The sequence below is a fragment of the Phoenix dactylifera genome, chromosome 1 (assembly GCF_051530095.1).
Source record: "Phoenix dactylifera cultivar Ajwa chromosome 1, Ajwa_hap1_PhDact_Kaust_v1.1, whole genome shotgun sequence".
Lineage (NCBI taxonomy): Eukaryota > Viridiplantae > Streptophyta > Magnoliopsida > Arecales > Arecaceae > Phoenix > Phoenix dactylifera.
The window spans coordinates 4,483,837-4,602,026 of record NC_143190.1 but is presented as its reverse complement, the minus strand read 5'-3'; the positions used below and the strand labels follow the sequence as shown (position 1 = coordinate 4,602,026).

The following is a 118,190-nucleotide window of genomic DNA, read 5'->3' as shown; positions in this document are numbered from 1 at the left end:
GAGCGTTTTAGGAGTCTTTGCTCCTCCATTAGAGGTAGAGACCAAGGACAATCAGAGTTATAAAGGATTTCTTTTCATAGGATGGAGGGAGGGAGGGAGGGAGAGAGAGAGAGAGAGAGAGAAAGAGAGAGAGTAGTAAGGATGACAAGGAGAAAGTGGCGAGGGAGGGAGCGGATGGGACGGCTTTTTATATGAGCCCTAAAAGATCAAGAAGGGATAGCTGAGAAGGTGAGGATTAGAAGGCAGAAGAACGTCATGCAGGAAGAAGAAAAAGCTCATGAGGCCCGAGGAAGAGAGTGGCGGGCGAAGAAGGAAGACGAACAGGTCTCTTTTATAGTGGAGGGGAACTTTAATCTATGGGCGTTGCAGTGGTTTCCAATCGGTGTTGATGGTTTGAAACATGCAGCGTTTCCTGTGGTCGCTTGAATGCTCGAGAATTATAATTCCGAAAAAACGTACATTACAAAATTTAATTGAAGTGGCTAACACACAACGAATTTTGTCGTTGTCAGCTGAACCGAATTTTTTTCTCATCATTTGTAATAACAAACAAAAATGGAGCTACTGGGTCGGCTCCAAATGGCCCGGCTCAGCCTGATCTGGTGCGCCCAGCCCAACTTGTGGGCGGGCTCAATCAAAGAGGCTAGGCTCAATTAGCTTGTTGCACGCGATGGAGAAGAAGACTCCGATTAGGAGTCTTTTTCCTCCCATGACTCCGACGAGCTCCGGGGGTCCTAGAACAACCTAAAGACCGGCCAAAAACCTTATAGACTTTTTTTTTAAGGCTCCTTCCTCCTAGCTCCATCGACGAAGACCCAAGAATGGGTGCCGATTTCAAGTCTTCCTCTTAGAGTATCCTCCTTGATTCCTCATCGAAAACCTCGTCGGATCTTCGCCGGACCGAAGTGAGAGCTCTTTGCCTCCTCCTCCTTTTTTTTTCTAGTTTTAGAGTTGTTGCCATGTTGAATTAAGCCGACAAGTCACCGAGATCCATTCGAAATAAGGGTACACTATTTTGGCGATTCTTTCTTCCAAGTTTTGCCTCCACCGGCCGCCAGATTTGGCCAAGTTTTGCCACCATCTAAGACCCCTAAGAGCATATGACTATCGGTTTGGGAGTTATCCATGGTTCATGCCGAGTTTGAAGAGTTCTTTGATGATCTTCTTTCTCTTTTCTTTCCTTCTTCGTGTCGGTCGACCACCGTCGCCGATGGTGCCGCAGCTGAAGGCCGCTATCGCCGGAGCTCGACCACCTTGGGCTGTCACACCCCCTCCTATTCCGAGAAGATGAGGGTGAGATCGGGCTCTCCCCCTATTTTGAGAAGGAAAAAGAGTTTTCTCTCTCTCTCTTCTTTCACTCTCCTCTCTCCTAGTTTTCTCTCTCTTATTTCTCTCTCTTTGCATGATTCAATTGACCTAGCAAGAGGTCCCAGATGTTTTCATTATCGACCCGGATCGACCTCAGTAGAGGTCCTGGACTAGTGTCGCTATGATTACCGGGATGCATATCGGGAACCATCACGGCCTTAGCATGCTTATCGGGAACCATCTTGGGTGATCATGATCAGAAGCAGGCAACTGCAGCAGCAGATGACGCCATCTCATGAGTCCCATCCAGTGCTTTAGTTAGAGTTCTGCAGTGCATTGGAGATCTGGTATCATAGCACATTGGCTTAAAACATCAATACTCGATCTCTACGATCGATACTGATCCGGGGATAGGCTTATATTGGCCTATGGTGAAGTTTGCAAATTTGGGACTTTGGAATCACACACTGAACTAAAGACATTGATGCATTTAATCAATAACTCCATTGCCAGAAATTTAAACTAAAGTCAGTCGCACTATAAGATATTCAGGCCTTCTCATGAGAGAAGCACAAAGGTCAATGCTAAAATCTGGCACAGGAAGCAGATCTGTTTGCAATTAAATAAGGTAGAGGCTTACATGCATGAAGCTGGTCACAAATTCTTCCTCTAGCAACTGGCACAGTCAGGATCCTAATTCTGTAAATCAGAAACCCGTTTTGAAATTAACAATAAAACAGAGTGAGGAGACAAGGAAAGAAAACTTTGCAGCATTCATGAAGTCACTCAAAACTATGCTGGGAACCAAAGAGTAGCATCAATTTCTGAACATGAGACAATTAAAATGTGAAGCCCTAAAAGCCAGGGTCCATAGCAGAGAGAATCCAACATTGAAGATGAGAAATCTGTCAAAAATGGTCTGACAAGAAACCAAATAATTTGATCAGACAAGGAAATTATTGGGGGAAAAAGGATTGTGTCCGAGCAGGAGGTAACCAAGCCTCCGAGGAGAAGGCGACCAAGCCTCGCTCCAAGCAGGAGGCGACCAAGCCTCCCTCCGAGCAGAAGGCGACCTTCGAGCAGGAGGCGACCGGGCGCCCCCCTTCGAGCAGGAGGCGACCGGGCGCCCCCCCCCCCCCCCCCCCCCCCCCCGAGCAAGGGGCGGCTGAATGGATCCCGACTCAAGGGCTTGAAAATGCCCAAGCGGCTCCTCCGACTAGGAAGCATCCGGGCGGTAGATCACCATTATCGTGTTCTCCCACAAATCGTGCCGTGTCCTTGCCAACAATCGATACGAACGGTCTCTCCAGACATTCAGCTTACGCAACAATTAAAGCTTATGGTCTCTCCAAACACCTAGTTCACTCAACAATCAATGCATGTAACCTCTGCTGGCATGTGGCTCATGTGGCTCACTCAACAATTAAGGTGCATGGCTCCTGTTGTCTATGAATGCTTAGCTCCACACGGCAAACCTGTTTGGCTATAAACGACAGCATGGTTCCGTAGTAATTCAAAGACTTCGGCCTGATCTCCTACGAGGACAACATTGATTTACACGATCAAGCATTAACTTCCACTGTACGTCCAACTATACGGCAGTACTTCCGCTCTGTCCCATCACAGGTAAACCCGTTCCCCCTATAAATAAGAAATTCCTGAGGGGGGAAAGGGGGACTCTTAGACTCGAGCTCCTCTCTTGCATGTCTTTGGGCCATCTCTCTGAATTAAGCATCGGAGGTCCGGCGCCGGAAAAACCCGGCCACCGGCTTCTTGCAGGTCTCCCGGAGGACGCCGCACATCGCCGGATCACCGCCGTTCGCCAAGCTTTCCCGGAGCTCCTCCTTCCCGGCCCAGTGGTCGCCCCCGGGTCCGAATTCCAGCAACAGTTGATGCTAGAGGAAGGGGACCGAGTCGCGGCCATGAAGCTGAGAAGCAAGGGAGCCTCTAATGCCTCCCGACGTCTTCCACCTAGTCCTGGACACTCTGTCCAGAACTCACCATCTCCGGCCGATTCGGCTCCTCAAGTTCGACCGGAACAGTTCGATACCTTGGTGCAGCAGGTTCAGGCCTTGGCTGCTGCCGTCCAAGGCCTGCCACCTAGGGGCGTCCCGACGGCGCCACTTCCTCAGGCTCCGGTTCAACTGGTGCCCCCTCCTAGTGGACCGGCCCCCCAAGGTCAAGATCCCCACGCCCGACCATCCTCCTGGAGAGAACCCCAAGTGAGGGGTTCAGGCGATTGGCCACAATCGTCAGAGATCGAGTCAGTCCCAGGGCAACCTGTGCCCGAGCAGACCACCGTGGCGGCCCCCCAGGGTGACGAACTCGACAAGAAAGTCGAGAAGCTGGAGCGCCAAATCGAGGCACTCCACGGCAGGAGGGCGAGATGCGAGGTCGACTTCGAGTTTACCACGAAGTCCCCTTTCTCCCAACAAATCGAGGATGAGCCAGTCCCGCCAAGGTTCAAGATGCCCCAGGTGGAGCCCTACAACGGCACGACCGACCCCTTCGACCACCTGGAGAGTTACCGGGCCCTGATGGCATTGCAAAGATCCTCGGAGGCCATGCTCTGCAAGGCTTTCCCAGCAACGCTTCGAGGAGCAGCTCGGCTCTGGTTTGCCGGGCTGAAACCGAGCACGGTCTCCTCTTTCGAGCAGCTCGGCAGGCAGTTCGCTACCAACTTTGCTGCCAGCCAACTCCAGCGGCGGACTTCAGACTCCCTCCTCGATATAAAGCAAAGGGAGGGAGAGTCGCTTAGGAAATATCTGGACCGTTTCACTGCTGCAACGTGAGAGGTCCGCGAGCTCGACCAGTCAATCGCCATGTCGGCACTCAAGACTGGAGCTCGGTCTTATAGGTTTCTCTTCTCCATCGAGAAGAATTTCCCAGCTGACTTCACCGAAATGCTAGTCTGGGCGCGGAAGTACGCAAAGGCCGAGGAAGCCGTAGCTTCTAGGCGGGGTGGGGCCGAGCAGACCTCCAAAAAGCAAAAGAGGCATCGTGAGGAGCGCGGCCGTCCCAGAAGCCCATCTCTGCGCCGAGCCAAGAACCCGCCTCGTCTGAAGAGTCCACCTAGGCTGCGGGGACCTCTCCGACCAAGATCCCCGTCCCGTTCGAGATCTCCACCGCGGCCCCGCATATCCAATGGGAGGTACGAAAATTACACTCCCCTTAATGCTCCTTGGACCGAGATCCTCATGGAGATCGAAGGCCGAGAGTACTTCCAGCCTCCGCCCCCGAGGCGGGATCCTGGAGCTTGGCGCAATCTCCGGAAGTACTGCCGCTTCCACCGGGACTACGGCCATGATACGGAAGACTGCTTCCAGCTCCAGGACGAGATCGAGGCACTCATCCGCCAAGGAGTGCTCGACCGGTTCGTATGGAACCGGCGTGAAGAGAAAAGGCCAGCGGAGGATACCGCACAGCCGGAAGATCCAAATGCCAACAGACCCATCGCCGGAACCATTAACACCATCCGAGGCAGAACCTCGGTCGGACGAGCTGCAGAGGAAGGAACCGCCCCGAAGCGCCTGCGCGCCTCCGAAACTATCTCGTTCTCAGATGAGGACTTGGAGGAAGTTGAAACCCCCCATGACGATGCTGTGGTCATCTCTATGGTTGTGAACAAGTTTGATGTAAAACGTGTTCTAGTTGATAATAGAAGCTCGGCGAATGTTTTGTATTTTGACGCCTATTCTAGAATGGGGATGATGGAGAAACAATTATGGAGGATGAATGCCCCGCTGGTTGGATTTACTGGGGACTCAGTTCCGGTAGAGGGCGAGATCGATCTCCTGGTTACGGTTGGGCTCGCTCCCCGAGAAAGTACTGTGAGGATGGATTTCCTCATAGTACGTCTGCCCTCGGCCTATAACGCCATCCTCGGACGATCTGGGCTCAACGCTCTTCGAGCCGTGGTCTCAACCTGCCACCTGCTTATGCGATTCCCCACCAGCCAAGGAGTCGGCGAAGTTCGTAGAGACCAGGCGGTAGCAAGGCGATGCTACATGGCGACCCACGAGGCAAAGCAACCAGCCAAAGTATCGGTTCCGACACCAGATGGCAAGCTCCCGGCCGAAACCTTAGAGGCACGGGTTGGCCCTCAGAAGAAGCGGGTAGAGCCTGGTGAGCTGCTTATCCAAATCCCTTTACAAGAGAATTTTTCCAAGCTAACCGTGCAGGTTGGCTTCGGCCTCGATGCTCGCGAGAGAGATCGTCTTGTCAGCTTCCTGCGGAACAACATGGACGTCTTCGCCTGGTCGTCCGCCGATATGCCGGAAATAGATCCGGAGGTCGCGGTCCACCGACTCCAAGTGAAGCCAACCTGTAAGGCTGTACGACAGAAGAAGCGAAGTGCTGCTCCAGAGCGACAATGAGCAGCAGCCGAGGAAGTCGACAAGTTTCTCGAGACCGGCTTCATCCGGGAGATATCTTATCCGGAGTGGCTCGCCAATGTGGTCCTTGTCAGAAAGGCTAGCAGAAAATGGCGCATGTGTGTGGACTACACCGACCTGAACAAGGCCTGCCCAAAAGATAGCTTCCCACTTCCTAGCATCGACCAGCTTGTGGATTCCACCTCGGGGCACGAGCTACTGTCTTTCATGGACGCATTCTCAAGGTACAACCAGATTCGGATGGCGCCGGAGGATGAAGAGAAGACAGCCTTCATCACTGACGGGGGCACCTACTGCTACATAGTAATGCCTTTCGACCTAAAGAATGCTGGAGCGACTTATCAGCGGCTGGTTAGCCAAATTTTTAAAGATCAAATAGGCGAAACATGGAGGTCTATGTTGATGATATGTTGGTGAAAAGCCGCATGGCGCAAGATCATGTGACCGACCTCAACGAGGCATTCTCTACGCTCCGAAGGTACCGGATGAAGCTCAATCCTGCCAAATGTGCGTTCAGAGTCACCTCGGGCAAGTTTCTTGGCTTTGTAATTATACAGCGGGGAATCGAGGCCAATCCTGAGAATATCCGAGCGCTCCAAGAGATGACGCCCCCAAGGACAGTCAAAGAAGTGCAACGGCTTACAGGCCGAGTTGCAGCTCTCGGAAGATTCGTCTCCCGATCGGCCGAGCGCTGCCTTTCATTCTTTGCGGCTCTCAAAAAGCCAAAGAACTTTTTATGGTCGGCAGAATGCCAGCAAACCTTCGAAGAGCTCAAGTGCCTTCTCGCCACTCCTCCGCTGCTTACGAAGCCTCAGCAGGGCGAGCTCCTCTACCTATACTTAGCCGTTTCTCCCATAGCAGTGAGCTCGGTCCTGGTTCGAGAGGAGAGCAAGCTTCAAAAGCCAGTATACTACACCAGCTGGGTTTTGAGAGATGCTGAGACCCGATACTCCAAGCTGGAAAAGACCGTCTTCGCCCTGGTCGTCTCAGCTCGAAGGCTCAGGCCTTACTTTCAAGCTCACACGGTAGCCGTGTTGACCGACCAGCCAATAAAGCAGATCCTGCAGCGATCAGATCGCGCTGGCCGAGTTACAAAGTGGGCCATCGAGCTCGGGGAGTTCGACCTCGAGTACCGACCCAGACCGGCGATCAAGGCGCAGGCACTCGCCGATTTTATAGTCGAGTGCACTGTGCCAGACGAGGCCGAGCTCGAACCCGCGCCAGCAGAGTAGACCCCGAGGTCGACGTGGACTCTGCACGTCGATGGTTCTTCGAACTCGGGGGGTAGCGGAGCGGGCCTCATTCTCACCAGTCCAGATGAAGTGGTCGCCGAGCAGGCTTTACGCCTCGAGTTTTTCTTCTCTAATAATGTGGCGGAATACGAAGCGCTCATAGTCGGGCTTAAGCTGGCTAGAGAGCTGAAGGTCGAGAACTTGGAGGCCTTCAGTGACTCCCAATTGGTTGTAAGCCAAATTTTGGGGGACTTCGAAGCAAGGGAGCCGACAATGCAAAAATATCTCCAGAAGGTGCGGCACCTCACTTTGACTCTGGGTTCCTTCCACATTCAACATATTGCTAGGTCGGAGAATCTCAGAGCCGACCAATTATCAAAATTGGCGTCCTCCCGCATAAGCGAGCTCCCAAAAGCGGCAGCACTGGAGTACCTCCAGATTCCCAGCACAGAGGAGCCCGAACCGGCTCTTTGTATCGACGTTGAGCCAAGCTGGATGGATGAGCTCGTTAGCTACCTACAGAATGGAGTTCTTTCCAACGATGAGCGTGAGGCTCGTCGAGTCAAGCGCATAGCCTCGAGATACATACTGTATGAAGGCAAGCTCTACAGGAGATCCTTTACCTCTCCCCTTCTCAGATGTCTCTACCCGTCGGAGGCGGATTACGCAATGCGCGAAGTCCACGAAGGCATCTGCGGAAACCATTTGGGAAGCCGAGCACTGGCATACAAAATTTTGCGCCAGGGATACTATTGGCCAACACTCCAGAAGGATACGCTGGATTTTGTTCGGAGATGCGACCGGTGCCAGAGGAATGCCAACATCCAGCGCCGACCCTCAGCCCCCTTGACTTCAATCAGCTCTCCCTGGCCATTCGCTCAATGGGGAATCGATATCCTGGGACCGTTCCCCTTGGCGACTGGGCAGAGGAAATTTCTGATCGTCTCCATTGATTACTTCACGAAGTGGGTCGAGGCCGATCCAGTGGCCCGGATCACCGAGCAGAAGATGCAGGACTTCATTTGGAAGTTCATAATTTGTAGATTCGGGCTCCCCCACATCCTCATATCAGATAACGGCCGCCAGTTCGACAACGCTCATTTTAGAGAATTCTGCTCGGAGCTCGGCATCGACCACCGTTTCACCTCGGTTGCACATCCTCAGGCAAATGGAGAAACCAAGATAACGAATCATACTATTTTGCAGGGACTCAAAACCAGGCTCGATCAGTCCAAAGGGCAGTGGGTCGAAGACCTATACAACGTCTTGTGGCTTATCGGACCACATTCCGCGTACCCATCGGCGAGACTCCCTTCAACTTAACGTACGGAACGGAGGCCGTCATCCCGTTGGAAATCGGACTCCCTTCTCCAAGGGTAGAATGTTATGATGCCGACTCCAGTGCTACGCAGCTCAGGAGCAACCTGGATCTCATCGAGAAGACAAGGAAAGCCGCCCAGGTCCGCATGGCGAGATACCAGCAAAAGGTGGCGCAATACTACAACGCCAGGGTCAAATTCAAATCCTTCAAAGTGGGAGACCTCGTCCTTAGAAGAGCTGAAGCCTCCCAGCTGGCCGAGCAAGGGAAGTTGGCCCCAAATTGGGAAGGACCCTATCGGGTCGCGCGCGTCCAACGACCCGGAGCGTACAAGCTCGAATCCCTCGAAGGGATCCCCATTCCACGAAGTTGGAGTTTCGAAAACCTCCGAGTGTATCATCAATAGGGCCCCGAGGGTTTCTCTGTTCTGAGCATAAGTTTTATCTTCTTCAGTGATTTTTGCTATTCTTCATTTATGATCGCGTTCGTCCTAATAGGAAGTTTCGTAATCTTTAGACAACCTGATATGCGATCCTGCTAGGATACTATAATTAATGCCGGACGACGCTAGACGCCTCGGCCAGAAGTCCGAGATGCAGCCATCGAGCTCGGCTTGATCTCCACCGACCATCGAGCTCGGCTCGATCTCCATTAAGTACCTCGACTGAGGTCGGGATGCCCCAAGTGTCGACAGTGCGTGCCCAGACCCCTCGACACTTCGGAAAGACGGGGTAGTACCTTCGCGGTCCCCAATATGCGCCTCCTCGACTAAGGTCGGGATGCCCCAAGTGTCGACAGTGCGTACCCAAACCCCTCGATATCGGGATGATGGGATAGTACCCTCGCGATCCCCTCCGGAAATAAATGTTCGCGATCATCCAAAAGTTCGAGATGCAGCCATCGATCTCCATCATCCATCGAGCTCGGCTCGATCTCCATCGACCATCGAGCTCGGCTCGATCTCCATCTACCGAGCTCGGCTCGATCTCCATCAGCTATCGAGCTCGGCTCGATCTCCATCTATCGAACTCGGCTCGATCTCCGTCGACCATCAAGCTCGGCTCGATCTCCATCGACCGTCTAGCTCGGCTCAATCTCCATCAACCATCGAGCTCGGCTCGATCTCCATCGACTATCGAGGCTTGGTTCCGATGTCAGATACCTCGATCGAGATCTGGGCGCCTTGAAGCCTGCGACAGCTTCATGTACGAGCTCAAAGGGTTACGACCCCATGCTTCGGATTAAGCTTGGGGTCGTCCTCTATGACAAGCTGAGGTACCACTAAGAACAATTCACGGCATGGGGCATATAACCCCGAGAAGGTACGCTCTGATCGGCGCCTGCCTTATTCGATACGCACATTCCATTCATTCTTATGTTGGATATGTAAATGAAAATCCCGGCCAATATCAGGGTCCTCCGCCGAGCCGATTACGAGCTGAAATCTAGTCGAACACGCCCGCATGAACCCTAGTTCGGTTTTTCGGCTGCTCGGTGAAATTTAATCCCGAGCTCGGGGGGTTCAACGATTTGGGCCACAAGCTAGTTATCTAATAAGATGATTAGAGCACGGCGCCCCGCAGCTGGGGCCCCAAGCTCTACGACCGCGAAACTGCGGCTCAAGCTTAGGAGCTTGGCAAGCTCGGGCATTTTTTCGGTCTAAAGTGCCTTAGCAGCTCGAAAACCTGAGCAGCAGAGTCTTGGAGAAGCGTTAGCTAAAAAGTGAACTACAAAGGAATTGAAAGAACGAAAGTTGAAAAGGAATATTTCCATTCAAAAGCCCGGAGGCCAAGTACAAAATTAAGGCTCGGCCGTGCGGTAGACAAGGGCCGACCTCTTGTTACGAAAAGGGAAAGAAAAAGTACAAAGTTTTAAGAGGTGGCTGCCGTGGCATCTCCAGCCGAGATCTCCCCGGGCTCGACTTCGATGCCCTCGATGACTTCGACCGCCGGATCCCCTTCGGCAGTAGCCCCAACCTCACCGCCTTCGGAGCTTTCAGCCGCGACCTCGGGAGCGGTTCCCCGAGCAGCTTCTTCCGTGGGAGCCTCCGGAGCTGCCTCTCCGGTCGTCTCGTCCGACCTCGCCCCGAGGCCTTCGACTCCAGCTCCGGGCTGAAGTAGATTGAGATCAAAATCGGGGCAGAGCTGGCACAGTTGATTGCGGAAATCGTTGAACCCTTGGATAAGGCCGTTTACGGCTTCCTCCTCGAGCAGCTCTTGAAACTCTTTCGATTCTCGAAAGAGCCGGACGGCATTCTGAGCCCGCTCCTGGGCCTCTTTCTCCCGTGCTTCGAGCTGCTCGGCCTTCTGCTCCGCTTCCTTTACTCTCTGCTCGCGGATGGCGAGCAGAGATTGCGCCTCGGCCAGACGAGCCTCGGCGGCCCGCAACTCTGATCTAGCCAGAGTATGAGCGGCCTTCTCCTCCTCGAGCGCCATGGATAGGAGCTTGACTTCGTCCTCAGTGGCGCCCACTCGAAGCAAGAGCTCCTTCTGTCAGCCTTCTTGTGGAGCTCGAGCTCCACCAGCCTTCTGTCAGCCTCTTCTAGTGCCCGAGAACTCCGACGAGCTCGTTCTTTGTAATCTGCCCCGAGCGCGATCAGTGTCTCGATTTCGTGGAGGTGCTGCAACCAAGATAGAAATTAGGCCGAGGATAAAATTACGGTATAAAACCTAAAAGTGTAAGGAATAAATAACAGCAAATAATGAAGACCTACCCGAATAGCGGAGAGGCGAGTTGACTCCAAAAAATTATTCAGGCTCATAGCCTGAATTTTTGCCCTATCGGCTGGAAGGAGCGCAACGCGGAAGATCTGCCGGGTCGTCTCAACATTCTTGAGGGCTGAGTCGCCCTCGCACACCGTCCATTCCGGAGCGTAGGGCCGCCTCTCTTGTTGGCCCTCATTCTTCGGCAGTCGGAGAGGCTGGGCCTTGTCGCCTTCGGCGAGGGCGGCCTCACAGCCCCTCGGCTGCTGCCCGGCTCGGATGCCGGGCATTCGGGTCGGAGGGGCGGCTGAGGGGGGACTTGCGAGATTGGCGCCGGGCATGCAAGCGCCATAGCAGTTCCCGCTGAGCTCCCGGGCTCGGAGCTCGAGCCTTCCCTCCGAGCAGCTTCAGAGGACCCGATCCAGAGGGCGCTCTTCTCGGCGGCCCCGTCAGCCGAGACCTTTGCCTTCTTCTTGGGCTCGAGCGGTTCTCCTCCGAGCTCGGCAGCCCTCTTTCGGAACCGAGCGTACAAAACTTCGCTCTTGGTCACCATCTTCGCAATGTCTGCAAGGACGAGCAAGATAAATTCGCAAAATATTACGGAGAAAAAGAAAAAGGAAACCTTTCTATTACTATCCTTATCCTGAGGACGCGCCAAGCTCAGACCGACATTGACCAGAGCGTCCTCGCTCACGAGGCCGCTCAGAAGAATACCATCCCCGAGGCCGCGAACGGTGTTAAGGATCCCCTGCTTGCGTACAGAAAGCCTGGGGAGTTTGTTGGCGGATCTGAGCCGGCTCTGCCTCCACCTAGGGTCAAACCCCCACGATCGCTCGGAACCCAAAAAGAACTTTTTCTTCCAGGCGTGAATAGACATCGGAGCGTCCTGGAAGAGCGGCCGACCCGCCCGAAGGGCGATATAAAGCCACTCCCCGTCTCCCGGGCTGGACTTCAACATGAAGAGCCGCCGGAAGACATTCACGAAAGACGGGATCTCGTACGCTATGCACAACGACAGGAACCCGATGATCGTCCTCCATGCGTTTGGAGCAAGTTGCGCCGAGACGAGTTGGTACTCCCCGAGCAACTCGTTCAGGAACCCATGGAAGGGAAAGTGTAGGCCGGCCCAGAGTACCTCCAAATACACTCCGATCCGACCTTAGGGGGGGTTCGTTACCCGATCCCCCAACCCAGCGGGTTCCAAACGGAACCCTCGCCGAGGAAAGAACCACTCCTCGACCATCTCAACCTCTAACTCACTCATCGTGGACCCGATTTCAGTCGGACCAGGACCCATTAAGAAAAAGAAAGAGGAAGAGGGAAGAAAAAAGGGGTTCCGAGCAGATGAAAGAGGGACACATGTGGGAGTTCGTCGGAGGTAATGGAAGATCGGCCGCTTCGGACTAGGAAGGAGATGGAAGGAAGAAGAAGACAATGGGAGAGAAATCGAGGATGCCAAGGAGGGGTTTATATATAGACCCCTCCAATGACTCAGATCCACTCGGCAGAACGCTCCTCCCTGTCCAGATCACGACACGTGTCAACCCAGGGAGTTAAGGCGCAGCATTCAATTCGGACCGACGCTTTGGAGAAGGAGACGCCTCGTCGGATCGTGTAGCCCCATCATGAGCTCACAACGCAAAAATATTTGGAAAAACGGGAGGTACTAATGATGAGACACTTCGGAAAAGAAGGGACGTCGTCCACCTACTCCCATTAAAGTGTCTCGAAGCGCGCGATAATTCAAAATTCCTCCCTTTAATCCACTTTAACTACTTCCCGCGCTCGAGCCTGCGAGCAGCTCGAGCTCGAAAGTTGGGGGGTAGTGTTGGGGGAAAAAAGAATTGTGTCCGAGCAGGAGGCAACCAAGCCTCCGAGCAAGAGGCGACCGAGCGCCCCCTCCGAGCAGGAGGCGATCGGGCGCCCCCCTCCGAGCAGGAGGCGACCGGGCACCCCCCCGAGCAAGGGGCGGCCGAATGGATCCCGACTTAAGGGCTTGAAAATGCCCAAGCGGCTCCTCCGACTAGGAAGCATCCGGGCGGTAGATCACCATTATCGTGTTCTCCCACGAATCGTGCCGTGTCCTTGCCAACAATCGATACGAACGGTCTCTCCAGACATTCAGCTTACGCAACAATTAAAGCTTATGGTCTCTCCAAACGCCTAGTTCACTCAACAATCAATGCATGAAAATAATTTCTGTCATGACCAATATAGAAGAAACGATCAACCTCCCATACAATGGTAACATTACGTTTCTTCTTCTTTTTTCTTGAATTTTGTAAAAAATACAAGCACCTAATCTATGGCAGACTTTTGGTGATGGACTTTCTTCCTCTCAAGCTCCAAAGAGAGCTATTATTTCAACTCCCAAGAAATGCATTTGTACCGAACTTTTTAAAGATAAAACTCCTAAGAAAATACATTACCTACGATAAGTAATTTATTTTTGATACTAATCCTTTTTTATCATAATAATTGTAATTAATTATCATTAGTTCAATTTTTTTACTCCTTTGATTATCTTTTTTTTCTCCTTTTTGTTTTAAATTGTAGGAACCTTCATGAGTTTCCTTCAAAAAAAAGAATGCATGCTTCTTTCCAACCCAACCAACGAAGGAGAAATGATGAATAACGAAACTGTACATAAGTACATATGTGTATAGATATATAAGTATACATGTATATATAGAGAGAGAGAGGGATGTGTTTATATATTCTTTATGTTGCTCAATGGCCAAATATTTTCCTCCCAATTTTTTCTGAAATCTACTTAAAAAACTGCATTATAGGGTGGCTAGTTTACACTAAAACGTAGTCATCCCAAATCTAAGCTCATATACCTTTTGGATTCGGTCGGGACAGGTCGGGTCGTAGAATAGAAAATCCAAAATTGTTCTAAAAATTAAATAGAAGAGGTCGGGCCGGATTAGAATTTAGTAAACCCAAATTTGACTCAGAAAATAAAACGGATTCAATTTTAGAATCCAATCCAGTCTCATGAATTTTTTAAATTAGGTTGGATCGAATCTGATTAGGCCGATTTGGATTCGGCCATCGGTCAAACCGGTCCATTTAGGGCTATAGTGGCCTTGGGAGAGTAAGGTCAAATCGTGTTGGATGCACATGACACCCCGAAGGATAATGACGAGAGAAACCGTCAAACGAGGCGGCTGGCTTGCCGAAGTGGGGACCGTATGGAGGCTTCCGAGGATCACATAAAAACTTGAGGAAGACTTGTCCCTGGGAAAGAAAAAAACAGGTCCTCCTCTGGTGCGGCAATCACCCACAATGGAACGAGAGGTGAACACGGAGGAAAGCGAGAAGGCGACGCCGCAGATCTCCCTCCGGCCTTTCGTCCTCTCGGACGTGGACGATTTCATGGTGTGGGCTTCCGACGACAAGGTGAGCAAATTCTGCACCTGGGACACTTACACTAACAAGGATGACCTCCTCAAGTACGTGAAGGAGACGGTGCTGCCCCACCCCTGGTTCCGCTCTATCTGCGTCGGCGGCCGCCCCGTGGGGGCCATCTCCGTCAGCTTGGGCTCCGGCGAGGAGCGGTTCCGGGGCGAGCTCGGGTACGTGCTGGGGTCCGAGTACTGGGGGAAGGGGATTGTGACGGCGGCGGTGAGGCTGGTGGTGGGCTCCATATTTAAGGAGGTGGAAGGACTGGAGAGGGTGAGTGCCTTGGTGGACGTGGACAACAAGGCATCCCAGAGGGTGTTGCAGAAGGTTGGCTTTCATAAGGAGGGAGTGCTCCGAAAGTATGCGATTCTTAAAGGAAGTATTAGGGACATGGTGATGTATAGCTTCATATCCACTGACCCCTTGGTTGGGTAATCCATGGTGCTGATATTCTGGGCGTCGTTATTCCTACAGTTTCCCACTATAATCTTTGATGCACCTTCTACTTTTGTCTAGTTTTGTTTTGGATAAGATAAGTCGGTTGCTGGCGATTTCAGGCAAAGTTATTTTTAAGAACCTCGATCCTATGCTGTAAACGGCCGTATGGTTGATTCGGATATCTGATGCTGTAGCGATGTTACTTTTAAAAATAATTGAAAGAAAGAAGAAAAAAATCTCGAAACCTGTTTTTGTTGCTCGCTTTTATATTCTTGCTGGGGGGCAGCCATAGCCGCATCCCTCCTGTTCGACAAATTGTCCGAACGAGCTTTTGCAACCCAACCGGCAACAAAATACTCCGTTTGGACGAGCTCCATCTCTACGTCTGGCGGTCCGGGCCCTACTGGACGTCAGACACAACCAAAGGTAACGGCTGCCGAGTCTGGGGAGAATGGTCTACCGGCCGGCTTTCTTCGAGGCGTCAGCCTTACTATTGCTTATGGTGGGAGAAATAAAAAAAATTAAAAAAAAATGAAGAAGAGTGCAAGACAGCAAGGGAGAAGACAAGGAGAAGGATTGAGCATAGGAGTGCAATTGGATTGGGTCGGACCGCATTATGAGTGTTCCCAACCCAAATCGGTGTCATGTTCGAATCTTAATACTGGACCTAGACCCAATCCAATAGAAAATTGGATCGAGTTGGGTCGAATCCATTGTTAAAATTTCTGACCCAACAGGTCATTCGGGTCAGACTCGGTCCACATATAACTCAGTCCCAATCCAAAAAATTCGGGGTCGAGTCAGGTTCAAATAAATCTGAAAGAGTATGACTGAACAGAAAGCAGCTTCAATGACTTTTCTTTTAGATATTGAAGGACAAAAAACTACAAACCAGATAAAGTTAACTGGCTAAAAAAACAGCATGCAACACTTATTAAATCAGATTATCTGGGGAACAACCTATGTCTTCATACTTAGGCCTTTTCGAGGCCTACTTGTTACTTTGTTGCTACAAATGATTATTATTCTTTAATAAGCCTTCAAAACCAAGCAATGAAACTGCATGAATCATTCTATATTTTGAATTGGAGCTGTAAACTGAAGATGCAAAATACTACTTATATACAGGACATGCACATCAGTCATAAGGCATAACTTAGAGAACAACATGAATTTATGCCTTTTCAGGCCCAAATAGTTTATCGGGTTTAGTTTGAGTCAGGTCAGGTCGTAGGGTTGGAAATCTATAATTGTCCAAAATTCAAACGGATCGGGTCAGATCAGGTCGAATCTAAATTTAGTAAACCAAGACTCGACCCGAAAAATGGAACAGATCCAATTAACCTAACCTAGCCCCATGGGTCCTCCAAAATGGGTTGGATCGGATCTAAGCGGGTCGAGAAAGGTCATGGGTCAACCCAACCCATTTGCAGCCTTAGTCGAGCGACCAAGGAGCGAAAATCCACCAAAAATGGAGAGGCATGGAGGATGTTGGTGCCGAAGGAAGGAAAGACTTCGCCGAAGCACCACCCAGGAGCCTGAACACTAGAGCACTTGAGTAAAGGAGCGAGCGACGAAAGAAGTAGAGGCTGAAGGATGGAGACACCCTTATATAAGATGTAGAAGGCTCTAATCGAAGCGCCTTTTTCACTACTTGGGTAGATTAAGCCACGTGTTAGCTCGAGATACAGCGCGATGATTCATCAGGATTGCTGCAATAATGACGCCTTGAAACCCTGCAATGATGATGCCTTGAAACAACCCGGATATGACGATGCTTCAAGAAGACTAATCAACGCATTTAATACCCACAACAAAAGCCTCTCCCTCGATCGAAGTGAGGACTCGACTTCCACTGCCCGAGCTGAGATGCAGTTCAGCCTCAGAAGTGGGGGCCAAGTATTGGGAGACATATTGGACACCTCGACCTCGAGTCAGACTTACCCTCTTGACCTCGAACATGAACCGAGGAGAACAACTTCGGCCCCATCCGAGCAGCCAACCAACCGAGATGATCGACTTCCATCAGCCGAAGAGAACAAGCAACACGTGTTGACAAGGACTGACAGTCCTAACAACCAACTGCTTTGGTAGTCCGTTGACGTGGCAGCACCACGGCTTGTATCACACCAACGCTGCTCGCCGCCTATGCAGACTAACACCCACGCCTTATCTAGCCATCATTGCACGCCACATCAGATCAAGTAACGACAAAATATACTCTCCTATATAAAGAGGCAGCTTAGAGGACTTCAGGTATGCGATATATCACTCATAGAGCCATACTCTGCTAAATCTCTACCTTCTATATTTTTGCCTCGTTATTCTGACTTAGGCATCGTAGGATCTCCGCCGGAAACTCTCCGGCAAACGGACTTCTTGCAGACCACTTTTGGAGGAGATCTACCCCTGCTCGACTCGTCTCCAACTGACCTTAGAGTTGTCTGAGCTACACTCCCACCTTGGTCCGAATTCAGCAACAATGCCGGCAATAAAGATTTGGATTCATATCTCAATTTTTTTGTTCTTGTATCAATTAGATTGAAGGAAATCAAATGTATCAATTCAGTTTTTAGTTCTTGTACGATGCTACGTATCTTCAACCTGATTCAATTCATAATGATTCTCAGTTGGAGTAACTAGTGCCTAGGGGTTTAGGTAAACAATGTGAAACTTGCACTGATAAATGGCTTGGCGGCCAAAAGAGAATGGTCGTTATAGAGCTACTACTTGTTCCCCAAGCAACGAAGTTTGTTACTCAAATCGCAAGCTTGGTTTTACCTAGTCAACGGTCGCGGCCACCATGTTTCGTTTTATTTCTTTGGCAGGACACCATGTTTCCGTTCTTCACTGCTATAGTAGTTGTCTTATCCTCTTTTTCTGACCCACATCTTCTAAATTGAAAATATTATAGGTGAAAGGCACTCCGACGCATATTTGGGTAATGATAAAAGTTGGAGGAACCTTTCAAGCCAAGCATGTTTACCATGAAGCCAATAGTGCTGCGGATTGGTGACTGCATATGTAGCTTGTCACTCCGGAGATACTCTATGAACTGAAGATGGAAAGGTGCTCTTGGCACTTTGAAGTATCGTATTTTTCAATTTTATTGGATGTATCCGTATCCAGATATGATCCACCTATCCTAGCAAAATATATATATATATATATTAAAAAAAAAACAGCAGCAGCAAACAGTCGTACTCTGCTAGATAGTTCTAATGATAAACATTGAGGAGGACAACATTTTTTTTTAATATATTCTTTGGGTAAAAGGACAGCATCTGACTCCTCGTTACATGGTGAAATATCCAAATAGCAAGTTGTAATTTTTAAACCTTAAAACCTACGGCCACGCAAACTGAGAATTTGACCGCTGACGCATCCTCCGGTCCATAAAAAGCTACTCCCCATCAAATCAGGCCAAGCTCCAGCCAAATGGAAAGTGGCGCCGGCCCCCAACCAAGCCAGTTGGTGGAGGAGGAGAAGACAACCAATTCCAGATATCACCCTCCGCCCATTCAAGCTCTCGGATGTGGAAGATCTCATGAGACGGCAATCTGACGACCGTGTGATGCGGTTCACCATAAAAGAAGCATGCAGCACCAAGGACGAGGCCTTGGATTACATCAAGAGCTTCATCATGCCACACTCTTGGTGCCGTGCCATCTGCATCGAGGACCGGCCGGTGGGCTCGGTCTCCATCTGGCCGGTACCTGGCCATGAGAAGCACATTGGTTATGGCTTGGCCTATGATGACTGGGGACGGGGAATAACTACGGCAGCCGTCAAGAAGGCAGTGGCCGCATTTGGAGAGGGTCGACGCCATCGCCGACGTGGAAACAGAAGGTCTCACAGGGTGCTAGAGAAGGCTGGGTTCCAGAGGGAAGCGGTGCTGAGGACGTATATAATGATAAAGGACAAGGCTAGAGACGTGGTCATGTATAGTTTCCGGTTTACTGATCCCTTGGTTGAATGATGTTTTATTGGGATTAATTTTGTGTTGGTTTGGCACTATACTAAACAGAAGAATGGTGTAATTGCGACGTGTTTGTCTTTTGGTTCGATTCTGGCATTCACCGTGGCAATCTGAAATAAAGGATACCAAAGTCGAGACGCTTGGTCTATATTGCTAAGAATACTTGTCAAGTTAATGCATGATAATTAGCAATCAATTTACACTAACAATTTCAAAACATGGAGTAAGGTTTCTGTTGGAAAAAATATTGAACACCTTGACATTGGACCAAAGTTATTCCTTTTACCTCGGACGTAAAACGACAAGAACAACCTCGACCTCAGCCGAGCAACCAACCAACCGAAGTGAGCTACCTCGGTTCCGGCCGAGAAGCCAATCAGCCAACAAGCCATCAGCCGAAGAAAATAATGAGCACGTATCGACAAGGACTGACAATCCCAATAACCGACAGCTCTAGCAACCCGTAGTAATAGCAACACTATAGCTTGCGCCCTACCAATGTTGTCCGCCGTCCATGCGGACTGGCACCTATGTCTTGGCCGTACTATCGGCCATTATCTAGCCATCATTACACGCCACATCAGGCCAATTAATGACAAAATGGACTCTCCTATATAAAAGGGCAGCCCGAGGGACCACACTCTGCTAAAACTCTCTTCTTTTCATATTGTTGCCTCGTTATTTTGAATTAGGTATCGAAGGATCCTCCGTTGGAACTCTTCGACAAGCAGACTTTTTGCAGATCATTTTTGAAGGAGCTCAGCACCCGACTTGCTCAGCTCACCTCCAACTGACTTTAGAATCTTCCAAGCTGTGCTCCCACCTCAGTCTGAAGTCAAAGTTAATAACTAGAGGATGGGCCCCTAATCTCCAACAACAACGACATCCATCGAAAGGAGGGACAACCAGCACGAAGCCATAAGGAACCCGCAGCGCATCGCATGCTTCGCAACACCGAGCTTTGGCCTCCCGAGGGTCATTACAGAGTCTGGAACCTACTCCGCCGGAACAACCTGCCATGCCTATGGACAATGAGCAATACAATGTGCTCACTTAATAGGTGCAAGGTGCTGACCGCGGCGATCTAAGGCCTGCAATAGACAATGGCACGATCAAAGCCAGTCCGATCGAAATTTGTTAGCCCAACCACCACTTTCAACCACCAACGCACGGCATGCGCCTGATCAGCCACCGCTCTCGAGGCCAAGACTTAGAGTAGACCCCTCAGAGTTAGCACACCCAGCGAAGCAGTATTGGTTGAGAGAGAAAACAGCGTGCTCCAAGCCCTCTTTCTGGCAAGGACTCTGCTCTGACCCTATCGCTTCCTTGCCGCATGGAGCCCCCAACCCAACAGAATACCAACCTCGATTGAAGAATCATGGAAATGGGCTAGCAAATTCAAGCCCTTAGGGGATATGCTTGAAGAGTGAACAACGACCTCAACTTCTTCTCGAAGCCCCTTTTTACCATGCGGATCATGATGACTTAGTTTAAGGCTCTCATAATGCTGCACAGAGCCACTGACGCCATGCTTTGCAAAGCATTCTTCGCAACCCTTCGCAAGGTGACTTGGTTGTGGTTCTCAAGGCTTTGGCCCGATTCCATTCACTCATTTGAGCAGCACGCCTGCCTCTTCAAGACCCATTTTGTCTCCAACTGAAGATGGTGTTGCAGCTAGGATACGCTGCTCAATATCAAGTAGGAGGGAAAAAAAGTCCTTTAGGGACTATGTTAGCCGCTTCAATGCGGTGACCTTGGAGGTCCGCAACCTAGATTAATTGGTCATGATGTCAGCTATGAAGAGCAGCCTGCGGTCGTCAAGCTTTCTCTTCTCCTTGGAAAAGCGCTTCTCCGTCGACTTCGTGGAAATGCTAGCGCGAGTCGACAACTACGTTAATGCAGAGAAAGCCATAGCCTCTGATTGCGAGTCTGCTAGCAAGAGACCCCCACGAGGAGGAAAAAAGGGATGCGAGGAGCGAAGAGTGTCGAGCAGTGACTTGCTTTGATACGAGAGGGGCTTGCGACGGCCTAAGAGCCCTCCTCAAAAGTTTAAGAAGTAAGCCCCTCTCCCTATCCCGAGGACCTAAATTCTTATGAAAATCGAAGGTCGAGGCTATCTGTCCCTCTACAGCTAATAAAGGTTCCGACGGCCAAGAGAGGGCAGAAGAAGTACTACTATTTCCATCGAGACTACGGCTACGATACTGAGGAGTACGTTAAGCTCAAGGATGAAATCAAAGCACTTATTTAGCACAGATGACTGGACCAATACGTGTGCCCTTTGCGGGACTAAAAAGTGCCTGCCCCAGCCTCTGACCAACCTTCCTCGGAACAAATCAACAATCATCCAACAACATGCATCATCAAGACCATCGCTGGCAGACTTACCGAGGCTCTCAAGTGCCTCAAGTAACTAAGATCCTCAAAAAGAGGACTGTGGAACAGCTGTGGATTCTGCATGTGGACGGATCATCAAGCCCGAAGGGTAGCAGAGCTAGTCCCATACTCACCAGCCCTGACGGAGTAATACATAATATGCTGTCCAATTCGAATTCTCTGCTTCGAAGCATCTTAACAGCTTTTCGATCCCATAGGCTTGTAACTCTGACACCCTCGCGCCTATTATTAATGTGGTCCATTGTAGCCCAAACTTATCTCTAATAAAAAATCTTATTGTTGTATTTCTATCGTTCAGATCGGATGACTGCGACAAACATATTTGACTTGGATCACCCCGAGGATACTTGGGGCCCAACAAAGGAGAAATCCTGGGGACGCTTGGGGCTTCCTCAAAACCAAGCCCACTTGGAATTAATCTGGGACTACAATCCAAAGATGAGGAGACTGACCCCAGCGCCGAAGGCCTTACATGCCACTCGACCTCTTCAAGTCGTAAATTGCCTAAGCAAAAGACCGGCCCCCACATTAAAAGCTTGGCGTGAGACTCGACCTATCATCAACTACCTCAAAGAGGAAAGACTCCCCGAAGATCCGAAGAAGGCCCAAAGGCTAAAAGACTGGGTTGCATACAACACTCTGATCTACGATTGAGTACACAAAGGATCGTTTACCTTGCCCTACCTCAGGTGCCTCTAACCTACTAAAGCCAAATACGCACTCCAAGAAGTCCACTAGGACATATATGGAAACGATTAGGAGGGGAGAGCCTTAGCTCAGTTTGTAAGAAAATACGACCAATGTCAAAAGCATGCCAATGTCCAGCACCGACCTACGGTACAATTGACTCCGATTAGTGCCCCATAGCTATTCACCCAATGAGGCTTAACAATTGCCTATTGTTAATACATATAACAAAATTATAAGTTATAGTGTTCACACATATAACAAAATGGCTCCTCTCATTATAAGTTGGAGCAACAGTTGTAGCATTATAAAATCATCACTTTAAACAATGTGTATAAGTTAGAGATACAATTAATCTGGAGTGGGCCTTTTCTAATAAATTAATCAAGCTGAAAATTTGAATTCCTTTATATCCTTCATAAAACACAATGAGAATGTCGAAGCTAGAAATAGTGGAAGAAGAAAAAATGCCGTTAACTGCAATTAGCAGCCCGGGCTGTTACCATTTGAAAAAATCTAGTGATGTGGTGGCTGTTAGATTATTGCAATAACCCTAAACATTTAGATAGTTGTTGAATCTGGAACTTGTACCATTTGAAAGATTCTACTAGTGTGGTAGTTGTAAGATCATGGATCACAATAACCCTAAACATTTATGTTGATAGCTTCTGAATCTACCAAACAAAAGTTTACATGAAATTGCAAAATACATGAGCGCACGAATGTGTGGATGATTTTGGTGATTCAGATAATGTTTTGACACTTAAAATTAGTGTATCAAAATGTTGAAAGTATACAAATGTTGGCTTTGGGACTCATGGGCAAATCACTACTATATCATACATACATGTTTTTAGATGCAATAGCACAGCAATGATTTTGCATAATGGTGTTATAACCATTATATAATGGTTGTTACAATAGTTCCAGCCACCCCTGTTACATTTTTGGGATAAATAAATCAATAGTTGTTTCCCATTAAATCCTGTTATAACGAATTATTCTAACATAAATTTGATCGTTATTTTCATTTATACCTTCTTTTGAGTAAACTAACATTTTTAAAATTCAAGGTTTTATTTCAGAATTCCCTGCAAAAGTATTATATCATCCAAAGAATAATATTATTTTTATCTATGAAAAATAAAGGAAAAGATAACTTTAAGTTTCTGTGATTGCTCGTTGGTTTCCAGTACATCACTGCTATAATAACCATTATTTTAGTGATTATTTTAATATAAAATTTTAAAAGTTGCTTTCTAAGATAAATAATAGCCATTACACATAATTTTAACTATGATACGCTGTACCATACCATACCGGATGGTACCAGACATATCGTCCCATACCGATGGCATACCAATACTCGATACGCTATGCATACTGCGTACTATACTATATCGATACTATGCTAGTGTGGCATCGATACGAAATTCAATATCGATATAAGTCCGATATCGATACGGTGAATTTTGGTTCTAACCGCTAATAAAGGTTCAACCAGAGTCGAATATAACGAGATCATGTGTTATTTACGGCCTTGAGCACAGCTTTTGCTATAGCACATGGTTGTCAATTTATTACCTTATATATGATGTTATTCTAGTACTGAGGTGATTGGCATGACATCATGAAGATTTGAATTTCACTCAAATTACCTAGCTAAATAATAGATTATAATAACACTCACCTAGTACAATTTCTAACCAAATACTATTCATCACTAGATAACATTGTCAAAGAAGAAACATGAGTAACATTGTTATATGTCTAAATACATTCAATGACAAAACACTTCAAAACTGCCTATTTTTAACCTTTAATACGAGTAGGTCTTTAAAACCTACTTCACAAATATTACAATAACACTCACCTAGTACAACCTCCTTGGCAAGGCTTCTAATTGAACTTGTATTTGCTCTCTCTCTCAATTCCTTGCAAGAAGCAGCCTTGGCACCTCCAGTATTAGGCTCTTGCAGTGATTTACCCACAGTCGTTCTACAAGTCCGGGGTGTCGATCTCACTCGGGCTGGCGAAAGGAGCAAGCTTTGGTGATATATCGCAAGAACTGTACGAGATTATGGGATCATTGGTACTTTTGCTCGGGTACTGTCCAGGATCAGCTTTTCCAATAATCAATCCTTTGGATCTTCAATCTGGAGATAAGAAGCTAAACATCAGCCTCTCATGAATTCATATTTAAAGAAAAAAAAACATTTAACTGCATCAAACAACAAGGATTTTTCAAGTAATTATCGCATTATTCTTGAGAAAACAATAAGGAAAAGAACTTGAGAGAGTTCCCCCACAAAAATTACATTTTTTAAAAAAAAACAATAAAGAATAGACTCAAACAAACATTGAACAAGAGAAGCAATTACCTGTGGGCTGTATCCCGGCATGTGAAAAAATTTAAGAAACATAGCAAACAGCATCAAGGACAACTACTTGAACAAATCCATGCTGGTGCAGAGGATGCTGCTGGTAGTAGGGCAAACATTCCATGATCAGAAGGAATGGAAGGCTCGGATGGAAGTATAAGCTCTTGGGAACCCTTAAGGGAAAAAAAATCAACATAACATGCATTGAGAAAAAGAACAAACTTTTCCATTATAGAAGAAAAGATTGCTTGTTCAAGAACTTCATATTTCTGTTGAAACAAATAAATGGAAAAGAATTTGGCTTTTTTTTCCAAGAAAAAGAACAATTCGTAGTGAGAAACGAAAAGAGAACCAAAATTCTTGACACTGAAACAAAGGTAGGAGAGGTTTTTATACCTCATCGGGTTTGCGCGGTGGGGATTGAGAGAAGTTTCTTCACGTCCGAGGCTGATGTGGGCGACCAAACGCAGGGCCTTCGTTATGGGAGGCTGAGGAGGAGGTTTCAAGAACCTCGGCTTCATTGGAAAATGAAGATCCTGAAGAGCAGACCCTGCGAAGAAGACGAACGAGAAAGGGAAGAGAGCGAGAAAGGGACCATGGAGAGAACGGGATCTTTATAGAGAACAATCCAAACTGTGGGCGGCGGCCGCCGTTTAGCCGCCGTTTTCAAGAGAGGGTGGGAAGTGAAATATTTTGTAATTTGGTGGAGCGGGTCTTTAGAGCTCTAGAATCTGAAATAAGGAGGAATTTGGGTTGCGGGGCAGGCCTAAATTTGAAAACGGTTAATGGAGCTAAAAATAATTTTGACCATTTTATATTCTTCACCAAATATAATTGAAACATTGAAGCTAGATGAAGAAAATAGGTAAGTTCTTGTCAGAATTTGATTAATAGCTTCGATTGTTACCTTATTGAGATATTGGGAGTGATGCAGCAGTTTAATAGAGAAGCTAGCTTGGATTTTGAAATTTTGGTTAATTGTTAGATAAATACTTATCTAGAATTGCAAATCCTTTGGCATGAAGCATGTGAATGATGCTGATGAACTAGATTTTTCTTTGACAGATTTTGTATATATGTTGAGGATCAACAAGCTTTGTGGATTTAAACTACTATTTTGTAAGAACCCATGCAAGTGTGTATTTAGTCCCACATCGGTTATGCATTGGATAAACTTTAGATATTTATACATAGTCAATGTAAATAACACCTGCCAACTAGCTTTTTTTAAGAAGGTCCTATATTATCACAAATAGTATCAGAGACAACCTAGTTTGTGGCCTAGACCAGCTGACCAGGGGACACTGTAGCATAGATTTATTTAAGCTTATCACAAGTTGATTATGGTGCTTGTGATTCGATTTGAATAGATTTAGACTCTCAACCGGGCAAGGATGTCAAGACTTAAATAGGAAAAGTATTTGAGAAACCATAAGGATATGTATTTCATTCCATATCGATTATGCATTGGGTATGTTTTGATACTTATACAAGATTAAGGACCCAAATAATACATTATAGCTAAGCTTTTTAGGTGAGATCAATCCAAGTCAAGCATAGCATTTTTATTGTGCTATTTAATTGTCGGTCTCTTTGGGGACGGCGCTGTGATGAAATGCCGCCATTGACTGGATCTTTCATTGCCGGTCCACAAAGCTAATGAATCTCTAATTGCCGTTCCCTATCCCATTCCTCTAAATTTTGTAATTCAAACTATGCGCTTCCCTACCCGCCCACTCGCACTAAGAAAATACCTATTATGATCCGTTCTATTTTTCATCGTTCCAATTTCCTCCTATTAAAAAGTTGCTAAAAAGAACCCCCCTCTCTGTTTCACCATTCCCTTTTTCTCCATCCCTAAAACATCTGTGAGAATCCCTCCCCATTTGGTTTCACCTTTCTACTTTCCTACATCCCTAAAAGAAACTTAGAAAAAATTTCCTCGCCTACGTTTTAACCATTCCCTTTCAAGCATTCTACTATTATTAGGAATATAGAATTTAGCATCTATCATTGCAGGAGATAGATACTTCTAAATCTTCTCTATTTGAGTGTAAATCTGATCAAGGATTGTGTATTGTAAGATAGAAATAACATGAGTTTCAGAACCATCCGAGCATACGGCCATGAATGCTAGACTATTTATATCCTTTAAAGTCATTAACCATTTGAAGGCAAAATGGTACCTGTTTGAAGGCAGAAAGGGTCCACGATTCTCTTAAGGAAAAACCAATTGCAATTAAAACAATTTTCTAACCATTTACAAAGAAGCCAATATAGGAACAACAAATATCATGGAGAGGAATAAACGTATCATCCATTGAAGTCCACGACCACCAACTGCAACCTATGGAGAGGATCACGTCCGAAAGAGAAACCCAAAATAAACTAAAATACGAGGTGTCGTCTTAATGCATCCACCACCAATATCAAAATTAAGGGAGAGGATAGCATTCAAGACAAGAATACACTCTATCTCTTACAGTAATGGAGAGCATAATTGTCAGAGCTTTTGAGGGGAAGGGGGCTCTCTTGAGGTCTGTTGTAAAACAGGCTCTCCGTCAGACAGTAGAGATTATGGAGGCTGCTGAGTTGGATTCACCTGTGATGGCTAGGGACATCTGAGACCCCCTATTTGCTACCATAGCGCCCAGATTTGTCTTTGTTTCTTGGGAGCCTCCATCTCTGGCTATCTAAAGGTGAATTTTGATAGAAGTCTAGCCGGCAGTGGCGATCGAGCGGGAGTGGCTTTTGTTATCTGTGATCATGGCGTCAGACTGCTTGCAGCAGGGGGTTGTCCCTCTTCCGAGGCCTCAATTTTTGGGGTGAAGCTTAGGACAGCTTGGAGGGGCTGTCTTATGCGAGATATGTTATGCAGGCTGGGTGTATCATTCTGGAAGGAGACTCAGCTTCCCTGATGGCGCGCCTCAGGGATGAGGGGTGGGAGGAGGTGGAGCACCTGCTTTCTGGGCGATATTCATCGGAGGCTACAGGAGTGTCAGGTTCTCCAGATCAGGCATGTCTTTCAGGAGGCGAACCAGACTACTGACTAGATCGCCTCCTTCGCTGCGCACCACTTCGGCGAGTTTTTTTTGACTCAACAGTCTTCCGTTCTTTTTGCATTATGTTGTTTGCTTGATGCTGATGTAACTGCAGGTTGTGCTCATGTTAGGGCAGTGTGAGCAGCTGATTCACCCCAAAAAAATAATGGAGAGTATAATTATCAATTTAAGATCTGATCCAAAAAAAAATAATCAAAAAATATTATTTAAATTTTTTGATCTATATAAATATTTAAAAATTATTTAGTATATATCGGCTAAATATATATCTAACATCCAAAGAGAAAAAGCCATATTTGTTATTTTATAGTAGGGAGGGATAAGGAATAGGGACAGATAGCTAAAGGACTTCTAGCCCTGGACGGGAAATTAAAGTGTCATAGAAAGCACGGCTCATCCTGCTTCTCATGCCAACGTGGAAAGCAGAATTTAGAGGGGAGGAGTACGAGAGTCTTTGTGACGTACCAGAGTCATGTACCCTTTATCTTGTTTTGTCGGTGAAAATGCCCCTAGATCCCATTGGAATAACGCGAATGCCCTCGGACAAGGATGCTGAGTTGCTGGCCGGCGTTTGCGGCCAAGATGGCCCAAGAATGAACCCCTTGTCGGTGAGGCGGTGGAGATCCCGCGAGTATCCGAAGATGGGAACCGATGAGGGTAGTTTCGTCACATGAAAATACTATCCCGCGTCCCCCGTTTTCGCAGCCTTGGCGCCACGTTTCCTTGCCCAGATCTTTCCCGTGGAGTGACCAAAATGCTTTCCACTCGGGTTGGCAAATCCTGGGCTGTCGAACAGCTGTCTCTATGTACTTAATATTCGCAAGCCAGTTTGCCATCCAAACCATCATCCAAAGACAAGGCCATACCCAGAAGAGGACAAGGCATAAAAAGCAAACAAGTAGATACGCAATGCGACGAAGCCCAGTATAACCCTAGTATCATTAGCCATTCAACTCGCTAGCCAGTTTGCAGCATTATTAGCTTGTTTCTAAATATAAAAAATATCAATAGAAGCAAAGCATGCTTTATTCGCCACTTAGCAACTATAAATGAATCTTCCTCTATCAATAGTATGGTAGTATCAAAAATCTCGACACCTCCTACAGCTAGAAAATGTCCTATTAGCATTCGTTACTACAAAACCTGCTCCACCAAATGCACCTCTCTTATGTACATTGCTATCAAAATTAGCCTTAATAAATTCGGAAATGGTGGCTCCCAAGGGAACCAATGTATACAAGGGAATGCAGAAACTACACTAAAGGAGCCACAGATTTTTCCTTCGATCAAAAGTCCCTTCAAAGCCGATATTTGAGTAAATTCCTTAGCTAGAGTAACAGCTTTAAGCAAAATAAGTATTGCACTCGGATTTATACCCTAGAAAATGTGACCATTTCTAGACAACCAGATTTGATAGGCAATGTAACGCATTAAAATTGCTTCAACTTTTTTATTTTTACTAGCAGATGTTACTTTAACATGCTGAAAAAAATGATAGAGAGAAGTAGTCGGAAGAATAGAAAACTCCTAAAATGGGACTAGTTTTCAAACTTGGGCCACCGATTTTCACTGAATTAAAACATGATCTATCAACTCCTCAAAAATCATTTTAAGTTGGCATACGAAGGCCTCTTTAATATAAAATGTCTCGATATGGTAATCGATGCCAAACCACTTTCCACAAAAATAGAGCAATCTTAGGATGAACACCGATCTGCCAAACCTAGTAGACCTTACGATTCAGTTGAGAATTGATTAAAAAGAGATTATAATGATCAGATACCTTTATTTTTAGATCAGAAGATGGAGTCCGACCTTATCTATTAAAGATGTCTCCAGCAGGTATTGGATTAGAAGTTTTTATCTACTAACTTCTTCACAAAGACTTGATATATACGAAAAAGCCTTTCTTTTTTATCATGAGCCTAATAATCAATGTTTGCAATCTTAGAATTAAGTACCATATCGGTACCTTAAAAAATTGGTACGGTATGGTACAATACGGTATACTTTTGTACCAAAATAGTTTTTTTACCTATTTTTTAAATTTTCATCTCAGTATACTTTGGTATGAATCGATACGTATCTCGGTACACCTTGGTCGGTATGAGCAACCAAATAACATTTCCGTCATCCCATCAAAAAAAATGTATGTTTAGCTAAACTGTAGACTAGCACTTTATCAAGACCTATGATTAACTGGTTAAGTGGTAATAATTATAACTTAATTTTAGCCACCACCTCATCAAGTATTCAGAACCAGACGCAGCCTCAAGTGAAGTATATCATATTTAGATTGGATTCTGAGCCATTTGAAATTATGTGGAGGGGTATACCTGAACTTAGTGGGAGCAGGCGTATTTTGTAAGTTAACAGCTACTGCTAATATTTAAGTGGGATCGGGTCCAACTAAAAATTAGCCGTAGACAGCATCATGTGCTTGCACCCTCCAAAAGATGGATTTTTCCGTATCTGCAGTCGCTGATGCCAACCACCTTGTCGTCCTTCGTAAAATATTTGAAAAACCAGGGAGAGAGAGAGAGAGAGAGAGAGAGAGAGAGAGAGAGAGAGAGGCTTCAAAGAAGCGTAAAGACAAAGCTATTAATCAAATTGTTCTGGTTCCTTCGCGGGTTATTGCAGCAAGCCAAAAATAACAATCATTTCCCAAAACTATTGCCTTTCCTGTTTGAAACACGGGAGTGGAGAACCTATTGGCAAAAACTGCGAGGGCTACTTTTCTTTGGGCGGATGTTCATCACCACCAGGTAAGCAAAAGAAAAAAAATCGATTCTTTGAAACAAAAATCTTTCCTTTATGCATTTACTCAGTGTTGTTGGTTTCCTTTTTGGAGGTTGTTTTTATTTCAGATCTGCAAGTTCAGCTTCAGATACAGTAAGAATTGTTCTTTAGAGTTTGCAGATTTGCCCAGGTGGATTTTTTTGGCTGAAAAAGGAATTATATTGATGGTTGTCAGCTGAAACTATTCTATTCCCAGATTTATCTTCCTTGTTGATTTATTTTTCTATTTTTCCATCGGTTATTTGGGTGTTAGAATTTGCTTTGGGTTTATTTTTGAGAGCAGTGCAACTGATAATATTCAAGAAGGTAATGTAAATATTTCCCTTCTGAAAGCCTGGAGATTTGAAAGATTTGTAGAGTTAGAGACTTCTAAATTCTTATAGTTCATGAAACAGTTTTTGAGGAGATTAGCTTCTTCCCTGTTGTGATCCAACCTTCTAAAGGTCTTCCATTTGGTTTGCAAAAGAAGATAAGAAGTTCTTCCGAATTGAGTTGATCTGAAGAATGAAGCTCTCTGGGCTTCTTTTACTGCTTTTAGTTTCGGTTTTTCTGAGACTTGGACAAGCTCAAGTGAAATCTTTTCTGGTTGATTGTGGATCTAATTCCAGCATTAGTGTTGATGGAAGAAATTGGATTGGAGATTCAGTTCCTGCTGATAATTTTACCCTGAGCTCTCCTGGAGTCCTTGCATCGACTGCCGCGATCAGCGGAGATCAGCTGTATGGAAATTTGTATAAAACTGCCCGGATCTTCAACACATCGTCAAGCTACAACTTCAGCTTGGTGTCTGGGACTTATTGCATTAGGCTTCACTTCTATGCTTTCTCCTTTGAAAACTTTAATGTTAATGAGTCTGCCTTCGATGTCATGGCAAACAGTCTGAAGTTGGTATCCAAGTTCGATGTCCCAGGGGAGATTTACTGGAAGAACATGAGGAGCAACTCCACTGACACCTCTCTGGTGAAAGAATACTTCCTTGGTATCAGTTCAAACAAGCTGCAGATTGAGTTTATTCCTGACTCTGGGTCATTTGCCTTTGTGAATGCTATGGAAGTGATTCCAGTCCTCCATAAGTTGTTTACTGATTCTGTGAACAAAGTGGGTGGTTTAAAGAGTTCTCTGCCTTTGATGGACCATGGGATTGAGACCATGTATAGGTTGAATGTGGGAGGGCCTAAGATAAAATCCATTGAAGATCAAAGTGTTTGGAGAAGATGGGAATCAGATGAGAGGTTCATGTTTTCTTTGAATACTGCAAATACTATTTCTAATACTTCAACTGTAACCTATGCCTCGACTAATGATACTTCGATTGCACCTCTATTAGTCTATGAAACAGGGAGGACAATGATTGATAATGACGTTCTTGAGAAGAGATTCAACATGTCATGGAAGTTTGATGTGGATCCAAACTTTGATTACTTAGTCCGGTTGCACTTTTGTGAGGTGATATATGATAAACCAAACATGAGAATTTTCAGGATTTATATAAATAATAAGACAGCAGCTGAGAACTACGATGTGTTTGTCAAGGCAGGTGGGAAGAACAAAGCCTATCATGAGGACTATGTTGATGCTGTTTCACAGCAGATCGACACTCTGTGGCTTCAGCTGGGCCCAGACTCATCTACAAGTGCTTCGGGTACTGATGCACTTCTAAATGGTCTGGAGATCTTCAAGCTCAGCCACAATGGGAATCTTGCTCATGCTCCAGGGAGAATTGACACTGGTAGGGGAGGTTTGCCTGCTACAAAGCAAAAGAGTAAGGTTCTATGGGCAGCAATTGTTGCAGGTGTTGGTTCAGTCATTGCTATTATGATACTGTCTGCTATTTTTATGTGCCATTGCATTCGTAAGAAGAAAACACCTCCAGAGGAAAAGAGCAATCCTTCCGGTTGGCTCCCACCCTTCCTTCATGGGACCATGGGAAGCACCTCAAAGGCCCAAGCATTGAAATCATCTCCAAATTCTAAAGGATCAATGGCTGCTAATAGGATGGGCAGAAGGTTCACCATTGCAGAGATTAGAGCAGCAACCAAAAATTTTGATGAGGCCTTAATTATTGGAAGTGGAGGTTTTGGTAAGGTCTACAAGGGTGAGCTCGAAGAGGGGAACCTGGTCGCAGTCAAACGGGCACATCCACAATCTGAGCAGGGCCTAAAGGAATTTGAAACTGAAATAGAAATGCTGTCAAAGCTCCGTCACCGGCACCTTGTCTCCATGATTGGGTATTGTGATGAACAAAATGAGATGATTTTAGTTTATGAATACATGGCAAATGGGACTCTGAGAAGCCATCTCTTTGGGAGTGATCTCCCACCTCTCACGTGGAAGCAGCGGCTCGATGCATGCATTGGTGCTGCACGCGGGCTTCACTACCTTCACACAGGTGCAGAGAGGGGTATAATCCACCGGGATGTTAAGACTACAAATATATTGTTGGATGAGAATTTTGTTGCAAAAATGGCAGATTTCGGGCTGTCGAAAGATGGCCCGGCATTGGACCACACCCATGTCAGTACCGCTGTGAAGGGAAGTTTTGGGTATCTTGATCCTGAGTACTTCCGACGTCAACAACTAACTCAGAAATCAGATGTATATTCTTTTGGTGTGGTTCTCTTTGAAGTTGTGTGCGCTAGGCCAGTTATAAATCCAAGCTTGCCGAGGGATCAGATTAACCTTGCTGAATGGGCAGTCCATTGGCAACGCCAGCAGTCAATTGAGACCATCATAGACCCCCGTCTGGAAGGAAATTATTCACCTGAATCCTTGAAAAAGTTTGGTGATATTGCAGAGAAATGCATTGCTGATGAGGGAAAGAACCGCCCTACAATGGGTGAAGTCTTGTGGCACTTGGAGTATGTCTTGCAGCTGCATGAAGCTTATATGCGAAGTACAGATGCCAATTCCTATTCAGGGAGTCAGATGAGGTTTGCTGATATGTCTCTTAGTCTTCCAGGCATCACAGAGGGAGAAGAGGAAGCCTCTTTAGAAGCAGAAAACATTGTTGAAAATTCTGTAGAGCCAAAAGCTGATGGATGCTGATCTTCTGGTATTTGAGATGCTGGCATCTCAAATCAGTTTAGCACTTGTATTAGGTAAGTGCTACAATTTTCAAATCTCTTGGTATATTTTAAGTCTGCTTTACTACTGTTTTGGTCCCTCATAGCAAAGGTTTCGGAGATGAATGGTGTCTGAATAGCCATATATTTTTATAGCAGCTCCTTTTGATGCATAGGACTGGTGTACTGTTACTGAAGTTTGAAACCGTGCAGATCTTGAAATGGTTTTATCACTTTTCCAGATCTATAATTCTATTCGTTTGTTAATTATTTGTAAGAGAATACACGTTTGCCAATGGTACTGTATAAAGGGTACCAAGTGTACTCGTCTATGGTTTGAAGATCTTGATGCACATACTCTGCATATGTGTACTATGCTTGCCTAACTGGTAATAGTTGTTCAGTTTTGTTATTATCTTCTCTCTTGGATTTCATTATTGGTTTAGATCCACTGATGTTAATCATGCATCAACTTACTACTTGACTGTCATGATAAAGTCCAATTTGAATTGCTAAAGGTTGAGGTTACTCAAAGTTAATCTTTAATTGTTGACTTAGAATTTTTGCTATATTTTTTAATCTTGCTTTGGTTTCATCTATGGGTTAATACATGAACACAACTTGAGCACCGATCCATCATCAAAGTTTTAAAGATAAAAAGACATACAATGATTTCTTTTTTCTTTCTCTTTTGCCTTTTTTTTTTTTTTTGTAAACAAAGCCCAGGGCAAACCCCAGGGCAGGAACCATTCCATGACTAGAGAGCCATCTGATCGGCTCTTACTCGCTCCAAAAGTTCCACCGGGAACAATTTCTCCATACAATAGCATTAGAAGAACTCCAAAAATTTGCTGTCCAGTCAGCAGCTTGATTACATTCCACATAGACACTGTGACCTTGTCACTATGAAAGCTTCGACAAAAATTCTTCTAGAGTTAAGCAAGAATTGGAGAAAGTATAAGAGATTGTAGGAATGCTGACAGCATTCAAGATCTCATATTTAGTGCCTCATGCATAAGATTGAAAACTCGATCATACCACGGTACTTAACCGCCCCATGCCACAATACATACTGCATGCCGTACCACCCCATATTGGCAAAATGTGAATGGATATTGGGGCATGGGGGGGTACCAAGGTAAAAATATTAGCACATACGTGACTGATATTCTTCTGTATTATGATACTCCAAACCTTCTCTGCATTCAGATTGACTTGTCTAGTTTTTATATGGATATTTTGCAAAATGTCATTTTATTTCATCTCGATCTACCAATCATCCCTAGATCATACCACTAAGCCACCATTGTCATGGCATTAGTGGCACAAGCTTCAACAATGAAATCCAAGAGCTTCTCTTTGTTTTATCCAAGCCAAATGGCTTTAGTCTCTGTGCCCTCAAAGTTGTAACATATAGATTTAAACTAGTAGGTGAAGCTTCTGTTGCATGGTTCTGTAATTTACTCCCATGACAAGGGATGCACACCTAAATTTGGACTGCGGCAGTTCTTCTGGGTTTTAGAACAGTTTTGATTTTTTTAAAAAAATTTCCCTAATCTCTGTCTCACAGGAAGAGTATTTCATTCCATTGGTACATAAGAACACCTAAAATCTGTGGATGCATTAAAAATTCTTGCAATCCCTTTTCCATGCATGTGCTTCTTGTATCAAACCAGAAACTATCAATTGGAGACAATGTGCATGCAGGTTACCACCAACCATTATCAATTCAATTCTGTAGACATAGTAAGTGATATACAGCTGATATGGAGGCATTGTGAAACTTATAGTGACTCCTGCAAAATTGTTATGAAATTGTGAACTAACTTTCAGTTCAGAATACTTACATGAAAAAGAAAAAGAATACGATAAGGAATGGGGTATGGAGGCATTATGAAACTTATAGCGACTCCTGCAAAATTGTGAAGAAATTGTGAACTTTCTTTCAGTTCGGAAGACTTGCATGAAAGGAATGGGGTATGCATACAAGGCCGTATTCGAATTCCTCTTCGAATTCCTCATGGAGAAGCTTTCTTTGACCCTGACCGTTTTCAATAAGTGGTGAAAGCTTGAAAGATGGTCACATCAGATAAGATGCAATTATGTATCATTGCTGACATTTTTTTGCTACGTCATGGTAGTAGTCTCTTATGTTTTGCATTTGGAGGTCTGGGTTTCTATAACAACCCAGGACCTTACCCAAAATGTCTAGCCAGAATGTATTATTTAGGTTCCTTGATCCTGTATAAGTACCCAAGATCTACCCAACGAATAACCGATGTGGGACTAAATACACGCCCGCACGAGTCCTCACATACTCTTCCGTTTAAGCCATGACGTCCTCGTCAAGCTAAGGGTTCATATCTATTCAAATCAAACCACAAACACCACGATTGGCCCGTGGTCAGCCCCAATGGATCTGTGCTGCAGTGTTGCCTAGTCCATATAAGTTATGGGCTGGGTCCGCTTTGATACCATTTGTAACAACCTAGAACCTCACCCAAAATGGCTAACCATAAGGTATTATTTGGGTTCTTTGATTCTGTATAAGTACCCAAGATCTATCCAGCGAATAACCGATGTGGGACTAAACACACGCCCGCATGGGTCCTCACAGTTTCATTTAGGTTGGATGCCTATCTTGTTCGGTGGTGTACATCGGCATTTAGGTTTTTTTTTTTTTTTTTGCTAGGACGGGCATGTCATACTACACTATATGAGTACGGACGCATCCAATAAAGTCTGAAAACAAAATATCACAGAGTATCCTAGGCAGCTCCTCCTCTCGGGTTTATAGAGTACCGTCTGAATGACTGGCCACGTGAGTAACCATCCAATCTGCGACCCCGTTGGCCTATCTGAATGCATGTTTGTCCTCTCTGTGCTTCGGCCATTTATTGTTTCACATCTTAATGAAGTGGTGGTGATATAGTCACTGATATTCTCAGAAAAGCAACTATTATAAGCTGTTATCATGGGGTATTAGAGAGAGAGAGAGAGAGGCGAATGTTGCTTGACAACTATTATGGCTCTCTCCATCTGATATTCCTATTGTTTACTTCAAAAGCTTTTAAGTTTGTTGTTGGATGTCAGGGAGAGGTGGTTTAACATTCAATTGGGTTGGTCATCCTGCAGCGTGGAAAACGCTTGGGGGCGTGAAGAAAGTTGCCAAGGCCCACTGATGCTGGGCTGGCAACTTCACGGCCCATCAATCCCCATGATTGCTACTAATTCTGACTACGATACTAATCCTCTTGTGCCACGTGGCAGATGAAAATTTTATGTGCATGTAAATGGCTCCTTGTAGCATTACTCCTACAGCATTGGCCACCGGCAAATTTGAACAAGCAATGTCACAAAGTGACTATCGAACAACCAATATTTACTTTCTAATGAGAGGGTAGTTGTCCCTTCATTCGCATTTGGATGCACCTTCATTGTTGCCCTTATGCTGCACGACCAGCCGATTTGGTTAGATGAAGCTCTTGAACTTAGAAGAACACATGTTGCTTTATTTTATTATGGAATTGGAGTTGTGAGGACAATATGTTTAGTCTCATCAAAAACCCAAAACTCATCACTTGTATTAGATGGTGGTTTGCTAGAAATAACTAGATACCTGATACGCTTTGGAACCAACCATAGACGGCATGGCAGACCAACCAAAAGGAGCTCACCACGTAGCCATAAGCCTACTAATAAAAGCACGTCACATGGCCGACCCTAGAGGCATGTGGAGAGTTCTTCAAATTTCAAACTCTTCTTCCAACTAGTGATGACAGCTCGGCCATGATCGCGAATAGTTTCTTTATTGCACGACGTACGAGCGATCCACATAAGCGAGTTGTGCGAGCATGATCTTTAGGAAAGATGCGCCATCTGTTATCAGAAACAACCAGCGCACATGCTTGATTTACTCGGCGACATGCACCATCCCTCGCCTATATATTCCACACTAAGGGGACCGTCCGGGTAAGTTTTTTTTAAGTTCTCTAAGTTCTGGTGCTCTTTTGACCCCATTAGTTGCCATCCTGCTAGTCTCATGATATCTTTATAGTTCTCGAAGAGTTGAATTTGACTTAGACATTGGAGGGTCTCATGCCGGATACTCCTCCAGCAAATAGACTTTCTTTGTCTGCATTGTTTCAGATTAGATCCAACATTGGAGCCACCATCTGAGCACAACCTTCTCCATCCCATACACCTCAAAGGCATGCAGCGACCCTCAAGCTGACTCCATCGATTGAGACAGCAGGTAGGCCGATCTCTCCAAAGACCTCGTTAGCTCGGTGCCTAGGTTAGGCGAGATCTCAACGTCAATAGATTGGCACTAGAGGAAGAGTCATGATTCCACATTCGAAGGTTCGATTGATTAGTAGATGACTTGCAGCAATGAAGTCTGACAGCTCTCTACATAACTCTTAGAGGGCTCTGCCTCCATAGAAATCATAGGCAGCATTGATGGTCACCGTCGAACAGTTTCAATTATTCATTCGGCATGTTTAGATACTGACCATAGCCATTCAAAACCTGTAACAGATGGCTGCCAACCAGTAGCAGTAGTAGCAGGCTCGCACACCAAGCAACCATGAGAACCCAACATAGTCAAGCCACCACTACCATCCTTTGAGCCTAGGGCGGTCTTAGCCTTGCCATTGCTCCCATCCCCAGAGTCTAGGACTAGCCCAATGCAGCCATCACTCTCGTTCGTAAAGTCTAGAACAAGACAAGAGGCATCAATCACCGAGCTCACAATTTCGAGAAGGATCAATGCCGAGCCATTCATCCCCTTATCGATTATAGAGGGTCTTCAGGAGAGAAGCCGACCTCGATTGCAAGATCGAGGAGATGGATAGCCACCTCAAAGCTCTAAGGAGCTGCAACGCCACTCTTGAGAAAGACATCGACTTCACCATTGAGACCCCGTTCTCGACAAGAATTATGGAGGAATCTCTCCTGCCTCGGTTAAAAATACCGTAGCTAGAAACATATGATGGGACTTCGGACCCCCTAGGCCACTTGGAGAGCTTAAGGCCCTTATGATGCTCCAAGGGGCCACCTACTTGGTGCTATGTTGATCTTTCACAGCCATCCTTTGGAAAGCAGCTTGGTTATGGTACACTAGGCTCCAGCCAATCTCCCTCCACTTTTGAAGTACATCTAAACGATATTGATAATTTTTTTTTTGCTTTTATGCAATCAAAGTAAATTTAATTTTAAGCAATCAATAGTAATCAAAATCACGTTCTTGGATTGTTGGTGGAATATGGCCTAGAAATTATTACCTTTTGTATTAAAATAATAAAATGAACTAGAACTTTATATTTACAAAATCTTAAAAAATAATTGATTGAAAAATTTTGCTTGGATCGAGACATGTGATGTATACTATCTTGAAAACATGAGTTGCTCCCTACATATGGGTCTGCGACGATCTCGTCTCTAAGGTATAACAATCGGGCTCAACCCGAACTTTCTCTAATGAGCATGATCGCTGGGAGGCTTGGCTAGATGACTTCCTTCAATTGCTCATAAAAGGAAGACGAAAGTGGAAAAAAATTAGAAAAAGAAAGGAGTTGTCTTGGTCTCGGAAGTAGTGCACTATGAGAGATAGAGTACCAGAAGGAGTGGAGTGGATATTATATCCTAGAAGTCTATTTATCAATTTATCAGTTCCGAGGTTATACGATGCTTTAGAAATACTATAACCAAAAAGGTATGCACCGGCATCACAGCCAAACCGAACGAAGCCTATGCGCATGTGGTCACTAGCTCATTTCCCTCAAAACTCGATTTGGGCTTCTTGGGAAAGAATTCCATTTAAGCTAGAGGTCTTGTTTTCACATATCCGATGTGAGGCTAAAAAAGGATGGAGTTTTAAAGCTTTTGAAACAACTAACAATTAGGAGAGATAATAATGTTTTTTTATTTTTAAATTTTAAATCTTTAAAAATTAAAACTCCAACATATGAGATGTTCTCCCCCTTTTAATGTCTCTATATATGCCAACAACAGGGTAATCTGGCCAAGTTTGATTAAGCTTGGGTCTAATCAAGCTTGGTTTGAAATTGATTACAAACTTGAGATCAAACTTGATTTGATTATCATTATTTCAAGTTCAATTTCAATTAAATTTTGAATTGAGTAGAACATAAGCCTTAATCCTAAATCAAGTTGAAAACAATTCGAGCTTGAATCAAGCTCAATTCAATCTTGCTTACAAACTTGGTTCAAATCTTGATTCAAGCCTATCTTAACATTTAATTAATTCAAAGGATAAAAAGTTCGTAAACTAAAGTATTAAACCAGCATCCTATTATCTATATAATGTAATATATTATTATAATATTGATGTATTTGAGCCTTATCAAATCAAGTTGATTCCTGTTCATCATAAAATTAATTTCAAGCATGTTTTGCTGATCCAAGCGTGGTTTATTTAGCATCTCTATGGTTGATTCTAGTTTTTTTCGAATCGAGTAGGGCTCGAGCTACTAGGACCATTTAGATATCTTGATGCTAAATTACTATGGCATAATAATTGAAGCAAAAGGATTGGGGCAAGTTATGTCATTGGTGTGATGTATGTTAAAAGTTGTGATCTGGAGTGCAAGTTGTGACATGTAGGCTTTGGTTTTTATTTCTTTTTTCCCAAAAACATGCAAGCGCATGGTGTCATGGTGTGGTTGGTTCCTGGGCTCTGGGAGAATTTGCCCTCCTTTTAGCATATACTCAAATGATGCTTTCCAAAGCAACGGTTGTGATTCCCAAAACACTATAAATAGAACCGATAGCTTTTAGAGCTCTCCGGCACGTCAACAGAACCACACGATTTACCTCTCGGTTTTCGCTTCCCCAAAGACGGCTCTTTTCTCCCGTCCGCTTCCTCGTCTTTCAAGAACCCTAGGTATCTTCGATCGCCCCACCGCTCCGCGCTCTTTGATCTCTCTCCCTCTCTCTCCGCCTCTCTCTCGCATGTCTTCTATGCCCCTCTCTGGGAATTTTTCGTGGCCCAATTGCGTTTGTTCGAGAATTGGGGTTTAGGATTTGATCCTTGAGGAGAAATTCTTGCTTTGTTGTGCTCAAATTTCGGTAATCTAGGGTTATGAAGCTTGATTTTTTGGTTTCATTGTTTTGAAATACTTCAAATTTTATTCGATTTGTGTTAAATATTTGACTTTTCTTCGTTTTGGTTCGATCTATTGTTACACGTGAAAGTGCTTCGAAAGGTGTCAGCAGGTGCGCGGAGCCGGAGCCCGGCATGTTCGCCCGCTGGGCCGAGGTAAGTTTTTGGTTGAAAGACATTATTGTCCCCTTCTTTTTCTAGAATTTGGATTGATCCATCTGTCTGTGGATATCTGAATCGATGATAAAATCTTTTTATTTGTGGGATTTTTATATGTTTATGAGAAAATTTTGTTTGTAATTTGATCAAAATAGGTTTAAATTCTTCGCCGAGATATCCAGGTCGGAAGAAGGATATATTTGGAAGCTTTTGAGTTCTGAACTGTGACATGGATCGGTTCAGTCTCCGAGAGAAAAGCAGAAGCTATTGAGTAGTTGTGGCAGAGCTTGGCAGTCTGAATCAAGAAGAACAGTTGGTGTTCTTTGAATTGCTTCATTGTTGATTTCTGCTGGGAGATTCTTTTGAATTTGTTGGTGCTGTTTGGGAATTGCTAGTCCGATTAGGGCTGGCTTCAGTAAATCAACCACGGCTCTAAGCAAAGAATACCGTCTTATTATTAGAAGGGGAAGAGAATGCTTGCAAGGTTTCTCTAAGTTTTTGCTTGCTTCCCCTTCTTTTCACGGTGGACGGGGTGCCCTACCATCTGCTGGTGGGCATCCTTCAGATCTGACATTCCTTGCAGGCGGTGGTTCTGAAGCTTGATCAACTTTTTTTTGGTAGCTTTTCTTAGTTATTAGTGCATTAAGCATCGTAAAATATGGCATCAGTCACTCAGGTTGATGGGGAATACCCATTTCTGAAGCAGAACCCTGGCTTGGAGCAGTCCAAATGTCACAAAGTGGCTTTCACAGGTATTGCTTTTTTTCTTTTTTCTTTTTATCTCTCCCTGTTGATTTGTGTCTTGTTCACATGTCCACCCCCCACCCCCCCCCTGCCGGAGTTATTATTAATGCACCCACTTAATTGCAATTCTTCATATTGAAATATATGGTTGCTCTGGCTGTCACTGTCATATTAAGTCAGCCTTGGAATTCTTTTAACATAATTCAATGTATATTTGTTAGCAAGATGTAGCTATGTCATAGAAGCTAAAAAGCTAATCCATTCAAAAATTCTTTTAAAAATTTTCCTTTTGAATTTCCTTTCAACTATCAAACATTGGAAAAGAAGATTCCAACATAACTAATTCTTTCACTTTCTTGGCAATAGTCTAACTGTTTTCATCCATTTATCCACTATTTTAGGCTTCCATGTTCGGAGTGGTTTGGAGAAATTGCAGTTGATGTTATGTTTGAGGTGTAGCAGGGTCAGAAGTCTCTCCAATCTCATCTAATTCTTTCGTCCTCTGCCTCTCCTCCTCTAATGATTCAATGGCTTCGCACTAAATTTCTCACTTATGTACAAGATATCATATAGAGAAGGTAGCTTAGCAACCAAGCATTCCCTTGTTTTCCCATTTGCCTAGATTTGAATTCATGTTACTGTCCACAATGTTTTATTCATCCTAACTCTGGTATTCTCTCTTCAGATTTCTTTTGCTATTTCTTCCATAATGAACTTGGCTAATGCAAAGTTTGTAACCATCCTACTCTAATTACATTTTTATGATGTCATTATGGGCTTCCCCTAGTTAGCAAATGTTACCATTTACTCTCCTTTTCTTTTCCTTCTCTTTTTTTTGGTGGGTCTATCTAGCAGAAGCACAACCCCAACTGTCAGCCTGAACAACTGGGTCTAGTTTAGCAGGAAAAACAGAAGTCCACATTAGCCATTGCCAGGCTGTTGCAGGGGCCATTCCAGAAGCAGACCTGCCATAATTGATTTCTCTTCCTGAAAATGTGATTGTCTCTCTAATCAATCAAATTGTGAAGCATTCTTCAAATATCAGCATATATGGATGAGCAGAGGTAGGGGAATTGGTCCAATTTGTATGTACAAGTTTACACCCAGAACCTTTTCCTGGTCAAAATTCATAATTGGGTTCCTGGACAGAGGTTAACAATTTGCCATTATGCTTAAAATGTCTAAATAGTACATCCTTTAAAAATTATGGAGGAATGGTCCTAGTTCTTGACTGTTTAGTTAAGTTTTGTTTCTTATTAAAGTAAAATTTTGATCTGGCATGCTAAACACCTAAAACTTATTCTAAATGTGTGTCTGATTTTGAGCTGTTTTAGGAACTTTAACTATTTACAGTTTTTTCTCAATTTTTAGGAAATTTTTTGGGTGTTAGAACACATGTTTACTGGCTTGGTAGTCCTACTGAAGGCAATGATGCCTATGTGAGTTTTCCATTCACAGCCGAAGAGACGCAAAGTTTATTGGATGCCCTTCTTCTTTCTCAGGTACATCATCTATATGAATGTTCTTTATATTTTGATTTTATTCCGGACTATCTTTTAAATCTATAAATTGTTGCCTCGCAGTGGGAAGATCATGCATCGAAGGGTCTGCTCAAGTATGATGTTACCACCTGTGAAATAAAGGTCTTTTTTGGGTTCTAATTGATGCAATTCATGCTTTTATTTATTGATCTTCGAGAATTACTATAAGCCTTATATGTGATGCTTCTGCAGGTTGTCAGTGGTGAAAAGAATTTTGTCACTCAGTTGAATGAGAATTGGAATCCAAATTTCCTGCAAAATTTTGAGAACAATGTCCTCCAAACTTTGGAGCCTATCAAGTCAAGCTGTATAAAAATTTGCAAGGAGGATATACTTTTTTGTGTTGCACATGGAGAAAAGGAGAGCTCTGAGATTATTCCTTCGACTATCGTACCAAAAGATGGAATATTGATTGTTATTAATGTAAGTAATTAGGCTGTGTTTGTATGATGTACTTTTAAACTAGATTCTCAAGATTCTTTGTTTTTAGTTTATCATTGATTCTGATCTCCTTTTGTAAGGCAAATCCTGTTGAGTATGGTCATGTCTTCTTAATGCCATACAAGATCCATCAATTGCCTCAATCTCTGGACAAGAAGATGTTTGGATTGATCACACAGATTGCTGTTGAAGTAAATAATTGTGCTTTTCGTATTTTCTTCAACCACAGTGATTCTACTTGTTCAGATCAGATATATTTTCAGGTAATAATCTTGCCAACTTCTATTGTGCATTGATGAGCTTTAGCTTGTATATTATCAAGATTTCCTTCTGTACGTACAGATCGGCATAAGATTACAGGGCAAGGGCCATTAGTTTTAACTGTCAAAAATCTGGTTTAGGTCTTTAAGGTTGAGCTCAAATTGGCTTGGTTTATATTGTATGTTTTACAGGATTTTACTCGTAAATTTATTGTTTAGGCCAATTTTAGGCTGGGATTGGTTGAGCTTATTTTAGATATATGGTTAGGCTTGGAATGTGGTTGGATGTCATATTATAAAATTCAGATTGCACATGGTGCACTAGTTCTTCATTCAAAACTCACGCAGATGTCATATTATAAAATTCAGATTGCACCTGGGTGCACTAGTTCTTCATCAAAACTCACTCAACCTGTAATCAGCTTGACACTTTTGATCCAAGCCTGAGAGAAGTGGTGAGTGGTATGCAAACATGTTGAGGTTGGTTAGGTATGGGTTTACCCAACCTGAGTGTCACCCCTACTAATTGGTCATTGGCAATGACTTAAGATGGTATGTTAATTTATTTACAAGCATTGAAATAACGTAAACAGGTCTTGGTCATGCCCGCCTATACGTTAACCTAACCTGGCCAAGCTTTGGAGCACATATCTTAGCCTCTATTGTTAGTCTATGAGTTTTGAGTTAAACGTTAGATACTAAAAGGAGCTATGAATTGTCATGTACAAAGAGGTCTCTCATGCATGAGATATTCAGATGTAAGGTGTGTGTGATAATACTACAAAAACAGAGTGATGTGAAGCTAATTAGCTTTTTTTTTTTTCCTTTTGAGAACTCGGACGGGAGAGATCCTGCCCAAAATCTGGGTTAGGGCTGGACTGCTGTTGGGTGCTTATTTAGTTTTTTTCAGTTTATTTGAATGCAAATGCAACTATTGCCATTTCTTTCACAAGAAAAAAGTTCTTGAATGTTAATTTGATTAAGAAAAGCTATTAATAGTTCTATCTTTCTAACTTTTTACTGAATTCTTTAAATAATTCAAGGGAATTCCTGAAGAGTTCTAGTTAATTCTCACATCACTTTTGTCATGAATACATCTTACAAATTTCATCCATCTATTTTCACTTATAATGATAACATGTTTCTATTGTTCACATTATATCTTGAATAACATAATCCTCACTATTTTCATGACTTTTTTTGACATCATATTTTGCTGATTAAATTGAAGCTTAGCCAATGCACGAGTATGTCATGCTGCTGCTAAGTGGTGCAGGCTTTCTGTACATATACCAAAGAGGCCATGAGGTTTTTGAAATCTGATGTGGAGGATATGCAATATGCAATGATGAATGGAAAACCAGATTTATGAAATATGCACCAATTTTTGGTTATATGCAATAAATCACAGGAAAAATATTCGTTATTTATATTACCATTGAGTCCCTTATACGTGCCTTGATGGTAAGGATCTTTCTTTGAGACACCTGTTGTTACCATCCTATTCAGTCTTTTGACAAAGTTTTTTTCAGTACGTTCCTGAATGTAATATAGACTAGCAATTTCTAATTTTATTATATCAAGCGGTATGTTACCCTGTTACTTTTTCACAGTATGAATGTATCATTATGTTATGTATGGATGCTATGTCTCTTCAGCACAGGTGGAAGGATGTTGCCACTTTTAGATGTTCTTGCAAGGGTTCTCACATAGGTGGTTTTACTGCATTATATTGTCTCTCTTCTTTTTTTCCTTTTAAGTAATCACCTATATTTGAATAACATGTTGTGCTTTGTAGTATATAGTAATTTCTGAGCTCTAACACTGATCGGTGCTTTATACATACTGTGTTCACCCTTTGCCCTATCATTTTTAAAAACTTTGCCGCCTCTGTTGAGTTTTTAATACCAAACATAGAGAAATATTCAAAATGCTATGCATATTGTTTGCAAAATAAAGGTTGGCCAACACCACTGACAAGCAGGATGGTCTGAATTTTTCAGACAAAGATTGTAGTAAAAATATAATAACTGGTCAACTAACATTTTCCTTCCATTTTTTGTGCAGGCTAGTTACTTTGCGAACCCTTTACCTGTGGAGGTTCTTCCGACCGTCCCTGTATATGGTGATCTGCTCACAACAGGGATATGTATCTGTGAAGTTGCACATTATCCTCTAAAGGCCTTAGTTTTCATAAGCAAGAACTTGAAAGCACTAGCTGATGTAGTAGCAGAAATATGTTCCACCTTGCATAACCATGATGCTGCATTTAATCTGCTGATCTCTGATTGTGGCGCAAAAATATTCTTGTTTCCTCAGGTAAACATGGTTTCCGAGTCCATCCACTTTTTTGGAATTTTGTGCTACTCTTACATTATCTTCCGTGAGCTAGACATGCTTTAATTTGATTGAGTGAAAACAAGGTAAAACGAAATGATTGCCGCCTACAACCAAGTTCAAAAAGTGGTTATTATTATTATTTTTAGTCTGTTGGAGAAAAGATAATAACACTGAAATGAAATATAGGTACTCTCTTGTTCTTTAGATAAACTATATCTCAACATTGTCACCATGGAATGCTTCAAGGAATATGTTGCACATGGAATCATTAACAACTTGTACTATCAAGAAGAGATCTAGTTAAATAGCTTCAATACTTCAAGTTCTTACTGGTTCTTTGAGGCCTTTTTGGAACCAATGACTGTTTTGTTGGTGATAACCATCTCCTATGTTACATGGACACTCCTGTTTGGGTCCAAGAATATGTGTCAGATACGTATCTGAATTGGATACGCATCAAATGCTTGGATGCTTATACTTAGATGCTTAGCTTCTTTTTCCAGCTTTTACAAATAGATATATAATTTTGACTCTTTCAATAATCAATTCAACCCACCATGTTATTGTTGAAACTTGAAAGTGACCTTTTTTGCCTTTTATCGAGATTGGTCAAAGATGTAGATATTGAAATAAATTTGCAAAATATCCTTTTTCTTGTATCTCTCAAAATTAGCGAGTTTTTATGGTTAGGCCTGTTAACGAGCCGAGCTGCTTGGGCTCGGCTCGGGCTTGGCCCGTTAAAAGCTCGGCTCGAGCTCGGCTCGTTAGTCAAACGAGCTCGAGCCCGAGCCTAAAATGAGGCTCGTTTAAATTCGAGCTCGAGCCCGAGTAGCTCACGAGCCCAAACGAGCTCGAGCCACAACAGTGAGACCAAGAAAATGGGCCTCATTTTAATGATGTAAGAGCCTCATTTGTGGTATTTAATGTAGATTTTTGTTATGGGGCTCGAGCTCGAGCTCGAAACGAGCTTTACGAGCCCAAGCCCGAGCTTTTCTTTTACCAAACAAGCCCGAGCTCAAGCTCAATACAGAGCTCGGTACCGAGCCCGAGCCCGAGTTCTGTGAAACGAGCCGAGCCCGAGCCTTCTCAAGCTCGGGCTCGGCTCGGCTCGTTGACAGGCCTATTTATGGTGAAGGACCTTAACAATATATATTCTAATATTTTCTTTTATACAATATTGACAAATAAATATATGGTTTAATTGAAATTATTGTTCTATGCATGGCCTGCCGTACCGGTCCGGCCTGGGACCGGTACCGGATCAGCGTGGAATCTGGTACCGGTAGTTTATTGTTGGAGAACCGGTACGGAACCGGTTCGGATCGGTATGAAACCGGTTTGGACCGGTACGGGACCGGTCCGGGCCGCTACCGGTACGCCAACCGGTACCGGTACGCCGACCGGTACCGGTACGGCGGACCTTGGTTCTATGTATCTCTGTATCTCTTTTTTTCCCCTCTTGTTGAGTTAGATACTTGAACACGTGCTGGAATCCAGTTCTCATATCCATGTCTATGCAAAATTGGCCACCTTTTTGTCAGGGCCCCCTCCTAAATAGAGATTGTTCAGCCCTGATCCTATATTCCAAAGTAGCTGGCTGTTTCATTCAAAGAAGTTAGATTACAGGAGTTTGTGAAATTTAAAAGTCTAATTCTTGTTAGTTGGCTTCCTTGATGTCATCAGAACCCTCCATCTGCTGTCACTTGTGAAATTAGGCCTTGTTTTATGTGATCCTGGTAAGATAATAACCAATATCTGTTTCTTAATGTTGAATAGTAAATAACTGTTTGTGTGTGTAAACAGGTCCATAAAGTGCTGATGGGGTGCCATCTTTCTGCTTGGGAATGTGGGGGCTACTTTGTTTACCACACAAAATCTGATTTCGATAGTGTCTCTGAGGTGGAAATATTGAAGCGTATGGCTTCCATTTCACTTGATGACGACAGCTTCCAAGCCCTGAAGCAGCTTTGCTGCAATATTGCAAATAAACTCACTCTTTGAGATGAATGGATTTACAGTTTGTTGCAGTCAGTACTTATGTAAGATGGTTTGATGTGTTGTTTGTTTAGAGTCACTACTTGCACACAGTTCTCCATTATGACCAGGAATTCCGCAACCTGTTGTCTTGGTGCAATTACAAACAATATCCATGTACTATTGCCCTTTGAACTCCATTCTATCAAGGAATGCCTGAAAACTTATGTTTACATTCCATGTGAGGTGGTACGGCATCCCTCTTTTACTGCAGGGGGCTTGAGATGCATGCTGGGGTCTGCACTGGATTCTCAATTGGTATACTTGGTTAATTTAATTCAATAATATTGAGCCATGGACTTGGTTTAGAAACTGGTTGAGATTCTTTGAACCCCAGGTTGTGTGCTTTTGGATGCACAAGTGAACAATAAACTATTTGCTCCTATGAGAAAGACTGAAGAAATCAGATGATATGTTTCCTGTTCTATCTTCCTGTATCTTTATTCACTCTGCACTTGTTATAATTAATTCCACCTCTAAGTTTCCTGTCTCCATAAAAAAGCTGGGCTTGTAGCCCCTACATTTCCTCGAAAAAGAAAGACTGAATAAACTGAAGAAATAAGATGAGCTCAACCAGGTGGGAGGATACTATTGTGTAGAAACTGCTAATTTAATATTTCACTTTGTGTTACTTCTCTTATCCAAGAAGTACTTGATGGATGGCTGTGATTTCATCAACCATTAACCAAAAAATGTTTTCGTTGCCATGGTGTTTTCATTAGCAGATGATTGCAAAATGCTGTAATTTATATGTGCATATAATTTTGATATGTGACAATTGTTCTCTTTCTGCTCCTCTTTTATAGTGACTGTAATATGAAAGTCGATAGCTAAAATGAGACTGTGGTTGCCTTAATTACTTAATTCTGACCCCTAGTAAATCTTAAGCACCTCACTTTCAGGAAATGATATGGAGCACATAGGCTTCAACAAAACAGGGAGTTGGCCTGCTTCCATTTTTTGGATTTCAACATTCATGGAATGAACATGTTGTTTAAACATGATAAAAGAAAAGGCTGCGTTGATATTTGCTTTCATAATAGTATCTTCCATTCCACTCATGGTAGAACTACCATTATATTGTTATCCCGTAATTTACTAACAATAAATAAATAAAAAAAGAAACTTGTAATATCTTGATTGTTTTCTGTTGCTTTCATGCATCTGGCTGCTTGCTGATGTTTCTCTTCAGTAGTAGTTCTCATTACATGTGCTGATTAATAACAAATTCTTGATTTAAATGTTTACAAATGCATGCAAGCTGAGTCATCAACAATGTAAGTCTCATTATCCACTAACAGGCCTTATAGCTGGAGTGCATTGGACAAAAAGTGGGAACCCACTTATTGGGTTGTTGTCAAGTTGAAAGCTGGTTATAGAATGCCCTCATACTCTGATGGATCATACTGTAATCAGTATAATCTACTGTATAGATGAGATAAAGCCCATTAGTCAAGGTTGGCAAAGGTATATTTGCACATTTTTCTTTTCTGGAGCATAGGAAAAAATTGTGCCAAGTGTTCCGTCAGAATACCTGCTAAAACGTGTCATATTCTTGCCTACATGATCGCTAATTGATCTGGATAATGTGGCTCCAGGATATGAAATTTGATCATCTAAAGGAACTGAGAACTGAAGGAACACTTAAGATTAGCTGGCTGTGCTTGTTTTAAACATCTCCATTGCTTAGAGCATGTTTGTGAATTTGTGTATCTACATTCTTTCCATTTAATTCACAAGTGTTTAGTTTAATTTGCTTTCTTTCCATAGGCTAAAGGGAATTAGAGGCAGGAAGAAAGACATGTAGTTCAAGCAGGAGACCGAATATTATTGAAATTTAGTGTATCTTTGGTAACAATAAGTGAGTGCTTCTCTCTTTAGATGTGAGTATTCTCCCCAGAATTTTGCCTAGATTATTTCCTTATGTGTCATTGAGTTAAAATGCCTATTCTTTATGGTCCATTCTGATAAAATGTAAGAACACAAACCATCATCGTGCCTATTACTTTCGTATTCTAGGACTTTGGTTTCCATTTTGTTTTACAAAGTCAAATATTTTTTTCTTTTTGTTTTTCACATTTCTTGATCAGGTAAAAGTTCATGAACCCTCTTTCTTATATAGAAGACTCCACATTAATCTCACCATGCCAAAAGTTTTAATGAAGGTTGAGCTATACAGGAAAAGGCTTTCACTCATCTTGCTGGAAATGAGACATCATTTTCCTTATGTAAAAGTCGCTTCAATTGAGGGCTCTTGATCAATTAACCAGTATCTTTCAAGCAATCTTTTGGGTGCGCCTTATCTTTCTGATCTTTATTGATCTTCTGTCTTAACTTGGTTCTCTATTAATCTTCTGATTGTTTGAAATGTGGAAGCAGCCCATGTTTGCCAGGAAGCTCCAGCACTTTCTGGCTTCTTCAATCATTCTCAGTTCTCAGATAATTGTTGACATTAAATATTTTCTCTTACTGAAAGTACTCGAGGCAAATAGGGTTATAACTCAGTTGTTGCACCCATCTTCCATTGGGAGGAGGTTCCATGTTCGAGCTTTGGAGGTGTTCCTTGATTTGACATGAGTTATTCTTCCATCAACCTACGAAATGGCTGGTGGTAGTCTCACCATTATTCTCAAACAATACTAGAGAATGATTTTTGACTTATATATGATTATCGAGTCTTTTGACTTCAGAATGGCAGTGAAGAATGTTGTCTTTTTTCCTGAGACAACTGAAACTGATTTTTTTTTTAAACCATATTCTGGAAGGAACCAAATCCTGCATCTCCTGCTTTCTTATGGTATTATAAGGTCATATCAGTTTGAGACATCGTCTTGATTGACTCCTTAGCTCGCAAGCCGATGCATATGTCCTTGTTGTTGCTGCAACATTTTTCAGATTGCTTGTTCTATTGTTGGAAAGTCTGTTCAGATCATAAAAACATAAACTGGAGTGGATCTGGTATACCTGCTAACCATTTGCAAATGTGGATATTTCAATGAGGACAACCATTGCATTACTGCATAAAGAACAAGCATTACATGGTGGCATGCCATGTATGTGCCTCGTTTCACATCTTGGATTGCCATTTTATAACAATTGTAGATAGCAATCAAGTTTACATAGTTTTGTCCAATATATATTTGGTTTGATTTATTTATACAATACTTCTTATAATGCACGTGCAAATGCACATGGCTACTATTAAATATTTTAGATATAACATTATTTTTTTGACAAAAAAATGGTACGGATTAGGTGCTACTGTGGCCTTCTTGTGAAATTGTATGAGATTTATTTGGTATATCATGTTCTTAATCTAAATAAGTTTAAGGGAGTGTTAGCACCCCTTTAGACTCTTCAGACTCTAGCAATATTATGATTTCCTATTAGAAATTTAGCATGGTCTAATTTGATATAAGAAAGTAATCTTAAAAGATTCATTATGGTACTTGAAGAACTGCAAAAGTAAGCTACTCTTTTACAGTGTCAGGATTATGCTGTATAACAAGTTTTGTGGTGATTTTATGACCATTTTATATGTTTTGGAATGGTTTTTCTCTGTAGTCTCTTAGGGGGGATTCATTTTGTTTCTATACGTCCATATTTTCACCTGCAGACTCATTTTCGCACTAGAATGACTGCACTAATTGCAAACAATGATCAGTTTTGCAGACCATGCAATGTACTTCTCAGCAATCTATAAGGAGATTGTTGACTATAGGATCCTTAAATGTGGCCCAGTGTGTGTCACACCCAACTGCAAGAATCTCATCGGCGACGTCAAATCGATGAGCGCAAGCATTTGTGCTAGATTTATATATTATTTATATCTACACCTTAGCAACTTCGTTACAACCATGTTATTGTCCATGAATAGTGATCCCTGGGGCATGCTTTAACTATAAGGGGACTGCATTTATGAGACATTCCGAAGAAACTTAATGGCGACGCAGGAGGATAACTCTGCTGCAGCTCTACTGAGCTAAAGCACTGGTGGTGTACACAAGAAGAGCACCTCCTAGTAGTAGTCCAGCAAGAGTAACAGCCCATATTAACAGTCCTGTGGTTCCTGCATCATCATAATTTTAGTCAAATTAGATTCACGAGAAGCTTCAAGAGTTAAAAGATTATAATACATTTTCAAATATATAGAATGCAAAATTGTGGCGAACTTTTTAATTAAAACTCTGATTGTTTTTTCTCCTTTCACATAAGTTTGCTGCTTACCTCCAACATAGACGTCACCACTTGGAGACCATTCTTCTGGTGAATAAATTGGGCTGCATCAACCAAAGAGAGTGTTATCTTCACATAGAAGTTTTCCGATAACAGTACACAAGCTTTTTAAGTTCATATGATTATTATTATTTACATTTACCCTCTGTTTAGTACGGAGGATGGATTGGAGGAAGGAAAAATATGAGAGGAAGAATGAATGAGAGAGAGGATGGATGGGTCTTCCAATTATTCTCTCAAATGTTTGGTGAACATAGAAGGATGGAATGATTCCCTCTTCCGTTTGTTGTAGGAGGAATGGAAGAAGAGACGGTGCTATTTGTACAACATTTTACCAAACTACCTTTCAATAAAAAATATTATTATTTTCCATTTATAACATTTATTTATACTAAATAAGTAGGATAATGTAAAAACTTATAACCTTAATAATTTATAATTATAAATATTTTATATAAATATACATTAGTTATATATGAATTAATTTATATATATTAATTATTTAAATAACTAATTAATTTATAATTTTATTTGAATAGTTAGTTAATTTATATAAATAGTTAACTTAAAAATAGGGAATAAAAATAGAAAAAAGAAGAAAATTCTAATTATTTACTTATAAATATGGAGTATAGGGTTAACAGTACAAACAATATATATATATATATATATATATATATAAGGATATTGTCAAAAAAATAATGAGGGATATTTTTTATCAATGTAGAAACCCACCCTTCATGTACTCCATTAATCCTTTCCCGCATCCTTTCAATTTAAGAAGATGCAAATTGGTGGGCTAGGCTGGATGTGCAAACTCTTTTTTTTTCCATCCTTCCTAAGAGTTTTTGAATTAAACGGTTGATGGGGCTATCCATCCTCCCTCTTATAACCCCAACCAAATGCACAGTTAACCTCTCATTGTTGCAAGACCATAGATACCTACCTGAAACAAACATATCTCCATAATAGAGAAAAAACTATGCTTGTCTGTCCATTTTAGCGATCTACAAAGTCTGCTTAAGAGAATGACTTCTACAAACTGAAACATTCTCCAGCAAAGATACCATCCCCTCCCACAGAGCTAGTTCAAGTCAATGGATGCAGTGAAAGGATTTTCCAATGACACCCTTGTTGTCTGTGCCTTTGCTTCTTGATATTGCTACTTTTATCTTCCACAATATTGACAAACTGATTTTAGTTGAACCAAAAGAAAGACCAATTTGCTAGGCAAATTTCTACCTGTAACCATCAACATTTGCACCATACTTGTCCGCAAACTGATAGACACCCTTCCCCTGAGTGTATGTAAATAAAAATAAGTAAAATGAAACAAAATTTGTATCTACTCTACAAGAAACTATATCTTAGCAGACAAAGGCATCATTACTTTATATATATGCATGTCTGTAACAAGGAGTGATGGGTGGTAAATAAGAGGGAAATTTTTACCTTGGCCCTTCTCCCGGATGCATCTAATCCATCTGGTAAGTTCATCCCTCCTCCTGGACCTAAAAATTATGGCATTCCTTTTTGAGCAAACAAATTATGGTACTCCTAGTCACCAAGAGAACAGTAATTATAGCCTTCCTTCTCATGAACGGTTAGAATTTTTTTTTTTACAAATCTGATTATCGACTTGTTTGTGGAAAGACAGAGGGTGAATTGATACGAGATGAACCAATTTGTGCTATATAAAATTTTATGAATTGTCCTTCACAATTTTACTCATGTTTTCCTTAATTTTTTTCCTAGCTGCCTGCCTTCTATCTTATGTTTCTGTATATACCTTTTATATCCAGCCTTGATATAATTCCTTGTATGTTATAACTTAAAAAAGTAGTCAGGAGTTTGCGGCCAAGCAAGTTGTATATAAACAAAGCAATCTGATCCTACTGCTAGTAAATGCTGCACTATTAATTAATAAAAGAATGAACAATATCGATTCATGTGCATCGGCTTAAGGGTATTCTTAAACTTCTGCTGCAGTTTGTCAACTTTACGTTTCTCTCCATGTTGTCCTCATATTTCTTTATGATAAACAGTAGACTGCTAAAGGTGCCTTTTGTGAAAGCTTTCCTTCTCCAAAAGTTGATGGTGCAGTAAATAGTGAATGTTCCTTGAAAGACCCTATATGTATGCAACAGTGCAAGTGACCTGAAAGTTATCCATCCAAGTGAGTGTGTTCATGCCAATCTATGATGGTAACTTAGATAAAAGAGCATGGCTTAATCTTGAACTGCCATTACAACTACTAACCATAGGGTGTTGCTGTCTTGATCTTCTTGCCAGCGCTGGCCCTGACTCTCAGAGAAGAAGAGGACCTTGCCAAGGATGGGAGGCCTCTAACCTGTGACCTCTCTAAAACTGGAGCTGGTTTCAAAGCCAATGAAGACATGACAGAGGCAGCCATTTGGCTATTGTTCTCTCTTCCTCTTTTTCTCCCTCGCTGTTTCCTTCTTCTATCTCCTCCCCTATATTTCCCATGTCCTCCCAGATATAGGTGTGGGAACACTCTGGAGGAAAATGATCGTTTATCTGACATGTGGTGCTCGTTAAGTGGCTGCACCCTGATATCGTGTGGCCCACATTATCCCGATCTTCATGGCTTATCGAGTAGATGAGAATCTAAAAGAGGCATCCGGATTATTCTTGGTCAAGTTTCCTTTGTCCGTTACTCGCCAAGTTCATCCATTTGATCCATGCATGTACCGGTGGACTTAAGAATGATTATTGGACCTTGATGACCATAAAGCTCCGAACATAAAGTTTTCACCGATCAGCCTTAACTAGCTAGGCTTGGAAGAAACTAGTTTTTGAACATAAATTTCCAACAAACAGCCCAGCTGGCTAGGTTTGAATCATAGTTAGACTAGATTGTAAGCATTTAATTTTACTATAAAACCAATATTTCGACATATATGGATCATAAAACTTTCATTGTCCATGAACTTTCAACAATATTTAACAAATCAATTTATACAATTCCATCTTCCCCTTTGATGCGTGGAAGTTTAACAATATACTCATGCTTGATCCATATTTCAAATCATTTTTCATGCAAGCAAATGTGATGTTTAATTTAAATATAACATATACATAAATATTTTTCATAAATTCAATATATTATGGCTATTTTCTAAACACGTACGTAAAAAACCTTGCAAAATAGATTTCAAATCAGATCATATGAAATGCACGGTAAAAACTCTTAAGAGTAGAGGTACTTACTAATCTAAATGAATGGATCCAGAAGTTCCTCTCAGCAAGGCTACACATGAAATTAAACAAATGCACTAAAACATTATGCTCCCCACTAAAACCCTAAAGTACAACAGCTCCGGTTCAACCTAGGATCTACAACATGAAATTAAACATATGGAAGGTCCCACTTGGGTGGCAATATCCTCTCAGAATCTACAACCTAGGATCCTTCTAGACCAGGGATGGTGACCTTAGAGCCCAGATCTAGGAATACATCCTGAGCCCAACCATCACCTTAGAATTCTACCTCCTACTTTAAGCTATTCTTCAAAATTTACACAATAGGAAGGTTGAGTTTTATCCCAACTATGGGACTAGATAGCACAAGATAGCACAACAGGGGTTGTTAATGGTGGGATTCAGTGATGCTTAGCAAAGAATGATCAAGTGGAGGCCGACATGCATACAGTTGCAAAAATATTAGTTTGGGATCTCTATTAGAGCAAATCGAGGGACAGACAGAGAGAGAGAGGAAGAGACTGTGGTATTCGCCCGAATAGAGAGACAAAGGTGGTCTTCGTAGGGTCCAAAGAGAGAGAGAGGGGGGGGGGGGGGGGGGGGGGGGGGACCGAGATAGCTGCAAAGAAGTACCAGAAAATACAATACGAGAGAGTTAATATTTATTCGGTTGTGGTGGCGTTGGTGGTAACGACCAACTACATGCAGTAATGGCAGTGGATGGCGGGAAGGGCAAGGCAAAAAAAAAAAAAAAAAAAAAAAAAAAAAAAAAAAAAAAAAAAAAAAAAAAAAAAAAAAAAAAAGAAAGAAGAGGCGGTCCAGTCAAAATATAGTTGAGTTGAGAGGGGCCCGGCGCTTGGCCAAGACTCAACTCGCTCATCGGATGTTAGCCACAAGGATTAGTATTAGGCTTCATTTGGAAGAGTTGTTGGCAGTAGAGCTTTTGGAAGTATAGCTTTTATAAAAAAACTATTTACTATTTTGGTAACTATATTTCTATAATATTATATAACAGAGCATAATAAAATATAATATATATTAATATATAAATATATAATATAGTATAATATTATTGTAATGTAAAATAATATTATTATAATATAGTAATATAATTTTGTATATTATAGCATAATAATTTAATATAATATTAAATTATTTAACATAACATATGTATTATGATAAAATGTAATATAATATTATATTTATAGTATAATATAAAGATATAAAATATTATAATTATTACCATAAATTAAAAATGTAGCAACTCAAAAAACTGTTTTTAGCTTTCTGAAAAAGTTAAAACAACTTTTCGAAATTTGTACCCAACACTCCTATTTCATCTAAAAGTGCTTTTGAAGAGATAGAATGTACTTTTTGGCCCTCCAAAAGCTTCGCCAAATAGGACTAAGATGAGCGAGAGAGGTACTTCTCTATTTTGAAACAGAGGAAGAAGCTAGCAATCACAGAATCCAGAAGGTCCAATGCGGTGAAATCCAGTAGCTTCCAACCTGTTACAGGCTGCCAGTGACCGAAGGAGATTAGGAGGGGCGGCGGTGCCAGTTATCTCATCTCCGACGAGGTTGGGGCCGCGGTAAGGGTGAGGCCTACTCCGATCTGGCTAGGAAACTCCGATGAGACCGAGTAGTCCTTGTCATGATGCCTCCAACTCCAATTAGGCTCCAGCGATAGTGCTGGGCCGACTTGGCTCCAGGCCGGTCAATGGGCCGGGCCTCACAGTTGATGCCGTACTTCATTGCAATTTGGAACAACTTGTTTGCAAGTTGGGAACTGCTGGAAGGATGGGAGCCAAGCTCCAAGGGGAGCTGAGAAGAGAGATTTGACAGATAATATGCTCCCTTGCCAAAGGATTCTTCCCACTAAACTGTTTCATCTCTTAGTTGGATCTGCATCATTCAGCTGGAGCCTAAACTCTCGAGCTTCATGTAAATGGGCATGGATGGATTCCATAATCAAACCAAGAGTAGTGCGTTTGCTTACTCTTTTATGCCTCACAGAACAGCTGAACCCATCAATTAGAAAGGGTAGGACATGGACTGAAACTGATGTTGTTTAGTCCTTGGGACCTTTATGGTTTCCCAATGCGTAATGCTTGGCCTCTATATGCCCTTAAGATGGGCCATGGTATCTGCAACTCCAATTGATGTACTGGTGACATGGTCCCCCTTCAAAGGCAACTTTGGGCCACTGCATGAAGGGGTAGCCTGAGGAAGGTGAGATTTAGTTCAAGTTCTTTTGGCACAAACATCAATCCGAGCTAGTTGGCACCTTCTGATCTGCTGTAGTATCGTATAATTTGAGTAAGCAACAATTAATGCCCTTGAGACTGAATTAGGAACCTCTCTATGGCTTCTCTGGGATGCAATAACACAAATTTTATTTATGTTTTTGGAAGACTATACTTGCATCTGTTACCATCTTTTTCACCAGATGCTCTACTATGCTTCTTTTTTCTTTTCCAACAAATACAGTGGAAATGCCACCATGCAGGTTCCAACTGGTTGTTTAAGCATGACAACTGAATAACCTGTAAGCTAAAGACTACTCCAGCAAGCATGCAATGATGCAAAAAGCTAGCCGGTGACTGAATGCTATGTATTCAACCTCCATGCAAAATAACAATGTGATGCCTGAGATCGATGCCGGCAAATGCTTTTCCCGGCCATGTCGTGGTGGTGATGGTGGTGGCGGAGCAGCAACAAGATTCTGTAAAACATCTTAATAAGGCGCAAGTTTGCTGCACTTTTGGCGAAGACAAGGAAGCTGTTTGATCACCAGATAAATGCAGGATTACTGAATTATTTTATGACTTGGTGAGAATTTGAGCTTATATGGATGGTTTTGATTGACTGAAGGGGCTCTTCACTTCTTAGAAAATAACAGCAATCCTAAAACACATGAGTGAGACATGTACACATGCATGCAGCTCAAATGAGAAAAGAGAATCATAAAAGCCACCGTTTGAGTTCCCAACAAAGTATGTCATGATCGGGGGCGAGGCTCTCAGCTGAACTGTGGCCCAGCAACGGATAGAACACCATCAGTGCTTACTGCTTGCTGTGGGGTTCCCACTGGCCACTCTTTTGCTGTCACAGTGAACCAAACCTTCCCAGATTAATGTTTTGCATTGATTAAATGCTTCCTCACCTCTCAAATTTATTACAAATGCGTACATATATAGCTGCAGAAGGACAATTTGATATAGCTCAAAAGTGTTTCTTATCAATGAGATGGGTTGCTGAGGACTTGGTTTGCTGACCTTTTTGTTTATTTAGCTTCTGTTTTTCTTTCGGATTTGTTTTGGTATCGTACACTGAGTTTGTTTAGGTGAAGGCTAATTATGACGTTATCAGCATAATGAATATTTCAAGGCTAAATTTGAAGGATGGTTTGGAGAGAGAGAGAGAGAGAGGTTTTGTATGGTGCAAAATTTGTGATTCAACAAAGACAGGAGCAATGATTTAGTGACACCTAGAGCACCAACCAATTAATAGGGATTTTAAGTTTGCCTTATGGAACCTGTAAAATGTTATTTATAAGAACTGAATTAGAAAATAATACAATGTGGAGATATTTGGAACCACAATATTAGCTTTGGGCATGTTTGGTTGGAGGGAGTTGGACTTTGGAATGAAAATGAGAATGATTGACTCCTATTCCAGCTATTTGGTTGGAGGGAGTTCCATTCCCATTATGGTTCTTATAATTCATGAAGAAATTAGATGATGATATATTGAGATAGAAATCGAGATCCGGTTCTTGTTTGATTTTGATAATTTTATTTCTTACTAATTCTTAAAATTTTGAGGTTTAACTAGTGAAAAAAAAAATCCAATTCAAATTTAGGAAGGTTGGCCCCATTAGTACAAAAATTCAATATTCTCATCTTATCCATGTGGGAGATGTTTGTGATGAGAAAATTGAAGAAAAAAATTCCTTCTCTCTCCTATCAGATTGGTGCATCCATTAACTTCATTACAAATAAATTGAGCAAAGCTAATTGTACATTAATTTATGTTAGATATTTGTCTCAATATACTGTTCTGCTCAAATGGTACTTTTTTTTTTCAAAATATAGAAAAAATACTAGTACTTGGGATTGATTTGCAAACCTTCCTTTGGAGAGAGAGAGAGAGAGAGGTGCGATGTACGGAGCTAAGAGATTTTAACCATCAGATAACTTTTGTACCTATCAAGCTTAACACTTAATGACTTGAGCCTTGATGCACATAGATGCGTTAAATATCAAGGGCCACATTAGAAGTTCATGATATCGGGTCTTATAAGTATTAGCCAATCTATTATGTAACTTATTTTTGGCTCAAAGTTCTATGTTATCCCATAACAAATTGTCTTGGTATGATTACATCAACCAAAATAGCATTTTGATGGCTTTTGCTGAAAAAATGGTCTACAGTACCATTTCTTGAAATTAGGCGCAAAATCAATTACATTCCAAATTTGAGGAGCATAAAGAAGCATATCATGCAAAGCTTAGTTGTAATTAGTGGTACTGGAGGAACTAATGCAAAAGGTAATGTTAGTTTTTAGCAGTTGGGGATAAAGAATTATCATGGTTGGGATAAAGCATTAGTAGCAAATCTTAATCATTAGGTTTTATCATCAAATAAATCTCAAGAGATTTTAAATAAATTGAATTTTCTCTCATGTTTTATAAGGGAAACTCCCAAATCTGAATTATGGAAATAACACTATTTAAAATACTGTATATTCATATGTCACTGCCATAATATCATGATGATTTGTCAAATTTATCAAGAGAATATTCATTATATTATGTATTTGTAAGTTCATATAGTTAAGAAAATGTTTATTTTATATCATTAATTTAGATGCTTTGTACTTGTTCGTTTTGATTAATTTTATAAAATGTTAGAAAAAATTAAGATCGTGAAATAAAAGGATTAATGGGTCGTCAACTGGTTGCGTTGGTAAAGTAATACAAGCACCTGGATTCAACCTAGTTATTATCCCGATTTTTGCCGGTGTTTCGAAAAAAAAAAAGAATAAGAGGAAGAAGTGGTTGCTATGATTTAGACAAAAATAGAGGAAGAACTCTAGCATGGTAACGCGACTGCCTTATATGTTTGATTAAACCATTGTCGAGCATGATCGAAACATTTGAAAAGTTGGTCTATGTTTCTGATTGGACTCTGAGATATAGGCTTCATTCTGTATATATTTACCCAACCAAGTTTCTACTGAATCAGCTGATTAAATAAAAAATATGCCATGGCTCAAATAAAGAAATCAAAACAGATATCTACCATGCTGTAAATTACATTTGGTCAGCAGGTATTTTTCACCATGTTGGTTGAGAGCCAAGACCAAAACTGTGAAAGCTGAGCCATGGCCTTAAGTTTTGGTTCAATTCATGCTTGAATTAGTCCAGCCCAAAGGGACAGCCTCCTGTGTGACCCCATTTGCAACATGAGTACAAGAATGTGGCCCCTCCTGAAAATTTTACTGCCCCCAAAGCTCAAAAGGTGAATCTTTTGAAGACCACCCAACTCCATGGTCCACCCCATTGAAACACTTTCCCATCTGTAATCAAAAGTAACAACGAGGAGACCATCACATGAATTTGGCTTTTGCTAATGGATCATGGTCTGCTACTTCATACTTCATAATAACCTGAAGGCTGCCCCTGAGGGACGCCATGTCCTCCCACAGGCATACCTCCTAGAATCCAAGATGCTCCTCGCCAAACAAATAAAAATAAAAATTTAGATACGACCTATAATAATGATATGAAACGATTCGTTTCGCTTCATCTTTTGGGGCTTTAATGACGCCCTTGTGAGAATGTCTTTAATCGGCTAATGCCAAGGCAACAAAGCTAGCATCAAACCTATCTTCCTAGAACCCTCCTTAATTCCTACCAAGGTTCTTCGATGATAGAAGAAAGGTAAGCTAAAAACAAATCCTTTTCCTATTGTGGATCTCTTTACTAGCTTATTTTTTTCTTAATTCTAATTGTGAGGACTCTTTCATTCATTTATACAACCTTTGTTATTTCCATAAGGGACCTTATTCTCTTGTTTCATCCGATTTTTATTAAGCTATGCACTTATCAAATTTGGGACAGATTTGCTTATTGAGTTGTCTGCTTTCAACTACTATACATTGTGCCACTGCTCACCCTGCTCACATTCGTGGATCCGGGACTTCAATAAGTAACATAAATGTAAGTAACATAATGATATGAATATAATAATGGAATCCTGTAATAGTATCTAAATGTTTATACATATCAAGTTTTGTCTCATTGATTTTGGGTGTGCTACGAACGAATTAGCTAGTCTGCTAGTGAAATGTCTTCATGGATATAAATGGAATCCCAACTTCACTAGTTTTGGTCTGTTAGGGTTTATGGAAATTGCCAAAGGGTCTCAAGCTTTGAACTACCAATTGCCTAGGGCACTCAAGGAAAAGACAAAAAAACACACTAGGTCACCTATATATACTTGTTGTTCTACCCTTATGTTCTTGTCTTTGAGTTCTTTCTTTATTTTTTTTATATCACTATTTATTTCTTTGCCATTTAGATTTCTTCTAGATAAGACCATTTTTACTATAGACATCTCTAACTTGATTGAAGTGAATCTCTGCCCTACCTACTCTCTGGGTTAGCATGCATGTCTATTATTTACTCATTTATTATTGTCTGTTTATTCATTGACTTGGCCTTGGTTCCAACCTAGGTACATTGTTTAAGATTTAGACCTTTTTTTGTTGTTGGTAAAACTTAGATCTTTTTTCGATTTTTTGCAACAACTATGTGTTGCACCTAACATTTTAGTTGTACAACAAAATCAATTTGTGCTATATTCACTAACTTAATTTAGCAATTGGATGACTTGCAATCCATTGACTCAACCTATTTGACACAAATGATTAATGTGAATCTAGATCATAGACCAAATTAGACATCAAAGTAGACCCTAATGGACCCTTTTGAAAACTCCTTTGATCTGAACTTCCCTAACACTTTCAATTACTTAAAAACAACCCTCATAATTATTAATCATTATCTTGATGGCTATGATGATCATAATTTTACCCCGCCTTGCATGAATCAGAATCATCTGGGAATGTTATAGATAACAACAAATAACAAAAAATAAAAAAATTGTTCACCAAACTCATTATAAACAGAAAAGTTTAAATATATTTGAGCCTGTACAAAGTCTTCATTATTTTTAGAGTTAGATACTATATCTAGCTAGACCACAGTAAATGTCCCAAGAGAAGGATGGCTAAATCACAGTTACTTGTTTTTCTTTCCTTTTTTTTTTTTTTCTTTTCTTTTTGGCTAAAATGGATATACCATCCAAAAAAAAATCAAAAAATAACAAATTTTAGAGCACACCTGATAATCTTCTCATTTCTATCTAAAGGATCTCTCTAAAATAGTTATCTACGTAAGAGGCTATCGAGATCAAGCCACTTTTTACCGTAATTTAGATATCCCAGAACAAAGGATAGTAACCGCTCATCTCTCTCACACTGGATCCAGCTACAGTTACTCATCTTCGCAGAGTTACTTATCTTCACAGTGCAAGCTTACCCCATTAGAAACCGTTAAAATTAAAAAAAAAAAAAAAAAAAACTCTCTCTCTCTCTCTGTGTCAGCATTCACATGGCACCGTTCTCTAGCAGTAGGGCTGGAAGTTAGCGGTCAAAATGACTCAGGATCTAACCTGCGCTGGGCCCCACTGCCGCTAGAGGAACTCTAATTTAGTAGTCTTGTATATAATTACTCCCATTTAAAAAAGAGCTACTCCTTTACTCTTTCTAGCATCGGGGAAACGAAAAATAGAAGTTGGGAAATATATTAAGGAAAAAAGGGAGTGTAGTTAAAAGGCCTCTTTATTAATTAATTAGCTGGATTTTAGAAGTATTTGGGGTCCGCGAGACAGTCACGGCTTTTTGGCGGGTAAGGAAACCTCCGTTAAACGAAAGCCGCGAACAGGAAACACCATTAGCCCATTTTCCCATGCTTGCTCCTCCCTTCCACTCTCTCACTCTCTCTCTCTCCCGGGGAGTTTTAGGGTTAGGGTTTCTCTTTGTGGATTAGGGTTTTTGTTCCCTAATTATTCTCTTCTACTAGGATCATTTTAGAGTTCTTCTTTTCTCCTGTCTGTGGTCTGTATCAGGGGGGCTTGGGGGGGACTTAAATGGCGGGGGAGCTTCGCGGGCCCGCGCCATTCATTAAAAGCTGGAAGCTTCTCTAGGTTTGGTCCCTCGCAGCGGTGGAGTTGTTGCCCTCTTCATTCGCCCCCCTGTTCTTATATCGGAGAAGAAAAATCTCTCCTTTGCTCCTTGGTAAATCTCCAGTCCCTTCTAAAAGTCGCCGTTTTTAGCTGCTTCAAGCTCAAATCTTTGGAAAAGCTGAGAGTTTTTGGGCTCTAGCTGTTAAAACTCCCATTTCTGGTTCAATGGAGATTTTTTTTTTCTTTTTTTGGCTGGCAGAGAATTTGTAATCGTGTGTAAGTAGAGTGATGCCGCTAGATTGCTTTTTTTTGTAGTGAATGCTGGATACTGGCAGCGCTAGATTTCCTCAAGCAAGTAGCATTTTTAGAGTTTGGTGTTCTCCAAGGGAGTGAGAGAGTTGTATAAAGCTCTTTTTGGGTCTTCCCAACCCTCTCTCTCAGCTTTACAAAACCTCTCTTTGAAATGCTTCAACTGTTCTTTGATTAGCAGCATTTTATTAAGGTTCGAAGAGGGCTAGACAGGGAGAGAGGGAGTTTTAATATTGCTTTTATAAGATGATTTAATAAATTGTTCCACGTTGTCATTTTCTTCTTATTTTGTGCTAGACCAGGAATCTTTTTTTGAAGTAGAGACAGTTCACTTTAGGGGTTAAGTAATCTTGATTGCAGAGTTTCAACCTTTTGATTTCAATTTTCTTTGTGCCACGGTTGTGTTTATTGCAAATCTGTGCTATCATTATGCCCATATCTCTGGTGCTAGACTCAGGACTTTGTGCTTGCTTAGGGGTTTCAAGCACTTATTATGTGCATCTCGTGTATGCTTTAATGATGGCTTGAACCATCGACCGTGCGCCCAATTAGCTTCTACCACTGCCCTTCCATCATTCCCAGCAGACTACATTATGACCTAGACTGGTAGCAGCAATATGCTTGTTCTGGCTTTTTGATACTTTCTATCACTTTGACTTTGTTGGAATCAATTTTATTTTTGAGTACAATGTTCAATTCCTTCATTTTTATTACTGTTGGAGCAGTTTTCCTTTTTTTTGTTTCTTTTGGTTTTTGTTTGAGTTAAAGTAGCTGATTGTGACAGTCAATGAAGCTGACTTTGCATTTGGATGTTTTGGTTTCGGCATTGCAAATGCAACTTACCTATGCAGCTTTGTGTGTGGAATGCTGAGACATGGGAGAAAAAAGAAATCTGTAACCATCCAACTTCCTTCTGGAAAGGCACCTGCTGGTGATATGCTTGTCCGGTTCAATTCTGGCCAAAGTCAGACCATTGGTAGCCCATGAAACACATCTAGCAATATATGATGCGTCTAAAACTGAGTGTCTTCATCAGGTAATGTGTTATCTTTGAGATCCATGGCTCCATGATGAGTTCTGATTTTTCTCATGAAATATATCTCCATTTCAGTGGGTTCCCCAGTAAAGTCTTTCTGCCCCAATATCACATGCATGCTACTCACGCAACAGGCAACTGGTCTTGATGGGGTTGTTTAGAAGATTATTGGTGGTATTTCTTGTTGTAATCCCTTCCTTAGCTCAGCTCCCCTCGCAAGATATCATATCCCTCCTTGAGTTCAAGAAGGGGATCACCCATGACCCTACTGGCTACATCTCAGACTCGTGGAGTGAGGTGTCTATTGACTTTAATGGCTGCCCTTCATCTTGGAATGGCATTGTGTGCAATGGTGGAAATGTGGCAGCTGTTGTCCTCGACAACCACAGCCTCTCTGGCACTGCTGATCTTGCTGTGCTTGCCAACCTAACAATGCTTGTTAAGCTCTCGATGGTCAATAATAACCTCTCTGGGAGATTGCCGGACAATGTGGCTGAGTTCAAGAGCTTGAAATATCTGGATATCTCCAACAATGCATTCTCCGGGGAGCTGCCTCAAGATCTTGGGAAGGTTCGGAGCTTGCTGAACCTGTCATTGGCCTGGAACAACTTCTCTGGGCCATTGCCTGACTCTATTGGGGGGCTTGCCTCGATGCAGTCCCTGGATTTGAGCCACAACTATCTGTCTGGTCCCTTGCCCTTGTCATTGAAGAGTCTTAGGAACTTGGTCTCATTGAATCTCTCGTACAATGCTTTCACAGAGAAGATACTGACTGGGTTGGAAAGGATGAGTAATCTGGAGTCATTAGACCTGAGCTGGAACCAATTGGATGGTGGCATTGATTGGAATTTTCTCATGGACTCAAGCATTGTTCATGTCGATTTTAGTGGGAATTTGCTCACCAGTTCAAACCCAAAGGAGCTAAAGTTCTTGTCTGATATCTCGGATACAGTTAATTATTTGAATCTGAGCAACAACCGACTAACTGGGTCGCTGATTGAAGGTGTTGAGTTGTCTACTTTTGGGCGTTTGAAGGTGTTGGACTTAAGTTATAATCAGTTATCAGGGGAGCTGCCAGGCTTTAATTATGTTTATGATCTTGAGGTTCTAAGGCTAGGAAACAATGGCTTTTTTGGATTCTTACCAAGTGGTCTTCTGAAGGGGGATTCTCTTGTTTTAAGTGAACTAGATTTGAGTGCAAACAATCTGTCAGGTATGCAGGTTCAACAATTGAAACATAAAATGTCAGTTTCTAAATGAGATTGAATGACTTATCATACTTGAGTATAATATATTATGTAACAGGATATGTGTAGGTCTCTTATGGGGCCTGCCCCTAACTTTTGGAGCTACTTTATATCTTTGTATTAATTTCTTAAAATTTTATTTTCTCATGGATTCAAACATAGACATAATTTTAGAGTGGGTATAAATTAGTTTGGGTTAGAAGTTTAAGTCTGAAGGTATACTTTATGAATAATTTTTGTTTGTTCGGTTCCATTTTGCTGATTGTGATATGCATTTTAGAAGACCATTGTAAATGTGGTTAATTTACAACATGTGGAGCAACACATTCAGTCTGTTTCGCATTTTAGTTTCACCTTTTGGTATTACTATCACTATTCTGTAGTTCATATGTGTCTGAATATGTAAGCTGATGAATAGATTGTCTGCATGAAACAAAATGGCATGTTTATGGTCATATCAATGCAATGTTGCTATCATGAAACAAATCACTTGGTTTAAGACCATATTTGATTTACTGCTTTCTTCTCTTGGCAAACTCTCACCTTGTAATTGTTTTCTTTTTTAAATATGAGAGTGATTAGGATGCTTCTTTGGAGAAAGCCAAATAATCTGTTAGGCAGGGAGGGAAATCACCTGGTAAGTCTGAATGATTTGGAGTATGCAAACTCAAGGTGTAGTAGTTTGGAGAAAGTGGTTAATGGAAGAAAGAAGATATCCACATACTCAAACCGATGCTGAAATTTAAAGTATGATATATTGTATCAATTGCAGGTAAGAATTGAAAGAAATTAGTTGTCTGTGAGGCTAACTGGAAGAATCTGCGCACATATAAATACATGCAAGTTGTAGGATATACATGTGGGATTGCCTCTAGAGACCGTATAATCAAATAGAATCGAGAATTATTTTCTGTTCATGTGCTCAGCTTGTGCATTAAAATTTTATGTCTAGGTTTCCTCCAATGTTAATAAGAATGGAAAACATCAAACATCAGTTTTGAAAAAATTGCTCCATGTATTCTTTGTGATTCTACTGTATGAAAATATAGGCCTCCACAGCAATTCCCTTCTTAATACTCTCTTATCCTTAACCAAAGATTGTAAGACAGGCCTTCATAAAAATTTCAGGTCCAACCATTATTTAGAAAATTCTCTTTAGGATTTCATGGGCATAGAGATGTACCTTATGGTGTTCATGGGGCAAAGGTTTCTGATTGCTTAGGCATACTGATGGTTTTACTTATATGTCTACATCAGAGACAAATATTGGCAGTTTTGGATAAAGTGCTTTAATGAAAAGTGCAATGCAAAGTTCACTGTCTAGTAGGGAAGATTTATCATCCACATTAATTTTTTATGTTAAATTATTTAACTTGAATTTTTTTTTTCTTGCAAAGCATAAGTTCTGTAGTCCCTTAAGTGGATTAGTTCTGGACAAATGATTCAAAAGAAAGTGCTTTGCTTGAGTAATCTGTGTCGTGTTTTTGATTTTTTAACCTTTTCTTTTGGAAATAATTTGACATCTCTAGTGACACCATTCCATCTAGGAAGTTGCAATTAATATAATTCTATATTTGTTTGCCTTTGCAAACTAACATTTTCTTCTTTTAATATTGCAGGACATATTAATATGATCACATCAACAACTTTGCGTGTCCTTAATCTTTCCTCTAATGCTATTTCTGGGGAACTTCCGTTGCTGACAGGAACCTGCACAGTTCTAGACCTATCAAAGAATCAGTTCACTGGAAATTTGTCTGTGATTGCAAAATGGACAGATGATCTTGAATATATTGATCTAAGTGAGAATCAGTTGATGGGACCCATTCCGGAGGCAGCCTCACAGTTTTTACAGCTTAATTACCTCAATCTCTCCCATAATGCTCTCATGAACACCATCCCAGAAGTTCTTGCTCAGTACCCCAAGCTCTCTGTTCTTGATCTCAGTTTTAACCAGTTCAGCGGTCCTATTTTAACCGACTTGTTGAAGTCCGCCACAGTGCAAGAGCTTTATCTTCAAAATAACTTACTTGCAAGTAGCATAATTTTCTCTCCATCTTCATCGAAGAAGTCCAACCTTCGTGTGCTTGATATTTCTGGCAACCATTTCAATGGCAGTTTTCCGGATGATTTTGGCTCCTTGACTGGTCTGCAAGTGCTTGATGTTTCTGCAAATAAGTTCTCCGGTTCTCTGCCACCAGCTGTTACTAAACTAATTTCCCTTACTGCCCTCGACATATCCCTCAATGACTTCACGGGCCCACTGCCTGCAACATTACCTGGCACCCTTGTAAAATTCAATGCCTCTTACAATGATCTATCTGGAATTGTCCCAGCAAACCTGAGAAAGTTCCCAGATTCTTCTTTTCATCCAGGAAATTCTAGGTTGCAATTTCCAGGAGGCCCACCTGGAGCTGGCAGTGCTCCATCTGGAAGTCCTGGGCACAAGGCAATCAGACCTTTTGTCAAGGCTGCAGTTATAGCAGCTTGTGTTCTGGCTTTGGTGATTTTAATCCTTTTAGCAATTCTTTTGCATTACAAGAGGATTTCAAGGAAATCTCAGTCAGAAAGGGTTTCAGATAAAAATGCTCAGAGGAGGACCTTGCCAGATACTACAGGGACCAAAGGCAGGGAAGCTGGTGGTGCATTGGTGGTGTCAGCTGAAGATCTTATAGCTCCCCGGAAAGGTACTTCATCTGAGATAATTAGCCCAGAAGAGAAAATGGCTGCTGTCTCTGGCTATTCGCCACCATCCAAGAATAGCCACTTCTCATGGTCACCAGATTCGGGGGATACATATCCACAGGAAAATCTGGGAAGGTTGGATGTCAGGTCACCGGATCGGTTGGCAGGAGATTTACATTTCTTGGATGAGACAATCACACTGACACCAGAAGAATTATCAAGGGCACCAGCAGAAGTATTGGGAAGGAGCAGCCATGGGACTTCTTACAGGGCGACACTCGATAATGGGGTGTTCTTGACAGTGAAGTGGCTCAGAGAAGGTGTGGCAAAGCCAAAGAAAGAATTTACTAAAGAGGCAAAGAAATTTGCAAATATCAGGCACCCTAATGTTGTGGGGTTGCGAGGTTACTATTGGGGCCCCACACAGCATGAGAAGCTTATCTTATCAGATTACATCTCACCTGGAAGTCTTGCTAGTTTTCTTTATGGTATGCTTTCTCTTCCCCAGTTTACCAACTTCTGCAATACTTTAACATTTAATTTTGGTAGTTAAAGTTGCACCCTGGGGAGTATTTTCTTGAGGAAATGACAAAGGATATGCATAAAATTCAGCTTTCCCGAAAGGATAGAGATTTTATGTGTTTCTTTTCCCTTCCAAAAACTTTTGGTGGTCGTGTCCCACTATCATTAAAGTAACACATTTCTTGCCCTGTTTGCGTACATGGGATGATTTATACATCCAATAGGAGTTGTTAATGCTGATACCTTCCCTTGTCTGAAAATTTTATTTATTGAGGGTTATTTCTCAGTAGGATAAAATAATATGAAATAGTGGTCTCTAGCAAAGGGCTTTCCGTGGTAATGTTCTTTTATAAGATTGGTTTTCAACCCTTTTCTCTATTTCTTTTCCTTTGGTTTGTATAGAGAATTTGATCAGTTTTCTAATGCGGATCTGTTTGGTTGGTCTTACTGATGAGAGCCTTGAAATATATCCAGCAGCCATCAGTCATCTATTTATGAGAAACAAGCATTAAGAAAGTTCTATAAAGCTAAAAGTTTTTGAACATATCTAGGAAGAAAGACATTCTTTTGCTTCCTTAATGTAAGACAGTAACTTCGCGCTTGCATGCACCATAAGCATTAGGATTTTTGACTTGGTTGATCTTGTAGATAGTTAACTGACTGTTTTAGTGAGTTCTGATTTTGGGAGAGAATGCTTTATTTGATTCTGAATATTCTGTTCATCACTGAACACCTGTACAGATCTGAAAGTACTATTGCATTTTGTTTTACGGTACTTCAATAGAAGCTTTCTTTTAGCCTCAGCAATATGAGTACTTCTTTTACAAAAAGAAAATTCTACTCAAAAAAAAAATAATTAAAGACTGGACCACACTATTTGATTACCATTAGAAGATCATGATACAAACTTTGTTTATTGATCTATTGCTTTCAGATCGACCTGGAAGGAGAGGCCCGCCATTAACCTGGGCCCAGCGGCTTAAAATAGCTGTTGATGTTGCACGTGGCCTAAACTATCTCCATTTCGACCGAGCTATTCCCCATGGCAACCTCAAAGCCACCAACATACTACTGGATGGCCTCGACCTCAATGCTCGTGTCGCGGACTACTGCCTGCACCGCCTGATGACCCAATCGGGGACCATCGAGCAGATCCTCGACGCCGGCGTGTTGGGCTACCGTGCCCCGGAGCTGGCAGCATCCAAGAAGCCATCCCCATCCTTCAAGTCGGACGTGTATGCCTTTGGGGTGGTGCTGCTGGAACTCCTGACCGGCAGGTGCGCCGGGGACGTCGTCTCAGGGGAGGAGGGAGGTGTTGATCTTACCGACTGGGTGAGGCTGAGGGTGGCCGGAGGTCGAGGGTCGGATTGCTTCGATCCAGCCATGGCCCCTGACATAGCGAATCCAGAAGCTGCTAAGGGCATGAAGGAAATGCTAGGGATAGCTTTAAGATGTATTCGCCCGGTTTCAGAGAGACCAGGTATCAAGTCTGTCTATGAGGATCTTTCATCCATATAAAGTGCTTTGTTTGATCCCTGTGTGTAGGACAACTATTTTTGGCAAATGCAAGTGCTGGCCTCGCCTTGATGCCTAGCAAGTTTGATTTGAGGTTTTTTTCATAGTTCACACATTATTCATTCGTGTTCTCTATATTCTTATTTAGCATTAGCAGCATTTTTTTCTTCATATAGGTGAGGACTGTGTATGCTGTTATTAGCGGAGAAAATTATGTCCTACATCGCATGCACTAAATGGCTGTGTATGCTGACAATCACAATCGTTCTTTTTTTCTTTTTTTTTTTTAAGAACGATTGTGCACCGAGATGAGCGCCTATGGAAACGAAGCTCGTTTTTATTGGCTTGCATGTCCACTAAATTTTAAGGACATAAGTTGCTTCTTTGTACCTTTCAACCTTTTTCTCTGGTCATCTGATGTAACTTTAGAAATGGTAATGTATACACCAAACACGTCAGCAATCTTCATAACCCCAGAAAAAAAAAGGCACCCAACCTACTTCACTGGTGTGTCTTAAACACAGTTATAATTCAAAACCACCTCTGTAAGAATTCTCTCCAGCCAACACCATCTTTGAAAGTGAGGGATTAGCTGAATCCAAACAAGTTCATAATTTCCCTACATTTTGCCTGTTACCAAGGACTTCTGAGTCAGCCCCATCGAGAACACACGTTAGTGCCGGTATCTGATCTTTGAAATCCCAGTTCCTGAGCTCCAGTAAACTTGTAGGTAATGAGCTGAGATTCCTATCTTGGCATGGCTTGCTCAATTCATTTAACACTTTGAAATATGGCTACTTCACTATACTCTCTCATTAAATTCACAAATATTATGAATGCTTTACATGAAAAAATTATTGTACTTTTCTGCCCAGCTAGCCCTCCCCGTGCTCATCTCATTTGTCCCATGTAGAAGGATTGACCGAATGATACCTAGGACCTCAATTGACACCCACATCCATCCACATATGCACTGCGCCAATACCATACCACCCCATGGGATCAGAGAGCCTAGTAGGGAAGGATAGCTGTATTTGTAACACATCGAGAGGCATCCACCATCGTTAAACAAGCAATCTTTCTCCAACGGATCAAAATGTTATGCCTCACGTTGATGCTATTGTAGTCTTCTTTTACCTCCACCATGCAATGGAAGTAAAGGAAACACATGCCATTAAAAGATCGCAAAATCCACAATCCATCGCATCTAGTAATATTGTGAAATTTTAGCTGGATCAGATCCACCGTTGAGCTGGTAGATCAATCCAATCATGAAACAATATGCACAAATACGTTAATATTATATTTTTTTTTTATTGTTATATATATTGGTTTTTGCTGGATTAATTATTTTTTCCTGTGCATTAGTAGGGTTCGGGAGGTCCCGTGCGTACCTTCTATCACGGAACTTTTCCTTAAGACTTCATAATAACATCCTCCCTGCCCGCCTCCTTCACCACCGTCTTTGCCCAAGTCCCTTGCCTCAACACCTTTCTCTGAACTTTCCTTATGTGCAACACTAGCCTCCTCCTCCACTCTGCCTCCTCTATAGCCATGGCCTAACCCATTCGCTTCTATACCACCAAGCATTGCCTTTGGGCCCTTGTCCCGTCCCTCTCCTGTACCTTCTCCACCTTCTTCGGGGCTTGCACCACTACCCACTCTCTCCCTGTGGAAACCTAGGTCTATGACCAAGCCTTTGCCAGCGGGAGCTTTGACACCAACTTTTTCATCCAAAACATTCTCATGTCCATGTATGTTGAGTGCTTGCATCCACTCACAAGGTGTTCGACGGAATATTTGCCAGATATGCTCCACTTTTCCCCAAACTATCCTCTAACCTAAAAAGTAAGCCTCCTTATAAGTCAATTACTGTAACTCAAATTGCAATATGACTTTGAGTTGCAATGTAACTTCAACTACAAGGCTCCAAACAGCCTCTTAGGCCAAGATCTGGTAATATCAGTGATCATAGTCATATAAATTAAAATTAATTTGATGGATCATACCTCTTAATGCATTTAAGCACACTTGCATAGCGAGAAGAATTTGATTATTCTTGTTTGTGCTATGTAAGATTTCATCCAGTGATGCACATGAAATAAATTGTTAGTAAAGGTGGGGATCAGGTATTTCACAAATAAGATAACAATATAATAACAAAGCCGGCTTCTCAGCAAAGCAAGCCTTATATTAGTAGATTTGATATAATTAGAGTTTCTTCCCGAACATTGGGAACCTTAGGCAAATATACAATTGATACATGTCAGTCCACTTAAAATATATTGGAACAGTATGTCCCACTTGAATCATGCAGTCTATTTTGTAAGAGAGGTGTTTAGCATGCAAGCAATAAACCATATGTAATATTTAGGGGTGATTCAGCCCAAAGAATTATTAAGTAGCCTCAGGTTATTCAAGTTGTATTCGATGCCAAACCTATGAAATGCAGATTCTAGATCTCAGCTTTTTCCAATTTCATCCTAAAGCATTAACTGCAACATCATTAAAAAGTCTTTAACCCTGGCCAGTTTGAAGAATCAATATAGATCTCAGCTTTCTAATGCAGCTTTAGATCTTGAGCTAGAGTAGCTAAATACTTGAAAAATGATAAATTTTATCCTATCATGAAGGGAATATAATTTTCACATCTTATTATACAGCATTGCATTTCTTCTTTTACACACACACACACACACACATACATACATACATACATATATATATATATATATATATATATATATATATATATATATATATGTATATGTATATGTATATGTTAATGTATTTATATGTGTACGTACGTATGTATGTATATACTGCACTTCCATTCTCAAAAGAAGCACAGATGCTTTATGACAACAGTGTTAAGAAGATCTCAGAGCAGTAAAAGGCATCCCTTTACCCATATGTACAAATTTTGTCAATAACATGATCCAGTACTCTTCATTCCTTCTCATCCTCTGGGCTGCTTAATAATAATGCACGCTTCTCTTATATCAACTACTAATATCTGAAAACATAAGTGAGAAGACACATTAGAATCGAAATGAGTTGGCCAAATAATATGAAAAATTTTGGCCGCACAACTTGATTGAAGGTCCTAGCAGTTCCAACTTTTTTTCTCATTGAAGGTCTGAAGTATAAAATGATCGAGAGTGAGTTTCAATTGATACATCACAATGCTTGCTCCTTCAATTAAAACTAAAAGAAAAAATAGAATCATAGTGGTTGCTGAAGAAAATTTCCACTAGTGGTGGTACTCCATTGTCTTGATATCATTGCTTTCCACGTACTAAAATTTATAAGCTTTGATGTCGGAAAGAAAATGATATCAAGTAATAGGACAAAGAAATTGCAATAAGATTTTGGGACAAAATTCTTATATTTGAGAATTTTTGATGCAACCTTGCAGAAAATGGTGATTGTGGAACCGAGCCTGCCCCACATTGTACAGCAGCAATGTTTATGCGAACAAAATTCTTCAAATAATCTGGTCCAGTTATGAGGTTATTGAGTCAAAATAACATAAAAAAGAAAAATTGACACTTAAAAACCAAGAAGCAAACAAGCTGCAAGAGTAGATTCAAATTCTGGAGTATCAGAAGCAACTAGGTGAATAATCTAGGAAAATAAGGATGTAGATCTTAAAAAAGTGAAAAATTAATATAATTTTAACTGATTTCCTTATATATTTTAACCGAGGTAAGGACGGTCTTGATATAAACATCCTTGCTGATTCAGAAAATGACATGCATTAGGAGTGCGTGATGAGAGTGAATACTTTAGAAGATATCAACTATGAAATATTAAAAGTATGTTTCACTTTAAATATATCCATTATGTGACAAGAAGAAAGGCTTCTGCCAAGGCTCATTGAAGTATGCTAGTACCGAAGTCTTATGTTAGTGGAATTATTCAAAGGTTCATTTAAATTTGTGCCATTCTTTTGGAACAAATCATGAAGCATAAATGTATTGTAGTCAAACTGGGTGAAAGCCCTTTTTCCCCCCATGTGTACCAAAGATAACCCAGCACCATGGAAATTACACAAGCATATGTACATTTGAAGCATATCCTGGCTTCAGATATAAACTTGAAAAGGCTTTTGGCTTTTGAAGGTCAATGAAGAAGATGAAAATCGAAAAAAATGGAAAAAGTGGAGGCCCATGGCCAATGGTATCACATTGCTATAAGCAGGACATCTCTATGATATGCATATGTATTCATAAATGAATAATTTGGGAAGACATATGCGTATGAGAATATTTGGATAAAGAAAGCCATATGCTTCTTCAGTATCTGATTGACCTCCTGATTAAAGAATCCAAGAAAATGTTAATCAATTGTTTTAAACCTTAGGCTAATAGGTGGAATGCTAGAAAGCACAGGGCGATGATCTATCAGTTGGTTTGTGTTAGTGAAGGAATTGAAGGGTTTGATAGAAGCTGCAGTTCATAATTAAGGAGGGAGGGAGGGAGTGAGGAAGGGGAGCCTGGAGGGGGATGAACCAACAAGACAAGTTCTGTAAAAGTTTTAAACTATCTGTGACAAATAAAGTAACCTTACCTGTTTATTTTAGCAAATGGGATTTCAAATTGTAATTAGATAATAAAGTGGTGGCAAGTTCATACACTAGAACCACAGGAAAGTCGGCAGTAATTATTAACTATGTATTGAAACTCTCAAAGTTTAAAGTCATAAATGAGATCCTTCTGTATTAGATAAAGTCAAAAAATTCCAATAAATAATGCCTGTACTCAGAGACAATTTTAATTTATTACCTGCAATGGAATTATTAAATAATGCCATCCATGGTGTTAAACAGCAGCATTATTCCCGATTTCTTGCTGCTGGGGAGCATCCATGTTTTCGATTTCAATATTGTTGATAGAATTTGGGCGATTCCCACCTCCTACATTTTGCTGGAGAAAAAAATGCAGATTCCACCTAGCTCTCTGTGACAAGTAATCCCGAAATAGAGAATATGCACTGACGGCGATTCCAAATCCGATGAATGAGGATAGTAGGACCATTACTACAGTTGCCGCTTTCAGCTGTAAATTTGTAGACAAGAACTGAAATTCTAGCATCAGGATACTAAAATTTTGCTATACTAAAAAATCTATAATGTGAACAGTCTACTTACCACATGATAGAAGATGTAAGCACACATTGTTACAACTGCAAACTGAAAAAAAGCATACACCCATATGCCACTTCCGCTTGCTGAGAGTGGGGTACCAGAGTAGAATATCAGCATAAGCAAAGAAAAACATCACCATCAGAAAAGCAAGAGGAAGAAAGGAGACTATATAAATTCATGCATTTCAAATATCTACAAAATATATACTGCAAAGCCACGAAGCTATGCATGCGCATGCGTGCACGAGAGAGATTGAGTGAGTGAGAGAGAGAGACCCAGCATGCGTATAAAATTTGCTGAGCTTTTGGCAACAAATTCTACAAATCTTGCATGCTCTACTTCTAGTTTTCAGTTAAGTGATTTTTCATCGATGCTCAATCCAACGGTTTCCGTCGAACTCTTGTTTTTCTTTCTCCCCCCCCTCTTTTTCTTTCTTTATTGTTACTTGAGACCCAACTCATGTCTTGAATGTCATTTATTGATCATTTCTACAATAAATTTCAGTTCCCATTGTGTACCCTGAAGGGTCCTACATGCCTTTCCCTAACTTGGTCCTTTCTGGTCTAATCATCAGATCGTAATGTTGATACCTTTCTTCACATTGCTTAAATGCTTTTACATACCCTAGGTGTCAAGAATTTTGTTCAGTCACTCATCATACACGCACCAGATGTTTGACTTTCTATGCAATAGAAATTGCTTTGACAGCTTCAATTCTTATGGCCTCTATACTCATCGTTTTAGTTTTAAATGCACAAGCACTCACTCTCAATTATTTTCTCCAAATTCCCTTACCATCAAACAAGCCTTGATATGAGAATCATCAAGTGTGACATTTGTTCGTAGCTTGTATGCCATCAGAATTATCTACTCAGATTCCTAGCAGCATCTTTTTGTAGCTTTACAATGCTGACCCAACAATACTTTCAGCTTCCTTCCTATTAGTTGACTTCTTTGGCAGTCTACTTCAACTGCTAACTGACTTCATCATCCTGCACACCTAGTTGTGGAGCTGCTTCACTATCTTATCAACCTCTAGTTTGTATTGTTGAATCCAGTGCTTAGGTGCTGGTCTAAGTCATTCCATAAGGTTACTTTTCACAGCACAGGACCCGATACTGGGTTCCTTGGACATTCTAGAGAGAGAAAGTAGAGAGAAAGTGGAGAGAGAAAGTAGAGAAAGAAAATGGAGAAGAGAGGAACAAGAGAGAGAAAGAGAGATGATTCTCTCTCCTCCTCTTCTTCTTTCTTTCTTCTCTCTCTTCTTTCTTTCTTCTTCCTCAGCATAATAGAAGAGGGAGAGAGGACGGCTAGTGGCTATGGTCGGGTGGTCCGGCGAGGTGGCGGTAGGCAGTGGTGGCCGGTTGGCCAGCCAAGAAAAGGTCCGAAACAGGGGAATCAGACTCTCCTTGACTTCCGGCCATTGGCCGCTCACGGACGGCCACAGCTCTGCCGTGGAGGAGAGCAGAGAGGCCGTGGCCTCTACCGGAGGTCCGGCGCCCAGAGGTGGCAGTGCCGGTTGCCAAAAAAAGAGAGAAGTTCAGCCAAAACAGAGGTAAAAATAGGGTCATTTGCCGATCGATTTTCGGCCGATTTTTCAGCCGGCGGCCATAGATATCGGTCGTGGGAAGAAGAAGATGGCACAGGAAGGGAGTCCAGAGCATTACCTCAGCATCGGTGGCGTCCGACAGCTCCGATGGAAGAAAGAAAGGGAGGGAGAGGAGAACGAAAGGGGAATGGAGGAGGAAGAAGGAAGGAGGAAGGAAGAAGGAGGAGGTGGCTGTGGGAGCTCGATGGAGTTGGGGGGTTTCTATAACCCCCAATGAACTAGGTTGCACCGGCTATACCGACCGGCCGTTGGGCAATTGCAACCGCCTCCAATGGCCGCAACACCCCGACCGGCTCCTTTTGCTAAATTTTAAGTTTTACCTATGATCAAATCTATTGCTCTGATACCATATTTAACAACCCAGGACCTCACCCAAAATCGCTAGCCGAAAGATATTATTTAAGTTCCTTGATCCTGAATAAGTATCCAAGCTCTACCCAGCGAATAACCGATGTGGGACTAAACACACGCCCGCACGGATCCTCATAAGATTATAATTTATTTGACCTATAAAACTCATAACTTTTGAGAAAACTGCTGCAGGGATGGGTTGACCTTGAGAAGAACCGTTAACAGTTTGATTTGACACGAAAAGTGATCAATGAAAAAGGTTAAGAGAAACTCTATTTGCTGGAAGTTTACCATAAAACGACATATATAGACATGTTAGATACTCGATGGTGAAGATTGTTTGTGCAACAAAAGCATCCATGGGAAGGTGTAGGTCAAGAATAGGGACTTGAGTTGTTTGGAGGTGTTGCAGCGGGTTAAGACGAAAAGTGAAATGAAAAGGCTTAAGATAACATCAAGAAAAAAGTGAGACGAATGGTGAATTGGTGTTGTTGCACCATCAAATTACCAAGTGTTGCTCTTTGGAATTGCATCAAATGTTTGATGCATGAAGTGCCATGAAGGAGATAAAGAAGATTTTAGCATTATTCATTAAATAAATAATAGGCTTCTTACTTGAAGGTCGAGTAATGAAGAAGCCATCTATACACCACCTTTTGACCCATTATGACATTTGCAACTCCTAAAAGGAAGTAAGGATTAGAATATCCTTATTGCCGAAGAATAGATGAAGAAAAAACAGACAAATGAATGAAGAAATGAATAAAAGATTGGTCATGTGGCTGCATCTCAAAGATTATTGTAGGAGCGAAACAGCCACTTTTCATAAGAAAAAGGGAGTTTTCATCTGATAACAATTGTTAAAGGTATGTAATAAAAAAATAATGGAGTGTCAATGCACATGTAGTCATAAAAAAAAACATCTATCTATTATATAGATAACATGCTTTTCATTGGACGGTTGAGTGACAAAGAAGCGAACTGAACACCCCCTTTTGGCCCTTTGCAACTCCTAACATGAACAAACTACTAGGATTAAAATCTTGGCAACTTCTTGTTCAAACATTTTCGTATTTCTATTGCTATAGTGTCTTTTATCCTCTGGCTTCCTTATGGGTGATCATTCTGATGGCAAAATATCAATTTTCAGTGCATCTTGATTTTATATTTTTACTATTATCTGTATATTTATCCATTTGCTCGAGTTTGTGTTTCAATCTGGTCCATTGACTCTTAAGTATGCCTCAGTATGATCCAACCCCCTCTACCAAATCATGCCTTACTTCCCTCTTCATCTAAATCTGTTACAAGACTGAGAGAATCTTTAATGGGTTGCTCCCTAGTGTCACAAGCTTAAACTGCATAAGTAATATGATTCGTCTTGCTACGTGCCAATTGGCCCTAATGGTAGGCCCTTCTCTTAGATTGCAAAGGACCTGTACCTCAACTGGAAGATATAAAGTTGAGGGCAAGTTTAAGACATTCACAATCTACAAAGAAGAAACCTTGATGAATAAAAGGAAACATCCTTTTTCTCTCTTTTTTTCGGTGGAGGAGGTATAAAGTTTAGTAGCGTATTGAATTGTATATTGCATTATAGCACAATATTGTCGAGTATATCATCCCAAATATGGTTGCAAAGTCTGTACACTGGTTTTATCATATATTCCCTTGATATGTGTCCTATTTAATAAGTTTGTCTAGAGTTTTAGATGTTCGTCCAGAGTTAGCACACTCATTTTAGTACTTTCTACTTTAACTAGTACACCATTTTGTACAAAATCTATATCATATAACATAGGATCAATGAGGCAATTAGATTTCCTCAGTTCTCAAATTAATTAGTTATTAACTTTACAAGGTTTATGAAACAACCAATAGTTGTCTAGAGAATGAATTATATGTTGAGAGGGTGTATATATATAGAGACACAAACACACGTAAACAATCAAAGGAAGAACAAGAATCATGACAATGAATAAAGTGAAGAAATGATCAAAACCTCTTACCCACTAGAGAAGTTATCATGGATGATAGAAAACCAAGAATACTACCGAGAGGCAAAGATATAGCCAGAATATGTGTGCCTGTATCAGATGCCTGTTTCTTCAAAGTTGTCGTCTAGTAGGGTTTACAGAGAACAAAAAATTAGACAGCATCGACATATGCCAACTGATATGTCAGTTACATAATCAGGAAAATGATTTATTAGTTAGCTCTGCAGGCAAAGAGTTACATACCATAACAAGCTCCAGGAAACATATATAGGAAAGCATGCTGAATGCAATCAGAAATTGCATATTGTTGCAAACCCTGTTAGAAGCAAGAATGGAAAATATTTACAGCCTTAGAGCCATATATGCAGACATTGAAAGACAGTTTGATGATTAATGATTCTGATAGTTAAACTGCAAACTTGCATTCATGATGCCCATCTATATCCTTCCAGCATCTGCTCTCATGGTTATATCTGTTTGAAAAACTGTAGAACAGTGCACCTTGTGCTTTACTTCTTTGAACTAATGGTAGAAGTGAGTTGGAATATTTAACTTAAATTATGGCACTGAGCAAGTCGCTGTGGTAGCTGTAATTCTATGAAATTGGTAACCAGGAAAAACCTAACAACATGAGGAGGTCATACTCTTCCTTGAGTTTTCACTCAAGAGATCCCCATGATCAATACAATCATTATTTCTACTAATATTAATATGTTGAAGAAGTTGAACAGAGGAATCATATACTTTTTAGTGCAGATAACCAACAAAGAAATTTCAGTTTGGAACATATATTTAATTGATGGGAACTTAAAAGCATGTAATAGATGAATAACAATCACATAGACTTAATGCATGCCAGGGTCTGCGAATTTGATTCCTAATGTCCATATCGATAAATATAATGATAGTAAGGAAAATGATATAAAGATACATATGGATTTAATTTATTCAACCAAAGGGATGGAGTTTTAACCATGTGATTTAGTGTCTCCTCAAGATATTTTCTTCAGGGTAAAAAGTAAAAAGATCAAGATCCTGTACAGCAATAAATGAGAATCTTCATAATCTGTTTTTACCTATCGTGGGTAGCTTGCCTCTGCCGAAGTGCATTTGGCGGCTGGACAATAGCAGTCTGAGGATTCTGTAATCTCATTAAAGTCACAGGTAGGTTTTTAACATCCTGCTTGCAGATGTCGCATGTCTTATTACCTTTAATGCTAAACCATTTGACCGCACACTCCTCATGTGCAAGTGCAAGTTCACCTTTGCAACTGCACTCCATCTTCAGAACCTGCCTACCATCCTTGAAATCAAGAAAGCATATTCGGCAGATTGCCTCTTCCTCAAGAATATCTTCCCCTTCTTCTTGAGTTGCTGCAAGTATAAATTTAACAGAACATCTTTAATGTTTCCATAATGAATATAAATAAATGTCCATATTGCAGGAATTGATATGGAAAACTTGATTTGGTGAATAGAATTTAAAATTCAGCTTCAACCATTAAAAATTGGCAAGGAATTCTTATCATCGGTAACAGATAAAGTACTTCAGGCTTACAGACAATATTATGAAACAAGAATAATGAAACAATAATCAAGAATTTAATAACTTTGGCATGTACTGATGAGAGAAACTTGCAGAACAGTAAGCACCTTCATTTGCTTCTACAGCATGATTTGGCGAACCACCATCAACAGTAGAGTGCGAGTTTGCTGACATTACACAGACTAGAACCCCAAATGAATTGATCTGCTGCAAACTGCTTTTGACATTGCCAGGTAGTGAAAATGAGCGTGGAATCTGCTTCCGAATATCTTCTTTCTGCTGAATAGACAATAATCCACTCGTAAGAAGCTCAGAGATGTAATTACAGGTTTAACATAAAACTTCAAAAGGAATTTCTATTCAATTGCCAAATACATTTTTTTTTTCCGAGAACAACTCTAATGTACACTGTAGATTAAATTATCTAAGATATAAAAACATGTTCTGAAAGATTTTTACATGAACCTAAAAGCAATATCTGTTTAAAACAAAACAGACTGGAACCAGACATTGTTTATGAATGTGGAAATGTGTAGACGTTTTTTAGAGAACTAGGACAGGTAAAGCCCAACCTGATCCTAGAGCGGCAGGATCAAACTGAGGTCTCTTGGATCAACAGAAGAGACTTTACCAACTTGGCCAGTTGGCAACCTCATAGAAATATGCAAATGCAAACAAGACATAAATTTACTTTTCATGCATGTCTTACTGATCTCAAATGCATAGCAAGATTCGCCTTTAAAGAGTGGACATAATTTAGTTTGTCCACTTTAAACATAATACTTCGAACATTCAATATTTGCTTTTATATATAGGCACATCTGTTAAGTTCATCAAGGAATCATCATGAACTTCAAGGCATGGTCCACACTGATGATTGCATGAGAGGAAGAGACGATGATAGCAGTGAACAATACACTGATTCTAAAGGCAAATTTATGGTATCTCTATCATATATATGTCATTTTGTTTCTAACTTCAGAGCAACCCCTTTAAGGTCCCATTGCAGAAAATATGTATCAAGCAATATCCTTTATCTTTTAATGCATATGTTCAGATTTTTAGACGATTTTGTTTTTTTCTGGGTAGTGTAAGTCGGTGAAAGTTCTAGAAACCATCTTTAACCCATGAACAAAGTAACCTAAAATAACAAAGTGTATTTTTTATTTTATATATTAATTTTCTTTTCTGCAACAACTTATGATAAAAATGGCAGTGAATTAACAAAAACACAAAACAATGGAATAGAAGGTCTCATCTGCAAGCATAAGAGAATATTTCCAGCGATAGCATATGCATCTATTGGATTATATTAGTTTTAGAGGAGTAGAAATGCACCTACTTTTTGATATTTAAATTCAAACTATGTATGCTCTATCTCTTGTCAGTAGATGTAGTGCCATTTCTCCAATTTATCTTACATCACAGACCAGCAACTGAAGACATGATCATGTATGAAGCCAATAACAAAAAAAAGAAAAAAAAAAGAAAAAAAAAGAACTTACATCCAAATCAGAGAGGTCAATTTTGAGATTCTCCTGTACAGATGGAAGACCTGAACCGGCCGCTTGTGTCACAGGTAAAGAGCGTGTCCTATGTGCTGATACAGAGGACACATCTTTGGTCAGAGAGGATGGCCTCAATGCAGAAGTTTTCTCCTGCTGTTGTTCTGAAAACAGCGCCTGAGTGAGAACTGCCTGATCACATTGTGGGGTCAAATCTGTGGTCTGAAACCCGAACCGCGGAAGCTGATTTCTGATGGATGATTTTATCCTTGCTGAAGTCTGTCTCGGAGGTAACCCTGTTTTTCTAGTTGAACTAGCACTAGATTCCAGAGAAATAGTTCTTTCCAAAGAAGTAGGCAGTGGGGTTCCCAAGGATCTTGATACAGTTTCTCCTTGAACTCTTTCACCTGCATCAGATACCTGAATGGCCATTTAAAGACCGATCAATGACATGTCTCACCATATAAATATCTTGTAACATTAGACAATGTGAATTATGCATCTAAAGAAACTAGCAAGCTTTGGACATTCGACTAACGATTGATGACATATAAAATTGAGAAAGGAAAGTCATCAAAATGATGCGAAAGATTAACAAAATCATTTATAGCTCATCTGATTGAATCATGATAATCATCATATGCTTAAAGCAAGACTAGTTTTCCAAATTAACTTTAAAAGTTTGCATCTTGATGCTGTATAGACACGACACAAGAAGGGCTTCTCATCAGTGCAAGCAACACCCAAGAAGATGTCATGTCTCATTTCCTCTCCGAACGTCATACATTAGCCAAAAATCATTTGAGACCCTTCAACAGTTTCTCTAAGAGAAAATCAAAACAAGGCTTGCTTCTACATTCATGGTGATGTAGGACATGACCGACATCCAAATCTATCAGAAAGCTAACATATCTAAAACTCACAGATTTCAGGTAGTGCGACCACCATCCATTGACAAGTATAATCTACGAAACATATTCAATGGTTTGCACTTTTTTCCAGCATATACCAAGTACCAGTAGAGGTGTATACAAAGCAAGAAGTTCTTGATTCACATAAAAAAAATACAGGCCACCATTTACAGTATCAGAAGTATTCGAAACCTGATTTTTTTATATTTTACTTGAATATATGTTTCCACCGTAACCCAATCTCGTAAGAAAATATTCCCTTCTCAAATTTACCATTATCCGAACTTGCAAACCCAATTTCCAATCTAAATATTCCTCTATTTTTCCCCTTCTTCCTTGAGACATTAAAAGCCACCTCTTTTAATCTCAGTATATGACTAGAAATCGATCCCACGCAATTAATTGCTAATGTCTCATGCCAATTCATACAGAAAAGAGAAGAAACTTTAATTATTATTTTTTCGGCAAAGATCTCAAAAAAAAAAAAAAAAAGACAGAACAAATGCCCATAGAATTAACATAAAAACACCTGTTGATCGGAAAGATTCGGAAAAGCTTCCTCAGCCGTTCGCGATGGAGCTCCTGAACTCTCCATCAAACGTTAAATTCGAAGAGATGGCCAATTGGAACGCAAGAGATGAAGCCCCCTCGCTTGAGCTCTGAGACGGTTGGGACTTCCGATAGATGGAGCGCTCCCGGGCTTTAAATAGGCCGTTTAAGTTTAATTCAGTGTAAAGTACTGTCTGATACGAGGCCCCATGAATTCCCCAACTTCTTTTCAAAGGGGTTGGTTTTCCTTCATTGTCGTCCTGGATTTTAAAGTTTTTGATTAGAATAAAATTGGGCTCAAATCCAGTACCATGGTACCAAGAAAATGACCTTCATAACTTGATTTGTTTGATTATTTTTTTTAATGATTTGTTTGATTTGACCTGTAGCCTTCAAAATTTGCGAATTAAAACTTATCCTACAAAAGCACACCAAGCACACCCTATTTCCTATATTTTCTAGAAACATATGCCTTCGAAAAGGGCAAAGATACAAAAGAGAACATTGGATATAAACAAAAGAGAAAGAGAACAACGTGAATCTATATTCGAAGTACACTTTGAAATTTTTCTTGATAGACATTATCGTCATTGCATTGAGAGGAATGATTGTATACGACAATATGCAATGCAACAAATGAGCAAATATACGTAATTTCTAGCTCCAGCTTCTATATGACATGAATTTTCTTTCAAAATCACTTGCTTTTATCCCTCGTGATACATGCTAGATATATAGAGATTTGCTATCACAAGAAGAGCTCCATTGCATCTAGGGTTGATTATAGATGACTTGATGCCTAAACTATATTTATTTTCAGTCATGTTTTGCATTGGGCTCATTTAAAATGTGATATTTTTTGTGCCTAAGCTTGGCCCAAGTCATGTTCAATCATTTACGTATTAATCAATATTCGATTGATTGGTCTGAGACTATCGACAAATAAGATTTGTCAGATATTACTACAACTACTTGAGATGCGTTTGGATAACTGATCAACTCTAATTGTATCCCTTTCCTTCTTCCCATCTTATCGCATATTTGTCTAGAGAATCTCAGGCATTCCCTATCACCATAATCCCACATATAGTTAGTTACTTCTATGGTCTTTCACCTACAACCTTTCTTGGGGATGCTTGCCAACTAGACACCTTAGGAAAAAAGCCAACATAATCTCCTGTGATGCTGAAGGCTAAGAAAAGCCAAGTTGATCAATCACAGAGTATCATAGAAGTTCACTTCCTATTCTATTGATTCTCATATCATGTGCAATATAGATTGGAAAATTCTTTGGAAGCTTTAGGAGTCCAGTTTTGGGAACAAAAGCTTATCACGTTTCTGAGTCCACCATCCTAGTGGGTTACACGGCACAAAGGTAGGTTGGATATTGGTGACAATGGCATCCTTACTCCTTAGAGTAAGAAGTTCCTGCACAGGCAGCTAGTGGTTCTTGTCCATGGCATAGAACACACATCGCCTTTGGTATCGGTCCCTTTCAACATATAATGTGGAGCAGATGCAGCACTTGTAGCCATGAAATTTGATTTTGTCAAAGCTATGTGTACAAAGAAAATATGTGCTGTATTTAAGCAGTATTATGCTGAACATCTGGATCAACAACTGGGTAGGAACAAATGGGGGAGAAAGGACGGAATGAAAATAGTAGACCTTGGAGCAAGTAGCCCGCATCTACTGCAGCTATCTATACCGCTACTTTCGCTACTACCAAAAAAGTGGCTGACTCTTTTTTTTTCAATGAAAGTCTAGTCTGGATATGAAAGGTTCCTATGGATATCCCCTCAGTCTCAGTCTCAAACTACAGCGGCCTAGCCCGTTTTACCGCCCTATCTGGATCTTTGGGGTTCAACCCCTTGAGAACCGTGCGATCCCATAAAGCGATCGCAAACAGCTCCCAAATCATCCGTTGGAAGGGAGTCCGGCCCACTAGGGCCTTATGACCTTTCATCGAAGATGAAGACCAGAAGGATGCCAATTCAAGCCCACCTCCATAGGGATTGGAGTGAGTTCTTGCACATACCTTAAGAAACCAAATTCAAATGAGCACAGGGTTAATTGGTCATGACTACTAATTTTATTTTATTCATTAAGGTTGTGCATGTGCATATGCAGGTAAAGGCAAAGGCATATGGAGAACTTTAAAAAAGAAAACAAGAAGTAAATGGTAGGTCATTATTGGTATGGATTAGAATGAGCAAATTTAAACCCCCATGCAAGAAAAAGTAAACCATTCACTCTATGAGAGATTCTAGGGAAAGTTTCGATTTAATTATGAGAAGCATAACTTGATATCATTGATTAACTTATTGTGAAGGCTTTCACTTATTTGATAACAATGAATCAACCAAAGCATTTTAACAATGAGCTTCGATTTGAAATTTTAGACGCCATCTATCTTAATATTGTTGGTGTGTACCAAATAATCTCAAAAATTAAGCTATATTAACTGAGTTTCATGTACTCTGGATGCTATTTTTGAAGTAGGTATTACATGTCAATTTTTATGCACACATTACAAGTTATTGCCTATAATTCTTGGAATTCTCTGCATTACTTAATGATTTTCAACATTACTTCCATAAGAATGACTTGCACAAATGATGTGCTTTCATAAATAGGAATTGTTTAATGTCAAAATAAAAAGTGGACAGTAGATGAGATTATGTGTCTCTCTACCTACCATTGCCATAAGAAAGGATAAAATCTATAAGTGATTCTAAGGAAGATAACACCTCTTATATCTATTTTATTGGAATCATAAAACACAATGGAGAAGTTACTGACCTAACTAAAGTTAGCCTGCATCTTCATCATAATTGCTCCAGCTAGCCAATCAACTAGGTCGCGTATCTTATGATAGATGTGAGTCATTTGGAACTAGGTAAAGAATCATGTCATAATCTAAATAGCCATCAAGATAGAACAGTAGGATAAAGATCCACCAAACTAAGGAGCTTTCGAATTAAACTATGATCATTTATTAATTTTAGGTCATGAAGTTTGGAATGGAATGCTCAGGTGTCTACAGCGTGCCCCTTTTTGTCTAAGGTTTGGACAATCGAGAGGAAAAACAAGAGACAATACCGGGCATCCATGTTCAACTAGGGTATTTGTTGGAGGATGACAAATCTTTTAGTAACTTTTATCTTTTAGCATGCAAAAATACAATGAATACAAAGAAGCATACTTCACTTGCAGGATCACTAACATCATTGCACTAGTTGTCTCCTCCAACATATCATCAAGGCCCATGGTGCTTGGTTGCTAAAACTTGACTAGAGGATCAATAACTATGTAGCTTTGGAGTCAAACTTCGTAAAAACATCAATGACTATGAAGCTAGTGTGAGGACATTATAGCCGGGCATTAGAGACACTCCTAATATGAGTTTATCCTAGCTATCCTCAACCTATAGTCCATATAAAACATCAAACTGTATGATCTTCAAACTTGGCATTCTCCATCGGCATCTAGTGTAATCTCGGGTATGACTTCTTAAATCAACATGGTGTAAAGCATAACTTTAGCTATAGCTTCAACCAGTGGAAAGTATGATCTAAAAATGAAGCATCAACATGATATTGAAACAAAATAGATAACTTGCAAAATAAATGAGATATTTTTTATGCTTCTAAATTCATAAAAATATGTGGCAGAAATTACCTCAAGAAGAGACATTTTCATGAATTTGTCAATACTCTTTATTAGAGTATTTTTTTAAATAATTTTATAATTTTTTGGTCTTCTTTCTTGACTCTTTTTGGGGATCCATGAGTGAGCTTTTTATTGTATTTTTATAATTGTTGAAAACTAGGGGATCACACACAATATTGCAAGTTGTGGGATCATAAACCCTTGGTTCTAAGTCCAAGACGAGTTGAGATGACTTATGGGGTAACATTATCCATCACTTATTTAATGACATGGTGTAAGAATAAATATGCAAATGGATTGATGAAATATTTTTTTAAAACACATAGGTTTTTCTAAAAACTGTGTTGGAAGAATAAAGATGTAGTTATAAATGAATCTAGTATGTGAAAATTCAGAATGATGAAACATACCACTTCTTAAATGACAAGAGTTCTAAGTCTCAAAAACATTCCCATCCTATCCATATTCAATGAAGTAGTTTTCAAAGCTAAATCCTTATCTTTAGCATTTGTCTCTTTATCTTTTTGTGCTAATGATCAATCTCAATTTAGACATATCCTTATGCTTGAGGAAGACCAAGAGTAGCAGCTCTTTTTCCTTTTTTTGAAGGGATATTGACCCCCTTTCAAACATTCACCATGTTTGAACCAACTTTTTTTACTCACCAAGCTGTTGCAGATTTTTATCCATGCTCAATATTTTGAGCCCTATTAACCCTAGTGCTATTTTGGATTTTCACTAAATCCACTTGAGTATTTTCAAGTGTTTTTCCTCGTAGTATCCTTGTAAGTTTTTGCCATGCCCCTTCGTTTTAGGCTACTTATTTTTTTTTATATAAGTAAAAAGACAAGCAGTCGTAGCTTGAGGAGATAACTCTTGAAAATAATCATCTTCCTTGGTGGCTTTCAGCATACTTGTGGATCATTATCTTGTCTTCTAGAGCTGTCTTTTAGTATGAATAGCATCTTGACTATAGATTAATCAAATATTGTACATTGAACTTAGGGCATCTAGTCAAATAGAACTCTTCTATATGGATAATTTATTTTGGAACAATTGAGGATTTTATTTTAGAGTGAAATGAGGTGGTCAAGAAAGGAGGTGTTAAGTATTTGTAGAAGAAAGCTTACATGTAAGAAAATTAAAGAAAAAAATGCCCCTTGAGCAATAATGAAGTCTTTTTACTTTCCTTCTATGCACTTTTTCTATATATATTTTTGAGTACTTCGACTCAAACTAGTATTTTTTCTTCTTCCTTATTTTGTTCTTTTTGTAATACCTTGGAATTTCCAATTTCATGGTTAGCTTCCCGAAGTTTAATGATGAGGGTTTTTTAAAAAAAGGTCATGAAAGGCTCAAAAGAGAAGCAGAAGAAAGAACACATCAGTAATAATTGTTTAAGGATTAATGAAAGCGGCCTTGTTCCATAATAGCAGTTTCTTAGCAAAAGGAGAGTTGTCCTACACTTGATATAGCCAACATTGATAGGACTAGAAGTTTCTTCTTTATCCATGGTAATCAATATGAGTGCATTTTAAGGATTGGCTTCTTTGACTATGAATGATCTTTCTCTATTAGGTGCAAATTTCCCTTTAATGTTACATGCATAGACCTCTTTAAGGACTAGATCAATTAGAATGAATTCTTGTGGTTGGACCCTCTTATTGTAAGCTCTCAGGATTCTCCTCTCGTAACATTGTGCATGGAGAAGTGCTTTTAATCTTTTGTCATGGATCCAACTATGTGTACTACTCCTGTAGCTAATCAATGTTGTTCATTTGTAGTTCGACTAGAGTTTGGATTGAAGTAATTTGCACTTTTATGGCTAACACTACTTCTATTTGTACACAATTGAATATAGTATTGCTCCTATAGAAGCTCTTACTATAGTATGGTATTGGAAAGTTTCTAATCCCAATCCTTATGTGTAGCCACTATTTTCTCAATAATCTTAATCAAGTTCTTGTTGGAGACTACCATGGCTCCATTTATTTGTGGGCAATATGGTGAAGAAAAGCTATACAAAATCCTTTATTCCTTGCAAAACTATGTGATCTTCTTTTTTGTAAAATTTGGCCCATTATCTTAGATATCATGTGGTACATTAAATCTACATGCAAATCCTCTCAAAAATTTAGCAATGTAGTGGTAGTGATGTTGGCATATGAAGCCACCTCATCCTATTTGATAAAATAATCAAATACCACTAGGATAAACTCAGGACCATTTGAAATTTTGATCTTTCCAATCACATCTAGTCCCCAAGTAGATAAAAGGCATGCTGCACTCAAATTGTAATGTTTGATCATCGAAGCATATATAAGGTTTCCATGTATTTGATATTGGCAGCACTTCCTTACAAACTCACAACATTCATTTCCACAGTCTTCCAAAAGTATCTTTGCTTGAGAATCTTATTGGCTAATGAAAGCCTATTTATAGGTGACTCCCAATATTTTCATAAATTTGAACCACTACTTTTTACTTTATCTTTATCCAAGCACCTTAGCAATATCCCATCATGAGACCTTGTGTAAAGAATTCTTGCATAAATCATATGCTATATTTCTAGCTACTAGATAATCTTTCTATTTGTCACTGCGGCTCCTTAGAATAATTGAAAATTTCTAGGTATATTTTGGTGTTATAATACTATGGTTGTTGGAAACGAAGGTATGCTCTAAAAGCTATTTATATATTTAATGTAATGAATAGTTGAGAAATTATGGCTATCTCTATTTTACACGGTCATATACTGATCTAGGAGGATCCTCAAACTTGATGTAGACCATTTTGGCCACTACGAGTAGAGTTGGACAAGGTCCAAGAGTGAGATCTGCTAGATTGAAAAGCCGAATTGCATGCCAAACTTTAGGAGGCCATAATTTGGTCATACAATGTCTGATTGAGATAATCGTTTTTTTTAAATCAAATAGCTTTTTGAGATCTAAAACTTTTGGCCAATCCCTTAGGGGGTTGAATGAGGCTGAAATTCCATCATTTAGGCTCTAAAATGGGGTGGTCAAAAGACTCTGATTGAATGTTATCTTTAAATTTATAAAGAATTAGGTAGAGAGACACAAAGCAAAGTGAAACATATGTCAAGAATGACCTTTTGTAGAATTTTATTTTTTTAAATTATTTCTATTAATCATATTTATTTTTGGGGATCTAGTCCTATTCGAACTAGGAGGAAAATTCAATTCAAATTAGGAAAGAGAAGACCTCACTAATATTATAAATAGGAGTTATGAGCATAGCTCAGTTTTGAAGGTGTGGAGTATCAATGAAAAAAAAAGACTTAAGCCCTACTTTCATAATTCTTTCATCTTTTTCTAGTTTTCTTTTGAGAGATGCGAGTTGAGCGGATTGAGAAAAATCTTTCTTCTTCTCACTTGGATCAAGTTGGTATTAGAGCGTCGGTCCTCTACTTCAACATGGGCCTTGTTTCATGGTCCAGATCCATAAGCAATACAAACAATCGAGTGGCAGTACCTATGACCGAAGTATGATCGGTCTGTCCATGACTACATCGAGGTCCATCGACAATCATGTAGTTTTCAAGAAGTACATCGGAGGTTGCTATGAAAGCATCTAGAAGAAACTGAAACTCTTCAAAGTTGAACACATCAACGAAGCCAGCATGAAGGCCATAGAAATTAGGAAGAAGAATCGGGCTAGAGAAGGCAAGAAGGGTGACAAGTCTAAAAAAGGCAGTAGAAAATCAAGTTAAAAGGGGAGGAGGGCAAGAAGCAAGCTAACACGACTTAGAAGAATTACTACGATCATTGCAACCTCCATGGACACACCAAAGAAAAGTGTTGAAAACTTTTCCTCCAGTTGCATCCAAAGAGGAAGAATCTGAAGGGTGATGATTCCAAGAAGATAGAAAATGCATTTCTCAATGCTGTAAAGGTTGAGGAGCTATCCAAGCTTGAGCAAGAAGACTCTAAATTGAGTTTGATGGTGAAAATATTTGAGACAACAAATGAGACATATCTATAGGCATGAGAAAAAATTTTCCGCTTAAAGATCCAGGTGAAGTTGAGTATCATCAAGGCTATTATAGATTCTGAAAACCAAAAGAACCTCATATCTGAAAATTTAGTTTATAATCTGAGGTTGCAGACTAGGCCTCATCTACATCCTTACCCTCCTAGTTAGATTCAGAATGACATCGAGTTGAAGATCACCAAGTAGTGTACCTTCAAATTTGCCATAACTGAGAGGTACATTGATGAGATAACTTATAGAATAGTTTTTTTAGATATTTGCTATGTTATCCTTTGGAGTGAGTACTTTTGGAATCGAGCGGGTTCTACCATCATGAGCCAGAAAGATTCCCCATCTAACTTTCCTATTTTTATAAGCCTTGCTATATGGAAGCCTTAACGATTCGTTCGCTTGATGGGTTTAATTGTTAGTTAACTAGCGTAAAGCTTCCTCTATGCCCCATTTTCAAGAGAAGAAAATGGAGAGTGGACAACAATCTCCATTTTTTTACTATATATTTTTATTTTTTTGGGCATTAGATTCGGGCGGGTTCCAACCCCTGCCTGGATCTAATGCGGACCGATAGAGAGGAATGATCGCAAAACACCAAATCTATATAGAAAGCAACATCCGTACAAGCTCAACTCAACTTGTAGCAAAAGGAGAGAGAGGAATCTTCATGCATCAGCTCTATTAAAGTGATCTGATAAAATATACGTACATGTTTATTGTTGGCATAATTTTCTTAATCATTTAAATGGCATGCATGCCTGATTATTATATGTATGTCTGTTGCAGCTTGATCCAGATGTAAGGAAAGCATTTGACGTGGCATATGACAATATCTATGCATTTCATGTTGCTCAAAGAATTCCAAGGGAAGCTATTGAGAATATGAGAGGAAACAAATGATTTCTATTAATCTCATCACTACCTTGCTTTTCTTGCATCTGTTTGCATGTGAAGCATATGGACAGTGTGCTAGGTGCAAAAGAATAGCAAGGTGCATTGGCTATGTGGGGTTTTATATTCCAGGAGGGACTGCAGTCTAACCTTCAATTGCCCTGATGCTATCTGTGGTATGCTTATCCTCTTCCTTCACATCAATTAAGTGATTGAACTATATATGAGTATTTTTGCTACTCTTCATTTTTTTATGAGTAAACTTCACATTAGTTAATAGTTTGAAAAATCTACACTTACTCTCCTGACGTCTATTTTTATCCAATAATTTAACCCATAACTTAACAAAACATTAGTCTAACCATTAACCTTAAATGGGACAAATGCCACATCAGAAAAAATTTCAAAAATGACTAAAATAATCTTAATCAACATAACTGCCGCTTAAGAATACAAAAAAATGTGTGCATCTTTCTCTCCATCCAAGAGCAATTTCAACTTTTCACATGAGACAAATAGTTTCACTAATGCCATTAATTTAACTAATAAATATAGATTTTACAAACTATTGGACGTAAGTGTAATACACGTAAATCACAAATAGATTTTTGTAATTTAATTTTATTTTAGGGTCAATCTCTTTCTCAAATTTGTGTGCTCCCGAGTATTTGATCATTAATCTTTGCTAATTTGCCTTCTCAATGTTTATAAAGAAAAATAGCATTACCATCTTGACTGCGGTTGCAATGATGTATGCTGGGATATTAGGGCTCAAATTTACCATATGTTATCTATTAGGAAGCTTCAAATAATGATTTAGTAAGTATCGAAATATGTAATTCCCTAATTGAGCAATGACAATTGTCAATTATCAGTTGCAGGTTCAGTGTTTCCAGGGCAATGGACGCCAGAAAATGTGGGCGATTATGCGAGTGGGACAATTCATGTCCTCCAAACTTACTGGTTTGCTAGGATGTATAGTTTGGTGTCATTAATCTCCTTCCTTAAATACAATACCATGCAGTCTCTAACAGAGGATGCTAGCAGGATGGCTTGGTGGCGAAGATGGCACAATTTGAAGGCCTGGAGGCCCACATGAGAGATGTTACCTCAGGCTCCATGGCATTGAGGTTGCTCTGCCTGCAATTAGCTAATTTCAATCAACTCTAGAAACTTTAGAGATTGTATTGCACTTCACTTTTTCTGCTCTTTCTGATAGATGACATGGTTGTAAGTTGCAATCTATTGCATGATATCTAATTATTTAAAAAAGAATCATGACATGGCAAACTACAAATTGAGAGGATTGGTTGTTACAAGCTTTGGATGTTGCAAATGGTTCTGTAGTTAATGCTATGTGATCTGCATTAGACCCAGCAACTGTTGAGAAGCAGTTCTGAATGTACTTAAAAGTGCTCAGAGACAACTGAATAAGGGGGCAAAGAAAGAAGCAGAAAAACAGGGCATGGTGACCTTCCTTCCATCAAAACATAAGTAAAGATCTGTTCATTTTGTGGTTAAACCCTTATAACTCATTACACCCTAATAAACATTAGAAGGACATTGAAAAAAGAATGATCAATTAAAGAAAGCTCCTCTTTCTGATTCTCTTCATTAAGCGATTATCTACAAGCAAGGAAATATAATTTAGAAAAAAAAAAAGTGTCACCAAGGGGATCTTTCCTTCATAACCTTACTGTCAAAATACTGTTGGTGCTGATCTTTGCTTATGAAATCCACATTCTAAGGTGACTGGGTTTAGCTATATCAGCAGTCCAATTTGCACCAACCTGACTAACCAAAACTTTTTCTTCAGCTAACTTGCTTTGGAGATCTGCCTACACTCATCCTGACATCTATGAAGATCCTTGTACCCCAGCCAAGGGGTTAAGCACAAAGGAAGAAACCCCATTATTCTGACCTTAAGCATCCTCCAGGCAGCAAGAACCTGAACCTTTCGGCATTCTCTATCAAGTAAGAAGGAAGATTAACAGCTGAAGCTGATTTTGGGATAGGGCCCAACCTCTGAAACAGCTCCCTGAAGGTATACTCCTCAGGCAACATGTCGAACAGATCTTCTCCACCACAAATGATCCTCTGAATCCTTGAATGATCCAGAAAGCTCGCCCACCTCACTCGATCTGCATGGCTGTATGCCGTCATCTTGAACACAAAGTCTTCGATCCTTCTGAAGCAAAAGCTACAATGCCACCCAGCATCAGCCAAGATCAGGTCTGTCTGCCGGGAGTGCCGGTATCCTGTCCCCTGCCTGTAAACATGGGCTGTGGCTCGCCAGCTACCGCAGCCCACCGGGAACTCGAAGGAGTACACGTACTCTCTGAGCTCCAGGTGCATCAATGGTGGTATACCATCACACCACTGCAGCAGCTGCACTGTCTGGGGGCTCGGTATCTCATCTGTGTCCGCCATGATCACGACATCCCCTGGGCTGATCCCTGACCTGCGGAGAAGAGCGTCGAGTGCTTTTCGCTGCCTAGACTCAAACCGGAAGGGATCTTTGTGCCACCTGCGACTGCTGTCGCCTAGCAATGCATCATGGACGATCTTTGAGCTTGCGAATTCGAACCGCTGGAGGTTCTCAAGGAAGTAGAGTGGCTTGCGAATGCCAGTGAAGGTGGTGTTCGATTCAAGGATCACAAACTTATGCACATAAGGAAATAGTTCATGGTACCGGATTTCAAGCAGGTCAACCTCATTGCTGAAGATAATGGCGTCGAACACACGGCGTGGATGGAGGCGAGGAGTCCAGCCATGGAGCTGGCAGAGTTGTTCCATGGACACATTCTCGGCATAATAGTGGGGAATGCGGATGAAGGGGCGTGGCGGAGTGTCCCAAATGGGCCGGAGGAAGTAGGAGATCTTATGGCCATGGAAGAAGAGTGCGACGACGCATGCAGGGAAGAGGAGGAGGAGGAGGATGAGTACAGCTACAGAGGGGAGTTTTCTCTTGGGCACCACAGCTTTGAGGAGCCTTCTGGCCATTAAGAATGTTACACATGGAGGAATGGCTTTGAGGTCGAGCAACGCACCTGCTTGTTTCTAGTCATCTGGCAATAAAAACATGGGGAGCAACGTTTAGGCTTTCAAGAACTCAATTGATGAATGCACCAATATCCTAACTTTATTCTTCAAAGTAAAAAAATCTAATAAAATTTGAACTTCCCATAATCTATCGAACTTATTCTTACAATGGAGCATAGAGATTGATATAAAATTAAAAATATTAAACTGGAAGAAAGAACCTGATCAAAATAGTCTTAGTTGCAATACCTACTTGCTGTCTTCATGAAAAATCAATGCAACATCTACTTCTGACTTGCAGATACAGACAATGTATCTGGATAAGTATCCTAAATGCCCTTTACATCAGAGGTAGGATGCGTTACTCTGGACTACATGGAGGAAGAATGAATTAGCTAGTCTATGCTACATGGTGGTCCAATTTGGAAAGGGAGAAACTCGATATTTTTTTAAAATAAGAATGGTGTGTGAGAGGATACACTGCTAGCTATAACTTGCTTCAATCTCACCTTCAGTCTCTATTATCTACCTACATGTTTCTACCATTAAATCTCCTACTTCTACTGTGTCTATCTTTCGGTTTTGTCTAATTTATCTATGTTTCCATCTCATTAAATCAACTTGTTCTTGCAATAACTGGTGTCCCATTCTATCCACCCTTCATGTACACCAATGTTCATATACACGAATATGACCAATTTGTTCCTTTTAGTCTTCCAAAATTAGAAAAATATAAGCTGATGGAAGTAATTATTTAAGAAAGAAATAAGTTTAGACTCTATAGCGAATCATGCTAGATTCACTCCATAAACATGCCAAGGAATAAATGCAACAGGATTCCATATCACCAAAAAGGGAAACAAACAACAGGATTCGACATACGCCCTTCTTCTTCCACTCCAAAGAAAGAAAACGAGATTCAACCACGAAGATGACCGAAACACCCTTGACTCCGTAACCCAACACCCGATCACGCCGTTCGACTCTAAACGGTTTTCCCGAGGCTCCGTTCTCAGGGACGGAACCCAAACAAGCCCTGTCGAGTCTCGACCCAGAGACGAATCGAATGGAAAGAGGAAAAGAAATCCCTGAACTCCATTGAAGCAGAACCTCGGCATAGAATCCCATTAGATTCCATCTTTTTCCCCCCCAAAAAAAAGGACAATAGAAAAAAAAAACATATATATAATGATATTAATCACAAAAAATAGATCAAAATGAAACAAGAACTCACCTCAAGAGGTCAAAATCGAACACCAGATTCCTCCTCTCCGTTCTCTCTCTCTCTCTATCTTCTCTCTCCTCTCTTGCTCTCGCCGCTGAAGACGGCCGAGGGAGACGACCACGAGGCTCTTTTAAATCCTTAATTAACCGCCTTTTCTAAAATATTAATAAATCAGCATTTTAAACGATGAAGAAAAGCATATGCGGTCAAAAACTTAGTGAAAAACGGAGGTCCATGGAGTTTTAGCCGGCCGGAGGAGCTTGCGAAAGTACGAGAATACCCCCAAACTATGATAAAATGCCATGCTGTCCAATTTCAGTTTCTTGGATCTGGATCGTTCGTTAGTGATACCATTGATTTAACGGTCCGGATTAGAGGAAAAGGATTTTCGGTAAAAAGCATCATTTCACCATGATAACTCCTGGGACTCGCTCTGGTCGCCACTACGGCTCCTTTTGACGAAATGGGTACGATCGAATCCAAGCAGCAAACTTCCACGAAGTGGAATCCCATGGCAATTTGCTTCCACGTGGAAAGCATTAACCGTAGCAGTGGATCGATGATGGGCTTCATGGTGACTATTGGTGGAAGTCGCTGTTTCGTATTCCGAGTTGATGCAGCGGATTTCGTTGGCTTTTTAGCGGGCGGGACGCGGAGCTTTAGCTTGCGAAGTGGAGACGGAAATTAAGGCGAGTGTTAAGGGCATTTTGGTCATTTAGGTTTTTGATTTAGATTATAAAAATAGATCAGGGAGCAGTGAAAAGGATGGATTCCGTTGTTTTTACGGCAGCCTATAGGTTAACGGTGCACTCGTCTTGATGAATTTTTTTTTTAATTTTTTTGGATGTATCTATAATAAATAAACAATTTATTATAATAAAAAAAATTATAAAGTAGCCATTGGGGCGTAATCTATCCGGACTCATTCTCATGCGAGGATACAGATATCTTGAGATATGGATCGAGCCAGGTTTAACCACTTTAGGAATAGGCCAGAGTCATATGTTATACGAGATTGTTGGATGGGTCTCCCATCGATTTCATAAAATATAAGCCAAGGGCAAGAATTCCTGAAAGTGAGATTGGTGGGTGTCGCTGTTTCGTATTCTAAGTTGATGCAGCGGATTTCATTGGCTTTTTTGTGGGCCGGACACGTAGCTTTAGCTTGCTGTTTATTATTTAAGAATTTTTTGCATGGATACCTTTCTAAATATCGAATTTTGCATGAATATCCTTCCAAAATTGAAATTTACATATATACCCTCATCAAATTTTGTTATTGTACAAATGCCCATAATATAACAATTGTTCTAATGGTGTTAAGAAAAATTATATCTATATTAATTAAAAATAAAATAAAATTTTAAAATCACGCTATTGTCCCTGTCTTCTTCCTCTATCATGATCACAATTTATTTGCATGTCTACTCATTAAAGATATTTTAGTCATTTTAATTTGAAACCATTAATTTTTTAACGTCGTTAGATAGCATGGGTACATATGCAAAAACAAAAATAAAAAAAAGGATAGAATGGCAAAATAAGTATTTTACGAGGGTATACATGCAAATATCAATTTTGTAAGGATATTCATGCAAAATCCAATATTTAGGAGGATATCCACGCAAAAAAATTCATTATTTTATCAGCAAAGCGGAGATGGGAATTAAGGTGAGTGTTAAGGGCATTTTAGTCATTTTGGTTTTTTTAATTTATATTATAAAAAATAAATCAGGGATGGGCAGTGAAAAGGATGGATTGTACGGTAGCTATAGGTGGCGCAATCTACCAGGATTCATTCACGTGCGAGGATCGAGCCGGGTTTAAGCGGTGCAGGACCAGGTCATGTCATATGAGAATTTCCACAAAATATAAGCCAAGAGCAAGAATTCTTGAATAATTTCACATTGTAAGTGGAAGGTGACCTTCCTGAGATGTGACAATGAGAGTGGGTTGAAATCCGGATACGAAGGTTTAGGTCCAGTTCCAATTTGAATAAGAAGATTCTTGGATGCTAGATTATCTTTTTTAGATTTGAAATTTTTTTGTGACATGGCCATCTATGAGAGTCTTGGATTATGCCAACTCTTCTTTTCTCATTTTGGTGGCTTTCCAAAATTTGGAACTTCTTATATCTTACCTCTCGTTGAAAGTTTGTGAGATTCTGGAGAAGTCCCAACACTTTTTGCTTTTCTTTTTCCACTTTTTCGAAAGAAAGGGGGCCCTTTATTTCTATTGCTTCTCATGCTATTTGTATAGTCGAAGAGCCTTCAATATCGCAATATCACAAGGCTCCCAATTTTCAGTATAAATACGTTTAAAAAAGTCAAAAACAACACATCACGTAGTGTGCTAGACAGCTTCCTTACTTAGACCCATAGAGTTATTCTAGAATGATGAGCAATATACGAGGCCACTCAATCTGCAACTCTATTAATTTTTATATAAACGTATTTTACCTGGAACTCAGCATCACCTCAGGCTCCCACCAATCATTACTGCCTCTGTAGCATAACTGGGGGAGACCTCTAGTTGCACGCTTGCACCCCATAGCCCAAGCTAGTGCAGGTGCAATGGACTATGGCAGCCTTTCTTCCAAAAGGCCATGATGAGTAGGTGGTACAAATGGCAATGATATGGTTTAGTGATGGGGAAGTGCTAGTGGATAACAAAGAGTTTTAGTTCGTGCTTTTAAAACAGAGCTTTCCTCAACTTTTTCTACTGGGGTCTTGGCTTGGGTCCATATGCTGTTGCCTAATCGAATTCCATTAGTTCGTGACATATAAACTTTGCTTTTGGTAGTGCTTCTGATAGAAGTCCTTTTCATCCCTAGAGGGCTCAGTTTTCCCTCTCTTTTGTAATCTTCTTACAATTATCATTCACTCAACAATATGATTGCTGAGTGCCTGAGTGGCCTCCCTCCTATTTCATCAAGAAGAAAAAACCTCTTCGAATGCTAGATTTTTTTTAAAAATTTTTCTCTATGATATTACCAACTTGTACCTACTATTGAAAGTTATTCGGATTCTTTGATTCCATATAAGCACCCAAAATCTATCTAGTAAATAACTGATGTGGAACTAAATACACGTTCGCACAAATTCTCACCATTTTCTTCAAACCATGGCATAGATTGGCGCTTCATCTGGGGGAGGTTACAGTTCTTTAGGACCACTTCTCTAAGGTTTGTATTTTCTTGGAAGAAGAGATGAGATGGCTGAAGCCCGTGAAGTGGGAAAAGGTTTTAGTTATAGCCAAAAGTTTGGGGCCCTACATCTGTGATTGCTAAAAAATTTAAAGAACGATGCAAATTAGCTTCTGAAGTCGAGGCCTTTTCTATGGACGAGGGGTTTTATTTGTTTCAGTTTAAATCTGAAGAGGCCATGGATTATCTTTGCTCAAGTTCTTGCAATTGAGCATCTACAGGCTGCTGGCTAAGCCTGATTCTAACCCGTTTGAGAAGATGAATGGTATTCCAGCATGGAAGAAGACTTCATTTGAGGGCCTATTTATGTTTTCTGCTCCAACTTCGGGACGAGTTTCCCGAGAGGAAGGTGAGTCTTTAGCTTGTAGCAAAGAGAAGATGGATGTTCTTCTGGATTGTTCTGAATTTCAGGGGAAGGCGATTTCAAATATATCTGATAGTTCTCCTAATTTAGAGGATTATGAGCATGCACTAACTTTGGTTAAAGGTGCATTGGAGAAATTTCCATGGTGGATGAAGGTGTCGGTATAGAACCTAACAAGGATAGTTTGATTACTAATCTTTTATTCCTGTTGTGAGAAGATTGAGTCAATTACGTAATCCGTATGTTTGTCTTTTTTGAGATGAGATTGTCACAGAGAAATTTATCTCAGGCTCGATTCCATCTTCCGCCTAATTGGTGTTTTCATGCTGTCGAATCGCAAGGATTAAAAGGTGGTATTTTTGCTATTCGATGTTCGAGAATTTCAATATTTTATATCTTGTAATGGGGCCTTTTGATCTAGGCTATTTGGATGTCCATTTTACTTGACGTAATAATCGTGATAGCCAGAAAAGGATATGGGTGAGAATTGATCAAGTTTTTTCTACTGGTAGTTAGATTCGGAGCCTTCTGGATTATCAAATGCATCATCTTTCTTGTATTGCACCAGATCATTGCCCCATTCTTATTGATATAGCCATAGAAATTTTGTGTAAAACTTTTTTTCGTTTTGAGAAATTTTGGCTGCATTATACCCAATATATTGGGTTATTGTTCATTGTGCTTGGAATATTCTTATTAGGGGTGATGCTATGTATAGAGTGGCTAGACGATCAGAGCTCACTAAATGGAGGTTTAAATATTGGAACGGAATGGTTGTTGAAAATATTTTTAGGAGGTTGGAGGAGACTGAGACAATCATTGCAGATTTACCTACTCTTTGATTTTGACTCATTCAACATCATGCTTTATTTAGGCAATAAGAAACTTTGTGGTGCCAAAAGTTGAGTATTAAATGGCTGAAGGAAGGCGATAGAAATACAAATTTTTTTCATCAAGCTACTATTCTTAGAAGAAAGAAGAGTGACATTCATTTTTTAAAAGATAGTCGAGAATAATATAGAATATGATGCTACTATCAGAAATAAACTATTCAGTTTCTTTAGTTTAAATTGGAGGATGGAAGAGGAGGATTTAGATCCAGTTGAGGTTCCACCACCTAATTACACTTTATCCGAGTTTGATAATGAGATGTTGCTTAGATCAATTATAAATATGTGTCAAGTGATCGAGCTCTAGGCCCTAATGGTTTCCTTCCATTCTTTTTCAAGCATTTCTAGCCAATTATCCACAAAAATGTGTGCCTTGCAGTGAAGCAATATTTTAGTTCATATGTTATACCTACCTCCATACTTTTTTTACACAAGCTCATGAATTCCTCCATAATACTTTGTCAAAGAGTACTTTGATAGTAGGAGCAATCTGTGGCTCTTTCTAGACAGTTTCTGCATTCTCATAAGTCTCTTATTTTACTTGAGAGCCACCACCTCCTATTTCCTTAAAGTTAACTTTAATGGTAGTGCTCTGGAGAGAAGTGTTTATGACACATGAAGTTTTATCATTAGAAGTACTAATGATGCTTTTGTGGTTGCATGTGGTATTAGGATCTATAACACAACTATTCTAATGGTAGAATTTCATGCTGTGTGGGAAGAGCTGTCTTATGCTACTCAAATATTGTGGGCGACTGATATTTATTTGGATAGAGATTCTTAGATAGTTATTAGATAGCTTCTAACCCATTATCTGCTGAAATCAAACTTCATCCTCTTCTCTTAGATTGCTGATGATTGCTGCATTTGTTGGTCACATTTAAGGTTTTTCATGTATATAGGAAAGCCAATAGTGCAACTAATTGGATGGCGTTTTATGTGACTAATCATATAGGATCAACACTATGGGATACTATGACACATCTTCCTGTTTTATTGTTTGGTATTTTGTTTGTTGATTTCCATGGATGTACTTATACTCGTTTAGTTTAATTTATCTGATTACCAAAAAAAAGAAAAAAAGTTATGAGAGTCTGAGGATTGTGCTATCTCTTTTTTTGTCTTTTCAAAAAATTGAAACTATTTATTTCTCTCTCCTCTTGTCGAAAGGCTATAAGAGTTCAATATTACTCCTAACTCTATTTATTTCTATAAGAGTCTTCAAGATCATAAGGCTCTTGATAACCATCTTGACCTTATGGCACGACCAAAAGAAGATCCGGTTACACCTCATCACCTGGCTAGTTATGCAGTGGACTTTGGAAGTGTCTAAGGTATTTACATAGAAAGAAACTCCTAGAGTTGTTCCTCAGAAAAGCTATAACATGGAAATCTACTTGCTCCTCCTGAGATGAGACAGAATCTACTCCTCCATGGTCCAAAATCAGTAATCAAGCATCCATATTGAAGATAACTCTATTGATTATAATCTATACTACTAAAAGTGTCTAAAAATCATTGATGATCTCTAAGCTATGCATCAAATTAATATAAGAATGGATGATTTTCATTTTGTTAGTATGCTAAAATGCATGAAAAATATTTAAGTAAATTAAGATCTACCTTATCGACCATGATCTATTACATATTAAAGTTCATATAGATTCAAAATTAGTAGATTTTAATATTTAAATCATAGCAAAATATAGAATCATAGTATTTTAATCATATATTTTTGTACTCACTTATTGCATAGATTAGATACTATGAAAATATATGATTTTTGATTTATAAGTATTTTCATGCGACATAATATAATTCACTATGTAGATTTTCGGATTGGATCCACAACTATTGTTTTTCAATCTAAAATGACTGTATATATATGTGTATAGATAGATAGATGAATGAATAGACTAATATTTATTTTTAAATTCTATTATATAAAGTGGTTTATTTCCAAATATGCAGTTCCATGCCCCACCCCTCTCCTCTTCCTTAGGGTTGGAAGTGGGCTTAGGCCAGCCTGAAGCCGATCTTCGTTTTCATCTTTGATGGGACTGGAGCCCACCTCCACCACCAGCCCCATCGCTGCCACGGCTTCATTGGGCATCACCTTGTTTTTGTTGCTACCCATGGTACCGTTGCTTTGCCTTGGTGGGATTAGCAGTGGCGGATGCCAAAGATTTATTGCTATTGGAGCTCGGGCTAGGGTTCGGGCCTGAATGGATGGTGTATAACATTTTGTCCCATTGGGCTGGCCCAATTGGGCTTGGGCCAAATTTTGTTAAAATTTTCAGGCCTAGTAGGCGCGGTCTGAAGCCAGAAAACAAATTTTGAGCCCAGGCTCAAATAAAGATGCGGCCTGGCCCAACCCGGCCCATTTTCAGCCATTTCCTTCATGCAGAAATACTTGCCAATTGCATATGCCCATCAAATGGTGCATAGGAATGCCACTTGTTTCCCCGGAATCCAACATCCGGCTTTTAATTATTTTTTCCTTTTGATTATTTTCCTTCTTGGAGAATTCCTTCATATCTTTTGTGTCAGCGTAGAAGACTCCCTTTTTTTTCCTTAGAGAAATAATAGAATGGTTAATTAGAAAGATATAGGAGAATTAGTATTCCAAGAGTTATATGTCAATATGAGAATTTCGTTTTCATCATCCTGTAGATTCGTTCTGATTTCCTCTCAAACTATGGAGCTGTTATGGAACTAAGGGACCTTGTGCTGTTTCCGGAAGTTGAATGAGATTACCGTTAGAAAAAACTTGTACCTTTGGATCTGTATATGAACATTACGTAATTGCATTCCTCTGTCTGCGGTAATGCATCTTTTGTACTTGCTTTTAAATCAATATCGGATATAGTGTAGAATCTAATGATGTGAACTGGTTATTAAGATTTCTAAATGTCTTTATTGAAACTCCAGTGACGACATTCTGTCAGTTGAGCTGGTTTCAGGTGGTTTGGTCTGATTAAAGATAATCCGGTCTGAATGGTTTTAGTTTTGCGTCTAACCAACTCCAATTATAGATGAAACCCGCTTAGGTAGACTAACATTTTGGACAAATAGAATACTTTGCTTTGGACAAATAGAATCCTTATGTTTCATTGCCTTTTGGTGCGAAAGGAATGGTCCATTTTCTTTATATAATTTATGTAACTGTGAAGTGCAGTATTATATTAGTGTGCATAAGGCTTCTTAAGTTCGATAGTCTTTTATGGAAAAAGGTCATAATATGAAGTTCATGTGAATGCGCCAAAGTTATGACTAATCGTATTTTGCAATCCAGTAGATTTTAGCAGATTTTGAAATATATAACAGAATTTTTTTTTTTTTTTGCATAAATACCCTTTTAAATAAACTGTGGTCATACTTTTGTTGCAATTTAGCTACTGCATAAAGAAAGAACTCCGTACCAGTACCACACTAGCATAATATCAATACGATATGGTATAGATTTGTTTTGATATACCGAGCGTCAGTACGCTATTCATATCGGATATCGGTACTGAACCGATATGGTACGGTACGTTCTGTACCGTCCGATTCAAGCCGGTATGATATACCATGATTCTAATACATGATTTAAACTTTATTTAATAGCCTTTCTGCCTGTTCTTGAGGGTAAAAGACAGCACATTAACTCACTCATTTTCTTTTTTTTTTTCTTTTTCTTTTTTGGCTATGATATTCTTCTCTCTTTTATGGCTAAAAGTTTTGTTATCTTTTACATATAATGTACAATCATGGGCAATACTTGTGTTTATACAGATGGCAACATTATGAAGGCACAATAAAACCATTTTTTTTACTTCTAGCATCTTGTCTCCGTCAATAGAAAATCGATGTTTTTCTTTTCTTTTTTTGATTCATATGAATTGAAGGGTACTTACCAATCAGATGGTTGCCATCACAGCAGGACCTTATGGAAGTTAATAAAAAATTGTTGAGGTGCATGACTTTATGTAGATCAACCTACAAGCTTTTTTTTTTTTTTCCATTGAACAATTTATTTTGATATGCGAATTTTGGTAGTGTTATCATAACCTTATTCACACTCCTCTAGCCGTTCATTGTGTTAATTGACCTGTTTTTACCATTCTCTAAAAGATGGGATAAGCGAACCCTAATGATCTCATTATCTCTATGTCATTCACTTGTTTAAATAGCTAAATTCTGTCTTACTAGTTCATGTTGTAAACACTGCCAATGCCAATCTCAAGCTCGGCTTGAGAAGATATGGGGTTGACTTATGTGGACAGCCATTTATCAAAAGTAAACTATAAAATAGAAGTGAAGTAGACAATACTTGGCAAATGAGGATTCATGAACCTGACCCCATATAGTTGAGATAGTTGCAATTTTCTACTTGGGGTAATACACATGCTTTGAAATTTTTCAGGAATCTCGAACCTACATCTGCCTCCTAAATTCTTACCTACTAAAAGTTTTTCTAAAATATCGACTTCCTCGCATCTTCTCTGGCACCCTCACTCAATTCGGACAACTAATGTTGGGACAAGGCTTGATGCTTAGGGTTATACGTATATATGAATCATGCATTGGAAATCATATCACATGCTAATTTTCAAATTACATGCTGAAAGAAATGTTTCCATGTGGCAATTTGATTGGAGAAAATGCATAGTTGATAGTAAAATGTCATCTTTAAAAATGCAAGATACATGATTTATTCTACATATACTCATGCATTTTACCAATTGTAAGATTTTGTTGGATATGTGAAATATATAAACTCAATACGGACCTGACACACTTTCTCGACAAAATTTTGTGTATCATATTATCTATTTATTTTCACACCCACATCCTTTTTGTTTAAAGTTCAATGTTCTTATGGGTGAAGTTTAAGGTTGCTAAAGGTTTATCTTTTAAAGAAAGAATACTTCATCATATCTGCTACACCAACAAGCTTGGTCTAGTTGGTTGGCATCCTTTTCCTCAATACATGTATTTCTCGAAGTTCAAAAATTCAACCCTAAAAGATATAGTATTTTTTAATTTTATTGGATGCATTCATAGTACTCGTCGGGTATGAGTTACCTGTCCTAACAAAAAAAATAAAATAAATATTGGCACCATTATTCTCAAGTAAGTATTATGCCAATTTCCTTTCCCAACTTTCCAGTCATATCCTACAATCCCTAGTCCTTTCTTCTTCACCTTTCTTTGCTATCAAGCAAGGGTGACCATCTATAGGTCATGAACCCCTAAACATTATGAATTCCTCTTTTTCAAAGCATGTAATTAGATAATGACTCTTTTTTTTTTTTGTTTCGCTTATCTCTCCTTGAAGTTTTGGTATTATTTGAGTTCCTTGATCCTATACAAGTACCCAAGATTTACTCAGTGAATAACCGATGTGGGATTGAATACACACCCACACGTGTCATCACACCCATATTAAGAAAAAAATAGAGTGCAGTGGAGGGGAACCATGTTAGACTTCTTGGATGTTGATGTAAAATGTCTAATAGATGGCACGTGAATTTTAGTGGGCCATTGGGACATGTAGAGTATTCCTTTGTTGAGGCCCATTATTACTTCGGTTCAGGGCCAGATCTCCAAAAAGTTTTATACCTCCCAGCCTTGAAACCATAAAAAATTTTCAGCTAGGTTCAAACAAGGAGGCCCAACTCGAGCTAGCCTAATTCTAGCCTTCCCTACTGTGATTGCGAAATATATATAGTCTTGAGTATGGATATTGTTACATATATGATTTGGCTTATAGAGAGGTATGCTTATTTTCTTAAGCATTCATGAAATATCATGCATGAATAAAAAGTGCGTTGATCTTGAGCTTCAACAAGCTCATATAGCTCATTATCAACTTTGGCACACACCAAAGGGGATGGGCTGGTAATTAAGGAGCGACTTGGCGAGAAAACTTGGTGAGGGAGCTCCAATGGATGATTATAGTCACCGCACTCATTAAACCAATCGATAACTATTTGAATTGCCTTCAATCCATACAACAGAAACTTGCAGATCCAATGCAGCCATGGAGAGGCCCTCACAAGCAGCTCAAAGCTCAACGAGAGGAACTGTTTCTTCAAACAAATACTATAACTTTCTCAAAATGATCACAAATAACAAATTATCTTGCACCACCAATGCCTTCAGCATGGTAGCAGCCATCAAAGTTAATTTTCAAAGCAGCTGATTGTGAGGGAGTCCAGGTGACATGAAATGTAGTAGAAAATGGCACATTTGTACTAGTTGGAACTCTCCAGAGACCAGGTATACATTGCAGGCTAGGAACAACTTTGTTGACCAACCAAACCTCAGAGACGAGGTATCGAAAAAAAAAAAAAAAAACTTGATCAGATGGAATTTATTCCCCTTCAAAAACATCAGCATTTCACATCTTTGTTTACAGAGCATTATTCATTGGTGCAAATTCAAAAAAAAAAAAAAAAAAAAACATGGCAAATTGTGCGGCGATCTTGGTTTCTAGGTAGCTTCCAACAAGAAGCTTTGCTCTGAAAAGGAAGATAGTGTAGTTAAACACACTATATCTATAAGATCTTTGTTCCAGCTAGAACTAAGCTGGCTCCTCCTCCAATTAAGTCTACCCATCTCCCATGCGATTTCTAGATGCATTATTTGATGGGAAGTTTCCCCTGGTTCTTTGAATTGGATCAACCTCATTAAGGGAATGGACCCAATGGGTGGGTGCTTGGAGTTTTGGGGGTGGGACATGGCAATTGGCTATATATATATATATATAGTTATATAATAGGACAAGTGTATATAGATTTGGGAGGAGACAAGAAGATCGTATAGCAGCTACGGATAGATATTAGGAAAGGTGTTGGAATATATGATATCTAATTGATTTAGATTTTAGGATGTCCATTATCCTATGAACAAGAAGAAATTAGCTGCGATTGGAGTTCGAAACTAGCAAAATACATGATGCTTCATGTATCTACAACATTCCTTCCTTGAAGTAGAAATTGCTTGTGGCTCATGAAATCTTGTACTACCACATAGTTTTGTTTTGGGGCAACATTATGGAGCTCTTTATGCAATTATCATTTTTATTCTAGGATTGCTAGCGTCGCGCGGATATATGATCCTCGAATCAAGGTGAGTGCATCATCAAAGGGAGGAAAAAAAAATAAGGCTTTGGTAAGAGCAAGTACGTATTATTGTGGTGTGAACAACATGCCAAATGGTGAAGCCAAAGGTGCTCAATCTAAAGCATTGGAACCTCAACCTAATTAATTGTTTTGAGATAAGGGAAATTTATAAAAAAAAAAAGCCTTCTAGAAGTATATTTGATCCAAATTAGTACTTTCGGTGCATGTCATATGCCCTGAGCTGAGCTGAAGAGGCATACTTTAGAATTAGCTAACAAATATAATTAGAAGATTCCTTCATTGTTATTTCATGAAAAAAAATTATGCTTCATTATCAAAATGATCGATAGCATACTATGAACATGCATCATAGATGTATATAAAATATAAAAAAAATGAAATGAGTAGAGAAAATCATTAGCATGGTGCTGCTTGCCCTACTTTTCAAGTCGCACTTAGCAACCACTGCCGTGGTGCTCTATGAATGACACAACTTCATAATATGCTTATCTATCTTTGTACAGTATACTAATCCCTAATTGAGCCGCAATAAGTAGCAATACTTAGATATCATTGTAAAGGATATTAAATCAGAAATTACATGCTTTCACGGAGGAACCCCAATAATGATATCAAACATAAGCATAAGCTCTTCATACTGCAAAGTAGGTCATCGATTTGTTAAATTACAAAAGGATTACACCATAAGCTTTCTAATGCATCATATTTACAAATAATTGGAAATACAGAAATAAGATGCGAGGAACTACAAGAATACTTCATAAACACAATGGGTTACATTTGGTAACAATAGTAGTAGCTATTCTAAGGCATGGGAGATTGGAGAGGGCAAAAAATGGTCAAGAGAGGCCATTATAAATTTATAGCATATCAATATTTTTCTTCAGAAGGAATATTTTAATGTCTCCAACTATTCGGTTTCAAAAATATCTCCCTAATATCCTTGAAAAATTGATAGCAGTTTGGGCAGTGGCTTTTTATTTTATTTTTCATAAAAGTCACATACCTAAATTTTTTTCTTTATTGAATCGGATGGATACAAGATGAGTGAGCTTTTTGGTGGAGTAAAAACTAAAATTTGGGGATACTCTAAATCAACGTTGCACCATTAGCAGGAGTGGCTCAATGAGTTTGGAGGCCTAGGATAAACTTAATAATAATAATAATAAATGCATTTAGAAATTATTTGAGGGCCTCAATGCTGCATTCATAGTTAAGCGGTTTTAGACTTGGGGCCTCAATGTATTTATAGCTAAGAGTCTTCATGTCGGAGATTTAGGCAGCTATCTCATTGTCTAAGAGTTGAGCCAACCCTGATTATTAGTAAAGATCCTTGTGTCTCGGAGGATGCATTTGAAAAGAGGAATTGACATGGCAACCTATTGGAAGTCCCATTTCCATCACACAAAGTTGTGCTTTGAAGTGAGTATAGAAATATTCCATGCGTAAAACCCAACTGCATTGGATTCCAACAGTGTTGGTACGTAGCATTTATATCACTGCTCAGATTGCTCAGATGGCTACAAATCTCTCTGGTCGCTTGGTAAACAACGATGACAAACTCTTGATGTGTCTCTTTCTCTGTCTCTGTGTGACCGTAGATATTAGAGCTGGCCTTGGATAACGTAGAAAATGTCCGTACTTAGCCGTATGACCGTGGCCCTTGAAGCATGATTTACGTCCCTGGGTCCATGGCCAACTATGGTTGCTCGTTTCATGGGCAGAAGGATGGGAGAGAAAGATATGGTCATTTCTACCCGCATCGAACATTCTCCTGGTGGAGCGGGGGCCCAGTTGGGGGCTGCTACGCGGGGGTGGGCTTGTCCCTTCCTCCCCCCTACCCCTTTTTTTTTCAGCAAAAAAAAAAAAAAAGATATGGTCATTTTTTTTTCAAAAATATTTTTTAATATTTTGATAAAATATAACGGATATTTTATATATTTTTTTAAAAAAATAAATACTCAACCGAATATAAATATTTTTATGATCAATCAAATATAAAAAATATTTATTTTTTAATAAAAAAATATTCTAGTGAGAATATTATTTTACTCTTATGAACGGAATGAATTCAGGAACTATTAGCAAGATTCATGGGATGAGCGTGGTTTCATATTTGGTTGGACGAATGATGGAAAGGAAAAATAAAATAAAATGTATGTAATACTCTTTGGATTTCATGATGATTTATTTTTTATTATAAAAATAAAATGATCTTTTCAAGTAGGAAGGATATCCTTATATGCGGTGCAAGGAGAGAATTTGAGATATTTTAGGTGGCCAAAAAAAGACTGTTTTTTTTTTTTTTTTTGCTTACTCAAGTAAAAGGGGAGGAAGGGACAAGCCTACACCTGTGTAGCCGTTTCCACTGGGCCTCCATCCCGTCAAGAGAATGTTCGATGCGGAAAAAACTATTTTGTAAGATGAAGGATGGAATAGGGGACTCTTCCCTACTTATTCCCTATCCCAAGATGACCTTAAGTGATGTTTGGATGCAGAATGAGCTAGGGAAGGGATATCTCATGCATTGTCAAAGAAATAAATTATTTTGCAGAAAAGGTATATTTAGATGTTTGGTTGAGGAATAAGTGTAGAAAATATGTCAAAAAAAAAATAAGTTGCATTTAATGCATATTGGATTACATGATAATTTAGATTTTATCTTGAAGACCAAATTACTCTCTCAATTCCTTAAAGGGGACAAGGGAAAAATGATAATTGAAAAAAATAGCGACGCTCCATGGCGTTAGTCTATTCCATCATTTTGGTGGAATAGACAAACATAGTGTTAGGAGATATCCCCACTATGATATAAGATCCAATTTTTTGAATGTTTGGCAAGAATTTGTTGGATATTTTATCCCATCACATTAGGGGATATTAATTCCCCCCCTTATTCCACAGCCAAATACTACCTAAAAGTTTAGACTCATGCTAACTAGTTATGGCCATGGCCGACAAGCATTATTACAACCATTTGGAATTGGCTTTGTGAAATCACTCATTATTATTGTATGAATAAATTGTTTAGAGCATGAGGTCGTTGTGGAATTAATTAGAGGATTATTAGTTAATCATGACCACTAGTTCCAAAGTTCAAAAGTACGAATATAGATGATATATAAATGATCAGTGTTAGCATCGAAAAAATGTGATAAATGGATCTAGGAAACATTAAAAATGCTGGAAATCTATTTTTTGAGTAAAGAAATGTTGGAAATTGAAAATCAGTTCAGCGAACTAAGAGTCACAGAGAGTTATTTCTTTTCAAAATACAATCAGAGACAGAGAGAGAGTGAGAGAAGGTGGTCCAGAACCCAATTTGGTTTGAATTGGCTCTTGATGCGGTTTCTTCTGGAGGCAGGCTATAGCTAGGGCCTAACAGATCATTTCAAATTCTGATGGCAACAATCCAAAGGTTAGGTAAGAGATCAGTTAGTGTATTCATGTTCTTTTGAAGCCTATGAGTCCCATAAATAGCTAACTTGTATGGTCCAATTTACCCATCAATAGAACTAGACTTCTTTGTGAGGAGGACCTAGCCATGCCAACAATGGAAGTGATGGACAAGAAAACCTTCAAAATACCATTAGCATCTACTGCTCAGGTGGAGAATCTTTTATTCTGTATCATATCTCAAGTCCCAAAATATGGTGCCAAATCAACTAGAAATATTCACAAGAATTTCAGGGTACAAGTCACTCTATTTTGGACTATGTTTTGTTTGGTTAAACTAGAGTTGGGAGAAGATTACGTTTTGCAGTGTAGCCTGTTGTCATGGAATTTGGACCGAGGCCGAAGCATAACTCACACGATCCTAAGGTTGGCTAGAAGCGAGATGAGTAGGCCGGTAGGGGTGTCGGTGGTTGGGCTCCTCTAGAAACAGCCTGCGAGAAAGTCCGCTTGCCGAAGAGTTTTCAGCGGAGGACCCTTTGATGTCTAAGTCAGAATAACGAGGCAACAGTATGGAAAGGGAGAGTATTTCAGCAGAGGATGACTCTGTAAGTAACATCGCCTGTGTTATGCCTTACATACCTGAACTCCCCGAGCTACTCCTTTATATAGGAGAGCCTATTTTGTCATTACTTGACCCAATATAGCATGCCATGATGGTCAGGTAACGTCCGATAGTACGACCGCCTCATATGAGCCAGTCTACGTGGGAGGCGCGTAGTGCTAATGGGGCGCAGGTCATGGTGCTGTCATGACTGCAAGTTTTCAGAGTTGTAGTTTGTTAGGGCTGTCAGCTCTTGTCACAACGTGTTGATTATTATTCTCGGCTGGTCGGTTCCTAGACCGAGGCCGAGGACGCTCACATCAGTTGGTCGGCTGCTTAGCTGGGGTCAGATTTGTTCTCTTCGGTTTACGTCCGAGGTCAAGATGCCCAATATTTCTTTCAACACTTACCCCTCATCTAATTAATAATTAGTTTAATAAGAATATTTTTAAGAATTAAATTAATAATAAAATATTATCTTTTAGGAACTAAATGATTAGTTCCATATTTTAATAGTAATTATTCATTAATATTACTTCAATAGTAACAAAGTAATAAATCCTTAGATATTGTTATTCTATTCCACTAACTTTCAGCAATCATTACTTTCTCATCAAACCGCGCTCACTTTCAGAAAGATTACTTTCGAAAAGCATGCGAAAGTCTCCTTTGGTTCACTTGGCGCAACCAAATATATGTTTTAGAGTAACTTATGAATTGGTGGACCACTCTCCAGTCTCCACTTTGATAGGCAATCAATTCCATCAGTTTAAAATGTTGGGTCATATGGCTTCCATATATATAATTACCCATAGCCCAGTAACAATCCATGATTTAAATTGGCTGTTAAGCCTGTAAAAATTAACACTTTTCAAGAGGGTTTTTAAATTTGAATTATGAATTTTAGTGGCTCAAAGTGTCGTTCCCTCCATTCATAAAGAATGATGTGACAAAAGGAAGGCCTCTCATTTCAAACTAGCCGGTGATACAATTACTGGAATAACTTGTTATGAATTGTAGTACCATAATTGAATATAATAACTTGCTATTACTTTGAAACATCATAGTTTGTAATAAAGTATCCTAACAAAGTCTTTATTTATCAATTAATGTCTCAGGATCTACTCTTGTAATCTCTATGTTCCTTTTAAGAAATCTTTTTGCAACATCTATGATTCTCTTTTAACTTTTCACCTCAGTATACTTGGTCACTAACACAATAGTACATATTATATAAAGCAAGACTACCAAGTCATCAAAGGCTCCCCATGCGTTTCATGAGAGCTCCCCTTCTAAAACCTTAGCGTAAAAGAATAGTTTTTCTTTAATTGATTGCTGGAGAACCTTAAGAAATTAGCATTCCTTTCTCTTAGAGGGAACATCATGAGATGGGATGAAACCTACTTCACGACCAAAATATGATTCCATGATTATTTAAACACACGATGAACGAAGAAGGATACAAAAAAGGGAGATGAGGAAACTTCCTGTTCCAAGAGATGCCACCTTTCAGGTATACCATGGTTATCTTGAGGAATAGAAAAACAAATTCATCCTCTCGTGTACTTCCGAAGGAAGAATATGAAAAATAAGAGGAATAAAGTGGTTGCCGAGTGCTTTCCGTCAACCCTGCAACAAATGTAGACATGTCTAAGCACTAGGTATCTTTTAAAACCCTACTTAATCGACATAAACCTAGCACCAAATCATCACATAATTAATGCAAAGACAATGAGGATTAAAAGACAGTGATGGTATTAGATAGCACTAAATAAATAAGATATGAACGTATACAAGAGAGTACCATGCAAGTCTTTGATATAGGGGGCATTTTGAAATATGGTTGTCATAAAGCAGAAATCTCATGTATATGATCGAGTTTGACAATTGGAATAGCATGTTGGAGGGGTAGTGGATGTGTCATTCCAATTGAAGCCAGTCTCCAACAGTATATATGAGTGTGGCACTGTAATCTATTTGGAATATAGTAATTAATCTGTCCATTTCTTAAGATAAAATTATTCATCTATAAGGTGGAACCAACATCTTTTTGTTCTCTTTTACTTTTGTTTCTCCGTCTCATAATAACCAATTGAAAAATGTCATGTTAAATTCTCATTCAAGTATATGGTGTTTTACGAAAGTATAAAGATGATTGATTATTAAACATCATACATGGAATATCTCATATAGGAATTGAAAAAATAGTTGGAAGGATGTGCTAATGGAGGTAATAATGTAGCATCTAGGTTGAAGTTGGAGTCCCATTTTCATATATAAGTTTATTGCAATAACTCAGAAAAATAATATTTAATATCCATAAAACTTAAAATCGCTTACCTTATACACTTTTATAGGGCCTCATTTTAGATATTCCAACCGTATAAAAACAACTTCAAAGTTTAGATAGCATAAGAAGCTTAACTACATATTACAGTCAGAATAAATGAAACATCAAACTTATATCACTGGGAATGAACTACAACGTCCAAAATTGTTAAGCCAAAATTTCAAAAACTTATTACCTATTAACATATGATTGTTAGCTGGACTTTTTTCTTATAAAACCAATAGATTACAAATCTATCATATACTCATAGTTATGCACTATGATTTTGAGTCTCTTTGGATGTTAAGAGATCTTATAGATCAATAAGATCTTTCTAGCATTGGTATCTCACTTAAAACTACATTGAAAGAAGTTGGAGAGGTGCCTGAAATCTCAACTTATCCCCTATTTTTTCAGAATTAGATAAATCACGTTTCAAACTGTTTTCATTAACAAAAGAGTTAGGGAAAGAGTACTAATCATTCTCTCGCCTCTTCTTTTTCTTATCGGGACTCCATCCAACACATTTTGAAGTAAAGGCTCAAGCCAAAAGATCTCATCAAGTGGCATTCAACGAAACCCTTATTGTAAACATATTTATGTGGATTCAATCAAAGTTCAATAAATTGATATCCTAACCTATACTAGTCAGGTATGGTTTGGTAAGATATAATACTATACCATATCTATGCACAGTATGCAAGGTGATGATTGTCAGGTTTCGATTTATGCAATCTAGGGTTTGCCCTATATTTTGAGAGAGAGGGCAGATGGAGGGAGGTCATCGTCCTACTACCAATCCAAGTATACAAGAATAGTGAGGTATCAAGCTCAATCTAGGGGATAGCCAACTAGAGGAGCTCCAGCAACAGAGGGTAAAGAGTCTCCATAGGTGGATTGTGAGAGAGATTGAGAGAGAGAGAGGATCGAATGAATGAGGATTTGGTGAGGATCGGGATTTTTTTTTTCAAGAAATTGGTTCAACCTCAAACCAAGCACAATTGAACATATCAAGTGGTTCTATTTAGATCGGACTAATGCCGCAATGAAGACACTCACTATTGTCCCTTACACCATTTGCACTATATATTTGCATGTATATGCGAGCAAATGGGCCGACTAGATTAAACTAATCATATCAGTAGTGCACCTAACAAATAGATTAGATAGCGTCAAGGTTCAATGATAGATTTGGATGGGAGAGAACCATTTACTGCAAGTTTGAAGATATAATTGATTAGAAACGGTAAAGTGGGTAAGTAGGGAATAAATGACCATTACTTATAACCGCATTTTCTTATTAAAATCATCCTATTCTCTTTCGGCCTTGGAAAAGGACACGCCATCCACAATTTTGGTGGGTGTGTGAGGTTCATTAATTATAATACTCCACATATCATAATCATGTACTTGTATGAAGACGTGCATGTGTGCTTTCCAGTAAGTGTAAGTTGTGCCATTGAAAAGCGAAAGGTAGTTAGTAGATTGTCTCTCAGCAAGAAAAGATCCAATTTAGATTGTCATAGATCTTTTCCTCTTGATAGTTAAGTCAATAGTGGGCCGAGTACCAAGCTTTAATACCACTTGTTAAATAGTTATGCAACCCAAGAGGAGGTGAATTTTGTTTTTAAAAAAATTGAAAATATGTGCAATTTAAAAGGTACTTGTGAAGTGCATGAAGATGTGTATGAGCAGATACAGAATGAATGCAAAATAAAGATAAAACACAACTCACAAACTAATATTTTATAATGGTTCGTTGGCAAACTTAGTACCTACATCCACTCTTCAAAATATCCTTCTTGAGAGTTTCACTATAAGCTTTCTAAAGACTATAGCCTAACTATTTTGTTCAAGCTCACAATCAGCCTAGTTGATTTTCTCTGAAAACCAACAACAAACCACCCCTATCAAAATATTCCCAAGGCGTTGTAACAATACACAAACCAATTCAAAATTTGTATGAACTTTTCTCTAAGTTTCAATTACAGTAAAAATTTAAAGAATATAATAAAGGAAACCAAAGATCCTTAATGAACTGATTGTAACTCATTGAAGCACATGTAGAGGCTGTAGTTACCCTTGATGAATTCTTGGAAGCTTTGCACTTAATTCTCTTGTAGTGTTGAGGATGTGATCTTCAGTGCTCTCACAAATGCCTCTTATTCTCTTGGCTTTTCTCTTTCTTCTTTAACTCTTCTTCACTCTTGTTAAATTTCTTGAATTTTCTAATGTATTTATATCTTGAAAAGTAATTGAAAGATTGTTTATAGCTGTTGGAGAGGCTAAAATAGCCGTTGAAAAAGAATAGAGCCATTTTGTTTTTAGCCTAAGACTGTTCTGGGATCGACTCTATTAGTCCAAAGGTCGACTCATGAAAGCATGCCAACCTACTCCATTATGCTGAGGTCAACTCGTGTACCTCTAGGGTTGACTCCTGAATCCTTTCAAAAATAAAGTCTTATACAAAATTTAGAGATCGGCTCCTTATGACTTGGGGTCGACACCTCTTATACAAAATTTCACAAAAACTTGTTACATCTTGTACATCTTGAACATTTTAGGTTTAATCCTTCTTCATGTATTCTGATCACTTTGAGATTATCTTTGCTTCCTGTATGCATTATTACGTACTCTAAAAATATAATCAGCAATATTGTTCCTCTAATATTTTGTATCATTAAAATCAAACGTTTTTGGGTCGAAGAGATAAAGCAATATTTGGCAAAACCTCCGGTGTTAGTTCCACCAAGCCATGGTGTACCATTGAAGTTATATTTGTTTGTTGTAGAAGATTCAATTGGCAATCAATATGTTGATGCAAGATAATAAAATGGGATTTGAGCAAGCAGTGTTATACTTGAGCCGTTTTTTAACAAAAACTGAACGGTGATATTTGTCGGTTGAAAAATTATGCCCGGCTTTGTATTATACTTGTGCTAAATTAAGATATAATATGCTACGTGTTTCAGTGTATATAA

At 40.0% G+C, this 118,190-nt stretch overlaps 7 protein-coding genes and 2 long non-coding RNA genes across 27 annotated transcripts; 5 read left to right on the top strand and 4 right to left on the bottom strand.

The window, feature by feature from the left end:
• Positions 1 to 17,849: 17,849 nt before the first annotated feature.
• LOC103699930 (uncharacterized) lies at positions 17,850 to 19,229 on the top strand. Its single transcript, XM_088718111.1, has one exon. It carries the CDS (start codon positions 18,348 to 18,350, stop codon positions 18,777 to 18,779), a length of 432 nt encoding a protein of 143 aa, XP_088574237.1. The 5' UTR covers positions 17,850 to 18,347; the 3' UTR covers positions 18,780 to 19,229.
• A 4,203-nt stretch (positions 19,230 to 23,432) lies between these two features.
• On the bottom strand, positions 23,433 to 24,838 carry LOC103717923 (uncharacterized). The gene is made up of 3 exons (XR_605749.5): positions 24,641 to 24,838; positions 24,245 to 24,417; positions 23,433 to 24,019 (listed from the first exon to the last, which is right to left on the bottom strand). It is a non-coding gene; the product is annotated as an uncharacterized LOC103717923 (long non-coding RNA).
• Positions 24,839 to 29,814: 4,976 nt separating this feature from the next.
• Positions 29,815 to 33,582, top strand: HERK2 (hercules receptor kinase 2). 4 transcript variants are annotated; one of them, XM_008806503.4, is made up of 3 exons: positions 29,877 to 30,071; positions 30,174 to 30,411; positions 30,501 to 33,582. In XM_008806503.4, the coding sequence occupies exon 3, from the start codon at positions 30,610 to 30,612 to the stop codon at positions 33,148 to 33,150; it is 2,541 nt and encodes an 846-aa protein (XP_008804725.3). In that variant the 5' UTR covers positions 29,877 to 30,071; positions 30,174 to 30,411; positions 30,501 to 30,609; the 3' UTR covers positions 33,151 to 33,582. The 4 variants fall into 4 exon arrangements, with proteins under 4 accessions (XP_038970327.2, XP_088574223.1, XP_008804725.3 ...); XM_039114400.2 differs by having other exon boundaries at positions 29,931 to 30,071; positions 30,158 to 30,411; XM_039114399.3 differs by having other exon boundaries at positions 29,815 to 30,071; positions 30,174 to 33,582.
• A 6,206-nt stretch (positions 33,583 to 39,788) lies between these two features.
• Positions 39,789 to 48,237, top strand: LOC103717921 (GDP-L-galactose phosphorylase 1-like). 9 transcript variants are annotated; one of them, XM_088718055.1, is made up of 9 exons: positions 39,789 to 40,074; positions 40,386 to 40,449; positions 40,608 to 41,204; positions 42,568 to 42,698; positions 42,780 to 42,839; positions 42,930 to 43,160; positions 43,259 to 43,441; positions 45,506 to 45,757; positions 47,582 to 48,237. In XM_088718055.1, exons 3-9 carry the CDS (start codon positions 41,111 to 41,113, stop codon positions 47,777 to 47,779), a joined length of 1,149 nt encoding a protein of 382 aa, XP_088574181.1. In that variant the 5' UTR covers positions 39,789 to 40,074; positions 40,386 to 40,449; positions 40,608 to 41,110; the 3' UTR covers positions 47,780 to 48,237. The 9 variants fall into 9 exon arrangements, with proteins under 9 accessions (XP_088574181.1, XP_008804719.1, XP_088574202.1 ...); XM_088718076.1 differs by having other exon boundaries at positions 39,936 to 40,074; positions 42,655 to 42,698; XM_088718045.1 differs by having other exon boundaries at positions 39,936 to 40,074; positions 42,550 to 42,698.
• Positions 41,637 to 42,184, top strand: LOC148715005 (uncharacterized). Its single transcript, XR_015976240.1, has 3 exons — positions 41,637 to 41,774; positions 41,882 to 41,925; positions 42,052 to 42,184. It is a non-coding gene; the product is annotated as an uncharacterized LOC148715005 (long non-coding RNA).
• Positions 48,238 to 51,601: 3,364 nt separating the features above from the next.
• LOC103717920 (photosystem II 10 kDa polypeptide, chloroplastic-like) lies at positions 51,602 to 54,532 on the bottom strand. Its single transcript, XM_008806496.6, has 5 exons — positions 54,308 to 54,532; positions 53,501 to 53,559; positions 53,291 to 53,346; positions 52,040 to 52,092; positions 51,602 to 51,881 (listed from the first exon to the last, which is right to left on the bottom strand). The coding sequence occupies exons 1-5, from the start codon at positions 54,459 to 54,461 to the stop codon at positions 51,787 to 51,789; spliced, it is 417 nt and encodes a 138-aa protein (XP_008804718.1). The 5' UTR covers positions 54,462 to 54,532; the 3' UTR covers positions 51,602 to 51,786.
• Positions 54,533 to 63,108: 8,576 nt separating this feature from the next.
• On the top strand, positions 63,109 to 70,932 carry LOC103717919 (LRR receptor-like serine/threonine-protein kinase GHR1). Of its 2 annotated transcripts, XM_008806495.4 has the most exons (5): positions 63,270 to 63,637; positions 64,686 to 64,870; positions 64,946 to 66,083; positions 67,737 to 69,290; positions 70,259 to 70,932. In XM_008806495.4, the coding sequence occupies exons 3-5, from the start codon at positions 65,018 to 65,020 to the stop codon at positions 70,840 to 70,842; spliced, it is 3,204 nt and encodes a 1,067-aa protein (XP_008804717.2). In that variant the 5' UTR covers positions 63,270 to 63,637; positions 64,686 to 64,870; positions 64,946 to 65,017; the 3' UTR covers positions 70,843 to 70,932. The 2 variants fall into 2 exon arrangements, with proteins under 2 accessions (XP_088574127.1, XP_008804717.2); XM_088718001.1 differs by having other exon boundaries at positions 63,109 to 64,870.
• Positions 70,933 to 73,650: 2,718 nt separating this feature from the next.
• LOC103717917 (uncharacterized) lies at positions 73,651 to 84,614 on the bottom strand. 7 transcript variants are annotated; one of them, XR_015976219.1, is made up of 10 exons: positions 84,437 to 84,586; positions 82,997 to 83,416; positions 81,599 to 81,770; positions 81,022 to 81,319; positions 80,189 to 80,261; positions 79,958 to 80,069; positions 78,564 to 78,630; positions 75,992 to 76,071; positions 75,627 to 75,920; positions 73,651 to 73,855 (listed from the first exon to the last, which is right to left on the bottom strand). XR_015976219.1 is itself a non-coding variant. In XM_008806490.5 (9 exons), exons 1-8 carry the CDS (start codon positions 84,500 to 84,502, stop codon positions 75,663 to 75,665), a joined length of 1,458 nt encoding a protein of 485 aa, XP_008804712.3. In that variant the 5' UTR covers positions 84,503 to 84,614; the 3' UTR covers positions 73,651 to 73,855; positions 75,627 to 75,662. The 7 variants fall into 7 exon arrangements, 6 of the variants coding, with proteins under 6 accessions (XP_008804712.3, XP_008804709.3, XP_008804711.3 ...); XM_008806490.5 differs by lacking the exon at positions 78,564 to 78,630 and having other exon boundaries at positions 75,627 to 75,899; positions 84,437 to 84,614; XM_008806487.5 differs by lacking the exon at positions 78,564 to 78,630.
• A 9,858-nt stretch (positions 84,615 to 94,472) lies between these two features.
• Positions 94,473 to 97,497, bottom strand: LOC103717916 (uncharacterized). Its single transcript, XM_008806485.5, has 2 exons — positions 97,301 to 97,497; positions 94,473 to 96,092 (listed from the first exon to the last, which is right to left on the bottom strand). Exon 2 carries the CDS (start codon positions 96,025 to 96,027, stop codon positions 94,936 to 94,938), a length of 1,092 nt encoding a protein of 363 aa, XP_008804707.3. The 5' UTR covers positions 96,028 to 96,092; positions 97,301 to 97,497; the 3' UTR covers positions 94,473 to 94,935.
• Between the last annotated feature and the right edge of the window lie 20,693 nt (positions 97,498 to 118,190).

What these genes read in the sequence shown, in the direction of transcription:
- LOC103699930 (XM_088718111.1), top strand. Translation starts at nt 18,348, where the DNA reads ATGAGACGGCAATCTGACGACCGTGTGATGCGGTTCACCATAAAAGAA.
- HERK2 (XM_039114399.3), top strand. Translation starts at nt 30,610, where the DNA reads ATGAAGCTCTCTGGGCTTCTTTTACTGCTTTTAGTTTCGGTTTTTCTG.
- LOC103717921 (XM_088718045.1), top strand. Translation starts at nt 41,111, where the DNA reads ATGGCATCAGTCACTCAGGTTGATGGGGAATACCCATTTCTGAAGCAG. An exon ending in TCACAAAGTGGCTTTCACAG is followed by an intron (nt 41,205 to 42,549) that starts GTATTGCTTTTT and finishes AACTATTTACAG; the next exon opens with TTTTTTCTCAATTTTTAGGA. An exon ending in CAGATCAGATATATTTTCAG is followed by an intron (nt 43,442 to 45,505) that starts GTAATAATCTTG and finishes TTTTTTGTGCAG; the next exon opens with GCTAGTTACTTTGCGAACCC.
- LOC103717920 (XM_008806496.6), bottom strand. Translation starts at nt 54,461, where the DNA reads ATGGCTGCCTCTGTCATGTCTTCATTGGCTTTGAAACCAGCTCCAGTT. An exon ending in CAAGACAGCAACACCCTATG is followed by an intron (nt 53,560 to 54,307) that starts GTTAGTAGTTGT and finishes CATAATTTTTAG; the next exon opens with GTCCAGGAGGAGGGATGAAC. An exon ending in TGGTGACGTCTATGTTGGAG is followed by an intron (nt 51,882 to 52,039) that starts GTAAGCAGCAAA and finishes ATGATGATGCAG; the next exon opens with GAACCACAGGACTGTTAATA.
- LOC103717919 (XM_088718001.1), top strand. Translation starts at nt 65,018, where the DNA reads ATGGGGTTGTTTAGAAGATTATTGGTGGTATTTCTTGTTGTAATCCCT. An exon ending in GAGTGCAAACAATCTGTCAG is followed by an intron (nt 66,084 to 67,736) that starts GTATGCAGGTTC and finishes TTAATATTGCAG; the next exon opens with GACATATTAATATGATCACA. An exon ending in TCTTGCTAGTTTTCTTTATG is followed by an intron (nt 69,291 to 70,258) that starts GTATGCTTTCTC and finishes TATTGCTTTCAG; the next exon opens with ATCGACCTGGAAGGAGAGGC.
- LOC103717917 (XM_008806487.5), bottom strand. Translation starts at nt 84,502, where the DNA reads ATGGAGAGTTCAGGAGCTCCATCGCGAACGGCTGAGGAAGCTTTTCCG. An exon ending in AGGCAAGCTACCCACGATAG is followed by an intron (nt 80,262 to 81,021) that starts GTAAAAACAGAT and finishes TGCTTCTAACAG; the next exon opens with GGTTTGCAACAATATGCAAT. An exon ending in CATGATAACTTCTCTAGTGG is followed by an intron (nt 76,072 to 79,957) that starts GTAAGAGGTTTT and finishes CCCCACTCTCAG; the next exon opens with CAAGCGGAAGTGGCATATGG.
- LOC103717916 (XM_008806485.5), bottom strand. Translation starts at nt 96,027, where the DNA reads ATGGCCAGAAGGCTCCTCAAAGCTGTGGTGCCCAAGAGAAAACTCCCC.